This window comes from Hydra vulgaris, chromosome 12, assembly GCF_038396675.1.
Source record: "Hydra vulgaris chromosome 12, alternate assembly HydraT2T_AEP".
NCBI classification, from domain to species: domain Eukaryota; kingdom Metazoa; phylum Cnidaria; class Hydrozoa; order Anthoathecata; family Hydridae; genus Hydra; species Hydra vulgaris.
Window position 1 is genome coordinate 47,346,338 of NC_088931.1, and position 144,179 is coordinate 47,490,516.

Here is a 144,179-nt window from a genome sequence, read left to right on the forward strand (position 1 = left end):
TTGACGTTCTAGAGGGTCACTTTGGAAACGACTTGTTAAAAGTATAACCTTCATTGAGTAAATCATCACACAAATCAGCAGAACTTTTTAATGTTTTTATCATAGCATTTGCTGTTTGCTTGCTAAGAGTAAACTTTCCACACTTCTTTAACTGTTTTATTTGCCATTCATTAATCCACTTCGAAAAACAACGTAAGAATTCAGGTTTTTTATCTTCCCTCACAACTGCATAACCAATATAGCTATTTGAATGTTTTGACTTTGAATTTGATATTAACCACCAACTATTAATTAGGCGTAAAAAATCAGCTGCAGATAAATCTTGTGGAAAATAACTTTTAATGGCAGCTGATGTTGTTTCATGAAAAACATTCAAAGCAAGAGGAATACTTTGCTTATCATTTCCTGGATGTAAAGTTTGAAATGTGAGTTTATGTGCCTTATGTAAATTAGCACTAAGTTTTTCATCTTTTTCGTAAGTTTTATGGAGAAGATGCCAAGATATTTCACCAGCAGTAACTGAAATAGGATCATAAAGTCCATCGAAATGGAAAACAGGGAATATAAATTGCTTAGAATTAAGTAGATTATTTCGAATATTTTTTAAGAGATGAACACTATCATACATCAGGTTAATTTTTTTTTCTTGGTACACAATAAAATGATCTTCTTCAGATTTACCAGTTCCGAAGCATTTAATCAACTGTCCATATCCTGATACATTTGTCGAATGATTGTCTGCAACTTTTGAACATACATTAAATCCTGCTAATTTTAAAACAGACAAACTTTCTTTAATTTCAAGGAAAACTGTATCTCCATTTATTTTTGTTTGTGGACAAGACTTTATGACATAAGGGATAGATTTTTTTAAACTCACAGCCATAAAAAAAGGATACTTTTGAAAAAGTTACCATTTTTATCCAAACCAACATATTTACCGCTACTATACTCACTACATTTCTGTAAATACATTTCATCCAACATTAAAATACAGTCTGGGTCTACTTTTCCTTCCTCCAAAAGTAACTTAATAGCTTTTAAGGGTTCAATTCCTCCAGCTGCTAATTTTTTTAAAACTGACAATGACGGTAAAGGTATTTTTTCTTGTAATTGAATGTATGCTTGCTTTGAAGTATAGCGTTGTAATAATGAAAAACGAAGAACTTCAGATGAATATGGTTTCCTGCCTTTCGGTTTATAATATTGGATACTATGAATTTCATCTAAAATAGTTTTTTTTTTTTCCTGCAACAAAAATACGCATATATGATGCAAGGTTTTTTAATATGCTAATATTTTTAAGTAAATATTGGTTTTGCTTAAACCACTTTGGAAGAGGAATTTGACATCCATTGTGATGCAACTTTACATGCAAAGTAGAATCGACTTGTATTGATTCAATACAGGGAACATTATCAATAGATGCCACATTAAAAATACGATAATATAAAACATGGGAGTCATATTTTTGAAAAATAAAGCCAACAGGACTTGAAGATGAATTTAACATTTCTAGGTCTTTGATAGAATCTTTTTCCATAAAAATATCTGATTGATCTTGAATGCTTGTGACACATCTAGTTAGAGATTTTCTTGATGGACCTGGAATAGATAATAACAGAAAAGGTGGAATTTTTTTATTGCATCATTTGAATAAATAGTTGGTATCGGATGAAGATCATAGATAAGAGTCATTTTAACACCATGCTTTAGAAATTTTGGAACAAAGTGTGCACTACAAACACCTGAATGTTCTGTAGGAAACCAATTTTTTCTATTATCAAACTTAATCCATTTTTTTCTTAACTCAGGTCTTTTAAGAGCATCAGGAAATGCAAAAACACTATTTTCTTTGTTATAAACTGTTGTTTCTGAAGTCAATTTTAGAGTATTCACATTTGTATTTGATGATTTACTTTTGTATCCACTGCAACAGTATATCACTGTACACTTGTTTGGCATTGTATTAAGAATTCTAGGTTTGAAAATAAAAGTAATTTTTATATTTTTGAAGCACAATAAAAATAATCATATCTCAAAAGCGACAAGCTGTTATAAATGTGTCTAATTTAAATATTGTATTTATATTGTTACTTAATTAAAATCTTATTTAAAACATCAAAATTAATAAGTTCCTCATAACTAAACTCATAATAAAATTCATATATAATCAAAAAATATTATATATAACAAGAAAAACAAAGCCTTCTGTTTAAAGATATCGTTTATTACAGCAAATAAATCTGGCTTCCTAATTTTTCCGTAAAAACCAACAAACCTGGCCGCGTATTTATAGTAGGCCATGCGTAGGGTATAATTTAGACAGATATTTGTAAATTCATTTTTACATAATTATATAACTAATTTAATCAGTTAGTTAAACAGAAATTATACAGCTATTAACTAATTATTAATTATTTTATAGTTGTAGAATTTCAACCATTATCCTTTAATGAAGATCAGACCACCTTACATTAAGCTTTTTACAAGGAGTAGGTAATAATTCAGACAGATATAATTTATGTCTGAATTTTACTTTTACATATACCGTTATATAATAAAGTATTTGTAAAATAATTTCATGTACATAAATAACTAATTAGCTTATATCTGTTTTATCTCTATTACTACCACTCTGTCTTATATCGTCTTTTTTATATTACTTTTATGTAAACTTTATTTCCAGAATTCTTGTCCTCTAAACTTTTTTTTCTCTTTGTTTATGTTTTCTAATGGATTACGGACGTTTTAGGTACACCTATAACAGTTGTAACCCGAAGACGCAATCTCGTTTTAAGTTTTACGCAGTGGGATCTAATAATTCAGGCGGATCTAATAATTTACTAAAGAACACTTAAAGAATAACCCTAATGTACTTTTTACCATAATTTTACTTAATTGATTGCACTGCTTTTGGAAATAAATTTGTTTTTGCAAAGATACCAATTTGTTCCAATCAAGGCAACTAGTTCCCTAAATGGAAACACTTTGATTCCTAAATCAGAAGGTTGCTTCTTTTAAAAAATTGATTAAAAATGATTTTTATCTTTACAGTGAAAATTTAAATAGTTCATTCAAAACTTATAATAAGAATAATATTACCCCGGCAAATTGAAATTCTACAAACAAAAAATTGTATAAAAGCTTCAGCTGTTATGACGTTCTCTTAATTACGGCATTAATTTTTGTTCAAAAATCTACCAATTGCCAGTAGCGATTGCAATCCCGGGATTCCGGCTTTTTTTATAATCCCGAAATCCCGGGATTGTCTAACATCAATCCCGGGATTCCCTATAAGATCGAACAAAACAAAGCGTAATGAAAAAATATATAAAAATAACAACAATTTTTGCGTTTCAATAAAATACTTTTTATTGAGTATAAAATTGTAAAAAGCATTGTATTTTCAGTTGTACAATAAAATACGATATCGAAAAGGATTGATTTAGAGAAAAACAAAAGTGAAAATCTTCACACTATCTCATGCTGGTTAGCATACACACTATTTAAAAATTGAATAGGTCTGATTTAAATAATGGATTTGTAAGGAATGAAAAATATATTTATAATATGTTTGCTTGCAAACATATTTATAAATATATTTAGACATATTTGGATTATAATATGTTTGCTTGCAAACATATTTATAAATATATATAGACATATTTGGATACACTTTCCATCATATATTACGGTTTATATTTTATAATAATTCGTTACAGTAGTCTCTCGCTTAATTGCGCACCCAATTAGTTGCGCATCCCAGATAATTGCGCGTTTAGGCCAAAAATATTTGTGTTTCAATATTTTACTGAGTTTTTTGTTGAAAGTGTAATTAGATCAGAAAACGTAACTATTATTTTCCAATGTTAAGATAAAAACTAGCTTTATCATAAATATTTTGAGATAATGATTTTATCGGAATGTAAATAGATAAATAATTCGAATTTGAATCGAAGTAAATGATAAACCTTGTTTTAAACAGATAATAATAAGTTTTAACGATTTATCAGTCAAGTCTCGCTGAAAAAACTTTAATAAAAAAACTTCATTTTAAATTTAGCCGTCTATTCACAGTTCTCTTATTCCAACTTTTTTATCCTTACTTCTTATGGCTAAAAACAAAGGAAAAATATTGGCAAGCAATTAGCAATTTTAAAAGACGACAACGATAAATTAGTGAATAGCTACGAACAACTATCGTCAAACATACGGGCAGTAATTTTGAAAATTACTGACAGTATGTTTGACGATAGTTGAAATGCTGCAGAATGCATATCAGCCTACAATTTTTGTTTATATAGTTAATAATTTAGTTTGCTAAATTATTAACTATATAAACAAGATTTGTTTATATAGTTAATAATTTAGTTTGCTAAATTTTTCTTATCTTTTTCTTATTTGCGCACTCCTAGTTAATTGCGCACTCCTAGTTAATTGCGCACCCCAGTGCCCGTTTCAATTAGCGCAATTAAGCGAGAGACTACAGTATATAATACAAAAGTACGTTATTTCTAAAAAGTTATTTACGTAAACACTTTTAAAATATTCGCGTTAAATTAGTTAGATTTTTTAATACCTTAGTTAATATTGTTAATAATTTTTAATAGCCTAGTTACTATTGTCAGATTTTTCAAACTGAAAAAAGCGCGTTTCTTCTGAGGTAGAATCTTAAAATTAAAAATTAAATCAGCATTTCGTATGTGGATTTTACAACTAAAAGTAACTCAGCTGTTTGGAAATATTTTCTACGGGATGAAAAAGGCCAAGCAGCGATGTGAAGATTGACAAAATGCAAGAAGATTTTAAATATTGGTGGTGGCTTAACAAAAGGACTTCATACACACATTTTGTCGGTGCATAATGTGAAGGTCGAAACAACAACAACAAAAAACAATCTATTTATCCGAAATATAGATGTTTTACATAAGAATGTTATACGTTATAAAAAATATTTGTACAGTCTACATTCTGGATGGTTCACTCTCATATAGCTAGGCTAAATCGAGGAGAGCGACCAAGAACAAAACAAAACAAAACAAAAGAAAAGAGAAAAAAAAGAAGCAAATAAAATAAATAATACACTCACAGAAGGTTGCAATTAGTCTACATTCTTATTTGTATCTTATATATTTTTTATGGTAATTTATCTATTATCACCAGTGATACTACTGTTGTTTCTATTTATCTTGATGTAGCAAGTAGTATTTTAATTTGGTTTTGAGAACATATTTTTTAATGTTGCTAAAAAGGATTAATTTATTTTGAATTTGGATCCAGTCCATTAATGCAGAGTATTTAAAGGAATGTTTGTCGTTGGATTTTGTATTATATTTTTTCACACTCAGTGCACCTCTGCAAGAATTTCTTGTAAGTTGATAGCTAATTGTACTGCGTAGAGTAAACCACTTATTAAATATAGGAGGTAGCTTTTTGTTTAGGCAGCTGTGAATAAATAAACAATTTTCAATTTTGATTATATCATGCAGTTTCAAAATTTGTAGCGTGTTAAAAGATGGAAATGTATGTGAATTGTTTGGTAGAAATTCAATAACCCTGACTGCTTTTTTCTGCAAGATAAATAGGCGATTTACAATACTTATGTTTGACTCCATGAAAGAAGGCAGTATATGAGATGAGAGTGAAACAAAGCATAATAAATAGATTTTAAATTTTTTTGTTGTATAAAATGTCTTAGCTTTGACAGGATGGCAAAGGATCTATTCAACTTATTAGATAAATCGTTATAATGGTAAGTCAAGGCTAAGTTTTCGTCTAGCTTTATACCCAAGTAGTTTACAAATTTTTTGCACCAAAGTTTTTTCCCATTCAACTTAATTTTGAGCTGGTGATCTAATTTTTTGTGACGACTTTTAAATAATATTAAATTAGTTTTTTTAGAGTTGAGGGAAATTTTGTTGGCATTTAGCCAGAGGCATAGTTTTTTAAGATCATAGTTAACATATTTGTTGATTTTTTTTATAGACTTATTAAAATATAGAAGGTTTGTGTCATCTGCAAAGTGTTGAACTCTAAAAAATTTTAAAGCTTTAGACATGTCATCTATATAAATAAGAAACAATAAAGGGCCAAGGACAGATCCCTGAGGAATACCTACTTTGAAATTGTTTAGGTCTGAGCTCATTCCACTAATGGATACTAATTAAGTTCTATTAGTAAGGAAAGATTTGAACCAAGAGTTTGAGACTCCTCTAATACCATAGTAGAATAGCTTATAAAGTAAAATGTCAACATCTACTGTGTCAAATGCCTTTTGAAGGTCGATAAAAATGTCACATCCAAACATTCCTTCATCCAGAGAATCTTTAACTTTTTCTGTTCGACTTAATAAAGCAAGTGATGTAGAGTAGTTTGTTCGAAAACCAAATTGTAATTCACAAAACAGTTTATTTTCATTGAAGAATTTGTATTAGCGGTTAAACATTAGCCTTTCAAGAATTTTATCAATGTTGGAAAGGAGGGAAATTGGTCTATAGTTTGAAATTAATAGTTTTGAATCAGTTTTAAAAATAGGTACAACTTCGGCAGTTTTTAATTTTTCTGGGAAAATACCACTTGAGAACGAGATATTAAAAATGTTAGAAAGAATTTTTGAGAGTTCCGTTTTTAATAGTTTTAGAATTTTAACAGGCAAACCATTTGGTCCAGAAGCTTTATTTGCGTCCAAAGAGTTAATAATTTTTGAAATTTCATGTTCGTCAGTAGGTTTTATAAAGAAAGATTTTTGAAAAGAATTTGATAAGTAATTTGTGAAATGATTCATGGATGAAGGAATTGTTGCCTAGACATCCTTTCCAATGTTAGTAAAGTAGTTGTTGAAAGCATTACAAATATCAAAGGGGTTTGTTATTGTTTTATTGTTATGTATGATTACATTAGGAGTTGTTTGATAGTTACTTTTAATATTAATAATGTTTTTAATGCCTTTCCAGGTTACTTTTATATTTTTTATGTTTTCAGTATAAAGCGTTTCGTAATAACCTCCCATTTAAACTCAAAGAAAGCAAAAAAAAACTTTGATAATTATTTATATAAAGTTTATATAAAGTTTTTTTTTTTTTTTTGCTTTCTTTGAGTTTAGATGAAAGGTTATTACGAAACGCTTTATACTCATTATCAAATATGGTTTTATTTGTTTGATTTTTAGACCTAATATATTTTTTAAAGAGAATATTTTTGTGCTGTATAGAGTGCTTGAGTTCATCTGATATCCATGGTTTAGTCTTGAATTTAATGTTTTGTTTGTTAAGCTTTTTCAAAGGCGCATGGGTATCGAACAGTAGATTAATGTTGGAAATAGTATTCTCAAGAGACTGAGTACAATTATCAGGGTATATTTTTGGTTCTCTGTCTAAACTAAGATTGTGAAAATCGTTTCTAAATGCAACTTCATTGAACCTTTTCCAGTTTCTTTCCTGGATTAAAAGTTTTTTATTAGGTTATTAAGAATATTATAAGCTATGAGAAATTGGGGAAGATGATCTGAGATTGTGGTGGTAAGATTCCCTGCTTTATATTTATTTGATTTAATATTTAAAAAGATGCTGTCTGTTGTGTTCCGCTAAGTATATAACCCTTTTAAATATTTGGTTCAATATATTATTTCAAGATCAATCAATAAAGATATTTTTATACGACTTTTTAAAATAACGCAAATTCTAATCTCTTCTAATGTTTTCTAATTCCTATATTTATGCACGTTTTTATAATGCGTTCCACATGAACGCATTTACGTAATTTGTATTACATAATTACGTAGTTATCATTCTCAACGCTGTCTATTAGTGTTTTTGATGTTTTACAAATACGAGTAGGGTGGACAATGTGAGGTAGAAAGTAATTTGAGGTGAGTGAATCGAAAAAGCCTCTAGTATATGAATCTGTGTCATACTTTAACAGATCAATGTTGAAATTCCTTAAAATGAATACAGTTTTATTTTCTTTTGTTAGGTTTTTGAGTAACGGATTAAGATAGAATGATAGGAAGTTGTCTAAAGACATTTTGGATGCCTGTAAACACAACCAACGATAATATTTGATTTTTTTGGATTTATAATTTCAATTTCAATTTCCTTTTTTTGGATTTATAATTATAATCCTTTTTTTGGATATATAATTTCAATTTCAAATTCCAACCCAATCTAATATTACCGGAGTATGCACATCAGAGAAACCACTAAAAAAGAAATCTAAACCACTAACAGAATACTTTTCGATTTATGAAAGATAAGATAAAACACTTCGTGCTACACTTGCTCGTTTAACGGCGTCTGCACTATGTCGTAATTTTATACAAATGGGTGGCCAAAAATAGTTTTGAAGAAAGTATTAACTTTTATTTAATTTTTTTATCTTTGTGTCATTTAAACAAACAATTTATTAACTTATTTAGTTCAAACACCTGCTGCGTTTTGATCCAACTTTAAGAGTTTTTTTATAAAAGTACAAATTTTGAATTTTTTTTTTTTTTTAAAGTTAAACTTAATGAAGGAAAAGTTTGTAAGATTTGTTGTGCCCTAATGACTGTTTTTTTAGGGGACAACTCCGAACAACTAGCCGCGCCACTGATTGTATTATTTATTATTAATTATATTGTTTCGTTGGAGCAGGTAACTTGTAAAGATAACCCATTACCTTCACAGACCTAATTAGTAAATTGTGTAGTTGGCCATAAATACCTATGAGGACACTAGTACTTCTACAAAAGGTCACAAACTTGTTTTAATTTTCAAAAAGAGAATATTTAAAAAAAATTTCTTCAGAGTAATAATATTTCACAATTTTTACTTTTAATATTGCTATATTAATTTCATACGTCAATGCTTTCATCTTCCAAATGATCTTCATTAGTAGCAAAATTGTTCACTGTTTCATCTTCTAAATTAATAATTTCTATTGGTTCCAATAATTCTAAGTCTGAGGATTCTAGTTCTGTCAGTTTTATTGATTCCTTATTGTAAACTTCTAAAATTAAAAAACTCTTTACTTGTTTCGGAAGTTTGAACACAACTTTCTTCGTCCGTCTTGATTCCAAGGAGATAGAACTAATAAGAGGATCGGATGATCTTATTGCACGGTTAAAACATCTTTAAAATTTGCTTGTCTTGAACATTTATGAGCATGTAGTTCACGATGTCGTCTGTAATATTTGTTTCGGCATTCAGATGCTTCCTCGGCTAAAACTCCCATGGGAACTGGCGAGTTTATCATTATTTCTGCTCCATGTGCAAGAACTTTGTCAACTGTTGACGGCATATTATACCAATCATGCAGATCTAAATATCGACGGTATATGTTTTGCAGTATAGCTCAAATAACTCTGGATTCAATGTTTGCTCACAACTTATTGCAATTAAGATATTTTTGAACATTTTGATGTTTCGGAGATGCTTCCTTTTGAACATTAATTGCTGGATAAATTTTTTTTTGCTATCGTGTACTGTCTTGAATTCTTTGGTTACTCTCCATTTTTTGAATTCAAGTCGATATAAAATATGTAAAAGACACTCTAGAAATCTTATCCAAGCATGTAAAGGAGGTATCCCATAAATAAGTGTACCTTTTTTTGCTGTAAATCCACTTAGAAAGTTCTTCAAACAAGTCATTGCAATTGGTAAAGCTCCGCAAATACAACAGCACTGCGTTGATGATGTGTTTATTATAATTGCTAAAACCTTTCCATCAATCATGCACAAAATAAAATTGAAATCAATAATTACAAACTTTCCATTAACCAATTCAATATTCACTGAATGAAAATCCAAAATTTCATATTCTATTTGACGCTTTTTTCCTAAAATGACTACGGCAGTTTTTTTGATGAAATGAAATTCAATTGGCCTACAAAATCTTACACTAAGAGGCATTAAGTTGGTCCACAAAAAGACAGTTTTTGAATTTGACACACTTAGCCTCAAAGGTGTTGTTACAACTGCAAACATGCTTGAATTTTGACTGTCAACAGAATCGGAAAACGCTTGGTTGTACAAAGCCTGCCCAGTAGATCCATCCATACCCCAACTGTTTTAAAGCAATATATTTTCACTTAGTTTGTTACTGATATCCAAATAATCCATTATTTCTATTTGCCTCATTTTTACAATTCTTTCAGCGGTATGATTCATAAGTGCTTGTAAATCTACTTTAACTCTTAAATCACTGACTTCCAAGTGATTATCCTGTGGACCACAACTTAAGTGCTTTTTAAACTGTTGAATAAGATGGATATCTTATTTTAGATGCTTGTTGGATTCATTTATAGCCAGATACACTAAATCTACGTCAATTATTATTGTAGCGGCTTCTTCAGCTGTCATTTTATTATTATCATTTGTCAACTGAACAAACATATGATGTGAATCTTTATGATTTTTGATGACATGTGTTAACACATTGAAAAAAGAAAAATCTTTTTGATTATATACTTTTCTACGGGCTATAAGTAATGATTTTTCAATTAAATCAAAATTCGAATTTGTATGCTCTCCTGCAATTATCTGATGTTTACATCTCTTGCTCATATCATCAAAGTCTTTTTTTAATTGTCCTTTTATATTTTGTGCCAATTCCAATGAAGAAAATTCTATTTTAAACTTTTGATTTTAACCATTTTTCGTGTTTCGTTTCAAAAAAAACTGTGTTTTTTGATGAATCTCTCCAAAATCTTTGGTAATTTGATTCAACTTTATTTAACTTTTGTTCCAAGTTTTCTTTTTTACCATCACTCATACAAACTCTAGAAGTTATGAAAAGTAAAGCATTGTTTATATTTTCTGCTTTTGTTGAATATTTGAAACAGCTAATAATACCTTTAGTTGTAAAATCCTTGCTTTTAATTTTAGTAGAATGTATAACTTTTTATTCTTTTAACTTTTTAATTTTTTTTTTTTAATTATGTTAATTTCAAGCATGGAATGTTAATTTAAAGCATAGGATAATAACACATATGTAAATAACTACCTAATTAAATGTCAATTATCAATAATAAACTTTGTATTCAATAATCATTTTCAATTGATTATTGAATACAAGTCTTATGTAGACTTTTAATCAATTATCACTTGGGAAAACAAAAAATTGAAAATTGGCTAAAATCCAGGTAGCGCAAACTTCAAATAGAAATTTCTCCCATAGTGGCAGAAAGCCGCAGCTAATTTTTAAATTTCTTAAAAATAGACTCAATTCCATGTTATTTAATAATAGTTTGGTCGATACCTTTTGAAACTGTATTTTTTGCGAGTTCACGGAAGTTGGAAGTTGTGATTTAAACTTTTTCTTCCGGTATTGCGAAACAAATTTTTCCCCCATATTTTTTCCCCCCGGAAAGTTTATACCGGGACAAACCTTCCCCCCGGAAAGTTTATTCTAGAATAAACATTCCGGGAGGATAAAATATTTTATCCCCGCCCGTAATAAATGTTCCCCCGCTAAAAATGTTGCAAAACTTTGGTTTTTTTGATAAAGGGTTTGTTTGTTTTTTTATTTATATTATTATAATTATTGTTACGCTATTTTAATTATAAAATAACATGCCATAACGTTAAATACGAGAACCTATACCAAGAACGTCGATATGCATGGCGGTGCTTAAGGCGAAATTTTTACATGCCTTCCATATTTCATTAAAAAAAAAAAGAACCAAATAAAATAAAACCGTAATTTAGCTGTATTACCTGTATTTTACAGCATTTTACAGTAATAACTTATAAATATTGTTCAGTAATTGTTTATGTGAATAGTTTGCATCGCTTTATTTTTTCCACGTTTACGTAAGACGGTTATCGGAAAAGGTTTGATGATTGATGTTTCCAAACAGCTAATGAGATGTGAACGCATCATTTTGTTTTTAAACGTCTGCGTCGTACCATCTTTTCCATAAATGACCAACTGAAATGCAAAGGCAGCTGCATAAACACCACAGTCTGATGCATTCGGTTGTAGTGCGCATGGTACCACAGTTACTGGAAGAAAACCCTCGGTATTAACAAAATTAAAGTACAGTTGTCTCATTTGAGTTTTGACATAGTTTGAAACAGAACCATGAAGGCTATCTAAATACAAAACCTCTCTGTCAATACATGCAGTTGTCACCCAATGGTTGACGTCGTGAAGAATGATGATGGACTCACAGGTAACTGCTTTGAACCCAGATCGTGTCTGAACTAGAAGAGTTGATTGAGTGTTTTTGTTACCAAGATGTGTTGAAACCATTTTATTGACTGCATCAATAATTCTGTCGTTCAACCATGCGTTTGAAAACAGGATCTATTTATCTCCAATGGTCAGATTGTACTTTGAAATCCAGTATTCAGATATTGAAATCATTTGTTGATTATCGATTGTTTCTGTTGCTATAACTTCATCATTATTCTGATCGGAGGCATCAGACTGATTTGACATGGCCGTATCCCGTTGTTCACTCCATCTTTTTAAGTTGATACCGTTAACAGTTTGTTTCAATATTCTTTATTTATCTTGCAACCGATAAACTTTACCGATAAACCTTTGTCCAAAACCTCTATTATCGTGTAAGGGCCGTGAAATCTCTGGGTCAACTTATCGCCCATTCGTGTGTCTTTACGTCTGTTGCATTTCAAAACTTTGTCACCAAAGGCAAATTTTTGACTTGAATGTTTAATATCGTAACGTTTCTTCTGAATATTTTGTGCCATTGCAATGTTCTCTTTAGCTGCGTTTCTTTTCGCACCAATTTTTTCAGCGAAATCTTTCATTCGTAATCCTTGTTTGGCTTCATCGATTTTGATATCCCATTGAAAAACTTCTCTTGTCTGGTTTTCTAAATCAATTGGAATCTGAACTTTAACTCCATACATAATCTCAAAGGGAGAGTATTTCGTAGAAGCTTGTTTATTTATTCGATATGCAAAAGCCACCGGGTCCAGTAGTTCATCCCAGTCGTTTGCTTCGTTGTTTACGAGCTTCATTAAATGGGTAATCAATGTTTGGTTAAACCTATTGTGCAGATTAAATAAATAAATTATAGTTAGTAACTGTTGTATTTAAAGCAAATAATTAATGCTCCTTTTTTAAACAAAAAACTAATTTTAAAGTTACTATTAAAACTGTACAAAGATAAAAAAAAAAGTATAACCATTTATCACCTTTCTGTCAGTCCATTAGTCTGAGGATGATATGCTGATGTTTTGGCGGATTCCATATTTAATATCAATAAAAGATCTTCCACGAGCTTGTTACAAAACTCGCGTCCTTGGTCATGAAGTAGAATGTAGCAAGCTCCAAATCTGAATACCAGACGGAGAATGAAACGATGAACAGACTCCGCGTCTTTTGCTGCTATGGAATCAACTTCAGCCTATCTAGTAAGGTATTTTGTTGCTACTACAATATATTTCTTTCCGCTCTTAGTTTCTTTCAACGGACCAATTAGATCTATTCCCCAACGGTGAAAAATGTCATGTACTGGGATTGGATGAAGCGTCGCATGTGATGGTTTGTTGTTAGGATTCGCACGTTGACATTCAGGGCAGAATGCTACAAATTTTCGTATGTCTTTTGAAATCGACTTCCACCAATACCTATCAGTTGCTTTTTTGATAGTGGCGTTTTGCCCAAAGTGACATCCTCCAACTATGTTACTGTGGAGAGTTTGTATTATACGGTTTCGTTCATTTTCTCCAGTTACCACACGTTGTAGTTTTTTTTCATTTCCGATATGAAATAAATCTCCATGTACCAACCGGAAGGATTCTGCTTTCTTTCGAAGTTTTCTTTTATCGTCTTTCGTATAATTAGAAGGATATTCATTTTTCCCGAGATACATTTGCAGAGCTTTACTTTCTTCATTTTCCATATTCTTGTTTAAAATAACTAAATCATTATATCGAATAAAAACAACTTATTTTTGCAAGTAATTTGTAATTTTATTTAACTAGTTGAATTATAAACGTTAGCAAGTATTCGCGTTCGTTACAGAAAGCAAATAACTATAATAAATATGAAATGAAAGTTATATCATAAAAATTATTTGCAATTTATAGTATTATTTTACTAAACATAACAAAAAAACTTATATAGATTTGAATAACATAATCATAAATATACAAACAAAAATTCCAAACAACCTTTTCAAAACATTTAAAAACGTTCTAAACTTGCACGAAGTTATTTTTTTAACAATAAAACGTATAATTTGTTAGCAACTTATTAGAGATTTGCATGAAAAAACTTTATATAACAAAAAAAATTATGAAAGATGCATTCGATTCAAGCGAAACTTTGTTTTTTTATGTAGATTTTGTTAATTTAGCATTTGAACCAAAAGTAGCATTTAGCATTTAGATCTATCTATATGCGCATCTAATTGCGCAAGTTATGTCAATTTGTATATTATTAAGTATTAAGGGGGAACTAATATCACGGAGGAAACTTTATTTCGCAGATAGGGGAACAGATATTACGAGGGGGGAAATATTATTTCGAAATAAATTTTCCCCCCGGAAAGAATATTTCAGGCGGGGGGGAAATTCTGTAATGGGGAACATTTATTTCGTGACACCGGCTTAAAACATCATGAAAATTAAAAAAAGAAAAAAGTTTTTTTTTTTTCTTGAGCATCTAAAGACGTATATAATTTGATACTCTTTAATATATGAATAAATTAACAGAAGAAAAAAATTATTCGCGAAACACTGTAAGAAAAACAAAAACATGTAATTTTTTTTGAAAACTTAAATTTGGCAACCACTTTTTACTTTGATGGTCACTATCTCTGGGATTACTATCACCAGAGTAAAAATATTTTGTATTTTGCCTTAATCTGCGTATTTTAAAGCAGAAGGAATTTAGTTTTCAAAAATCTGAGTGAACTTTCTTTTGTATTTTGGCCACCCCAAAACAAATTGTGGTCTGACGGGCTTTTATTTAATGTGATTTGTTCTTCAACAGACTTACGTGCCGCTCTAACTTCTATGGGATTCAGAAATCTACCAACGTCAGTAAACACAATTCGTAATCATATAGTAGAGTACAGCAAAAAATAAGATGAGATTTAGTTCATCAAATTGAAGTGCGCAAGAAAACGGAATTCGGTGTAGGAGAGAAATTTTCTTTGTCTTTTGATGACTGGACGTCACTTCGAAATCGTCGCTACATGATTATTAACGTTCATGGATAAAACTCTCAGTTCTGGAGTTAAGTTTTAGTGCGAATAACAGGTTCAATACCAGCATAAAAGTGCATTGAACTATTAGAAAAAAAACTTAAAAACCATAGTCTTGATCTACTCAGCGACATAGTGGCTATAATGTAAAGGCTTAAACGATTTTACAAACTAAAAAATTGTATACAACAAGGGGCGAATTAAGTGATCGCGAATTGAAAATTCCGTAAAAAATTCTGGTCTTAAAATTTGTAAAACTTTTATGAATGGTCCAAAAAAAAACACGAAAAAATGGTATTCAAGAAAAACAAAGTTTGAAGACCAGAAACTTTTACGGAATTTTCAATTCGCGATCACTTAATTCGCCCCTTGTACAAAATTCAATAATTGATATTTACCCAGTGTAAGATAATTCTATAGCTCTGTCACATGATGAAGTGACAATATTATCAGAGATTATTACAACTTTAGTTCCCATTAAACCAACGGTTTAAGTAATATGTCGTCGAGACTCCAACCTTTTTACAGCCGACATTGCTATTAATTTCATGCTTACAAAATTAAATGATGCTGACAATAACACAAGCAAAGAAATGCGTAGAGCTTTAACGACTCACATGCATGAACGCCGAACCGATATGAGTGGACTTCTGCAATACTTGCATAACGGTCAAAGCCCTGTTCAAGTCGATGAAGCAATAACTACAGTTCCTTCTTCATTTAAATGTCGAAAACTTTCGGTAGAGTTGCTGGAAAGATTAAATGCTTTCAATTCTGCTCTAGTAAGAGCATCAGTTGAGTCTTACATGCTGGATTTGATTGAGGAACCTGAAATGGCACCTGAGTATGAAAGTAATACTTTAAGTAATGAAGAGGAACCTGATTGTGTTATTAAAGAAGGACAATCATCAATACAACCAATTAGACATAAAACATTGTCATCAAAAATTTAATAAGAAATCACACTATTTGAAAATGGGGATACACGTGGCAATTATTTAGAAAGAGTTTTTTCCTTTCTAAGGACCGTGAAACCGTTTGGTGATGAAACTTTGCCCTAAGTTGCATTTTGAATCACAAAAAATATTATATATCTCCTTATTTCTAACATAACTTTTAACGTTATTTAACATGTGAAATTTTATTAACTTATTAAATCAAATTCATTTAATACATTTTTTAAATGTACTGTTTTTATTCTACTTAATACTATTTAGATTTAAAAAAGACGGAGGTCTTTTTCAATCCCGAGTATCTGTTTTTCAATCCCGAGATTGAAAAAGACCTCCGGGACTGCAATCCCTAATTGCCAGTTTGCACACTTACAGTCATAGAAAGTGAAAACCATGTAAAAATAATTTAAAAAATTTATTAGGCTAATAATATCAAAAGTTTTTGCGAGTATTTTCTATCAGCACGGACATTTTGCGCTAAACTTGAATTTGATTTGTAAGAAAACAAAGCGTATGGATCATTGGTCTATGTACACGAACGGCTATTTCCTGAGATCGGTCCCTGTTTTGATTGATCTAAACTTACAAAAACAACGCATGCGGAAAAAATTTCCGCAAGTTTTAGAATCTGGTGTTGCGTTAAATAAGTAGACAACCAGTTATGCGCAAGCGTGATATATCAAGTAGATCGTTAAATAAGTAGACAATCAGTTATGCGCAAGCGTGATATATCGTAAGATATTGTTATATAATTTATGATTTCATAATTTATTTTTGATTAAAAAGGATTAAAGTTTTGAAGCGACAGACGCTTTTGAAGCATTTTTATGAATTAAAATACATTTTAATAAACATAGGCTTATAAAAAAACTTTTATAAGTATTTTATAATTATTAAAATTTGTTTTTGAATTATCTTTAATTTATTGGGAACTTTGGAATTGCATTTTTAACTTTTATTCCACACTTCGGCTTCAGTTTTTGCCCTTTTTACAAATGGCGGACTATTGTTATAAACAAAAAAAAAGCGGCTTCGCTTTTTGTCCGATAAAATCCCGCAAGTTAGACATCTAGTTATACCATAGTCTATAGTAGTAAACCCTGGTCTGGCAATCTGTTGTTCTTCGCTATTCACGGTCGTTTCGAAGCGGCAAGTAAAAATTAGAAGCGCATTAGAATTATTATAAGTTCCAATATTTTTAAAAGTTAGCATTCAAAACATTCGATATGCCAAATACCAAAATATAGACCCTTCAAAAGGCTCATAATATATCTGTTTTCTGAGGAGAATCTTGTATTACACTATAAAGTTTATGATTTTAATCAACGCTTTACTTTTTAGTTTTTGTATTTTTAGAAAAATGATTTTGCCGACCTTAATTACTAATCTCACTGTTTTGAATTTATATTACTATTTTGAACTTACATAATTATTTAGTTTTGTCATTAAAATATACTATAGCGACATAATTCACTTAAAAATTGTAATAAAAATAGTAATATTTAAATACACAACACTGTTTTGTATGATATGTATGTTGTCAGCAAAAATAAAAATAATATAAAAAGAAGGTTACGCATAAAATTTTAAAAAGCTTACACCAAAATTCCCTAAAAATATACTCTTAAACCGGTAAATCATTTTGTTTTTGGTTAAATCATGTAATGCAGTGCTCAGTGATAACATATAACTTGTATGCTGTTTTTGTATTGTTTCAGAACACTCGAAATACAGGGTGCGTAAAGATCCCAATCATAAATGTGCTTTTTCTTTTGTAATAAATGTGCAAAACAAAGCTGGTTATCGAGAACTCTTTATTTCTGCAGCTGCTGTTAGGTAACAAATTATACAACTTTTAATTGTAAAAAAATCAATAAATCAATAAAAAAAACAACAAATAATTAAATACCAACATAAATATAAAACAACTAATATCTAGGCAATTAATAAACTTGAAGAAACCTTCATGTTTGATTGGAATGAGCTAAAGGTTGAATTGTCTTTGTACAACATTGCAAGGGAGGCACCAAAGTTTGGAAGAATACATTGATTACAGAGACATTTAACAGGGGATTATAAAAACCTCTGTCAACTAGTTGTTTTCTATTGAGGAGCATTTATACTAGGGTTTTATTTTCATCAACATGGAGCCTACAGTTAGACAACATCAACATGGAGTTAGATACAGCTGAAGAATATTAATAGTAATATTTGTTTTAAGGAAAAATTTTCAAGTTTTTCTTGAATACTTAATAATGATTTATTCTTAAGACTCAATACCTGCTGACCATGAGGATGACTAAGATGGTAGCCAAAGTAATGAATGAGAAAAAGAAGATTGTAAAGATGGCAGCATTTTTTATTTATACATGTTGACTAGTCGACTACCAAGAACTTGGTTGCCTTTAGATCATCATTTTATATATTTTATATATTGGTGTATCAAAATCATATTCTTACAACGAAAGTTGTTGACAAATCCAATAAATACTCTGAGAAGAGAGAAAAACTTTCTTATAAAACTGATATCTTTGCTACAAAAACAATCTTAGATATATTTTGGCAGATATTGCTAAAAGAACCAATAGGAAGCTAATTACTAAGTATTACTGTTTTTGATCTCTTTATACTTTTTTGCTTACTCATATGATTTTTCTATTTTATTTCAACTTGAATATTAGTCTGTTTGTGGCATACGTCATCTCCACACTCTATTGGTGGCATGTATGGTAAACCAGCAATAGCTGATCGGGATATTTCTAGTAGAAATATTCTTTTGAAAGATAACTAGCAATGTTACATCAGTGATTTAGCACTTTCAGCCTAGAAAGATACTATTGAATCAAGCAAGTTTAGAACACTGGTTGATAGAATCAGTTTGGAAAACTCAAAAGTTGTTCAATTAACCCTAATCCAAGATATATGGCACCTGAGGTACTTCATAATCTTCACTGTTACAAACGTCTTTTTTTATCTGAAAGTGGATAGATATTCTTAATAGCGTAGTTGTGGGGTAAATGTTACTGAGATGTGATATAAATTGCACTTTTTCGCTATTTTCTTTATAAAGAGCAAGTAAAACTTTACTTAACTTTTAAATTATTTGATACCTAAATATATTACTTGATACCTAAATATATTACTTGATACCTAAATATATTACTTGATACCTAAATATATTACTTGATACCTAAATATATTACTTGATACCTAAATATATTACTTGATACCTAAATATATTACTTGATACCTAAATATATTACTTGATACCTATATATATTACTTGATACCTATATATATATTACTTGATACCTAAATATATTACTTGATACCTATATATATTACTTGATACCTATATATATTACTTGATACCTAAATATATTACTTGATACCTAAATATATTACTTGATACCTAAATAAATTACTTGATACCTACATGAGATTGTTGTCAGGAATCGGTTAATCTTCAAAATTATACAGGTAAGTTTAAATTAAAAAAAATATATAAGCATTAATTGAAAAGTTTTAATCTTCAAAATTATAAATTTTTTTTTTTTGGAAAAGGTCTAATTTCACTAACACCGTTCTCTGTGACAAGACCTGATGGCCTCCTCGGAGTATCCGTGTTCTTTTTACTTTATTTTTATATTTTAACAATACCTTAAAAATATTTATTTGTATCTTTATCTTATATTATCTTCATTTTATATTTATCTTATATTGTAATAAAGAACAAACAAAAAAAGTTTTATCCTATTCATTAGTGTAATGATATTTTTTATTTTCACATGATTTAATGATTCTATTCTAAGAACAAATGAATGAAAAATAAGTACTTAATTTAAGATTTTATAAAATTAAAAAATAGGTACTATATAGAAATTAGACAAAATACTTATCAAAATTATTTGTACAATGTTTTTTATAAAAATGATAAACGTTTTCCATAGTGGCAAATATGATAAGGATGATTATCAAAAACGTGATATATAAATGTGGTATCCTCTAAGAATATCTTGGTAATCCAACGGGCACAGGCACGTACAAAAAAACGCACAATATATAGTAACGTATATTCCATGAGAATAAAAGATATACGGCCTAATAAAAAAGACGTTTAAAAGACGTCTTTCCTATAACAATTTTGTATAACTGTACTTGAACAGAACGTCTTCTTTAAGTCTCTATACAACGTCTTTAAAACGTCCTCAAAGGACGTCGTTTTGCGTCTAATCTAGAATCAGTTTAGAACGCGTCCGAAACTGTCTGAACGTTCATTATACGTTTTTTGTACGTGCCAGTGCCCGCTGGGCGTTTGTAGTTCCACCAAAACACGATTTTGAGCGACTGAATTACAAACCGACTGTACTTTTTTGATTGAATATTTTTATTAAATCAAAATAATAGCTACGTCTGTTCTGAGAGCAGAATATCAATATTTGTTTAGACCGGGATAAAAATTAAAACTTAAGAATTTTCTTATATAATTAAAATAGTGCATGCTCAAACCAAAACTCTTAGTAAATATATGAACACTCCGCCGCGCCTATGGTTATATCAGTCGACGTATGTACACTCTGCCGCGCCTATGAGCGAAATAATAACCACTTTTGTCTGCAGATGCAAATTCTCAGAAGCCGTTTAAAGAGTTTAGAAAGATTTTAGAAAACTATATATATATATATTTATATATATATATGTGTGTGTCTATTTATTTATATATAGAACTAGCAAAAACGTTTTTTATTGAGTAAAATCCTTCATTACTGATTCAAAAGAATCTATTGCTTAGTGTTCTAATTTTGATTCTCAAAGCCTAAAATCATAAAATAAAAGTCAATGAAATCGTTCGTATTAACAAAAGTAGTATACAGTCAATACAGCATGAAAAGTACAATTTTAAGAACAAATTTAAAACATCTTAAAATTGATTGTCATTTTTTATAAATACATGAAATAAATTATACTAAAAATTTGATTCAATAAATTAAAAAAGTAAAAAAAAAAATTTACAAATTACTTCCTTAGTGTATTTCTAAAAGACCAAAAACGACTCTGACGTGCAAAATAAAAAATAAAATTAAAAAATTTCACTAGATAAAATCTACAAGCTTTTTTGTATTTATAAAAATCTAAAAAGATTAGTTTGGCATTTAGTTTCCGTATTTTCTTATTTTTTATAACAAAATTTAACATTTAGAGTCCTAAAAAATGGTTTAGAACAAACCGTTGGATATTTACTAAACAGAATTTAGAAAAAAGTATTTAATCAACTCCAAATTATTTGATTGACATCCCCTGAATAGCATTTAAAGTACTTTTTGAAACTGTAGCATGACTTTGAGTATAACTAGCCATTTTAAGACTTGAAGGTTCTTGTTGAGATAACTTTTTAACCCCAGTGCGAGTAACGTTTTGTTGATTTTCTGCTTTGGCAGGTGAAGAACCTTGACGGGACATCTAAAAAAAAATCTTAATAAAAAAACACAATAAAAAAAATTAAAAAGGATGTGAGGATGGTTATATACCTTTTTTGGGGCAGGTGAGATTTTTATATACTTAAAAAAAGATATCAAAAGAGCAGATACAAAAAAGCGAAGTATAAAAAGAGGTGATTTAAAAAAAATTAATATTAAAAATTGAGATACAAAAAAAATTAATATTACAAATTGAGATACAAAAAAAATTAATATTACAAATTGAGATACAAAAAAAATTAATATTACAAATTGAGATACAAAAAAGGATACAAAAATAAAAAAACATATATTGAAAAAAAAAAATTCAGATTCCCCGTCAGGTTACAAAGGATTGATGATAAAAACAATCATAAAACTTAAAAGTAAAAAAGTTTATAAACTAAAATTGAAATTTAACTACAGTTAAATAGAAAAAAACAATTACAATAAAGAAATAATTTAACTTTGTGCTACACAGGTACCCTGAAGCTAACCTTATATTTTATTCCATGAAATTTTTTTTTTGATTTTGAAAGTAGTCCATTTTCACATTTTAAAACTATAAAAATTTAAATCATTTGTTGGTAGCTTTTTGAGAAAAATTACATGCAAGACTTGCAAAATAAATAAAGAATCGACCCCCTCTAACCCAACTTTAGACCAAATAGATATATATATATATATATATATATATATATATATATATATATATATATATATATATATATATATATTTATATATATATATATATATATATATATATATATATATATATATATATATATATATATATATATATATATATATATATATATATATATATATATATATATATATATATATATATATATGAAGACCTCAGTGGAAAAACCGGCGTGGTCACATTTAAAAAGTATTGAGAAAGTATTTATTGATCATTAATAAAAGTCTTTATTTAAAGCAAATGAAACTAAGCAATTTAAAAAAATTTATATTATAATTAATTTATTTAAAATTTATTCAAAACAAAACATTTTGTAATTTTTTATACAAAAAATTTTTTTTCTTTGCTTTAAATAAAGACATTTATTAATGATCAACAAATACTTTCTCAATACTTTTTAAATGTGACAAGGCCGGTTTTTCCACTAAGGTCTTCATATATATATATATATATATATATATATATATATATATATATATATATATATATATATATATATATATATATATATATATATATATATATATATATACTACTGTAATCGAAAAGTAAGGTGAACTTTTTTATAAAATGAAAAATCTTTATTTATTCTTCCAAATCTGTATCGTCCCCCTCAAAATATTCCCCCCCGGCCCCAATGCACTTTTGCCAACGTTTTTTCCAGTCTTCGAAGCATGCCGAAAAGTCCTCGGTAGGGATAGCCTTCAATGCGCGTGCCGATTCACGTTGGATCTCTTCAATGGACTCAAAACGATTTCCCCGGAGTGGTCTCTTGAGCTTTGGGAACAGCCAGAAGTCACACGGTGCTAAGTCAGGCGAATACGGTGGTTGTGGAGCAACATGGGTAGAGTTTTTGGCGAAAAACTCACGAAGAACCAGTGCTGTGTGCGAAGGCGCATTATCGTGGTGCAAAATCCAAGAGTTATTGGCCCATAATTCCGGTCTGTTTTTGCGAAAAGCTTCACGCAAACGTCGCATAACGCTTAAATAATATTCCTTGTTGACAGTTTGGCCAGTTGGAAGGAATTCGTAGTGCACGACACCACAATAATCAAAGAAAACAGTCAACATGACCTTGATTTTTGAGTGACTTTGACGTGGTTGCTTCGGTCTCGGCTCGCCTTTTTCACGGTATTCACTCGATTGGTCGGTTGTTTCAGGGTCGTATGTGTAGACCCAAGTCTCATCGCCAGTAATAATTTGTTTGTACACGTCTTGATAGTCAGAAAGCATTGCTTCACACGTTTTAACGCGACGCTCTTTTTCAAAGAAATTGAGAAATTTCGGCACCAAACGTGATTTGAGTCTTCTGAGGCCCAAATGATCCTTCAAAATCGCTTGCACCAACCCAAATGGTATTCCAACCATGTCAACAAGGTCTCGAATGGTTAACCGATGATTTGCAAGCACCAATTCTTTGATTTTGTTGATGTGGCGATCATCAATCGAAGTCGATGGTCGTCCTGAGCATTCCAAGTCATCAACACGTTCTCGGCCTTCTTTGAAGTCTTTCTACCACTTGTAAACATTTTTTTGAGGTGCCTTGTGTTGAACACACAGACACCTTAACAAGACATTATTGAAATTGGCGTTGTGTTATCCTGCCAAACATGTTTATAAAAACATGTTTATAGAAAAGACAAAACGGAGGCAGAGCACCATGAGTTCAACAAATTCAATCATTATAAAAAAAGAGTGAAATCATGAACTCGCAAAATTAAAGCTGCTTGACAAGCCATTTCGATTCATTAAATAGTTTTGAGAGTATAGACAACAGCTTCGGAGAACTTCTGTAAGAATATAACAGAGATGTAGTACAGACCACAAACTGTATAAGAGTCTATGCAGGAAATCACTTTAGATACAGAAGAGTGAGGTTTAACTTGAAATCATTGAGAGGGAACAAAAGATTCCATTCCAGCCTAAATCCAAGAAGTTACATAAGAAGCACATTTGTCAGCAGGTAGACAAAAGATTTCTACCCAAGGGCCATCACAAAGAAAATCATGGAAAGAGTCCCAGTCCATTTTAAAGTAGTTGTAAGATGTTTGATGATAGGAGGATTCTGATGATGAAGAAGGAGGAGATAATAATTTTAGAGAGATTAAACCATGATCAAAAGCATCTGAATGAATGAAGACAAACTGAGCACTGACAAGGATCAAAACAAGACATAAGTCAAGGAGAGAAGGTAAATGATTTGGATTGTCTGGAAAGCGAGTTGGAAAGTTGACTATTTGTGTTAAAGACTGAGAAAGACAAAAGTTGTGGGCCTTATCACCTTCAGAGTCAGGTGATAAGGCCCACAACTTTTAAATGTGATGAGCATTTAAGTCACCAACAACAACGATATTGGCTGAAGGATAAAGAGAAAGAGCTTGATTAATTTGATCATAAAGAACATCGAAAAGAGGGAAGTCTTGAGATGAAGGAGAGCAATATAGAACAAAGTAAAAGGCAATAGAGTGTAGGGGTGCTAAACAAAAGCACATAAAAAAATAGTCTTTGGATTCAAACCTAGTTTCCTCACAAATGAGTGAATTCTTATGAATGTAAATGCCCAGGCCAAGCATGTGAGTATTAGAGTCTTTAGGAATTAAAGGAAGATAACCATTAACACTAAGATTACAAGATGAGGCAACTCAACTTAAATTAGTCTCACAAAGAGCAAGCAGGCCTGGTGAACTTTACAAAAGATAAGACTTAACCGAAGAAAAGTTACTTCGAAGACCACAAATATTAGTGAATATTAGATTTAGAGAACTTGATGATGACGATGGTTTTTTGTGTTTTATAGTTTTTGGTACTTTGTTATTTTTTAATTGTCTTTGATGGAGAGCTTAACAAAACAACTTTACAAAAACTCCATTGAACAGCTGTGGATAAAGCTGTAGCTCGTAAAAGAATCACACCTTTTAGGGTGTATCTACCCACCACCGCAAAAAGCTGAACTAGCACTCCTAGAAATAACCAAATCAATTCAGATTGCAGCAGAGGCCCTCAAAACAATCAGTTGCAACTACTTATTACTCTATGGCAAATTTCAGACAATATGAAAGTGTTAACGTTGGAGGTGTTTTGACAGCAGTCAACATACTGGCCATAAGCTTATCTGTCATTAAGTAAAAGTCTTGTTTTGAGGAAAACAATCTTATGCAACTTGTCACTTTCCCAAACTTTCAAAATTCATGTGTTAAAGAACCAAAGTCCATCTTGGATTTAATTATAACCATTCAACCAAAAAGATTGTCTTAACTCAAACTGAACCTTTAGTTCAGTTTGAGTCAACTTAACTCAAACTGAAACTTTGGTTCAGTTTGAGTTAAGAAAATTAAACTTTTTGGTTGAATGGTTATAATTATTTTTTATAATATGGTTATAAATATTTTTTATAATATATATTTGGTTGAATGGTTATAATTGGTAAGTTAAAGGCACGCAACTATCGGCCAGTTTCCAAAACCTCAGTACCTTGTAAGGTGTAAGAAAGTTTAATTCACAATTGTATTACACAGCATTGCGTCATCAATCAGAGTTTTGTGGCAGACGTTATTTATACAGACTTTTTAAAAGCATTTGCCTAGCTACCCCACAAAAGACTTTTATATAAACTGAAGGCCTATGGCATTCATGGTCAACTACATAACTGAATAAAAAACTGGTTGACCAATAGAAAGTGTGTCAAAATATATAATACACTGCCCCCATGGAGAGATGTAGTGGAACACCTCAGGGTTCGGTTTTAGGACCATTCCTTTTGTGTTCTACATTAGATTTATCATGTCTGACAAAGATGCACTATGTCTTCAAAAAGATTTTGACACAGCTGTTAACTGGTTTAAAAATTGTCTCATGCTATTAAACATAGAAAAATGCAAAGGCAAAAAAAAAACACAAATAAACCAAATCATTTATATACAATGGAATCACAAAATAATGTGATTTAGGGGTGATAGTATCCAATAACCTTAAAGTGAAGTTACAAGCTGAACATGCAGCTGCAGCTGGAAATAGAGTAATATGGAAAATTAAAAAAGGATTTAGAAGTTGTGGTTTAGCTCTTTCCTGTATACTACTTATATTTGACCATTCATTGGTCACCTCATTGCATAGGAAATACAAATACAATTGAAGAACGTTTTACACAGCTTAATTTGACTACCTTGTGCAAAATGCATATTGACTTTATACAGCAACACAAAATCATTAAAGGAATTGATTCAATCAATTTTGTGGAGCCAGAAATCACAGCCACAAATTCTTTATCATAAACAATCTTTATTGTGCGCAATTTCATTATATTTTTAAATAATAATTATTAATAACTGAATAAATATACAAAAAGAAACTTATAAGTTTATAATAAAATATTACAGTATTACAATAAATAATTACAATAAAGAACTTATAAGTTCATAATAAGTTTATAATCAACCTAAAAGTTTATAATAATAATTAAATAAGAAAAAAAAATTACAATAAAGAAATAAACAAACTTATAAATTTGTAACAATAAGCCTCAATTAATAACAATTAATTAATAATAATAAAATCATTAATAATTTTTTATTTACTTTTAACTAATCAATTTAATGTTTAAGCAATGAAGAATTTTGCAGCATTTAACTGTTTTCTGCAAACATATTCGTTATCACTTGACTAACCATCATATGAAACTTAATTCAAAATTAGATAAAGATTTTTGAAAACTTATTCTACTAAGGATGTCAAATCCATCATGGTAAACTATATGTATTTTAAAATTTCAAGTAAACTCCATAATTGCATTAAAAAAAAAAACTTACAACAGGAGAGCTGATTACTTTTGATTGCTCATTAGATTTTGTTCGAGTAAGTATATTATTACTTGCAAATTTGTTATAATGTGCAGAAATTGGTCTGGAATGATTTGCTTGAAACATACTTGAATCATGCTAAAAATTAATTTGAAATGTTAAATATTAACTCAAAAACACAACGTAAAAAACAACTATATATATACACTTACTGTAGGAGAGGTTTTAGGCTCTTTTTTATTATTTGGAGCAGACTTTACACGAGGTTGATAGTTTTGAGGCGGAGTACCAACAACTGGAACTGACAAGTTTCCTAACTCAGCAGGAGGTTTTTCATCCTCATTCTCATTTAATGTTTCAGGTTTAGAATCACTAAGTTGTACCCTACGTTGTCTACGTATATCCAGTTTTTTTTGCAAGATACTCTAATTAACAGTTAATAAAATTATGTACTTGTATGTTGTAATAATCACAATTATAACATAATTTAGCATAAGACATCACTCAATAAGTGTCCAGTGAGACACATATGGCAACACTGTTTACCCATATGATTTCTAGATCACCAATTTTAACAAAATATGTGACAAAATTTCAAAACATTTCATTTTTTGTGATGAAGAAAAATTTTCAAAGACTATCCTGAGAACAGTAAAACAATCAATAGCAAAAAATACATGGTACCATGTAATTTTTGGTACCATGTAACTCTCCAGATCTGGTCTCCAACCCTTTAAAAGCAAATTTTACAAATTTAAATTTTTGTTTACTTGTTACCTAATATTTTTTTCAGCTATTTTGCAATTTTATTTTAGAGTATTCTAATCGATTTTTATTAGCCACAACTTTGCCAGCTGACTTTTGTATAAATATACTGGATCAATAGAGTGTGGAAACCAAGAAAAATCTCAAATGCAAAAAAAAAAGTTCCTGTTTCACCAAATCAAGACAATGCTCAGAGTCACAAGTCAATGAAAATGATTACAAACAAATGAACTATGCTTCAAATTGCTTCCCCACTCACCCTTCTCCAGATCTGATCTCCAGCAAATACTGGCTATTTACACACCTCAAAAAGATGTTCCAGGAAAATAAATTAAAAAATTATTCTACAAAGTAGACATTGAAAAGTAAGTATAGTGTTAGATTATACCTCTCTTAAAGGTTAAATTTCTAAACTAGACCGGAGACTTATTGAGCAACACTAAATAGCTGCAAACTAAAGTACAGCATTGTATAAAAATAATAACAAAATTTAAATGGCTGTAAACCTTATATATAGCATTTTATTAACACAATTTAACATAAATTTGTGTGAATTTTTTAAAAAGTTTAAGTTAAATTTTAAAACATAAATGAAAACAAAAATCCACCTCATAAAGCTTTGTCCTATATTCAGCAACTGAAAGCTGAACATCATCATCAACAGGAGGAACAACATCATATGTTAGTTCTAATTCCTGTGAAGGGTTATGAAACTTTGATAAATAAGGATGAGAGAGAGCTTCTTCTGCTGTAATTCTTTTGTCAGGGTTAAATTGAAGCAACTTATTCAGAAGATCAAGTGCATCATCTGGAGAATCAGGAAAGAGGTCATTAAGTGATTTTCTAGAACGTACAGCAGTTTTTTCCAATAATGAAGAACTGTATGACGATTTAATGCTATCAATATCTGTATAAAAAAAGTATTATAACAAAACAGTTACATTTATTATTTCAATATAATTATTCAAAATAAAAAATAAACAAATGTTGCCAATAAGACAACTTAACATAGAACTAATGTCAACTAAGCAATAACAAAATAAGTAATAGTTTACAATTTAAAACTTTCATCTTAAAATTAAAATTATAACTTTTTTATAAAAAGTATATTTCTAAAAATATTAAATCTTTTTTCATTTATGTAAAAAAACTGAAGCATATCTCACAATAAATTGTTAATTACACACCTTCTCTAGTAAGTGGAGGTATAACCGTCAGAATCTTTTCAATTTGATTCAATGTTGAAGAACCAGGAAATAATGGTTTACCTTTATAAAAAGTATAAAAAACTCATTGTATTAATTTAGTCTCAATACATTACCTGTTTGCGCGAAAGATGAAAAATGAACAAATGGTTTATATTTCATCTGTCATTTTTTTATCAATTACTGTATTGTGTCTTAAATACTGTACTGTGGATAAAAAGTGACAGATTTTAATATGCAAATTGAAAAAAAAGAAGCATTGTTTGATGCAGCAATGCATGAAGTAAGCACAAATGTAGTTTTTATTAGGCTTATAGTAATTTTTTAACATCTTCACTTCTAACAAGGCTGCAAGCAACCAATACTACAGTTGAAAGTTACTGGAAACGTATAAACGAAGTTTAAGAAGCAAGATAACAATTAACAGACAATTTAAAAGAAAGCAAATTATATGAATCAGGAAAACAAGATTTTTGTTTGAGGAAAAAAACTAAATGAATAAGAATTTTTGGAGTACTTAGGAACAGTCACAGTATAAGGATGAGACTTTATTAAATGATGAGTAACACGATAATGAATTTTAGTAGATGGCACAAGAAATGCTAGCTCTTTAGAGCTGTGCCCATTATAGTATTTATAGAAAAAGAAAGAGAAGCAACATTATGATGATGTGACAATAGTTAAAGGTTGGCTGCAAGAGCAGATCTAACTATGTTTACAATGCGATTTTGCACATTGCTTAAAAGAGAAAGGGCACCATTTAAAGATCTGATCCAGATATGACAACAGTATTCCATACAAGGATGAATTAGAGATTTATAGAGATAAAGAATGGAATCCGGAGTATAAAAATGGCAAACATGATAAAGAGATGCAACCTTAGCAATGCTAACTTCACAATGGATTTGATGTATGGTTTCAAGAAAGTTCGAAAGTAAGAGTTAATCCTAGAAGACGAAGAGTAGATTATTTATTGAGGACATTACCGTCCATAAATATAGGAAGATCTCGATTATTGCAATAAAGATTAGCTGAAAAAAATTGAGTTTTATATGAATCACTAGCCACTGAGAGCCTAAATGAAACTATTTTTAAAAATTCCAAACCATACAAAGAGATTTTATGAAACTTAGAATACAATTGAAAACTTATCAACTTAAAAAAAATAATAATAAAAATAAACATTGGAAAAGCAAGATTATATGATACAACCCCCTGTTTAGCAAGAATATTGAAACAAAAATTGAAAATTGTTTTCTAAGCCTAATTGACTTATTATTATTTTGTATTAACGAAACCCCATTTAAATTAAGTTAAGCCATAAGTCAAAAATCTTTCAATGTACCAAAATATAGAGGTGACACTAAATTAATTAAAAAAATAAAAGAACTGAAAACCAAAAACAATTGATTAAATAGAAAATAATAAATCAACAAAAAATCGTAATTATTATCATCACAAGATACTTTAAATTTTGTTATAGAAAAGAAAAAACATACTTCATGAAAGAAACTAAATAATATTAAGTTGATGGATAATTATGGCATGTTTTTTTGAATTCAGTGCAGTAGTAGTGTAGTGGTAGAGTGCTCGCTTCATAAGCAAGAAGTTCCAAGTTGGATCCCCACTACATCTCTGGTAGTACTGTGCTCAACTTGTTTCTCTGTACAGTGGCCTTGTTTGTGTTTCATAGTTAAAAAGTTGAGAGAGGGTTGCAACCACTATAAAGTAGCCTCCTTAATCCTAGTGGCCTTCTTGGCCTAAGGGGGGTGAAAAAAATAAAAATGTATTCTAATATTCAGTATGTATATATATATATATATATATATATATATATATATATATATATTTTTTTTTTTGTTATATATTGTTATATTTTTTATTATATAACCATTATATACTAGCTGATCTGACCTGTAAAAATATGGGTCTTTGTAAGTCTATTCCACACTGATCTTTTCTATACTTTTTCCTTATATGTATATCCTAGCTTTCCTGACCCATAAAATACGGGTCTTTACTAAACCTACCATTTCTATACTTATCTATTCCACACTAAAATAATTCCTTTTGAAAAATTGCTTTAAGAGCAAAAAAATTAACATGTGCACCTTTACCGCATACCTAGAGCATATAAGAGATTTATAATTAGGTTTATTTTTCTCCTAACGCATACCATTGATAGCTCAGTGGTTTAGTGTGCTGTCATCAGTGTCATTTTGGAGGATTAAAAACCTCCCCTAATAATTATTTTTCAATCTATAATAAATATTTTTCAATCTTGCTGTATTTATAGCAATATTTATAGCAAAATTTTTATTATAGTATATATCTATAACAGTTAAAGCAATATTTATAGTAAAAAAATAATAGTATAGCAAAAAAGTTTTCTAATTGTTAAAATAAAAATCAAAAGTTTTCTGGTTTTTATATATTCATTATACACGATTGTTCCATATACTGCCAGAAAACTCAACATATGCTAAAGACGTTTACACTTATGGACGTTTGCACGCAACACTATACAAATGGCAGAACTAAGATGATCTTAGACCATTAAAAATTATAGACTATAAAATGCTAAGAGATCGTCCATAAATTACACAACGCTAAACTTATTTTTAAAAAAGGAGATCTTTAGTTCTTTTAGTTGGTGATTTTCATTAAACTTAATTAACTATTTTGATTTTTTATTTAAGTACGACTCTTCAAGGAAAAATTCTGATCTTTGTTGTTGTGTTAATTAATTTATGGACAATCCCTAATCTAAAAGTTAAGCCAAAAAATAATGGAGTATACTATTTTGATGGTTATCTAAATTCTGTCATTGTTGAGTACTCTGTTTAGAATGTTTAACGGGGGTATGTAAAATAGTTGTAAAACTCTAAATTTCCCTATTATATCAATGTTATATAATTTTAACTTTTAATTAATTAAATATAATAAAATGGTTTTTAAACCCCCTTATTGTTTTAAAAAAAAAGTTGCCGATTTGGTAAGTTGAAATCATCAGCTTGCTTTTTTTTTAAATTTTTGTTATTTAAAATGCTATAAAAAAACAACTTTATAGTTCTATAGATTTTATATTCTATCAAAATTAAGAAGATGTCGACGCAATACAGTTTTCAAGTGAAAGTAAAACTGTAAAATTTGATATATTTTTTAGTATGTTTTAACATTACATAATTTGAAGTTTACATACGTTAGATATTTGCATACACTTTCATTTACGTTTTCTTATAAAACAAAGTAAGGTAATAGCAAGAAATAGTCACATATTTTTCACTATTACCTCAATTGCAATGGCTGCCAAGAGTTTTGTGTCAAATACGCTCAAAAGGACACTACTACTACTCCTACTATCAAGTTCAGCAATATTATATATATATATATATATATATATATATATATATATATATATATATATATATATATATATATATATATATATATATATATATACACACACACACATACATTACAGTATTCATATATTTTTTTGAAGTCAGTATTTATTTATTATTCACTATTTATATATAATAGTGGCACTAAAAAACGTGCAATAATTATGCACCAATATAAGTTTAAGTACTGATATTCAAAGAAACTCTTGCTTATGTTATTTGACTCTGTGAACTAAAAAACTTTATAGATATTTCTACTAAATTTAGTTACTCTTGTAATCTTTTAATACAAAACACAAACCGAATAAGAACCTTAAAAATTCATAGACCACTATGCCCTTTTTTCTTACATACATATTTTTTTCTTATCTACATATACTTTTTTACTTTCAAATGCGTAATTTTATGAAAGCCCAGATAAAGTAAATTCAAGAATTTTTTCAGTCAATTATGTGCCAAATATGTCTTTAAAAATATAAAAGAAATACCTAGCAAAATTTCTCCAAGTATGCATCCCATTGACCACATATCAACACCTTTTGTATACCTAAAATAATATGATAAATCTAAAAAACAAATATATAAAAAAATTGAGTTAATACATAACTCATAATTACGAAAACAAACTTTAACTTGACAGTGAATACCAATAAATTTTTAAACATATGAGACATAAATATTGTAAAAGAGATATTTTTACAATGATTAAAAAATATTTACATAATTAGGGATTGCTACCTTTCTAATAAAATTATGTAGTGTAATACCAGTATTCAATAGCCTAGATTAAAATATTCATTGGAAGTGAATAATTGCATTTTATTAATTTTAAGACTTTCCTGTCTTAATTTGTTGTATTTTTGGCAGTGAATACGGTTATTTCAATACCGGTAGCTCCCTAACAAAACTGCTCATACTTTGAAGATGCAAGTAAAATTTCAGGAGCTCGATACCAACGAGTAGCAACATAATCGGTTAAAGTAGGATCGCCATGTTCTAATGTAAGACATTGCACTGATCGAGCTAATCCAAAATCACATATCTACAACATTTTCACAATTATTCAAAACTTAAAAATTTTAAAAAGAAATAAATACTTTGTTATTTATTTTAGCAAAAAAAAAGTTATATACCTTTATAAAACACTCACGATCCAATAAGACATTGCTAGGCTATAATAATTGTTTCAAAGTAAAAATACAACAGATCAAAAAAAACACTAGTTAATAAGTTAATTATAGATAAAATGAAACCAAAAATAATAAAAAAAGTTGAAAATTTCACACAAAAACAAATGCAACATTTACTATTATAAAATAATGGTTATATAAATATATATTTATATAAAAAAGTAAAAAGACCTTATTTAATCAATATTTATATATTTATTTTTTAATATTTATTTTTTATTTTTTATTTAATCAATAAAAAATGTTAACTATAGTTCATTATTGATGAATTGAAAAATTTACAAAACCAATTATATTTAGAAAAATAAGAAATTAATTATATTTAGAAAAATAAGAAATTAATTAATAAAATTACATTTAAAAAAATAAGAAATTGTTAATATAGTTATTTATCATCCTAATCATTGTTCTTGGAATCTTAAAACACACCTTCTTCACCAGAGATACCAAAATATTAAAAAAGCTTTACACCAACTATATATAGCTTTATACCACACCTTGAGTTCACAGTTACCATGTGGTACCTTGAAAAAGACAAATGCCATAGAATGCATTTAGCATCGGGCTACCAAAGTACCATTCAAAATAAAACACTTTGACTACAAAAAGAGATGCATCATACTCTGACTCATCTTCCTACTTGATAGACATTTACGCGGCAACCTCATCCAAAAATACAAAACCAAGAACAAAATCAACTCAGTTAGGTAGCATAATGCTCCACTTAACATCTAACCAAGCTATGGTCATTGCAAGTGCTTTCATTATGAAATAGACAGCAATTGCCTTGTTTGTCTCAACTTTTTCAACAACGACATGACTCACCCATGAAATGCAATACCATACGAAGTTGTCAAGATTAGATCAGCTATTACTATAATTATCACAGCCCATCATCTTTCATGCAACCATGTACAAGCTAGCCCAACTAGCTGTTGGTAAGCCTACAGAACATGCCCTTTCCATGTAATTTAACCAACTCATTAAAATAGTAAAATATTAATTATTGATAATAGAATATCATTAAAATTTAAAATTAATATCTTCTTTCCCAGGATAAAAACAAAATCTATAAGAAATGTTTTATATTTATTTTAGAATTTTTACAAATTTGTAACCTCTGCCTTCATGAGAAATTTGTAATATTATATCACAAAGAAAACAACCTGCTCAATAAAAAAGACGAAATATTACCTAAGTGACGACATTCCAACAAATTTCTACTGTCCTCTAATACCAGAGACTAAATAGTTATATCTTTAATTATGCCAGAAGATGTTCTACCGTAATTTTTAATTCATTTGTAAAAGAGTTTGTTTTTAAACAGCTTTTTTATATATTTAATAGCTGATCATTGCCTTGTATAGCACAAAACTTTAAGTACTATTAATAATGTTGTTTTTCATTTAAACAAAATTTAAATAATTATTGCTCTATTATAGTAATATTGAGCACTCTTTTATGTTCAATTGTTTTTGTATTATTTTAATATAATATAATACATAAATAACCATTCAATACCTATATCTATATTTATGTATCTATATCTTTATATGTATCTATATCTTTATATATATATATATATATCTTTATATATATATATATATATATATATATATATATATATATATATATATATATATATATATATATATATATATATATATATATATATATATATAGCTTTGAGATCAATGACTTTAGTTTTGAGGATAAGTAGCACATAAAACTTTGAAAATTTAATTTGGATGGTAGAACAAATGAATTTCAAAATTAAAATTTTACCTTTAAATCTCGATGGATTACATTTCCAGAATGTATATACTTCATTGCTTTTAACAGCTAAAAATAATATAACACATAAATATAATTTGTTAAATTGGTCAAATTTGAAAGTTATAAAACTTATCAGTTAAAAATATATTTCTGTAAATGCTTTTAAAAATTTTTATAAACTCTTTAATATAAATCTGATAAAATTCTGAAAAAACTTTGGAATAACATTTAAAAACAATGAACAACCTGAAAAAAAAAACAAAGAATAACCTCATACATGATAAAAAAAAACAACCTGATAAATGATAAAAATAAAGAACAGCTTATTGTACCTGATACATTATATAACGTTTATGTACATCTTTTAAAATGTTTCCTTTTTTAATTACATTGTGAAGATCAGTGTCTAAAAACATCTCAGAACATTAATGCAATATTTTGTAACATTTTTTTCATCTTAAAAATATCTACATACCCATAAATTCAAAGACAAGATATATATCTTTATCATTGTCTGCTTTAATAACATTTAGTAATTTAATAACATTCTCATGACTTCCGAATTCCTAAAAATTAAAAAAAATAAAAACACTCTAGGTTATTTATTTTAAAAATTAAAAACACTCTAGGTTATTTATTTTAAAAATTAAAAAAATTAAAAACACAGGTTATTTATTTTAAAAATTAAAAAAATTAAAAACACAGGTTATTTATTTTAAAAATTAAAAAAATTAAAAACACAGGTTATTTATTTTAAAAATTAAAAAAATTAAAAACACAGGTTATTTATTTTGAAAATTAAAAAAATTAAAAACACTCTAGGTTATTTATTTTAAAAATTAAAAAAATTAAAAACACAGGTTATTGGAAATTATTATTATTGGATATTATTGGAATAAAACAAAAATTCTAAAAATCTAAAATAATCTTTAGAATTTTTGATGTTGACCATGTTTTGATGTTGATCATTGTTGATCATGTTTGAAATTGATCATGTTTGATGTTGATCATGTTTGATGTTGATCATGTTTGATGTTGATCATGTTTGATGTTGATCATACTTAATGTTAATCATGTTTGATGTTGATCATGTTTTGATGTTGATCATGTTTAATGTTGATCATGTTTGATGTTAATCGTGTTTGATGTTGAACATGTTTGATGTTGAACATGTTTGATGTTGAACATGTTTGATGTTGAAAATGTTTGATGCTGATCATGTTTAAGTTGATCATGTTTGATGTTGATCATGTTTGATGTTGATCATGTTTGATGTTGATCATGTTTTGATGCTGGTCATGTTTGATGTTGATCATGTTTGATGTTGAACATGTTTGATGTTGAACATGTTTGATGTTGATCATGTTTGATGTTGATCATGTTTGATGTTGATCATGTTTGATGTTGATCATGTTTGATGTTGATCATGTTTGATGTTGATCATACTTAATATTAATCAAGTTTGATGTTGATCATGTTTTGATGTTGATCATGTTTAATGTTGACCATGTTTGATGTTAATCGTGTTTGATGTTGAACATGTTTGATGTTGAACATGTTTGATGTTGAAAATGTTTGATGCTGATCATGTTTAAGTTGATCATGTTTGATGTTGATCATGTTTTGATGCTGGTCATGTTTGATGTTGATCATGTTTGATGTTGATCATGTTTGATGTTGAACATGTTTGATGTTGAACATGTTTGATGTTGATCATGTTTGATGTTGAACATGTTTGATGTTGAACATGCTTGATGTTGATCAAGTTTGATGTTGATCATGTTTGATATTAATCATGTTTGATATTGATCATGTTTGATGTTGAACATGTTTGATGTTGAACATGTTTGATGTTGATCATGTTTGATGTTGAACATGTTTGATGTTGAACATGCTTGATGTTGAACATGTTTGATGTTGATCATGTTTGATGTTGATCATGTTTGATGTTGATCATGTTTGATGTTGATCATGTTTTGATGCTGGTCATGTTTGATGTTGATCATGTTTGATGTTGAACATGTTTGATGTTGAACATGTTTGATGTTGATCATGTTTGATGTTGATCATGTTTGATGTTGATCATGTTTGATGTTGATCATGTTTGATGTTGATCATGTTTGATGTTGATCATACTTAATGTTAATCAAGTTTGATGTTGATCATGTTTTGATGTTGATCATGTTTAATGTTGACCATGTTTGATGTTAATCGTGTTTGATGTTGAACATGTTTGATGTTGAACATGTTTGATGTTGAAAATGTTTGATGCTGATCATGTTTAAGTTGATCATGTTTGATGTTGATCATGTTTTGATGCTGGTCATGTTTGATGTTGATCATGTTTGATGTTGATCATGTTTGATGTTGAACATGTTTGATGTTGAACATGTTTGATGTTGATCATGTTTGATGTTGAACATGTTTGATGTTGAACATGCTTGATGTTGATCAAGTTTGATGTTGATCATGTTTGATATTAATCATGTTTGATATTGATCATGTTTGATGTTGAACATGTTTGATGTTGAACATGTTTGATGTTGATCATGTTTGATGTTGAACATGTTTGATGTTGAACATGCTTGATGTTGAACATGTTTGATGTTGATCATGTTTGATGTTGATCATGTTTGATGTTGATCATGTTTGATGTTGATCATGTTTGATGTTGATCATACTTAATGTTAATCATGTTTGATGTTGATCATGTTTTGATGTTGATCATGTTTAATGTTGATCATGTTTGATGTTAATCGTGTTTGATGTTGAACATGTTTGATGTTGATCATGTTTGATGTTGATCATGTTTAATGTTGATCATGTTTGATGTTGATCATGTTTGATGTTGATCATGTTTTGATGCTGGTCATGTTTGATGTTGATCGTGTTTGATGTTGAACATGTTTGATGTTGAACATGTTTGATGTTGATCATGTTTGATGTTGATCATGTTTGATGTTGATCATGTTTGATGTTGATCATGTTTGAGGTCAAAAACAAACTTCAAATATTATTTTACTATTAACTTCTGTATCTGATTATTTTAATTTTGTTAATCAATATTTTAACAAATTGTATAATTTAAACAAATCAGACAATTGGGGTAGGTTATTAAAACTAGTTTATCTGAATTTTGACATAATTATTGTCAGTCTTGTAATTGTAATTAGCTCCTAATTAAAAACTTTTGGTTTGAGGCAGACACCAGGCGATTTGCAAATTGAAACAAATATACCCTCAAAATCTTTTTTAAGTATCTCCCTGGTTAAAAAAAATTAGTTTTTTAAAAAAATTCTTTATCTTAAATATAACCATAATTACATCTAAATTTCATCAAAATTTTGTTATTTAATATTTGTATATTATTTTACTTTGTTAATTATAAATAAGGCACAATCAATTTAAAAAAATAGAAAAAGTATGGGTTCTATATGCAGAAGACCACTTCATTACATATGCAGAAAGTTCTTATGCAGTTCCATTATGAATAAAAGATCATACATTAAAAAAATACCTGCAAAAAGCAAATCTCTCGGAAAGTTCTCTAAAATGAGAAAAAGTATTATGTTAAATAATATTAAAACTTTTATTATTAATATTGCTTTATTTATAATAATATTAATATTTTTCTATTTATAATAACAATGCTGTATTTACATATATTTACATTATATTGCTGTATTTATAAACCATTTAAAACCATTGTATTTATGATAATATTGTTGTATTTATATTATTATTAATATTGTTGTTTTTATAATATTATTAATAACATTGTATTCATTATATTAATAATATTGTGGTATTTATATTTATACATTAAAATTATGCACTTTTAATATACAGATGAATACATTCAAACTAGTTCAAATGTATTCACATAAGTTTTTCAAAACATTTGAACTAGTTTTTATTGCAGAGTAGTGGTGATTATATATAGTCAGGTGCTTACCCTGCTCCCTACCATATTTTGTATTCATTTAAAAAATAAAACAAGGTTAAAAAGCACACTTTTAATTTTGCAGGAACAATGATCTTGTATTTTTTTTTAGCATCTCTCAACTTTCACTATTTTTTAACATTATTATGGTTGCTTTTTTTTATTTTAAAACTTTGAAAAAAAAAAGAGAAAACTCGAAATAATAGCTTTTTGCTTCAAAACTTTTTTTTAACATTGATTGTAAAAAATTTTTCTAACATTGATTGTAAAAACTTTTTTCTAACAAAAGATTGTAAAACTTTTTTCTAACATTGATTGTAAAAAATTTTTTTAAATTGATTGTAAAAATTTTTTTTTAACAAAAAATTGTAAAAATTTTTTCTAACATTAATTGAAAAAACTTTTTTTTAACATTGATTGTAAAAACTTTTTTCTAACATTGATTGTAAAAACTTTTTTCTTATATTGACTGTAAAAACTTTTTTTTTAACATTGATTGTAAAAACTTTTTTCTTACATTGACTGTAAAGACTTTTTTTTTAACATTGATTGTAAAAACTTTTTTCTAACATTGATTGTAAAAATTAATTATTTAAAGAAATCACCTGACAAAACTGGAAAATGCTTTTTCAAAGTGTTGGTAGATAAGAGAAGTAAAAGATATTTACCTATCAAAGTAGACATCAATTTCTGCAGAAATTAAACAAAATAAATAAAAAAAAGAAAAGAGCAGTGAAGACTTGATAGATAGACAGTGATGAAACAGTTGTAAAGACCACCATAGTAAAGAGAATTAAAAAAAGCATACTCAGTAGCCATGACTAGTAGCTATGTTGTGGTAAACAGTTATTAGAAATAATTTTTTTTGGATTACTTAATCAGTGCTGATGATTTAGAGTCTAGAAGGAGTTTTCACTTTTACAAAAAGAAACTTAAGGTCTTTCTCCTCTTTTATAGTAATTCTCTTTGCATTGAGAATAGTGGCTATTCAACTCTCCCTGCTTTATCTGCCAAACTTAAGTCTCTCTCTCTAATCATTGTAAGGTTGCATTTTTTTCTCTATTCTACAAATACTATTATGGTCGCCGCTCAAAGGAGCTACCATCTCTAGTTCCGTCAACCAAACTCATTCTCGCTTGAATCATCATTCAGCAAAGTCTCATACTTTTACTGTATCTTTCCCTGCATGCTCTAAAAACTTTTATTTGTCTATTTTTTTTCCCCGCACTTGATCCCTTTGAAACTCTCTCTCACCTTCATGTTTTCTAGACTCATACAATCTACAACTTTTCAAGTCTTTTGTCAACTGTTTCCTTAGTCTTAGATTCCCAACTTAATAGTAGTTGCATGCAGTTTTGTTGGAAGTGAATCAGAATAAAATAATAAAAAAAGTGCAACTCCTGTAAAACAACAAAAAATAGTAAAGATTGGATTAGGAATAGTTTGAAATTTTTCATTAAATTTTATATTTTTTAATTCATTTTTTTATTTATATACATTCAACATTGTATATAAATAAAAAAATGTAATATGACAACAATTAAATGTATTATTTCTTTGATGGATTGAATTAATTACAAAAATTTTTATTTAATTCAAAGACCAAATTTTTTCATTAGAAAAAAATTTGTTTTTGAATTAAATAAAATTTTAGACACTTGAACTACACACTAGACCTGTGTCTAAACTACACATTAGACCTGTGTCTAAAATACACACTAAGCCCATGTCTAAACTACACACTAGATCTGTGTCTAAATTACACACTAGACCTGTGTCTAAAATACACACTAGACACATGTCTAAACTACACACTAGACTGTGTCTAGGCAACCTAGGTATAGTGAAAATAGGCTGTAATAAACTCAAATGTTTTAAAAATAAATCTGATAAAATTTTGTTTCAATAGAGAGCTTATTTGTAGATGGAAAACTTTTATATTTATTATCTTTTAAACTTAAACCTTTAAAAATAGTGAAAAGTTGGAGCAAAAGAAGAACCACATTGTATTTATCTCCATCTCTTGTGACTAGTTTATAAATTTTATTTATTAATGAATTTTAATTGTGTTGAGTATTAGTCTCAAAGATTATAAAAGCAATAAGTTTGGCTGTTTACATCAGTCCCAAATCAGTACCAACATTAGCTCTTGTACCCTAGTTTACTATCTTCCAGACAATTTATAAGTCTTATAGGATTGCAATATTCTTATACTATCCTATAGGACATCTTATAGGATTTGTAAGATTTTATTTGACCTGCAAATCCTATAGGATCATAAGAACACCTGTGATTAACTTTTAATCACAGGAGTTCTTATGATCCTATAGGATTATTATAAAAAAGCGGTTAATTTTTTATAAAAAAATCAACTGTTTATTTTGGCCAATTTCTGTGATACATTTTTTCAAATTTGTTGAAAAGTTGCATGGTATGAACTTGTTTTGCTGTGTTATTTTTTAGAAATATGTATCATGCTGTGTTATTTTTTAGAAATATATCAACATAGACTTTTATTTAATACTAGAATTATGGAACTTTAATTTTGCAGCGATTTCTTTGATGTAAAATTTTATTTATTAAGAATTAAGTTGTTTTTAAAAACTTGTTGTTTGGACATCAAGTATATATGATATATACTATATATGATATATACATCAGTCAGGTCAGGTTATCCTGCTAATGGTAACATGTAACTCAGTACAATCTGCTTCATGTTCTGCTGCCTTGCAGGATACGCCTTTTTAGGCAAAGGCTAGGAGATCCCAGCTCCGACTTAAAACACTCCCTGGTTTGGGGCTCTTGGTTGAGTAAAGGCTTAAGGGATAAACAGATTCTATCTGTTGACCAGCCTCGCACCCCTTCTTCATCTATTAGGCTGGCGCAGATGTATTTTTAATACATTGTTTCCAGTTTAGGATGTTGAATGCTGGATCTTCTTAACTCAATGCATGGGTTTTACTTGTGTCTCTGCTTTTATGACTAGGTAACTCATTCTATTATCTCCTAATGAGGGTACAACTCTATTTAAAAGAAATAAACTCAGTTTTATAGTTCTGAGGCCGGCTGGTGGTCAGGTTTCCCAAACTCTGTGGAAACTCTCAGAGAGGCTGATTCCATCAACAGCTGAAAAATATCAAAGTATTAACTGTGCCATGTTGCGCATGGATGGTGTCCCTGTTTGTAGTTTTGGTGTGCATTGCAGAGGCCACATTTGAAGCCCTTTGTTACGGCTTAGGGTTTATTAACAGTAATGATGCAATTGCTTGGGCTATTAAACAGTGTTCTGAGTACTATCAATGCTTTGAGTCAAGTTCTTCAACAAATTTAAAAATGAATAATGTACCAAAAACTATAAAACACAAAAAACCATCATCATCACCAAGTTCTCTAAACCTATCATTCACTAATATTAGTGGCCTTCCAAGTAACTTTTCTTCTGTTGAGTCTTGCAAAGTGCACCAGACCTACTTGCTCTTTGTGAGACTAATTTGAGATCAGCAGTCTCATCTTGCGACCTTAGTGTTGATGGTTATCTTCCTTTAATTCGTAAAGACTCCAATAATCACATGCTTAGCCTGGGCGTTTATATTCGTAAGAATTCACTCATTTGTCGTGAAATGACAATTTTTGATCATATTGACCAAGCCCTCTCTCTTTTTCAATCAGTCAATATTGTTGTTGTCGGTGACTTTAATGCTCATCACACTAAATGGCTTGGCTCTAGTGTCAGTAATTCTGCAGGCATTAAAGCCCACAACTTTTGCCTTTCTCAATCCTTAACTCAAATAGTCAACTTTCCAACTTGCTTTCCAGACAACCCTAATCATTTACCTTCTCTACTCGACTTATGTCTAGTTTCTGATCCTAGTCAGTGCTCAGTTTCTCCACATTCACTCTTAGGTGCTTCTGATCACAGTTCGATCTCTCTAAAACTAATATCTCATTCTTCTTCATCACCTGAATCCCCCTATTACTGTACCTCTTACAACTACCTTAAAACTGACTGGGATTCTTTCCGTGATTTTCTTCGTGATGGCCCTTGGGTAGAAATCTTTTGTCTTCCTGTTGACAAATGTGCTTCTTACATAACTTCGTGCGTTCAGGCTGGCATAGAATCTTTTATTTCCTTTCGACGATTTCAGGTCAAGCCTCACTCTCCTCCATGGTTTTCCTCACACTGTGCTGCTCCGATTGTCAATCGAAACCGTTACTTCCATATCAGCAAAACAATTCTCCAAAAAACAGATGTCTGTTTATTACTGCTGGAAACCATTGTAAAAAGGTTTTGTCTAACGCCAAAACCGCTATTCTCAGGTCATGAAATCACGTATCTCATCTCAAAAATTAGGCTCTCGTGACTTCTGGAGAATCTTTAATAGTATTAATAATAAGGGCAAATCTGTTACTCCACCTCTCTTGTATGATTCAGACTTCCTCACCTAAAGACAAAGCTGAACTGTTTGCTAAAAACGTTTCATCAATATTATCTCTTGATTCCACTAGTTGCATTCTACCTGATATTGCCAACAAACAGGTTGATCCATTGCTTGACATTCGTATCACTCCAGCTTCTGTATCTAAATTGATTTCCTGCCTAAACCCTTCTACAGCTTGTGGCCCGGACAACATACCTGTTATTGTCTTGCAGAAGTGTTCTCCGGAGCTGTTGTCTATTCTTAAAACTATTCAACAAGTGCTTATCAGAGTCTTGTTTTCCAGCCTGCTGGAAAGTGGAATTTGTTATACCTATCTTCAAAAATTCTGGAGACCAATCTGATTCGCTAACTACCGTCCTATTAGTCTTCTTCCTATCATAAGCAAGGTTTTTGTATCTTTAATTAAGAAACACTTAATTTCTCATCTTGAATCTAATAACTTACTTTCTGACCATCAATATGGATTTCGATCTTCTTGTTCTATTGCTGCTTTGCTAACAGTAATAACCGATAGGTTTTATCATGCATTAGATAAAGGTGGAGTGGTTAAGTTTATCGCTCTTGACATTTCAAAAGCTTTTGATAAAGTTTGGTATGCTGGTCTTCTCCATAAGCTTTCTTCTTATGGTGTATCTGGCAACATCTTTAAGATTATTGAATCCTTCCTTTTCAATCGTAGTATAAAAGTTGTCCTCCATGGATAGCACTCTTCTTCTTATTCTGTAACTTCAGGGGTTCCTCAAGGTTCTATTTTTGGCCCTATACTCTTTTTAATTTACATAAACAATCTTCCAGATATTCTCACATCTAAGGGGGCATTGTTTGCTGATGATACTACCATTTGTTCTTGTCGTGATAAGAAACCAAGACTTTCTGATTGCTTGAGGGGGGCATTTGAGCTTGAAAAGGATCTCACTTCTGCTACAGCATGGGGCTCACAGTGGCTGGTGAACTTCAATACAGATAAAAGTCAATTTTTTTCAGCCAATCATTATCACAATAAGTTAGATCTTCCTATATTTATGAACGGTGATGTACTCGATGAGTCATCTACTTTTCATCTTCTAGGATTAACTTTTACTACCAATCTTTCTTGGAAACCATATATCAAATCAGTTGCAAAATTAGCAACTGCTAAGGTTGCATCTCTTTATCAAGCTCGACACTTTCTTACTTCGGATTCTATTCTCTATCTCTATAAATCTCAAATCTGGCCTTGTATGGAATGTTGTTGCCATATCTGGAGCGGATCTTCTAATAATGCCCTTTCTCTTTTAGACAAGATGCAAAAATGCATTGTAAACATAGTTGGACCTGCTCTTGCAGTCAACCTCCAACCATTATCACATTGCCATAATGTTGCTTCTCTTTCTCTTTTCTACAAATACTATAATGGGCACTGCTCTAAAGAGCTAGCGTCTCTTGTGCCATCTACTAAAATTCATTCTTGTGTTACTCGCCATTCAATTAAGTCTCATCCTTTTTCTGTGACTTTTGCTCCAAAAACGCTTATTCGCCTAGTTTTATTCCTCGTACATTAGTTCTTTGGAATTCGCTTTCTTCATCTTGCTTTCCTGATTCGTATAATTTGCAATCCTTTAAGTCCGTCAATCGTTATCTTGCTCTACAATCTTCATCTTTTTTCTTCCAGTAACTTCCAACTTTAATTAGTGGCTGCTTGCAGCCTTGTTGGAAGTAAAGATGTTTATAAAAAAAAAAAATTTAATCAAAATATGATATATTACATCAAAGAAATGCTGGATTATTTCTCTAATATAGCTTCTCACCTTTAAAAACCTTTTTTCTTACAACATTCCAAATTTCATTGAAAAAAAAAGCCTTAAAACTAAAAACCCAATTAGGTAACTAATTTAAGCTTTAATAATGCAAAAGGCTTGGAAGAGGGGGCAGAATGTATAAGTAATAACAATAATGATGTTAAATATAGATTATATAATTGCATTAAATAGTAATAAAGTTAGCAACTGTAATGTCAGAATATTTACCATTATTTTAATATATTAAAATAATGGTAAATATAGCAAATATTATTTTTTATTTATCAAAAAGTAAAGTACTTTATCTAATTTTTTTCTACTTGTACTTATTGTTTGTTGCACAAAAGCAATCGTAACATCTATACCTTGCTCTATTTCTTCATTTAAGGGTGATGTTGTAACTTTAAAAGTCCATGACATCAACTATGAAGTCAAGCTGTAAGCTAGGGAGTCTGAGAAGGATTGAAGAGCCAAAATAAAAGATCTGGAAAAGTATTCTAGAGATGGTGTTTCTATTGACACCATATTTAAAGATGAGAGTGCTAAGTATTTTTTCATGACATATTTTAGTCTTTTGGATATTATCTATATAAAGCTTTAGTTTTTATATTTTCAGCTAGAGCTACTTTTAATAGATAAACTTATATTTTAAACTACTAATTTTTAGTATTGGTATTTGTTTTCTATAATATTCCTATTAAATGAACAATAATTCCATTAAAAGAGACATTATTTAAATTTAGCTCATTCCTTCTGAAAGTGTCTCTTTTTAGAACAGCAGATTATAACTGAAGACATTTTTTAGAACAGCAGATTATAACTGAAGACATTTTTTGATATTTTTACAGATTGTTGTTATTAATTTGTGTTAATTTATTTAAATTAAAAAATATACAAGATATGTTCAAAGTTGCTATTTATCCAGTAATTGATTTATACTTATTGAAAACATACTATATTTCACTTAACTTGGTAAAAAACATAGCAACAGTTTAATTCTAAGTTTGTTTATGCAGAGTAAGTATGTTGAAATATAATAAGATGATTAATATAAGACATTTTCCATGTTAAAGTATTTAATTCAAGTTTCCACCTGCCTAATTTTGTATTGGCAGATAAATCTGTTCAATAATAGATGGCAAACTGTTTTCCTTTTTTTTTTTTTGCTGTTCTACTTTAAGCTTTAGCATTTTCTTTATATTTCAGCAAAGTTCCAACATACTGGTGCTCCACTTCAATCACCTCATTACTTACGCAAAAAAACAGGTTAGTTTTTATACATCTATTTTATTACTTGTGGCTTGTGCTATTACATCATTTAACTTCTCACCTATCATGGTATGTTTTAAATAATACAAATTTAAATAGTCAATTTCAAATACATTACGATAAGCTATGAGTACCCTATGAAAGGTACTCATAGGATAGGATAAACCCTTGTACAAATACCCTTCATAGGTTTATTCATTGTTATTTTTTTATTTATGAAATTTTGATGTCTAAATAAATGCTCAACTAATGATAAAATGATTTCTCATCATTAAATGATTCAGCTCCACTATGATAATTTAGTGCCTATATAGCTCATATAGGCACTAAATTAGCATAGTGGAGCTGAATCATCAAGCTATTTACACAATCTATAAAGTAGAGACAATTCGTCCACCAAGAACTAAAAGGCCATATGTCCATTTTTTGTGTTTCCGAGAAAAGTTTTAAAATTTAATTTGTAAAGAATTACTGCCATAATGTCCGACTAGTTTTTCTAATTTTTAAAATGTTGTATCATTATTTAGAATAGATGTATTGGACACATACTCCATTGATTGTTGAATATTGATAATAAACAGAAAAAACACAAAATTTGGACATACAGCCTTTTGGTTCTCGGCTGACAAATTGACATTCTGATATATATCTTTACTTCTCATAATTAGGACCACAATTACTGATACAACAATCCAAAATCTCAAAGAGCAACTATCAAAAGTTTTCACTAATTACTCGTGGGCGTGTGTCAGACAATTTCTGAATCAGAGTGGCCTAGATGTGAAGGAAAAATGAAAGTCATGAGTGATGACCTATGCAATTTTGTATTTCAAAAGACCAAAATAAATAAAATCTGCTATACTATTTATTTAGTTTTTAATATGTGAAAAATTTCTTTTATACAGAATGAAATTTCATTTTACTAAGAAAATGTTAATTCAAACTTTAACTTACCTATTATCAGTAATTCAAAAGACAAATAGACATAATTTCCTTCCATTCAAAATAAAGAGATAATTCCGTATGTTATTAGTTTGGTTATTAGATTTATAATATTAATTATAATTATAATTATAAAACTAAATATTATAGTTCCTATATGAATCAAAAATTTACTTACAGCATCCTATAAGAATCCTGTTAGTCAACTTTTCCTGTAGATCTTACCTTATCCTATAAGAATCCCTTAAAATTCTACAAGATCTTTCAAAAGATTCTTGCAGGTCCTGCAGGGACTTGTGCGACTCATCCTATAGGATTCTTGTAGAATCTGTAAGTTCAGTAGTCTAGTGTATTAACAGACTTTTATTTACATTAGCCTCAGTGTAATCAGACTTTAACAAAAAGCAATTGACCTATTTAACTTGTTCAAAAAATGTTCAGTTTTCTAATGTGTATTAACTTTTTACTGTTTAAGTCTTGTAATATCTAGGCATCACCCTTATGGAAATATTCCATGGAATATCATGAGTATTCTGCAGAATGCCATGGAAATCTCATAGAATTCTATGAAAAAACCATAATTTTCCCATGTAAATTGAAATTTTATGGAATTTCCATGGAAATTGAAATCCCATGGAATTTCCTCGGGTGAACCATGGGTTTTTTTTTTCATAGCTCATGTTGCACCATGGGTTTTACAAATACACATTTAAAGATGCTGTCATAACTTACAGAGTTACAATCATTTGTAACTTGAGTAAACAATAATGCATTCTTCTGTTATTCTGTATTTAATAAGATTATAAATTACGTTTTTTATAATGCATTTAATATGATTCAAACTAAACATACAGACATAAACAACTAGACATACTTGCAATAGCTAGAATATGATAAATGCATGCATTTTGTAATGCATCATAAAATGATATTATCAGAGATGTTGGTCTCGAGTCTTAATTCTTGGTCCCGAGATTCATATTTAACTGTCTTGGTCTTGAAGCTTAGAGTCTTGGTCTTAGTCTTGGTCTTGGTATTGAGTCATAATGTCTTGGTCTTGGCCTTTACTGTCTTTATGTTTCTGTATATTATCATACTATGATGCATTATAAAATGCATATATTTGTCTTATTCTAACTATTGCCAATAGCTTTTCTTACTTTGCATAACTTGCAATAGTATGTAGCAATAGTTGCATGCAATAGTATGTAGCAAGTATGTCAAGTGAATCAGTTTGATTTTTAATATTTATTTGGTTTACTACAAATATTTTAGTTTTAATGTACATTAGATAAGCAGTGTATTAGATAAGCTTAGATAAGCAGTGTATTAGATAAGCTTAGATAAGCAGTGTATTAGATAAGCTTAGATAAGCAGTGTATTAGATAAGCTTAGATAAGCAGTGTATCAGCTAATATTAGATAACTAATGTACAAAAGATAACTAGTACTATCTTTTTTAACTTTTTTCTAATGATTTTAATTTGCATAAAAATATTTGAAGTTAAAACACTTTATTGTATAGTAAATGTTTATTAAGTTTTAAAATACTTTATTTTATGATAACCGTTTTATTCAGTTTCAGTTCTGTTAAGCTGTCTTTGTCTTTTTGCTGACGCAATTATTCTAGTCAGGATTTAGTTAGCAACCAGATCTAGTAGGGATATTTATTGTTTTTGTATTACTATTAAATAGCAGAACTATTAGAATATGTAAATAATGTAATAGTTTGTGTATAATTACTTTTATTTTTACTTTATTTAAATTACTACAATATAAGCTGACAGGTTTGATTGACTATGTAAATGATGTTGTTCATCATTTATATCATTTATAACAAAAGTGGGTTTTTATATGCATTTAATATTTTTTTAAATAGTTCAAAAGCTGTCTAATTAAAATGTTGAATTGAGTTTGAATTAACCAGAAAAGATATAAGCGTAATCTTTGGGATTCAACTTGTATTGATGTTCCAAGAACAACTAAATGGAGAAAGAAAACTATGGTAATGTTTTAAAAATATCAGAAGTTAATGCGCAAGATTTTACTTTACAGTTAAATGTAAGCATATAAAAGCAATGTTTATAAATAATACACAACTAATTATTATAAAACAATTATTTTTATTTGTTTATATTTAACTAATGTGAAGTGCTTGTTTAAAGTAAAAATAAATTAATTTATGCACACACTTTTATATTAATTATGTTTTTACATTACTATACTTGATAAACTACATTTTTATTATATTTTTGTTTTAAATAGTCAAGTAAAAATATAATAAATTTTTGAAGTTAATAATATGTGCGTAAGTCTTTTTATTTTAACTTTATCATTCTATTGAAATTACTGCATTATAAGCAGGCAAGTTTGACTGGCGATAGAAATAATGTTTTATATCTTTTAGATTGATCGGACAAAGTAGAAGTAAGCTTTTTTTAAATTACCATTTATAAGTAAAAATATATTTGTTGCTGCCTTGTTCTATATAAATGTTACCAACATACAGGTAACATATATGTGCATAAATCTTTTTATTTTAACTTTATCATTTTATTTAAATCAAATATATCTATTGCTATTTTTCTCCATATAAATAATGATATATCTATTGCTATTTTTCTCCATATAAATAATGATATATCTATTGCTATTTTTCTCCATATAAATAATGATATATCTATTGCTATTTTTCTCCATATAAATAATGATATATCTATTGCTATTTTTCTCCATATAAATAATGATATATCTATTGCTATTTTTCTCCATATAAATAATGATATATCTATTGCTATTTTTCTCCATATAAATAATGATATATCTATTGCTATTTTTCTCCATATAAATAATGATATATCTATTGCTATTTTTCTCCATATAAATAATGATATATCTATTGCTATTTTTCTCCATATAAATAATGATATATCTATTGCTATTTTTCTCCATATAAATAATGATATATCTATTGCTATTTTTCTCCATATAAATAATGATATATCTATTGCTATTTTTCTCCATATAAATAATGATATATCTATTGCTATTTTTCTCCATATAAATAATGATATATCTATTGCTATTTTTCTCCATATAAATAATGATATATCTATTGCTATTTTTCTCCATATAAATAATGATATATCTATTGCTATTTTTCTCCATATAAATAATGATATATCTATTGCTATTTTTCTCCATATAAATAATGATATATCTATTGCTATTTTTCTCCATATAAATAATGATATATCTATTGCTATTTTTCTCCATATAAATAATGATATATCTATTGCTATTTTTCTCCATATAAATAATGATATATCTATTGCTATTTTTCTCCATATAAATAATGATATATCTATTGCTATTTTTCTCCATATAAATAATGATATATCTATTGCTATTTTTCTCCATATAAATAATGATATATCTATTGCTATTTTTCTCCATATAAATAATGATATATCTATTGCTATTTTTCTCCATATAAATAATGATATATCTATTGCTATTTTTCTCCATATAAATAATGATATATCTATTGCTATTTTTCTCCATATAAATAATGATATATCTATTGCTATTTTTCTCCATATAAATAATGATATATCTATTGCTATTTTTCTCCATATCAATGTTACCCAACATTTGGCAACATTTTTATAGAACATTTAAAAAGTTGTGCGTTGATGCATAATTATAAAGTAAATTATAATAGATAATAATTATAAGTATAAATAAGTTCGAAAATAAAGAAAATTAATTAGTATGTATATATTAATTGTATGGTGTATTGTCTAGATTGGTGAAATGGACAATGATACTAACTGGGGAAAACAATGATGAATATCAAAAATTGATTTCTTAATCTATTTCAATTGTTTATCACTATATGTATATCACTTATAGTATGATATTACTTGTAGTTTTTTGTTTTATTTATTTTCAGTATGCTTATACTAAGGCATGCATTAAATATTGTGGTGAAGTCAAATTTTAATGTTTTAGCTATTATTTTTCAAAGATTTGTAGGATTCAACAAGATTTAAATTTTAATTTGTTTATTGATTTTATTCCGCAAAAGCGATCCCAGAGATTAAAAGAACTCAATAATATTAGCAAGTTGTGTGATAAAATTTGCTTTTTATGGTTTTATATGACTATTGAAAAAACACTAGAATTCAAAAAACTTGATTTGAGAAAACAAAATATACTATTTTACCATGTTATACCATCTATTATACCTAGTGAACGGAAACTTTCGGCTTTGGCCGAAACCGAAATTTCTGCTTCAATAATTTTTTTACATTTCCTGTTTCGGCCGAAACTTCGGTTCAAACCGCAACCGAAATGAGCCGAAACTTTTATAAGATATTTTTATTTAAGTTTAAATTTAGAGTGGGATTATGATGGTTCCCTAATTGTAATCGTTTGTTAGTAAATCAATTTTTAATTATAACAATTGAAGAAATTTTAATTGAAATCACGTTACATAATAGTTTTAAATTACTATTCTCAAAATCATTCTTAAAATGAATTAAGATTTAAGTAAAGCAACCCAAACCAATAGTTTCATCAAAAGTTTCTCAGTACTAAATTTTACAATGGAAAATAATCGATAAAAAACTGGTTTATGGAATCATTTTACCGTGACAGGTAGTGATTTCAAACACGGAACTTGCAATATCTGCAATTTGAAAGTATCTCGTGAATCGCACAATCCAAAACTTCAATCACTTAGCGGACTTTCATCACATTTAAGAAGTGGTTTACTCTAAAAAATCTCTTAACTGAAAAAGCAATACAACTACCGGCAGTCCTATAAATCTCAAAAATTGATTCAAACTTCAAAGAAGGTCTGAAGTTTCTTGTGCGACCGTGGCGCAGTGGTTAGAGCGCTTGCCTTTTAAGCAGGAGATCCAGGCTCAAAACGAGCTTCGCATATATTTTTGCGTCACGGTAATGAAGGAGGCGTGAACTTCCTGGTTAAATGCACTTCCGCGGTGCTCAGTGACAAGACCTATAGGTCTTCTTGGGGCACCTAAATAACAACAAAAAAAAAAGTTTCATAGATTTATATTAGAAAACAACATTAAAAGCAAAGTTTGGTTTGGCAAAAGTAGCAAAGAGATTCCTTAGACCTCCACCAACATCTGCCAAAGTTAAAAGGTTGTTTTTAACTGCTGGAGAAATTCTTTCAAATGAAAGAAACAGACTTTTGCCAGAAAACATGAAAAAATATGTATTTCGCAGAGAAAATACTTCAATTATTACCTTTAATTATTGAAATGTCTTGACATATTAGAGTTTTTATCAAACTATGTTACATGGTGACTGGCTAGATATATGTAAAATAGTTTTTTTTTGCTTTAATTCGGTGATCGTAAAAGGTTCAGGGATTTTAAACATTCATTTTCAAATTTCGGCCGAAATTTCGGTTTCGGCCGAAATTTCGGTTTCGGTTTCGGCTACGGCTTCACTGAACCGAAATTTTGGTACTTTCGGTTTCGGCTGAAATTTCAGTTTCGGTCGATCACTAATTATACCATCTATGATTTCCATGTTTCCATGGAAAATCCATGAGTTTTCCATGGAAACATGTTCCAAATACACATGGAAATTCCGTGGGTTTTTTCATAGATTTTCCATGGAAATTTTCCCTATGAGCAGCACATATAAAATGCATTTATTTAAAAAGTTTTAGTAATGCATCCATATTTTGGCCAAAAATGAGTGCTGGAGAAATAGTTTTTCTCCACTTTAAGACTAATGACTTGTAAGTTTGATTATTTTAATTTCAAAAGTAAAATAAATCCTACATGTTTTAATTTTACTACAATAAACATACTTTTCTTGTATATTTAATTTACATCAATCAGTTGTAAACAAACCTATAGCAAGTGTCTTGACCTAAGGCCACTGCAGTCAATCAATATTTACATCGATTAATGAAAAAAGTAAATTTAAATTATGATAATAATCATAATTTGACTTTACTTAGCTTTTTTTAGTATAATGTGGCACAACCACAATTTAAAAAAATGACATAGTTTAAACTTAGTTAAAAAAAAATAACTTTTCTATTTTGAAAGAATCTCTTAAAGAACTAACAACAATAAAATGAATAGCTTCAAAATATATAAATGTAACTTTATTAGTTACATGTTGTTGTTTTTTCCCCATATAATAATGGCAGCAGGAAGTGCAAAAGGAAAAAAATTATTTATGTCTCTTATCAGCAAATCTTAAACCCTACAATGTTTTAAAAATATCAATTTTTAAAACATTGTGGGGTTTAAGATTTGCTGATAAGTTTTGTTTTTAAAACATTGTAGGGTTTAAAATTTGCTGATAAGTTTATAACACTATCAGCAAATCTTAAACCCATTGTAGGGTTTATGATTTGCTGATAGTGTTAGCAAGAGTTAGATGAGGATCTAATTCTTGCTAAAACTAAGAATTAGCTCTTCTGTAAGGATTTGTTATCCTTACAGAAGAGCTTAAACAAATGTTAACAATTACCAGTAAGAATTAGATTAGGATCTAATTCTTAGTGTTAGCAAGAATTAGATCCTAATCTAATTCTTGCTAACACTCGAAGAAAATTTCTTAACATGATCTTTTATCAGCTTATATTGCAGTAATCAGGTAGTAACCACCTTATAGTAACCACCTGTTCACCAGAAAATGAAGCTGAAATTCTACCTTAGATTTTAGATCCTAACTTTGAAATTAATGGTGATAAAAATATTGATAATATTAACAAAGATATAAAAATTAAAGCCACACCCATCTGATGTTCAGAAGATGCTTTTAAAACGATTACATTCTTTACTACACTGTCAAAAATATGAAAATAAAATGCTATTCTTAGAATTATAAATTTAAAACCTAATAAAAATAGAAAATAGAAATAGTTTAAAAAATAATCAGGTGACAGATTCTTTGAGGCAATTAATTTTTGTATGGATTTTTAGAAAATTATTAGCCTTAAGCCTATTAATTTTTGTAAAACTTTTGTCACTTATTTAGAGAGAGTCAAACAAAAACTTGAAATTGAAATTAACAACTCCACCATTATTGATGCATAATATAAAATAGGATATGGTCAAAATAATTATTTTACACATGAGCTAAATTTTTCAACAAATAACCTATATATTTGAAAATAATTGACAATGCAGAAGATTTTAAAAAAGCTGTTAATTTCTTTTGTAGTTTTATTTATAGTTTTCAAAAATGTTATTTATATCTAGAATAATCTCTAACATTTATATACCCATCAATTGTTATATCTTTTTTTTTTGCTTAGTGTTTGTAAACATTTATACTAATATATCTGTTTTTTATGCAAAACTTTTATCATATTTTAAAGATTTAGTAATATATACTTAGTATATGTAGTACTAAATATTATACTTGTTTAGATATAATAGAAAAAATACTTTTCACAGTTTTGTTTCCTTCTCTTTTTAAAGAAAAATTATTTTTATTACTCTATATTATAGTACTATATTCAATATTATTATAGTATTGGTATTATTAATTTTCAAATTTTATTTTACCTTTATTTCAGTAATTTTAATGTTTTTATTTTATTACAGAACATTATTGAAAACAGTTTTTTATATACTGAGAAACTTATTAATTAATAAATGTTGAATTCAATAAAGTATTATAATATATAATTTGCTAACCTTGATTTTTTTTTTATTCAGGCATTTTCGATTTAAATATATTAAAACAATTATGAGTATCTTAAAGTACTGTCATGTCTCAAGACAGCCTTTCCCTCCTTGAATACAAGGGGGGAAAAATTCTGGATTTAAATTAAATCTTTGGATTTTATCTCTAGATGACCAGTAATTTATGATATATACAATCACGATATATAGCATTAGCACAAGTAATTTATGATATGATACAAGTTATGATATAAACTCAACTAGATCTCTTCTGATCTTGTATTTAATTATTAATTATAATATAATTATAATATTGAGAATTTCTTTGTTATTGTCAGAAACGATCAAACTTTTCCTAACATCAAGGCAACTATTTCTGCATTGCTAAATATTAAATTTGAAAATTCAAACATGCTTTCATAACACAAATTCAAGATGTTTTCAGTTCTTTCTTGAAAATATTAAAAAAATTAGTTATACTTGTTTAGATTCCTGATATAAATAAAAAAAAGTTCTGTTGCTTTTCTTTATAAAGGAAAATTGTTTTTATTACTATATATTATAGTACTATATAGAATATTATTATAGTATTAGTATTATTAATTTTCTAGGATTTATTTTAATGCTCCTTGAAAGTGGTGCCTGGGGCAAACCACATACCAAATACAGTTTATCCCATGTAGACCATGTAGATCCATGTAATATGGATTACTAATTTAGTGAAAAGCAGCTTGTACTGTTTAATTTAATTTGAATTTAAAAATCGACTATGCAACAAAATTACAAACTTTTGCATCAATATTCAACAACTTTATATTTATTTTGTGCTTCATACAAAAACTACACAAAAAAGTAATAGAATACTTGTGCATCAGTTTGGTTTCTAAATGCATCAAAAATTTTCTTCACAGCAACAACATCACCAGTTCTTCTATCTATTCCTTTCCATACTATGCCATATGCCTATATAATAACATATTTTAAAAAAAGCATTCTTGTAAATTGAAGTCACAAGTCATTATTATTATTTTTTGTTGTTTTTATTGTCTTTTTTATATAATCAATAATGATAATAGTAATAACAATAACAATAATAATATTGTTATTGTTATTACTATGTGTGTGTGTGTGTGTGTGTGTGTGTGTGTGTGTGTGTGTGTGTGTGTGTGTGTGTGTGTGTGTGTGTGTGTGTGTGTGTGTATATGTATATGTATATATATGTATATATATATACACATATACATTTATATATATATATATATATATATATATATATATATATATATATATATATATATATATATTATATATATATATATATATGTATATATACATATATGCACATATATTTATACTTACACCTTTTCCTAAACGTTTCTTTATTTCATATTTTTGAAGTATATGATTGTCGATATCCGAACTCATTTACAGTTTACTAAACAACACAAAAATAATTAGATGCTGATTACAGTTGGATTATTATTTAAGCACTAAATTTTAGATTTTTCTGTTTATGAGATTTCCCGTTAAGATTTCTTTCAAAAACAAAAACATGCGCAGTGTATATCAAAATTAATTGCACGAAACATTCAATGTAACCATGACGAGCCAATTCATATTCTGTTCAGATACTAAAACTTTAATGACTCAATCATCTTTTTATTTGGCCATAAAATAACAGCAAATTAGAAATTCAAGGAGTACAAAACACGTTTTAATATCTCAATAACTTACACAAATTAATAAATTATGAGCAAAGCAGGAATGTCTCATTAGCAAAAGTACTTAACTATGGGTAACACAAGAAATGAAAGAACGATATTTTCCCTTAAAAGTAACTTAATGACGTTATAGTTACAGCTTTATATTTATTTGTGAATTTTCACAATTTTTTTTTGTGCCAACTTTGGAATTAGTAGAAATAAGCATTATAACCAAATTTTTATTGCAAAACTTGGCTATAACGCTTCATTAGTGAATGCAAAGTTGTGTTAAGCGATAATAATTACTGATTTGTCAAGACCGTAGACAACTTTTTTTGATGTTTTAGCTAAGCAATTTTGAAACATCAAGAAAACTCTATTTTTAATTCCATGTTTAAGTATGTTCATATATATGAGGAATGAGGATGCTAAGCAAAAAGTTGCGGTGATTGGAGACTAGGAACAACATAAACCTCAAAATGTTAGTCCCCCACCCCCAGCTACAAATAGGAGGACAATGAGTCGAATTTGTTTTTTTTTTCAATCTTAAACTTAATTTATATTCATCAACGAATTTCAAATTTGATTCAATTATCTCTTGTTGTTCGGTTTTTATGACCTTACAAAGTTTACACCTCCCTCAAATTGAGGGGGCTGTAAGTTAAGTTATAAGTTTGGTGTCGCACGTAAAGCGTCTGACTTAAAAAAAATTTGGGGTGCTAGAAAATAGAATGATTAAAATTGAAACTACAAATATGGTTTTTATTAGTTAAATTACCATGTGATAGACTTTTTTTAGATGTCAGAAAAAAAACTGATTCACATTAATGAGTTTAAAAAAAACTAATTCACATTAATGAGTTTAAGAAAAATCTGTTCTAGTTTCTTTAACTATGACGTATAGCTGGTGAGCAGCAGTGCACATAATGGATATCTAACACTGGCACTGCTGTACACCTTATCTGTTCAAACTAAGATAAGATTATTCAAATAATCTTTTTTTGTAACAAAGGCCACAGTTATATTAAGGTTTCTTTCAGCTATTACTTTAGAAAATTTGCTAGCTGTGCTAAGAACACAATTCTCATTAGCAAGTAGTTCCAGACACTTCTCTTTACGGTTCCAAAAATCCTATCTACCGTGCTCTTTTCATATGAAGCTGAAAAAAAATTTCATGTAACCTTGATATTGAATTTCCCTTCATGCATGTGTAAAACAGAAAATATGAACCTGTTTTTAAATGGACCGATGTACCATCATAAAAAATCTGAAAATATTTACCACAACAATCTGAAAATATTTACCACAACAATTTCAGAATACTTTTTCTTTAAACAATCAAACAAGAAACTTGTATAACAGAAAAGTTGAGTTTTGTAATCCAAATCATTTGATACAATTACATATCTTTCTTCTATGCCTTCCAATATTTCCGAAAATCAGGACACATTTAAAAAAGTACTTAAAAAGTAGAAATACACAAAAAAACTTCTTAATTGCGGTAACGTGAACGAATATAATTCGTTACTTTCATCTTCTGGTATTTTAGTTTTTGGTAATGAGTGTTAAAAAATTTTCAGCACGAAAAACTTCACCGAAAAAATTTCCAGTTATTTAATTCTTACTAAGAGAAATCCCACCAGAAAAAGTCCCCAGATTAGTTCAAACCCATGGTAAAAAATCACCAGCTTCCACCCAAGTTAAAAAAAAAAAATTCAAAAATAATGTTTTTACAGTATGAAATTTTTTCTTATCATTAAAAGACTGCTCTTCATTATCAAAGCTATCGGTCCTTGTGTGAATATACAAATATATATATATATTCCTTTGTTCAGCTCTAAATGTTTTGAATTTTAGAAAAAAAGTATGGTATAACAAGACATTCTGTAAATATAAACCATGAATAAATACCGGATGATCTTTTTAACATTATGTTTACCGGATAAATTTTTTTCAACTCGATTAATAAAAAAGTTATTATTTAGCTTTGTATACTAAGCATTCTTTCATCGAGCAAAATCGTAAAATACTGAATTAAAAATGGAATACTTGTTGCCGCAATCTTTTTGAATGTCCTCCGGTTACCCGAACTAGCTGAGGTGACCTTAATTTTTTGTGTGAAATTGGCAACCAACTCTATTATTTTGAAAATACTCATTCTCTTGTAGTTTTTAACTAGTTACTAGTTGAGATTTTCTCAAGATAAAGATATGATGACTGTGTCTTCAGCCAAGAAATCAATTCTTGATTTATTATTTTCAAATTTTATTTTATTTAGTTAACCATGTTCACGAAAATAGTTAAACCAGGAGGCGAACAGCCTGACGAACTAGAGAAACTCATCGCAGAAACTTTGATGGAGTTGGAAGTTAACTCAGACTTAAAAAACGAGTTAAGAGAGTTATTCATTTCAGGAGCAAAAGAAATCGATATTGGAGATAAGAGAAAGTGTATTATTATATTTGTTCCTGTTCCCTTGTTGACTCGGTTCCAAAAAATACAGGTTGTTTTGAGTGTAAATTTTTTTCCTAATCATGAAGATTTTTAATTACACTAATTTTAAAGCGTAGTAAAAATAATCGTATTGGATATTCAGGTGCGTTTGGTTCGTGAGCTAGAGAAAAAGTTTTCTGGAAAGCATGTCATTGTTGTTGGACAGGTACTTTTTAGTTCAAATTATATATATATATATATATATATTTATTTATATATAATTTATTTTAGTATTTCATATGCAGATAAAGTACCAATGCTTAAATAATTTCACAAATTACTTGTTTAAAAAATATTTGAATTTTCATAATTATTAAACAACTTTTTACATTTTTATGGTCTAATATTCTCTTAATTTTTAAACATTAACCATTAAAAATTAGCAAATTAATTTATCAATTACTTAACTAAATATCATCTTTAAAACTTACCAATAAGTTCATAAGATTATATGAGGTTTTTCTATTTCACCATTTTAAGTTTGCCAATTTTTTAAACTTGAGTTTTTGTAAACTTTAATTTTAGTTAATGTAAAATTCACATTTATGCAGTGGTGTACACTGGATTTTTAGATGTTTCAGTTATGACACTTTTAGGCATAGTGCAAACTCCAAACTTCTGTATGTGTATGCTTATATCAAAAAATAATGTTTTGTAAAGAATTAGGGTGATTAGAGCTTGGGAACAAAAAACCCTAATTTTTGGGCCCACCCAGCCCTTAATGTGAGAGCAATAAGTTTATAAAATACTTTTTTTACTATTTTTATCTAAATTCGTATTCATCAACAAATTTCAAGTTTCATTCAAATGATCTCTTAGTGTTGGGTTTTTATGACCCTGCAATGTTTACAGCCCCCTCAAATTGAGGGGGTAAAACTTTGGTTATAGTTTTTGAAAAAGAACTATGACCATAAAAAAAAAATGATTTTATTACATCAAAAAACTTAAATATAAAAGACTTAGTAGTGTCAAAGTAGACACTTTATTGGTAGTGTCAAATAAGACATTTACTGCAAAATCAGTAAATAAATAAAATCATGTTGTCATAAATTATTTTTTACCAATTTGGGTGATCAGATAGCAAGTAGGGCTGCCAATATGAACTTTTTTATGTAAAGTTCAAACCTGAACAATTTTGAACTATTTAGTAAAAAAATTCTAACCTTTTATCTGTTGTTTTTTTAATAAAAGATTCAAAATAAAAGGATGCAAGTGCCACTAGAAACAATAGTAAACTGTTTATTTATTCATAGTAACCTACTTTCTCAACCCTAATTTAATTTGAAAAAATCTTTATTTGACAAAAATAATTTACATTATCAATTTTTTAATTATTTGTTTAAAAATAAGTTCATGCATCTAAGGTATCATCCTGTAACACACTTATTTTTGTTGCAAATAATCCTAGAAAAAACCCTTTCAGTCTCCACAGATCTTGTTGGAATTGTTTTAAGAGCACTGAAAAGCATATCCAAATTTTTGGGTCTTGATTTACTTGAGCTTCATTGTCTATTCATTGCTTTTATTTTTGATTTCATCAGACATATTGCAACTAAGGAGTTCTTTATCAATTTGAATCTTCCTCACTAGACTGAAATAACCTTTGAATAAGATTGATGGCAAGACTTACTATTTATTTTATTCCCAAATTGATCATCTTCATTTGATATTTAAATATTTTGAGCACATTGTATTGAACTTTTATCTTCTTCCTCTCTGTCATTATCATCAATATCATCGTGAAGAACAGTTACATTTATATCTACAGGTGGATTGACAACATTGTGTGGTGAATGTAACACATTTGATGTTCAAGTTTAGTGTCAGCTAATTTTTTTCATTAGATTAGCTCCATTAGTAACAGGCAACTATATATTTATCTAATTTTAAATCAAATGAACAAAGTTTTTTAGTAATTAGTTCAATGGCTTTAGGTGCTGGCATTGTGCCATGCACCCTTAACATTCAAAGAGATTAAGATCCTCCATTGTAATGAATATTCAAGTTCATGTATCTCTTATTTTAACTGATGTGTATTTGTCAAATGTAAAGCTAAATTTGTCATTATTTAGAATGATTTGTTTCAATGAACCAACTACTTGTTTTTTGACTGAGTAAAAATATTTCATAACTAAATCACAAACAGTTTAGTGACTTTTGGAATGTTATGTCCGTAAGCACAAAGTGCTGATCGTAAAACTTGATTATTAGCTATTGTTGTAAAACTTAATAAAGGTAAAGTTTTAAGCCCTGAACTAAAAAAGTGTTCAATTCTTGGTATTTTATGAATATGGTTAGTTTCGACAGCCATTTAAAAGAGAAGCCATTTTTAGTTTTAAATCGATATTTTAATTTTAGTATTTTTGCCAGTACCTTTACTTACATTTCAACATAAAACAATGCTACCATAAATGACAATGGCCTTGTTATCTAAATGCTCTGAGTTTCCAGCGAAACAACGCAAATAGACCAAAAAGATAATATATTGTTTTAAAAATACTTTTAAGGTTCAAACTTTTAGGAAAAATAAGTTCAAACCTGAATGCTGAAATTTTGGTGAAAAGTTCAAACTTTTAAACTCAAACATGTTCGAACTAGCAGCCCTAATAGCAAGGTTTTGCGTTTAGTGTTGTTAGTAAAATGGTTGTTTAGGCTAGTTTTTTATTTGTGCAAGAATTTATAGACTGGTTTCTTTGCTATAATTTGATTGTGATGCACAATTTAAAGAAAATAATGTTTTGCATACACCTATATATTATTTGCTATTTCTAAATTAAATATGTATGAAACGGTTATTTCCTGCTTATTAAATTCAGTTTATTTTTTTAGAGAAGAATCTTGCCTAAACCCAGTCGAAAGACAAGAAATCAAAAGCAAATGAGACCAAGAAGGTAGTTTGATAATTAACATCAATAGGTATTAGGGGTAGTAATGATTGTTTAGTCTTGAGTATTTTTTATGTAACTTTGATTTTTGGCTTTAAAATTATTAACTTTTTTAGCAGATGATAAACAAATTGCTAGTGTATACACTTGAACTTTAATTGTTATAAATAATTTAAACTTTAATTGTTATAAATAATTTAAACTTTAATTGTTATTGATGTCTTTAAGGTGTAATTTTGTGCTCTGTAATTAGCAAGAAAATGCAGATGCATAAAAAATTGATATTTTATCTATATTTTAAATATAGGAAATACTTTTACTTAAGTTAATATTTTTATGTAAAAATCAACATTTATACAAATCTTTTGTTAAAACTTTAGTTATATTTCTACTATTTTTCTACTTAAGTTGGTTTTTAAAACATTTTAGTTTAAAATTCTTTAAATTAGGTAGCTTCAGGGTTATTATTTATCTTCATAAATTAAAATTTTTTAATTATTTAATATAGTAGTTTTTTTTTTTAATAGAACCTTTTGTTTTTATTTAATTAACAATTTGTTTAAATTTATAAGTTTAAAATTTTTTAAATTAAAGTTTTGTTTTAGTCGTACTCTAACTGCTGTGCACGATGCCATTCTTGAAGATCTTTGTTTCCCATCAGAAATTGTTGGTAAAAGCATTCGAGTTAAATTAGATGGTTCAAGATTGGTAAAAATAGTTTTAGAAAAAGCTCAGCAAACAAATGTTGAACATAAAGTAAGTTTTTATTCAATACTATTTTCGTATAGAGTGTATAATTGTTGGCTTTCATATTTCATGATAATTGGTGGCTTTCATATTATTGTTTAGCAGTTATAAAAAAACCTGTTAGTTGGTTAGTGGTCATGACATGTTTTTTTTTAGCATAGTTTAGAAAAAAATTATATCTAAATATAGATATTTGTTTTAAAATAAATTAATGTAATTAAAATATTAGTTCATAAAAATATTTTAAAGAAGCAAAATGATTGAGGGTGGTTTGATATTAAAACTTGAATTGTGGATTTTTTATAAATTCTGTTAAAATTATGTTTTGATTTTCAATACCCAACAAGATTCAATATGTTAATAGATATCAAAATTTTTACTTTATGTTTTTTTACTTTGTTAAACTTGTCTTGTTTCAAATTTCTAATATAGTGTAAATAAGTAAATAGCAGTGAGAGTATGAAATGCTTATCTACTTTTATACATGTTGTAGTGGAACACATAGCATAGATGAGTATGGGGATGCAATAATTATGATGATATGGTGCAAATAATGTTTTTTATATTTTAAAACCATTTGAAAATAAAATTTCTCGTTTGATAGATGTTTTTTCTCTAAATAAAATTTTATGACTATTTCAAATCGTTTATATTTTTATTTTTAAATATACAATATGTAACTTTTTTAATGTAGAAATGTGCTTTTTATTTCAGCTTGACACGTTTGCAAATGTTTACAAGAAACTAACTGGTAAAGACACTCATTTTACTTTCGAAATATAAGTCATAACAGAGAATGTATTTTTTTTAAATTTTGATCTCTATCTACCCATGCTTTTTAACGTGTTTTTAGAATTCTTCCGTATCAACTACTTTATTTCCTGTTTTTAAGTGCTTTTTTACAAAGTCTTTATCACTATTAACAGGAGAATGGGCAGTAAGATCCAGCCTTTATGTAGCAGTATTCCAAGTATGGATAAGAATATATATTTGTTAAGAATGTAATAAGGTGAGGTAACCTCACTTTATCACTACTATCCTAACCAATAGGCCGGTCAAATAAAAATGAACAATTGTCATTACTCAGTAATTGGTTAACTTTACGTTAATAAAAACTAGCGACTTTGCCTTCGGGTAAAGCTGACTAATTACTGAGTAAATTGCTCAACTTAACAACTTGAGGAAAAACTATCTGTTTACCTAATATTTTTATTCAGGAAACGCGAATAAAAATATTAGGTAAACTGATATAGTTTTTCTTCACGTAAAGTTGGCCAATAACTGGGGAGTTTCTAAAAAGCCGAGATACCTTCAAAGAGAAGCTGAATCAAAGCAATGGTAGTCAACCCCCGCATTATGTTTAAATAATTGTTTTGAATTTTATTAAAAAAATGTAAAATTAAAAAAATAGTGTAGCAATTAGTTTTGTATTGCTATGGCATCTGTATATCATACATCGAAGTTACAGTGATTTGCAGCGATTAAGTTTCGTGGAATCTGCACATTGAGAGAAAAGTCCGTCCCTAATGTTAAACATGCACAATAAGAGAAAAATCTGTTATCGCGGCAAGAGTAAATTATAACGCCATTTTTTTTCGGCGTTTTAGAACTCAGTCTTTTAGGTGGTCCCCAATTACTGAGAAGAAGCAATTGCTCATTTTTAATCACCCGGCCTAATGGGCCAATTACTGAGTGCATGCAATTGCTCATTTTTATAGGACCGCCTAAAATGGCGTTATTATAGAACTGCGACAACCGTAAAAAAAGATAACGAAAAGTTAAGTATCCCCCGGATTTTTTAATAAGCATTTGTAAATGCGAAAGTTTAAAAGGGCAAAAGCCAAATTTGACTTTCGCTTCTGTCTTTTTAAACTTTCGTAATAAAAATTAATTTTTATAAAATTATTTTTCAAATTTATTTGCTAATTTCATAAAAATTATTAACTAATTAAATTTTGAAAACTTTAATCAGAGTTTTGATAATGACCACGGTGACCCATCAAGCAAGCAAATTCTCGCATAAATAGTTATAAGAAAGCTGTGTTAAGAAAAAGCCCATCGTTTCTGGATAAAAGAGAACCTACCGGTTCACAACAAGAATTTTAAGCAAGCTTAGTCTTCAAGAACATCTCTTGTGATATCAATTCTTATTACACGAAGTTGAACAATAATTTGTCTGGGCCTCAAATTCTTGTTAAAATAAATCCTTGCACACTTAGCAACATTGACGCTAGATATCTTTGAAGGTCCTCACCAATAACACAGGTCAACAAAAAAAAATTTTTTTTCTAGTGCCGAGCAAACAATTTGTTTTTTGTGTAGCATTTCTCATTTTGATTTCAAATATGCAACTCTTTTTTTTTACCATCAGGTCAAGTTGTAAAGATATTTAGGTTCAAATCTTAAGTATTTAGGGTAAAGTCCCTAATATTGTCGAAAAAAAAGTTATTCAAAAGTATGTCAACCTGGGTCTCAAAAGAAGCGTATTTTCATAGAGATTTTAAAAATGTTATTCATTTGTAATAAAAATAAGTATTTTGTGTATTTTTGGTGAATAACATTCTGTTGACTTTTTTTTAAGAGTCTTTAGCATTTTTTCACATAATTTTTTTGTCAATAAATTTTAAGAAAAAATATTTATGTTTTCTAAAATCTCTATGAAAATACGCTTCTTTTGAGACCCAGGTTGACATACTTTTGAATAACTTTTTTTTCGACAATATTGGGGACTTTACCCTAAATACTTAAGATTTGAACCTAAATATCTTTACAACTTGACCTGATAGTAAAAAAAGAGTAACATATTTGAAATCAAAATGAGAAATGCTATACAAAAAACAAATTGTTTGCTCGGCACCAGAAAAATTTTTTTTTTTTTGTTGACCTGTGTAATTAGCGTCTTCTACAAACCTTTTTAAAGCTATTGTGAGCAATGTTAAACAGACCAAAACATTTTAAAACATTGCAAATGACAGAGCAAAATGTAGCTTTTAGCTTTTTTGGTCTTAGTTCCAGACATTTGAAAGAGTTTTTATGTATCCTAGATTTGAATCAAATCAATTATTATATTGAACATAAAAAGGTAACATTCAAGTTTTAAAGTATGCGGGGGATTAATTAATAAATCATCTCTGCAGTACTTACTCAAAAAGATTTAATCAAAGGATTAGTCACCTTGAGTATGCCCAAAGGCTTTAGAAATGCAAACTTGACAACAAACATTTGTAGAAAATTAAGGTGACTTTTTGTTAGAATTCATTTATATTTTAGAATCTAATGAAAAAAATGTTTTTTTATTAGTAAGATATCAAAGAAAAATTGTTGAGCGTTGTAAAAAAGATTGTATTTGGAATGCTATTATTTTGCTCATTTGAGCAGTGGCGGTTTAAGTCAACAGAGAGACCTAAACAGTAAACGGAACTGCATTACACTTAAAATTTTGGCAGGACGACCCTTCGTTTTAAGTTGCCAGTGACTTAAAAGTTTTTTTCCAATGACAGTAATTGAGCTAGAGCCGGCATGAAACCTCCTGGTTCTGAGTCACAATTGTTATCACTGCGTCACGACTGCTGTTTATTAAAAGCAAACTTTAATAAAAATTTATTTTCATTTTGCCTAAAAATGGTTACAAATGTTATCATTTTTAGATGACATAATAACAACTATTATAGGGTTTCCTAATATATAGAGCTTTTTTCTTTTAATTCAAGAAATTCAAGAACTCGATATCTAAATATTAAGAGTTTATATTTAGATATCAATTTCTTGATTTTTTGTAACTAGGAAATATGCATTTTTACCATGTTTAGGTAATTTTCTCGGAATAATTCCTTGCTCAATCAACCTAAAACAAGTAAAAGTTATACTGCCTCACCAGGGATTATAAAAACCATAAATTTATTTCTATGTAGTCCCTTATTTTATGTAGTGGTGAGGACAAGAGCGACGGAAAAAAAAAACAAACAAGTAAGTTATTAAACAATAATATAATAATCAATAAATATATTTTAAAGCTCTATCATTTATAAAAATTTTTAATTTTTAGAAATAAAAGCAAATATAAAAAAAGAATTAAAAAAATATTGGTTTCACCCTCATATTAAATTATAGAAATGAAAAAAAAAAACGAATGAACTGCAAAAGAGTAAGAAAACCCAATTTACTATGCGAAACATAATTTTTTATTTTGGAAAAAGAGACTGATATTGTTAAATTAATTATGCACAACAAATAACACACAACCAGCCATATAATAAAGGTCAGCATTCATCTGATCATTTAAAAACTAATTGACTTTTATTAATTACCACATATATAAGTATCTTTCATCAGGTAGATTGTACTATGATCTGAATTTATACTAGAGCAATGACAACCAGTTTCTTCAATGAATTGAAGATTACAAAATAATTTCAACCGTTGAAGACTAAAACCGTTTTTTACTATTGAATAAATTGGATCGAATCTAAATGATTGAGTTTAAAAATTGTTAAAATAGCAATTGTCAAGTAAAAACTACTGCCAATTTTATTATTTATTTTAATAAATGAGTAAAATTTCTTCTTAAATAACGTTTTTATTTCACTCATCCACAGTACATATCGGTTTGTCTAAATTTTAAAAATGACAAATGTCTCATCTACTAGCAACACAAATAGTATTTAACCTGTCAATACCAAATTAATTTTTCAAACATTTTGAAGATGCCAGGAAGTAGGTATTGGTAATCTTCTGAAAGTTATTTTTATTATTAATTCTTGTAGTATATTGACTAAAGCCAGATTAATTTGTGTGAAAGTATTTTAATATCTAAATTTCTTGCCCCCTCACACATCTTCGAAGTTACATCAGCATAGGCTAAAAGTCGACCTAAAAGATTGCAAATTATAATTATATAGGCTTAACACCAGTGTTTCAACATTTTTTGGGTTCGGGCAGGGGTTAAAAATACCATTTTTGATGTTTGATGGCATCGATTTCCTAAAACTGATTTTTTACAACCCAATGCCTTTTAAGACGTAAACCAGTTTTGCAGATCAGAAATTTGTAAAATAATAACCATCAAGAAATTAAAAAATAAAAAAAAAAGGAGTTAAAGAGGAGATTTGATCAAATTTTCATACTTTTAGAGGATAATAGAGGATTTTAGAAAAGATTTAAAAAAAAAAGAGAACTTTGACAGCTTTGACAGCAAAAAACTCACTTTGACAGCTTTTGATAATATACTGCAATATAATTTCAATTTAACAAATATAACTTTATATAGCTTTTGATAATATAATGCAAAAACTGAAAACTCTAAACAAATAAAAATATCATTTTTATTTGTTCAAATAAATAAAATTCATATCTAGATTTAAATAAAATTTATATCTAGATATAAACTTACTTCATTCTTTACTGTATTTCTTATCAGGACCTCTGCATTATTTTGAGAATATTGGTTTTTTTTAAGGTTCTACTTTTTCAATCGAATTGAAAATCTTGAATATATAACAAATTTTTTTGTTTTTAGTGTGTAATATATTATTTTTTGTCTTATAATGGGGAACGTAACAACTTCCTTTTAACGCTCAAAGGGTCCTGATTCCTCAAAGATTCCTGATGTATATAAAAGTTTTCTTTCCAGTTTTAACAAAGTATTGAACTTTATATACAAAGTCTATTTTGTTTCTAAACAATAACAAATTCTCCTCTTGCTAGACAGTTTTAATATAATAATTTGATTAGGACATACCTTTTTTCATAGACAGCACTTTCCAAAACTCAAAGCTTCTCCCAATGCTTGCATTCCTTGTTAATTTTCAAAAAATAAAAACAAACAAAATAATTAGTATACTTATAAATACTTCATTGAATAATAATAATAAAGTTTCTTTAACAAACTTTTTTTAAACAAATTGAAGTTTGCAGCTAAACTAACTACTCTATATTTACTGTCAATAAAATAAATATGCTTAGCAATCGTTTAAAATTCTAAAACTATTAGAAACAGAACGTTCAAGAATTTTTTCTAACATTTTTAAAACCTCTTTCTCAAGTGGTGTTTTCCCAGAAAACTTAAAAACTACCAAAGTTATATCTATTTTTAAAACTGATTTAAAACTATTTATGCCAAACTATAGGCCAATTTTCCTCTCCAACATTGATAAAATTCTAGAAACGCTAATGTTTAACCACTATGAATTCTTCAATGGAAAAAAACTGTTTTTTGAATTACAATTTGGTTTTCAAACAAACTACTCTACATCACTTGCTTTACTAAGTCTAATAGAAAAAATTAAAGATTCTCTGGATGAAGGAACGTTTGGATGTGGTATTTTTTTATCAAACTTCAAAAGGCAATTGACACTGTAGATGTTGATATCCTACTTTATAAGCTATCCTACTATGGTGTTAAAGGAGTTTCAAAATCCTGGTTCAAATCTTTCCTTACTAATAGAACTCAATTAGTATCCATTAGTGGGGTGAGCTCAAACGTAAACAATATCAAAGTAGGTGTTCCTCAGGGATTCTGTCCTTGGCCCTTTGCTGTTTCTTATATATATAAATGACATGTCTAAAGTTTAAAAATTTTGAAGAATCCTTTGCAGATGACACAAACCTTCTCTATTTTAATAATTTCATTAAAAAAAAAAAAAAATACATTAACTATAACCTTAAAAAGTTAAGCAACTGGCTAAATGCCAACAAAATTTCCCTTAACTCTAAAAAAACTGATTTAATATTATTTAAAAGTTGTCACAAAAAATTAGACCAGCTCAAAATTAAGTTAAATGGGTAAAAATTTGGTGCAAAGAATTTGTCAACTAATTTGGTATAAAGCTAGGCAATAGCTTAGCCTGGACTTATAAAGATATCTCTTATAAGTTGAATTCTATCAAAGCTAAGACATTTCATACAACAAAAAACTTTAAAATCTATTTACTATTGTCTTGTTAATGCATTAGCAACTGAGTATCACCAACATCATCATCAACATTTTTGTGACAAGTCAAGTAAATAGTTAAGTTTAACTTTAAGTGAGCTTTCCTGTTTCTAGAGTTTAAAGCCATGCTTAGAACGTGTAACTCGCTGGCTGACATTTATATCAGATGGCTAAAAGCTTAGCAACTTGACTAACTAGCTGATACTGGCTGACCAATAAAGTTGCTGGCTTCTGGCTGCACAAATTGCTCTGATATATAACTAGTATTGTTTTCGACAAAAAGAAAACAAATTTAAGTTTAAATTAAGGCGACTTTTATTTTTCAATTAAAATTAAAAATCAAATTAGACTGATATTGTCATAAATAAAGAGAGCCATGTTCATGTTGGACAAACTTAAATTGCTTCTTTTTGAGTTCAAAATCAATCCAGTTAATGAAAACATGGACTCCACTGATACACTCGAGGTTGGTATACTAAAATACTCTTTTGCAAGCACTGCTGAGTGTGGATACTTTGCATGATGATTTCGCCAAAACAATAAACAATCCAGTTCTTCATCTGTCGTAGGTGTATGAGAGATAAACTGCTCTACTTCTGAAACAATTTGATAATTTTTTTCTGCAGAAGTAACACTTTTCTTCATCTCTTGAAGTAGTTGTCGCTTAGCACTAGTACATGTTTTTGAATCTCTATCATTTTCTGACTCTGATATAACTAAAAACAGATAAATAAATTTTATAAAAAGTGATATCAATAATAAACAAATAATACTTGAAGAACTCAATGAGTTAATAAAATATTTCAAAATGTCTAACAATTATAAATAACTACTCCGTGTTCCACAATTAAATAATATTAAAAAATTAATAGTTTTTGTAATAAAATTTATTTGTGTTTCAGTAATTTTTTCCAAAACAAAAACTTCTTTTATTGATGTTATTAGTTGTATAGACATAGAATACCTTGAACTAAATCTAATTGGGTCACTTTTATGTTTAAAGCATTCTCCAACAAACTTTCCTTTATTTCATCTCTTGTATATAAAATTTTTGTGGCTGGATCTAAAAAGCAGCATATTTTTGCAGAAGTTGACAACTTAAGTCTTTGGTCAATTTTTTTGGAGCAATATTCCTTTAGTTTTTTTATTTCATTCAAATCACAAGAATTAATTGAAAGATGCTTTAGTATTTGTGTTTAACTAATGGCAAAATAGAAAGTGAATTTCCAGCACTGACCACATGGGTTAATGATTCAAACGGTTTTAAAAATTTAACCAATTCTGAAATCAAGGCTTGTTCATCATTATCTAAACAAAGGTCTTGTCTACTACATTTCTTAAGTAAAATTTCTACAGGATCTAATAACTGGTTAATTGATTCTATCATAAAGAGAGCACTGTTCCATCTTGTGCCTATTTGCTGTTTTAGACTTCTATGCTGTCTTTTTAGGAAATTATCATCAAATTTTTCTTTACAAGCAATATCTAAACTGTTTGCTTCAATCGTGTTTGCTTCATCATAAATTTGAATGGGATATTGCTGCTCTAAATCATCAATGTCTTTCACTTCAGCAAGAATTCGAAGATTATTGTATAATTATATGTCTGCTTCATGATGTGATTCCTCTAAAAGTAAAGTTGACTTGAAGTTCAGGCAGGTTACAATTCGTCAGCATTTTTCTAACAAACATTTTGTTTCAGTACAATTGTTTATGCCATCACATGTCAATATTAAATGCAAGATATGAGCTAGACAATGTTGTGGACCCTTTGAGCCTAAAAGTCTTGAGGTTTTTGTCATATTCGCTGCACCATCGTGCACAGTATGTAGTCTCATATCTCTACAACGCCTCTGAAAAAATTCTTGAACAATGTCTTTGATAAAATTATGACAATTTTCACCTGTATGACTTTCTAAAGGCAAACAAGCCAGAGTAAAAATTTTTTATGCCAGTTTTCATTGATAATGGATCACTTCAGACCCATATAATTAACTTTTTTGTATTTGTCAGTCCAACCATAAATGTTTTTTTCAAAAAACTTTTTAAATCCTTCATTATCAACATGAGAAAATGGAAGTAGATCTGTAGAAAACCAAAGGACAAGATCACGAGTTAAATCATATTTTGACGAACTAGCTATAGAGCTGCTGCACCATCTACGTAAAAGTTTATCACTTTTCATTACAACGGTCGGTTTGTCTGTTAATATTTTGTGAACAAGAAATAGATGACTTTTCAAATTACTGCTTGATATAGAAATTCTAACCTTGTGAATTTTTGATAAATGTCCTGCACCTGAAGACTCAACTTTTTGTTTTTCTATCAAAAAACATTGGCTACAGTAATAATGTTCATCGTCGATAACTTTACAATTTTGTGTCAATATTTGACCATAGTATTTCCATACTGATTTGATTCCATACGTATTGTATTTCCATACAATCTGTGGTTGTTTTTTTGAATGAACTACACAGTTTAATGTTCAAGTATTTTAAAGAACTGTTATGTGAAATACAAGATTCTTCTCGATCCATTACAAAGTTATACAAACTCTGTTTGTGTTTAATTTAGCTAATTTAAGTTGAAAAATGTCAGAGCGATAAAAAAAATTTATAAGCCAAGAATAAAAAACGCAGTATTTAAAATATGGAAGAAGTGGCGGACGTTGATGTAGTTATATAAAGGAGGGGGTGCTTTGTTATTATCAATGATATATTATATAAACTAGATGTCAAACTTCGATCGTAAAAGTGAAGCTGCTTTTTGCCCTTTTTACAAATGGCGGATTACATTTGTAAACAAATATTTTAACTTTTTTTTTCTTAAATGAAGTAAATATATTTTAAATTTAAATACTATTTATGTAAAAGTGTTACGCGGAAATTAAAATACTTGTAAAACAATAATTTATGATTCCTTAATTTATTTTCGATTAAAAAGGGATTAAAGTTTTGAATAGAAAAGTAAAACGACAGACGCTTTTAAAGCATTTTTATGAATTAAAAAACTTTTAAATAAAAAAAGGCTCATAAAAAAACTTTTATAAGTATTTTATAATTATTAAAACTTGTTTTTGAATTATCTTTAATTTATTGGGAGCTTTTGGCTTGCATTTTTAACTTTTATTCCACACTTCGGCTTTAGCATTTGCCCTTTTTACAAATGGCGGACTATTGTTTATAAACAAAAAAATGCGGCTTCATTTTTTGTCCAATAAAATCCTGCAAGTTAGACATCTAGTTATATAATATATCATTAGTTATTATTTCATCTCATAGAGAATTTGCGTAGCAAATCGAAAAGCTACTTTTAAGTTATACAAGAGGACTTTAGGTTATTAAACTCTTCTCTTTTTTTTTCCTGCCAACAATAGTGACTTTGAAATCGGCTGCGGCTGAACATATTGTTCGATTGGCGGCTTAGTAGTTGCTAATAACGTAAAGTGGCGGCTGTAAAAAGTAGGTGTAAGTAGCGGCGGCTTCTCGCTAATGGCGGCGGCTTTGACCTCTACCTGTTTCCCAGGAGGGTGTTCATGCAAATGCACTTTGCAACCAAATCAACATTATTAGATGTTGGTAACTAACCAACTACCTGAAATAAGAACTGATATATACTGATATACTGAAATAAGAACTGATATATAATGAATTTAAAAAAATATCCTTTTATAAGCATACAAAAAAAGAGGATGGGGGGGGGGGGGTGAAAGAGTAAAATAGATCTAATAAAAAGATTCACATCTGTAAATGAAATCTACTAATGCAAGTATATATACTATGTTATTATTTACAGTAACATATGCCTTTTTACTACCTATTTGCACACAATTTGCTTATGATAACATCAAATCACCGCTTATGATGTCTGCAAATAATTGATATTTGCTAATATTGTATTCAACAGCATCATCGTCCTTGTTTTCATTTGGTTTCCAATAGGAAACTATATATAAAGCATTTTTTTTTTTAATGCTAAGATGCCTGCCATAGTACATATTTTGGCTTTTAGTGTCAGCATCATACCACATGTGGCATATCAGGGCTTGTGATGAAGAAAATCGTCAAGCATGTTATATCGCGCTCGTAAAATTAGAATATGTTTTCATCGGGAGTGATTCTGTGCGCTCGAGATAACGTCGGCGAGCGCGATCATGAAAATTGCTAAAGGCGATACTCATAAAAAGCTTTTTCTTTTTTATATCTTTTTTTATTTGTTACATAATTCTTTCGTCAAAAAATGTTTGAATTAGTATCACACTTATGAAACTACTTCAACGAAAGAGACTTTTATACTTCCAAACTTCTTGTATATTGTCAGATTGTTTGATGTTAAAAAAAAATAATATCAAACAAAAACGCAACTTCTTATTGCTTTAGTTTGAAGTATAATTTAGAGACTTAGTTTTGCTTCGTTGTTTTGATATATGTATTTTAAAATGTTACTTTGTAAACTTAATTAACGGTTAATGATTTTTATATTTTTTGATATATTTTTTATTCAAATTAATTATATTTTTAAAATTTTTTTATATTTTTTATTCAAATTAATTATTTAATTTTTTTCTAAAACTTCTTTTTTAAATTACGTTTTTTTATCTTAAAAATATAACACAAGAATAATTTGAAATAATAATAAATAAGAATAATAACTTTTCATTTAATAAAAATTGACATCATTACTTAATTTTCTTTTCGAATGTACTTAATTGCGAACATTCTAAACAACAGAATCGTTTTAAAGTTGAGTTAAAATAATAGTTAATAAAAAATCTATACTATGAACAAAAACTAATTTTAAAAGTTACTCTATTATTAATATCTATTTTTATTATAAACGATGTGTGGAATATTACAAACAATAAATCAAATAAATTTTACTTGATATTTTCACAAGATTGAAAATACTACGCAGTTTTAATTTTCTTTTTAATGGTTTTCTAATTTTCTATTTTTATTTTATTTGCGCATTTTTGTATTCGCATCGTGTTTCCAAGTGCACATTCCATTATTGAAATTAGTGACGATTAACGACTTTAAACTGCTCATTCATTACGTTAGTTCAAAAGAGAACGACGTTGTGCTTTTTATATTTTATACCAGTTGTTTGATAACAGAATATCTTTAATAAAAAATCTTTTTTAAATATTTTATGAAAATAAAAAAATAATCTTGAACTATTGGACGAGCGTTATTTTATACGCTCGTTATAAGCTGAACGAACGTTGTTTATCGCGCCTAGAACGTTTGAAAATATCGTTAACGGGCGCGTTTTACGAGCGGAGCGCGATCGCGCTCGCTTCATCACAAGCCCTGCATATCCTTCTTCCAACAGCATCTCCATTGGTAATGTCTTCAATATCTGCAGTTTCATTATTTTCCAGATCTGGGAAGAGTTGTTTTACCTGTAGAGGCATGCATTTTTTAAATATTTTTTCCACTTTTCTTCTTTCTTTCTCTTCCTTATTTTGAATCTTTTTAGCCATGCATTTAATCAATTCTGCCTTCATTTCTTCATGGCATCGTATGTTTGCTAAGCGCTTTTTACCTGCTGAGGAGACCAGGCTATCGATTTATTTCGTATATTAGTTGGTTTTTTAGAAAGAAAATCGGTTGCGTTATTCTTGCATGCGCGAATTTTTGATGACAAATAACAAATTGTAGCATTAGGAGCTTTTTGCTTTGCAGCACTAAACATACTCACAAGTTCTTCACAGTCAATATTACGTGGACATGCTGATAATGTCTGGGACATGAGTAGGTCAGTTAAGGTCGTAGTAAACTGTGCTCATACTGACGCTTAATAACACTAATGACAGCATTTAGACAGCTGGCTAATGCGTCTCTCATTTCGTCAGTCCTTGGGCAAAAGTCTATAAGTGATTGAAAAACTGGATCATTGAGATCACCTTTAAAAAAGCCTGTTTTTCGGTGAATAAGGGAAAGAGCTTTTGTGCTGCTTTCAACAAGTGTATTGCAAACATTTTTGATCACTTGGATGCCAGAAAAGTAGTTAAGTCCTGGTGCAACATTTTTTCATCCAGGGACCAGTCACTAACTTTCCATTTAAACCTAGGGCACACATCTCGCGTATACCTAAAATTAAATAAAATATGCCATAAAAAAAAATAAGAACCAAACATTTTAATTATTAATCCATCATTACATCTAACCTGTTTCAGATGTGAAGTCTTGGAAAAGACTATTTCTCAGTCCTCCACATAACACTACTCCAGAAAAAAGAAAACTCTGAAGTTTATGGTAGTGATGTATTAAAAGTCCACACGTATGAAAAAGTGCAATCGATTTCCCCTATAGCATGGTATAAGTCCTCTAGGAAGTCCATGCTCGTCCAAGGTGACAAAGCCTTTTGGATCACCTATAAAAACAAAATTAAAACCAAAAGTGCAATGCAAAGAACTTATTTGCAAATTTGAAACAAGTATGTTAATCAACACATTTATTATGTTCAGATTTAAATTCAAAATAACAACTTGAAATAAAATAATTCAAAATATCAAGAAAAAATCATTATAGTAAAAATATGATAAGAGTTTATCATATTTATTTACCTTTACCATCCTTGTAACGGAGTTTATTTAACTGAACAACAATGTTTGCTGCAAAACAATCTCTACCAAAAAGCTTCCCTTTTGAAGTTTCCAAAGCTTTAAGTGATGGCTTGCAAGCAGAAGTGATTGTACCCAATAGGTGAAGGTGACAATTCAGTTTATTAAGAGATTTCTGCCAAAAAGTGTTTAGCTTTGTTATAATTGCATGGTTCACTGCCACTCTGTCACTCATTGTGTTAGTTATGTTGCTGATAATGGTGCTTCGTACATCAGTATAATGTTCCTGGTAAAAGTCACTATACAATCTAGCAAGATTATCCACAGACATTGTAATATGACTCATATAGTTATAAGCTGTACCACCAGCAAGCTGATCAATGGCTACAACCATGCATGAAGATTCAGTTGTTAAGTGTACAACATTAACATGAACACCCTCCTGGATTGTGGGATCAAAACCAAGAGTCAAATTTTTTGTTGAGAATGCTATCTCAGCAACCTGGAGTTCTGAAATAATACCCAGCTCGCGCATCATCTGCTCCACAGTTTTGCGATGCGGAATGTCACTAAATCTATACCCAAAATATTCTCCTACTTTATGAAGAAGTTGGGGCACACTGTGTGTAGGAACTTGACATTCCAGCATGTCATAGATAAGTGCCCTAATATCAAATGAGTAAACTTTTTTACACCTGGTGCTTTGTAATTTCTGCTGCATTTGCTCTATCTTTTCCTGTTAAATAAGCATATCGTTTTGCAGGACACTAATCTCTTCTTGTCAGAAAGTTGTTGACGTAAGATAACTTCTTCAGTAGACAGCTTTGTTTGGGTGGATTGCAGCTCATTTTTCAAACAAAATTTGAAATTTGAAATTTGAAGCTTATTCAGCTTAGACGCTGTTTAGACACTGGGCTTTTAATTTATTCCGCAAACTTCGAATCATCTTTGCTTTGTGAACAATAGTCTCATTGAGATGTTTAAATCTTGACCTTGTTTTAATTTTTTCTTTCAACACCTTAACATCCTCTCTATGCTTTTGTTTTTCGGTAGCAATTTCAGTCGCAAAAACACTTAATCTCCATTTTAAAAGTTTTTTTCTTGGAGTCAACTGGTCAGCTCTTAACCTGGAGAACAAAGGACTACTTTTATTCGGCATAGACAAAATACTAATATGTTTAGGAGATGAGGCAACTGACAAAGATGAAACAATTTTACTTGAACTTGGGGTTGACTGAAATGATTGTGTTGCTGGCGATTTTGTTGCTTGACAAATGAAAGGCTTATTGCAGAAGTCAACAAAACGTTTCGAATCTTTTAAAAAATTGCAAGCCCATTTTTTTGATACATTAACAAGAAATTTAGTCTAACTAGAGCAAATATTGAAGCCATAAAGTTTATTGGCTTGCTCAATAGTTAATTGATGTGATTCATTATTGTTAATGAATACAAACAGAATATGTCCATTTTTACAATTGGTATTTACCCGCAAAGGCAAAAAGTTTGATTCTAAATAGTTTTTCGCCGCACCACGAAACACACACATATTCTTTTTGGGACCCATAATACCATACAATGTCACACAGAGTTATTTCTAAAATGAAAAAAGAATTTCCAGTAAAAATCGGTTACTTTTTTTCTGTTTTAAGCAAAAATATTTAATTGATATCATTTGTATGCAACAAATATTGCGTTTAATCAATCATGAGTTAACTTTACCAATGGCTTAAAATAGTTTATCATGATAATAATTATAAACTTTATAAACATAAGTTATCATCTGGTGATATATCACCTATAACACAGGTCAACAAAAAAAAAAAATTTTTCTGGTGCCGAGCAAACAATTTGTTTTTTGTATAGCATTTCTCATTTTGATTTCAAATATGCAACTCTTTTTTTACCATCAGGTCAAGTTGTAAAGATATTTAGGTTCAAATCTTAAGTATTTAGGGTAAAGTCCCTAATATTGTCGAAAAAAAAGTTATTCAAAAGTATGTCAACCTGGGTCTCAAAAGAAGCGTATTTTCATAGAGATTTTAGAAAACATAAATATTTTTCCTTAAATTTATTGACAAAAAAATTATGTGAAAAAATGCTAAAAAAAAAAAATTAAACAGAATGTTATTTACCAAAAATACACAAAATACTTATTTTTATTACAAATGAATAACATTTTTAAAATCTCTATGAAAATATGCTTCTTTTGAGACCCAGGTTGACATACTTTTGAATAACTTTTTTTTCGACAATATTAGGGACTTTACCCTAAATACTTAAGATTTGAACCTAAATATCTTTACAACTTAACCTGATGGTAAAAAAAGAGTTGCATATTTGAAATCAAAATGAGAAATGCTATACAAAAAACAAATTGTTTGCTCGGCACCAGAAAAAAATTTTTTTTTTGTTGACCTGTGTAATCAATTATGTTATGATACTGTCAATACTATCAATTATGTTATGATACTGATGACATTGTATTATGATAGTCTATGAGTGATATCTCACTCACTTATCATAACCAACTTGCATATCCTTTTTATTATGATAAATTTATTTTTAAATTTAATTTAAAATTTAAACTATAATAAGTAATAAAAATAACTATAAAATATTACTATATAATTATTATCACTATATATCATTTTCAAATCTATTATAGACACATAAATATATATATATATATATATATATATATATATATATATATAATATATATATATATACATATATATATATATATATATATATTATTATTATTATTATTATTATTATTATTATTATTATTGTTATTATATATTATTATATAAATATACATATAGGGGGAGGGGGGCTAACAACGAAGAGTTCGTTGTAAGCCCCCCTCTGTCTACCTTTATTCTCCGGAGAAAGTTAAACTTAGGTACCTATGCTGCAACAAATATTAAGGTGTCTGCTACATAATATTTTTTAATAAAATTTGGCATGCACTTAGAAAATAAGTTTCTGCACAGGGAAAAACAGATTTAAAAAAGTTATCAACATTCCTTTAATATAAATTTTACATCTGATGAACAACGAACTTTTTCAGAAGAATAAATTTAATGATAGCGGTGGTAACTACTAAAAAGAACAACATAAAAATAATACCAAACTTTTTAGCTTTTTCTAAAAGTATATACTTTGGTTCAAAACTCTACAAAATAACACATTCTTATAGCACATAAGTACCTATTCTGCTACAAAAAATTAGGTGTCTGCTACATAATATTTTTTAATGAAATTTGGCATGCACTTAGAAAAAAAGTTTTTGCACTGGGCCTAATAGATTTAAAAAAGTTATCAACATTCCTCTAATATGAATTATACATCTGATCAACAACGAAGTTTTTAAGAACCATAAATTCAACGATAGCGGTAGAAACTACAAAAAAGAACAAAACAAAAATAATGTTTAACTATTCTACTTTTCAAAAAATAACACAAGAAAACATAAGTTATGCACGCTTCACTAAAATGGTCGAAGTTTTTGATTACAAGATCGGTGCCGTAAATCGAAGGATACGCGCGTACCTATCTAGTGTTACTTAATTGCAACACTTAAATATGTAACAAAATTGACAGATAATTATCAATTTTGCTCATAACTATTTAAATAGTTCTGAGCAAAATTGAAAAATAAGCCTATGCATAAAATGGTAGTCCCAAAACAACTGTGGGTTTTGAGATGCTGAGACATAGTAAAAAATTAACGTCAGAAACATAAAATAACATAAAATATACAATAATAATAAACTCTTAATCATAAATTAAATTAAAGTTAAACTTAAATAGCTGATTATACTTACACCTACCACAAAGTTGACATTTTTTAACTTAATTATTAATTATTTCATCAGAGACATACTGACAAACATCTTCAACAGAGTAATTAAAACTAAAGTTCCGGTTTTCGGACGTCAAGGATGTTCAACGTCGGTATAGAGGTTTGAAAAGAGAGACTATCATTCCGCAGTCACCGACCTCAAAATATGTTTTGAGGTCTGTATTCCGCAGTATATATAGATACAAATTGTATCTATACAATCAGGGCCGTCCCTTAGAGGGGGGAGGGCAACTGGGCAAGCTGCCCTGGGCGCTGCGGCCTATAGGTCGACGTGGGAAATATCCATAAAGTCAATAACTAAAAATGTTGGGCGCCCAAGGTTTCAGGTTGTGTACATACACAACCTGAAATATCAATTAGAGTCAATAACTAAAAATGTTGGGCGCCCAAATGGTAAAGATATTTTATGAAGTTATGAAGACCGCTCAAAAAAAAAATTTCCCACGGCGCCCTATAAGCCGCGGCGGTCTTTAAAGACCTTAGGTCCCAAGAAAAAGTTTATTTTTTACTTTTTAGCCGATTTCAAAATCGTTGCTTCTTAAAAATTTATTTTAATATATTATATATTTATTTAATTTTATAGTCCATTTAAAGAACGTTGTTTTTAAAAAGTTTTTTTAATGTATTTTTTTAACGATTTCTTTTATTTACATTAAAGTAAAGTTTGTTTTGAGAAGTTTTTTTAACGATTTCCTTTATTTACGTTTTTTTTCGCGTTGTTTGTTTTAATTATTTTTTTAAATAATTTCAACTATTAACGCTGACCCATGTTTGTTTTGCGCGGACAATAAAATAAATAAACCAACGAGAAAGTAAGTTAATAAAAATGACGTAATAAAAAGGGTTGCAAACTGTAATCAGTTGTGACCTTAATGACGAATTAAAAAACTTACATTATGAAGAGTTTATGTTTCCAGAAATGAAAACAAAGTTTTATACTGTTAATTTGAATATTTTTTTATTGAAAATGTTTAAAAAAACTGTCAGGTTCTTAAAGAAAAAAATTAAACAAGGACTCTGAAGCAGGCCTAAAGCTGTTTTAAGTAAAACGCCAAAACTAACATTCTTTTCTTTCTCCAAGTTCTTCACAACCTTGTGAATCAAACATTTTGTGTGATGAAAACTCCTTAAAAACATCTAGTGAGATCTCCACTCTGTTTTAATCTAACCAAGAGGAAGATAATGCGAGTAACCCTCTGTTGTGTAGTTCAACTTATTGAGCTAGTTTTGCCACATGTTTATCAACTTCATCATTGGAGATTTGTAGTCAAAATTCTCAAGAAGCATCAAAGAAAAACAAAGAACCTGAATGTAATTATAATATAATAGTTAAAACAGATGACAGTTTTACAATTAAAACTGATTTTTCGCACAGAAGTGACAATTGTAGATTCTTATCTAATGACCTGTCCGCACTAAAAAATATCTGAAAACCAAAAAAACGCCATTTCTCAAGCGAATTTCAATACAGGGTAGCAAGAAATGATGAACAAGTAAAAGGAGATGGCTTATACCCAGTGGGCACAGGACCTAAATAAGACGTCTTTTGAACGTTCAAAAGACGTCCAAAACGTTCAAAAGACGTTTAAAAGACGTCTTTTTTACGTCCTGTGCCCACTGGGTATACTCTCTAAAAGTTGGTTCAGCTCATTGTCTTCCTTGTCATCTGTTTGACATAACTCCAAAATCCTATTTTGGGAAAAAAGGCCTAAATCATTTAATGAAGTTTATAATGCTGTTTGGAGTTTCTCAAAGAATCTATACAATTTTTTCTGCATCAATCAAACGTTGGTCACTTCCTTAGCACAAAAAAGTCTTTCAAAGTTTCAAAAAAGTCTTTCAAAGTCTTTCTTGTTTTCTTGCTCCTAGTTGACACAATTTAATCATCTTTAGAAGACAGAATGAACAAGTTCTCCAAATACGAGTCAAAGTGGCGACTTCTATTTGACCTGAAAAAATTACCACCAAAGGACAAACTTAAAGAGGATTATAAAATGTTACTAGAACACCTGAATGTGAAAAACATTTCAGATATAAATGGGGAAGAACTTAACAAAGAAAATTCTACACGTCAGTTTGATAACTAATGTTTTTTACCAACACTATTACCATTAGAACCACTCAATACTATCAAAAACACCGACAGAAAAGACTTTTTTTACTAATCTGTGATAGCTATACGCATATTGCTGATAATTTCAATGACAGTGGACAGCAGTGAACGTAGTTTCAGCAAGTTGGGGTTAATTAAAACCTACCTACGTTTATCGATGACGCAAAAAAAAAAATTGACGTTGCTTGAATGTATTTGTTTTTATCTTTATGGTAGATTGGTAGGTGATGTAAGTATTAAAGTATCGGTGGCAGCACAAAAAGGTTATATACGCGACTATTACTGGAGGGAGCGGGGGCCGCAACTACGTTTGCCCCGGGCGCCACCAACCCCAGTGACGGCCCTGTATACAATATATTGTATATACATATGTACTTCCTTTTTAAGCAGGATGCACCCTGCAACACTTCTTATCACTTCTTATCACTATTTATCACTACTTTGCACCCATGTAGACTATAGTCTACATGGGTGCAAAGTACATGGTTTTTATTATAATAAAAAATACATGATCTTGCCGTATTTCAAATTTAACCAAATTTTAAATTATAAAAATAGTAAATTATGGTTCCATTGCAAGAATACTTCTACGATAATGCTCCTGTTGTCACGGTTTTTCCTTCGGAGAACGCAAAGAAAATTTTAGTTTTTTAATTAGTTTAGCGCTGCGCTCTCCTACGTTATGCGGGTTAAAACCATAGTTTTTATAATTTTTGTTAGTCTGTTGTTATCTCAAAAAAAATCTCATATCTTAAATAAATCACATATAAAAAGTGTATATAATAAATCTATAATAACACTATGACTCTAATTAACCCTAATTAAATAAAGTTGTAAACTTTATTTAATTAGGGTTAATTAGGGTCATAGTGTTATTATAGATTTATTATATACACTTTTTATATGTGATTTATTGGAGATATGAGAGTATATAATAAATTTATAATAACACTATGACCCTAATTAACCCTAATTAAATAAAGTGGTAAACTTTATTTAACTAGGGTTAATTAAGGTCATAGTGTTATTATAGATTTATTATATACACTTTTTATATGTGATTTATTTGAGATATGAGATTTGTTTGAGATAACTATTGCGATCGATGATCATAAAATCTCAAAAGAATTAAATTGAATATTTAAAATCACCAATTTATTGTTTTAAAGAATGTCACTTTTATTTTAGCTCTACGTTATTTTTATTTCTATTTTTGCAAAAATAAAAAAATGTATTAAGTTAACACTGAAGTGACAACATTTTTCAATCAATATAAAAGTATTTGATAATTAAATAGTAACGGATAAATGAAGATGTTACAAATTATTTTAATTATAAAGCTTGTAAATAACAACGCATAATAATAAAATTGATTTTGAAAGGCATAGGAAACAATTAATTGGCAATAATTACTTTTACGAGATTTTTACATCATGACAAGCACTCGTTTTCTAAAAGCACTTTCTATTTAGACGTCTATGTATTTGTGCAAATTTACATAAAGCTACACAGATAACAAAAAGAAACTTAAAAATAGTTTTTACCAGGGTTGTTTAAGGGATCAGCAGACAAAGAGAGTTATTTATCCTTTTATACGGTTCGTCCTTATGATTTAAACAGTATATGTCAACAACAAAGTTGTATTGATTTCACGGTCTCTTTATTTAATTTTTTTTTCACTTTAAAGAAACTTAGTGCTAAAATCATGCCGTAAGATATTATACAAATGTTGTTAAATTTTGTTTTTATTTTATAAATAAATTAAAAAAATATATACTTTATTTTACTATGGAAGCAAATGATGGTATTATTATGATTTCTAGAGAATTTAATGGCGAAGAGTTCATAGAACTTCGTAAACAACACGCAAAATATTTTCGAATACGTAGAATACAGTGTCTTAATGGTTTGTTTTTAGAGGTTCTCTGCGACGGTGAAGTTAGAGGAACAGTCCACGATTCAACAAAATACGGTACAAAAAATTTTTATAAACTGTATTTAAGTTTCGTTAAATTCTTTTGCAGAAACTTTACTATAAGCAACTGTATAACAATAAATGTATTATAGGCATAAATTGTTTTAGACGTGCTTTTATTGCATCATTATTTACTTTTGAGAAACCTTAAATTTAACTTATAAAATTTGATTTTTGGCTTTCGAAAAAATTTTATATTCTAGTTTTATATTATATTACATTATAAATTGTATATTATATAACTTTTATATTCTGCTCTTTAATAATATTTGAAATATCCTAAAATCACAACATTGAGTTACGAAGCGAAGAAAATGTTAAAAATGAATAAAGCATACAAGTAATAACAAATTGGTATAATAAAGTAAAAACTATATTGTAATATTTATTTAATTAATTTTTCTTTTAGTTTGATATTTTAAATAATATGTTATAATCAGTTTCATGAGTTTTTTAAGAAAATAATTCAAGAATAAAGATTTAAAAAAAAGAATGTTTATGTAGTTAAATTTAAATGTTGTTAAACAGTTTTAAATGAGGTTATTTTTTTAAATATTTTTTCAAGAATTAAGTTCCTTAAACAAATTGTGAATTGAGTGTTTTGTTTGATATTATTGATTAAATAAGGATAAAAACGATTAAAATTTATTTCAATTTTAAGTTTAAACATAAGCAATAAGTCTCGAAAGAAAATTAATTTATAGATATCAAGCAAATTCACATCATTAATTGTTTTGCAAATGCGTAAACCAATTTTTGGCAAGTTAATGGCTCACCTACTTTTGTTTTATGTAAAATTTAACGAGACCACTTGTTTGCCCTTTTTTACAATAGCGAGTATTGTAAAAAAGGGCAAATCATAAATGTATATATTGCAGATGAAGCAATAAATACATTTATGACATGGTTTTAAACTTTGCACTGGTTTTATAGCTATTCGTTGACTTAACAATAATAATTAGTAATAATAGACATTATAACAAATTGGTATTTGTTGTTATATCATATTACCAGGACTGATTTAAGTAAGGAGGAGGTTTTAGGCGCTTTGGAACAATTAGAAACAATTTTTGCAAAGCTTTAAAATAACTTTTAACGTTACTTGTGGGCCATTTTGAATCACGCTTGTTTGAGCTTTTTGTTAACGCTACTTACTATTTTTTTTAACTATTTTGTAAGAAGCCAAATTATCGGCTTCCGGTAACATTATTTATATCGATTTTGTGTGAATTCAAATTATCGGCTTTAGGTGTCACGACTTACATCAATTTTTCAACAATAAATATTGCTTTTAAAAACTGGTTTAACTACCTTATTACCCCATTCACAAAAAAAAGATTTTAAAAGTTACTTCATGATTCACACCAACCTTAAAATAGGATTTAATTCACCTACAAAAAATTGGTTTTAAGTTAGCTACAATTTCAAATGTAAAAGCTGTTTAAATAAAACGACGGACTTTATGTGAAAAATGTTTATTCGAAAGCGCCAAACACTTTGCGTCTAATTTTAAGCAACACTTTTGCAATTTGAAACGTCAAATTTTATTTTGCTTTTTAAAAATTGTGTCAAGATATTAAAACAGCCTCAGATGCCATTTTCTTGATACTTTTAGTACTTAATTTTAATAGAAATAACTTAGTTTAGTTAATCAACTTTTGTGCGATGTTTTACAATATTTGAACATTCATTTTTTCAAATACTTTTATCAAATGTTAAAGCAGATAGCGTTTAACCATTAGGTGTTGTTTTTCTTACGTTCAATAACGTTCAATAACAATAACTACTAATTATTTTATGCTTGTTATTTTACGCCAATTATTTTTGGCAATTTATACACGCTTTTCTCTTATCAACAGTTGAACCCGCCATTTTAAAGAGACACAAGTCCAAAATATATAACAGTTATTTTAAAAATTATTATTGAAAACTTCTGTATAATTTATGTTTTTTTAATAATAAATGAAAATTACAAAAACTATATATGTTTTTTTATTTATTTAGTCCTATATTTAGTTTCTTAAGCACCATAGACTTTTTTTTTTTATAAAAAAACATTTTTTTTGGATTTTGAAAAGTTTTAACGGGGTTGTTTCTTTTTCAAAATGACAGATTCAACTGATAATAAATTTGGCTCCTGAACTTGATTTAAAATATAACAGAGTAAACTGTGTGCAACAATATCATTTGTTTACCAAGTTATGAAGAAATCTTACAAATTTATGGAGGTTTAAACCTCACAAGTGCTGCATAGACTGAGAGCCTACAGCAACATTTTAATATGTTTACAAACCCAAAATTCCTATACGTAGACGCCGGATAGACTGAACATCTAGAAAATGATTTAGTAGTTTATCAACATTTAATATATATTCTTAAAACTAAATCTATTATATCTAGGTGTGTTTCATTTGGTAACTGTTGTGTTATATCTAGGTGTGTATCATTTGGTAACTGTTGTGTTATATCTAGGTGTGTTTCATTTGGTAACTGTTGGGGTAAATAAGTTGGCAATAAGAAGTTTAATGACTGGTTTGTTTGTTGCAAATGGCGTGGATAATAAAGTTGAGTCAAAGGTAAGGTTTTGTAGTAACAATGACTTGAAGTTTCATAACAGTAATTAGATCGGTAGCGACAATTTATTAATCTGCAATTTGAAGTTTCATACCAGTAATTAGATCGGTAGCGACAATTTATTAATCTATATAAACAATTTATTAAACTAGCTTATATAGATTTACATTGATATTAAAAATTGCCAATTATTTTTAAAGATAGTATGATAAAAAAATCTTGAAATTTTTTTAAATATAACTTTTAATTATTTTCAGGTGAAGAGATTATAATGGAGTTACTTATTTAGATCTGTAAAATGTATAAGTCCTTTTATTTTTCATTAAAAAAATACATTAGGCCAGCACTGCTTTCTTAGGGACTTGGAAACAATCATAAGTTTTACAGGATTTTTTCAAAATACGTTTTCAGAAAATGCCGGGTAAAGATTGACTTTTTTCTTTTGTAAGGATCTTTAGTTTTTATTTTACAAAAGGAAGTTTTAATTTAAAATACCACGATATCATTTGTTGTTAGAGATTGCGCCGTACGCAAAATGTCTCAACGTGCTGAGGAAATATATTTTCTTTTTAATTCTTTTATCTTTGAGATTCCAAAAAAAGTCCTGAGGTGTGACGTCTAGGAAACTCGGAGGGTAACCAATGGTACCCCTTTGCGCGAAGCTGCATCGAGGTGAGCTCGCACATTGCAATGGTAGTGGGTAGGTGCTCCATCTTGCTAGACTTAAATCTAGTTGTCATTACAAAACATTTCTGAAATTTATGGGCTGGCAAACTCGTTAAGTAAAGTTAACTCTCACCAGAGACAGTTATGTAAAAATTGAAATTGTTCTATGATGCTCACTGCGAATATACCACATACACTGTTTTTCCTGGTTAGTTTATATGGTGTTCCAATGTTACATGAGAATTTACAGAGCCCCAATACGTGAAATTACGGAGATTAACTTTTTAAAGTATTGCTTCACATAATCAATCAGCAAAAATGTCAGCTGGTTTCATCTACTACTGACGCGCTCGGCACTAAAACACTCGGCACTAAAACTCTCGACACTATTTAAACCGCTGTTTAAATAGTGCGTTTAAATATAAATACGCAGATTGCGGTACAAATATAAATCTGCTGCAGATTACGATACAAATATAAATGCGCTACAAATTTAAATAAAATACAAATTTTAATTAATGTTAACTTTTTAATTTTTTTTATTTTATACATTTTCACTTTCAACAAGGCTATAAGCAACCACTATTAGAGCTGATAAGCACTTGTTAAATAGTTTTAAAAGTATAGACGACAGCTCCGGAGAATACTTCCACAAGACCATAATAGGTATGTTGTCCAGACCACAAGCTGTAGAAGAGTCTAAGCAGAAAATCACTTTAAATACAGAAGCTGGAGTGATACGAATGTCAAGCAACGGATCAACCTGTGTTTTAAGGCAAAAATTTTGGCTCTTAACACCTGCAGAGTCACTGACACTAGAGCCAAGTCATTCAATATGATGAGCATTAAAGTCACCACCACCAACAATACAGCTGAAGGATAAAGTGAAAGGGCTTGGTCAATTTAATTAGAAATAACATCGAAAAGTGTGCAGTCTTGAGATGAAGGAGAGCGATATAGAACAAAAATAAAGGTGATAGAGTGAAGTGGTGCTAAACGAAAGCACATAAAAGAATATTCTGTGGATTCAAACCTAGTTTTCTGACAAATGGATGAATTCTAACGAGTGTAAAAGAAAGATAAACATCAACACTAAGATCACAAGATGTGACAGCTGAACTCAAATTAGTCCCACAAAGAGCAAATAGGTTTGGCGAACTTTGCAGGAGATAAGATTCAACAGAAGAAAAGTAACTTCGAAAACCACGAATATCAGTGAAAGATAGATTTAGAGAAGTTGGAGATGACGATAGTTTTTTGTGTTTTTATAGTTTTTGGTACTTTAGTCGTTTTTGAATTTGTTAAAGAACTTGACTCAAAGCACAGATACTACTCAGTACAGTCCAAGCAATTGCCTCATTACTACTAATAAACCTTAAACCATAACAAAGGGCTCCAAATGTGACCTCGACAATGCATACCAAAAATACGAGCACCACCCATGCGCAACATAGCACTGTTAGTACTCTGATACTTTACAGCTGTTAATGGAATCAGCCTAACAGAGAGCTACGACAAAGTTCGGGAAACTGGAGATCCAGCCGACCTCAGTGAGTATGTTTATCGAGACACTATCACATAAGAAAAATTTGAAATAAAAATTACAAAAGACTTATATTTGATAAAACTTTAAACAAATTAAATCTAATAAATAAAAAAATAAAAAAAAAGCTGTTTTAGTAATGAATTTATATTGATTAAATTACATTAAAAAGGGATACTGTTATAAAATTCTTAAGTGTTTATCTTGATGAGAATATTACTTGGAGGAAACAAATCGATTTTCCAGAAATTTTTCAAAAGTTTCCAAAGTTTGCAAAAATATTTGCATCTTATACAAAGCCCGAAATTATTTAAACAAAATAAATTTAAACCAACTTTATTACTCATTTATACACAATTCTGTAAATTACGAAAAAATTGCCCGGAAAAATTAATTATGAAGACCACTTTTCACATTCAAAAACTTTTTTTTTGATGACAGGAAGGTACTAGATGTTTATAAACTTAACATGTTTAATTTTTTGTTTTACTTTTATATGGAAAAAACAGTTTATCTTTATTTGTTTAAAACGACTATTTTAAAAGCAATAATTAAATACATAATAAGAAATAATATTTTTTTAAAACCTTTTTGTAGAACATAATTCAATCAATTTTGTATTGCCTATCGTACACTTCATCTTTGGAATAAAATCGTAAATTTTGATCTTTCAATTACTCTTCCTGTTTTTAAAACTAAATTCAAAAAACTCATTCTCTCTATGGACAACAATCTAAAATTCTAAAAATGTATGTAAAATGTATATGTTAAATATTCAGCATATGTTAAAATGTTAGTAGGTTGTATTATGTTAAATCTTCAGCATGTTTATATGTTATAGGTAAATGTTTACTTTTTAAGGCTCCGATGATAAGGTCCTTATGATCCTCTTACCGAAACCTAGCTTTGTATTGTCAGTACGCAGAACTCTATATATTTTGTAAAAATCTTTTGTTATTATGTATCACGACTTGAATATTTATGCATCACGACTTGAATATTTATGCATCACGACTAACATTATAAACTGAAAAATAAATTATTATAGTGTTGCCGTAAAATATACATTTAATATATAATACGACGATATAAACAACCAGTTTTATAAATATTTGTTCCAAGTTTTTTTCAAGCGTTTGGCAGTTTAAAACATACTCATGAAATGGTGACCACGAGATAAAGAGTTAATGAGTTTTGGTGTTTATCATTAAATGTTTTAATTTAAAGATTTGGATTAAATTGCATCATAGGCGCTGAAACTCAAGTGATTATAAATTTAATTTTTTTAGTCTTTCGCAGTATCTAAGATGTCTTTTATAAAAACTTTATCTAACTTGAGAGCCATATTTTCATCAATGAAAGTGAATGTCATTTTTAGCATACCAAGAACTTATAGGGATTTAGAGACAACTGTTTGAATACATGCGCTCTATATGAGTTTATTTGTAAAAATGGCTTTTGAACTACGCTCTTTAGTAGAGCTTCTTAGTAGAGCTTCTTAGGCATTAATTTTTACATTGGTTATTTTTCAAATAGTAAATGAAATGAGGATTGTTATGACCGTAATAAATAACACAGCATTTGGAAATGTTTGAATTTAGTAACCAAGTGTTTGATCACTTGTATACCAAGCGTAAACAATCTTACAGGTCAACGAGATTCGTCTACGATAAAGCTTTAGAAGAAGTTTAGTATCGTAGGTAATATCTCGAAAGTTTTATAAAGTTGAGCAAGATCGTTTGTGTAAAAAAAAAAGAGGAGTGGACAAAGAAAAGGACCTTGAGGAATAACACTGAGGATATTAACCCAAACATGATATCGTGATTTGTAACGCGAAGATGAAGTAATATCAAGTCTTTATTAGTTTAGTTACGCATAATTTATGATGAATTTGTAGAGAGCATCGTACCAAACATAGTTGATATGCTTTAAGATTTTGTTTTTTACAAGTTTTTCAAAGATTTTGCACGCAACAGAGGCTAGTAGAATAGGTTGATAGTTTTCAGCACTCGCTATTTTCCAGAGAGTGGGTATCATTCCAGAATTAAAGGATTAATGGGAGATTTATGTATATGGAATTGCAAAACCTTTAACACATATCTTAAGTATTAAGGGATGCAAGCAACAAGATCCGAAAGAATTATAAGGGTTTAGATCGGTAAGTTTCTTAATAATGTCTGAGATAGAAAGACCTAAGTTATCATTATGCATACATTTAAGTTTAATCATGGTCCCCACAAAGGAAGGGGGGAGGAGAGATGGCGGTACTGTAGCACTGGGGTCCGGAGGTAGTAACCGGAAAAATAGTAAATCCGAGTAAAACATTGTTGTTTCGAATTAAAAATAAATGTGAAAAGAAAAACTTTTGAACCAAAAACCTTGTTTAAAATTAAAAAGTAGAAAACGAACAAACATTTCAACAATTCACGTAACCTTCTTGTTTTTTTTTACTTTTTTCATGTATATTTTCGTTTTTTTACGCTGATTTCTTTGAGTGATTCCTAAACTCATCTTCCTTTTGAAATATAAGTTATTAGTCGTTAACGTTAACAAGTAGCTTAACATTTAAATTTGCACTATGGTCTTAAAACTATTATGCGGACCGTTGTGTAAACTAATTCCTGCATTTTACTCATAATAGTTTTTTTCTCCGTTAATGGACTGGTTTGGATAATTTGGTCCAAAATCTTTCAGGTTAACCATTTTACATTCGTTAAACTTTGTTCTTAAAATCAATAAACTAAAAAAGGAAAATAATTTATTCTGAAATTAGTTCAGACATATATATTATTTGAAAATATTATGATTCTGATGCTCCAAAACTTAACTTATAAAAGTTTTAATACAGACAAAACACCACTCGGACCATCGTTAAGAATTAATAGAGCATAATTTACTCCAATTTCCAGTGTTGATCGGTTCACAAAAATTATTTTGGGACAGCGTTTCCAGATTATTGAATTGAGTGCCTCATTTGCATTCTGCGTTCGACCATGAAGATATTTTAAAAGCAATTCACCATGAAGATATTTTAAAAGCAATTCATCTGCTGATAAATCCTGAAAAATTGGTTTTAATAAATTAAAAATTTCTATTGATAATGATATATGTTTTTTGTATGTGGTTGTACCATAAATCTTTTCGTAGCGATATTTGCACAAACTATTTTAATCTCGCGGGTACATTCTATGTTGGTATTCTTGATCATCAAATTTAGTGCAGTGAAAAAGTACTGCCCAAACTGCTTTCTTCATAGCATATAAACTATCAGCATTGTTTCTAATTGCTAAACCATAATAATTTGGGAGAGAGTTTATTACTGATTCTGCAAGTTTGCCCTTACCCTGCAGACAGGTCTGTGTCTTTTATATTTTAACCAGATTCCTGAGGCGAGTGCCAAGACATTTTTGCATGACCGATGCATTCTAACTTTACAGGAGTGATACTATACTCCTTACATGAGTCACTTTAGATGACATCATTGAATGATGAGGTGTCTATTTATCTCCGAGACTTTTTATATATAAAATTAAACTTTGCTATGGAGCGCTTAAATATTGAGATAGCACCAGCTGATTCCATTAAACCAGAAAAGCCTTTATGGTTGATATTGTATATATGGTTAACACGCCATTCATCATACTCAGGGCTATTAGTTTTTGATACGTTCAGTTGTTGCAGAATGCAACAACTGAACGTATATTCCCTTCATTTGGGTCTCTGCCTACATTATTTACAGTAGAAATAGTTTTTGAGCAAAAAACTGATTAGTTTTTTTTACAGTTTTTACAATATAACTCAATGCAATGTGAAAACCCCCTTCTCAGATCTAATGTATCAGTTATTTTCAGTGATGAGTTGCATAATTTACATGCAAAAATTTCAAACATTTTCTTCAAAATAGTCATATGAATCAAAATGAAGTAGCTTTCAGTATCTTCAAGATTATTTTTTTTCAAAATAAAATTGTTGTTGGAGGGTACTCTGCTTTTATGATTGTGTTAAATGAAAGTTTGTTTGCTGATCATTTTTACAACGATTAAGAACGTGAACATTAGTTCTTTTCTTTTTTTAAACAAAATTCTGCTTGTTACCTTTAGGCATTACGCTTTTAAAATAGTACAAACATTAAATAATATAACTTGCTAAATTCTAAAATACTAGAAATACTGCTTTAAACAACCTTTGTAACAACTTGAATATAAAATAAGAATACGAATGATCATTTAACTTATGACCAAAAAATTAAACAAGGTAGGCTATAATACTCAAATATTTTTTAATATTTAAAATAATATTGATTTTTGCAGTTTTTTACATTGGAAGTTTTTTACATTGGAAATTACATTGCAGATTTTTACATTGGAAATATTTTTGGTTATATATTGGTTGCTATGGAATTACTATGAACATTGCAAACTACTTGGTTGATTTAAACCCAAATTATCATTACTCGAAGTTAAAATTTTGCATTAAAAATTTTTTTTATTCTGTGAACAAAAGATTAATGAACCAAATTTTATATTTTTTTTTTCAAAATTGACTTTTATTTCTTGTGATACCACCTTAATAAATAATGATAAAGTTTCAGTCATTAATTCGCTGTGATACAACTTTATTTTACACACATAAATAATTAAGTTAAATTGATTTTTGAACGATAACACCAGATTTTTTTTCTAATAAATTTATTTCACTTGAACCTTTATTTGATAAAATCAGCCCGTAAAAAAGAAGTTATTTATGAATTTTGTGAAGTTATTTTTTTATATTTTTAAAAAAAATTGCTTTTTTGGCGTTAGGAGTCAGTAAAACAGTATTTAGAGTATTTAATGCAAAAACTAAATAAAAATGCACACTTTCATTATAATACATTTCACAGATATTTAAAATTATTATCGTTTAGGAAGATATCGATTCAACTTGTGTGTTTGAAGAAAGGTTTTATGAAAACTTCTGCGTTGCTTACATCAGTGAAACCAGTAAAAAGCCATGCGCACTTACAATTAATTCATTTGGTCAGACCTATTTAACAGATACTGGAGTAACTCCGATTCTTCAAAAAGCTCTTACCCAAAGTCAATCAATGGAGTTCGAAAAACCTAAGCCAAGACTTAGACGTAATGCAAGTCAAGTCAACGAACAACTCGGTTTAGTCTCATTAAAAAAATATTACGAAATTAACGCAACAACTTGCTTCAAAAATGATAGCTTGAACGCAAAATTTAAACGTATGTGCAACTCCACAAAGTCGAACTCCTTAGTAAACAAGAAAATACAAACCGAGAGCAGAATACACGACCTTACGCCTAATTCGCTATTCAAAATTATCACGTTATCGCACAATGATAATCAATTATATTTAAGTATCGCGCGAAGTTTAGATAAATAACAATAAAAACAATATTTACAATGAATGCTACATTTTTAACATTAAACATTTTCTTTATAGTTAAAAAAATGTAAATAAAAATGAACTTAAACAATGACTTAAAAGTCATTTTTTCTGCGCCTTGATTAGCCAACTGATTTCTTATTAATATTCATATATGCTCAGATAAACTCTAAATAAGAAATAGTTTTACATATTATATGCGTTATGTACTTTGTATTAAAAACGAAAGATAAAGATTAAATTTATTTTAATTTCAATATTAAAAAATGATCCATTATGCTAAAAGTGATGTTGAAGTGAAATATTTTATTATCAGAGTTATCGACACTTCTACACTGAAACGTCTATCTAGAAACTTCTACACTGAAACATCTGTCTAGAAACTTTTACACTGAAACATCTATCTAGTAATTTCTACTTTGAAACATCTATAGGCGAAATTCGGGTAGCCCCGGACACTTAAGGAAAAATAAATCGTACACATGTATTAACAGAAACAAAGTGTCAAAAGACTTTTTTAAAAGTATAAACATTTATCTATTGAATTAGAACAAAAAAAATAACAATTATTGTGTACCCGAATAATATACAAAATATAAAAGAAAAAATGTTTCAATATTTGGAGGGTAGCCCCGGATACATAGTTTAACAATGATTTTACTTCTTTTTTACCCATGTGATACAAATATAATATATAATTAGTTAGTATTACAATGTTCTCACACTTAAAAAAAAGAATCGCCTTTAAAAATTGCCTCTGACATATAAGGAATGGGAATGAAAATGTCATCATTTAGAAATATAAATATTAGCTTTTTACTAATAAAAATAAACACTTTAAAAACACTTTTTTCAAATCTTTGGTCTGTTTATTGTAATTAAATGAATTACTATCATGGGTTTGTGTATTATATTAACTATATTATTATTTAAATAAAAAAATGCTTATTTTTAACATTTAAATGGTTAAGTTGTCTGAAAACCACCCCTCAAACATGTGTCCGATACTACCCGATCATACTTCATTTACAAATACTAGTTTTAAAACCAGTGAATTAAAGTATTAAAAGAATTTTTTTTAATAACTGTCCGGGGCTACCCGACTTTCCCTTATAGAAACTTCTACACTGAAACATCTATATAGAAAACAATTAAACTGCGACAGGAGTGTGAAAGTTGTAGTGAAGTATAAGTGACTTCATGCTAATTAATAACTTTAAGCAAATGTTATTATTATTATTGCTTAAAAATTATGCTATATTACCATAAACGTATTAAGTAGAAAAGGAAACTAATACAAGTAGATAAGGTATATACATTTAATTTGTTTAAATACATTGTTTTGTTTTTTAAATTTAATTTTTAAATTAATAATTAGCATAAATATATTTAATAAGTTTTAATTTTAAATTAATAATTTTAACATAGGTATAAAACTTATGAGTTTTATACTTATGTTAAAATTATTAATTTAAAATTATGAATCAAAGTTTTTTAAAGTTATGAATCAAAATTTCTTAAATTTAAGAGGACTGCAACAATGACTGGAGCAATGACTAAGCAACTAAGACAATGATACAGAAAAGTAAATGTTTATTTTCGTAACCTCCTCGATCTCCAGTACATTTGCTTATTTTTATCATTGAAAACAAGTTTATTAGAGTAGCAATTATTGATATTAATGTCTCTCACGGTGGGATGTCACTCACGATACACAATGGAGTATTTATACGATAAAGTTGATCAAAAGTCAATTTTCAAAATTTTGTGCATTATTAAAGCCTAATAAAGGTTACATTCCTGAATGGTCATTTCGGTTACCTCTTCCCTCCCCCCCCCGCCTCATTGGGGCAGCTTTAAAAATCGAGTAATCGTGATAACGAATTCAATTGTTTTTCAAAGTTTCTGCTGACGAGCATTATTACAAATCGATTTTTGAGTTTGTCGTTAGTGACAAATTTTAAAAACCATAATGGATATTGAATAAGAAGGCAAGCTCATACTTTTGGTATATTTATTTTCTCTATTTTATGTTACTGTCACATTTCTCATCAATTATATTTGATGTCAAAAATTTAACGTCTTTTTTTGTATACACAATATTAAAAAGTGTTTTTGAATGTCAATTAAGCCTTATTAAGCTACGAGCTTGTGCTTCACGTAAAGCTTAGATATTCTATTTACCATTAAAAAAAAAAAAATGTGGCGCATGTACGCGCCCTAAAATTTTTTTAATTCTTTTAGTCAATAAGGCAAAAACATTTTTTTGTGATTAAAACATTTATTTAATTTAATTCATATTTTTATTGTAGAATCTCAAGCTATCACAATAGAGATGACTAGACGATCACAAAGTCTTTGAGCAAAGTTCCGAGAAAAAAATTGACGACAAGTTCGTGTTTTGATTAGAACACCTTAAAAACATAACCAAATGCCCTGCAAACGAAGTTTTCTGTATTTCATCCTTCATATAAAAAAAATTGAATTTTCTCTTCCAAAATTGTTTATTGAAAATAGAGAAATAAGTTGGGATCATGTTACTAAATTTTAGGTGCTTTTATTGATTTTTCGCCGATCCGCTAACCGCTTCCCGCATTAGATATAATCTTATAAAAAAATGTAATGTCATTTTGAAAGCTATTTCGAGTTAATAAAAAAAATTTAAAAATTATGCAAATGAGACGACCAAACTTTAAGTTGATTTATATGAGTGGCACCCAATGTCGCCAACTATGCATAAAGTTTTAAGACATGGCACCACAATAATTGAACAGGCTATACTGCCTATTGGCCAGCTATCAGAAGAAGCAGCCGAAGCCAGAAACAAACATTTCCGTCTTTATCGATAGAATTATACGAGGAAGTCTTCGCGAGAAAACTGTAATAGAGATATTTTAAATAGACTTCTGCTAACTTCGGATCCTTTGCTAAGCAGCATGAAAAAAAGACCCCAGAAAAAAAGAAAACCGTTAACCAGTGAGGCAATAGGACTCTTGATGCCGGAAACATTAGAAGACTCACAAGCGATTGACGACATATATATCGTCAATCGTCAATGCAATCATTTTCAATCGGAACCAATATCTGATATATCAGATATTGATTTTGATTGAAAATATTGCATTGACATGTACAAAAACATTTTATTTTATTTTGGATTAAATATAAGGCTATAATAATAAATTTAAATTATTAAATTCAAATTGTTTGATTGTCAAATCAATAGTCCTTTGTAGCAGATTAACCATAGGATTTAATCCTTTAACGAAAAATAATTCATAACAACAGGTATAACCTAAGGATTAAGTTTAGTGATTAAAAAACCCAGTATGGGTTTAGATTCATCTTTCAAGCGTGATTATCCTTTTTAGTATTATAAATTTAGTTATTTGTTATTATGCTAAATAGTTTTAAAGTTGTAGATATTTGTAAAGTATGTAAGATGTATAAAAATATAAATAAATCAGTCAAACTTCCAAAAATTTTTTGGCTCACCGAACCTAAATCTGGCATTAAAAATGCAAAATTTTAAATAGCGAATTCAATATGACAAACATTTATAACAATTAGGAGAATTTATTACAACACATTTGTCCAAAAAGTTAAGTAAACAAAAAATATCAAAAAAAAAACAACAACAAAAAAGTAAAAAGAAAACAATCCATTTTGAATTCACCAAAAGTCGGTACTTGTTCCAGAAATGACATTACACTAGGAGTGAGTAATTTTATTTTTTTTCATGTATACTAAACAAGTTAAACACTCAGTAGGGGTGGTTTATATATATTATTTATGTGCCATCTTCAACTTCCACTTGACAATTTTAAATACCTTTTTTTTTTGTTAAGATATGGCTAACTTTGTACCTACGATGTTATTGCTAATGACACGTAATCATATCGTTCACTACAAAACAAATTCACTACAAAATTAAACACTTCTTGTATTAACTGGGAAAGCATTGATGTTCGGAAAAAAAAAAGACGAATAAAAGTTTTTTGAGCATGAAGGCACAGATACAGTTAAACGGATGAAACTTTGCACGACAAACCATGCAAAATTGTGTTTTAGTAGGCAGAACAACACAATTTTAAGTCAAAGTTATAAAAAAACATCATATTATTTAGTTTAACCAACCATATGATTTAAACCAAGTTAAAAAAATTTCACCCTAGCTCCTCTTAACCTATCTCAGCTATCTCACACCCTTTACCAATAAAAATGTATAATAATTAATTTCATTATTTGATATTACGATAATAATTTTAGTTGTTTATTTTTTAATTTTCTTTGCGATGATATCAGTCTGTAATTAAAAAATTTGTTCAAATGCACACTTTTGCTAATGTTACAAACTTAAAGATGAACACTTTAGTTTAACTACTTTCACTTTAATACTTAATCACTTAACTTTTTTTTAAATCACCTTTTTTGATGTCTTATCTCTGACCCTAGCTTGTGCTCAGTTTCTCCTTGTTCTTTTTTGGATGGTTTGAAACAAGCTATGATCTCATTAACTTTTAACTTATTTTTCAGACCACTTTAGACATCACCGCACTTCTTACTATTACCTCAAACCAGACTGGCATTTTTTTCATAATTTTTTATTTTTAGGGCTGATATTCGTCTCTCTGCCAAAAATCGATCCATCTCCTGGATTCAAACAGGCATGGAAGCTTTTATTCCATCTCATCGGTTTCAAGTTAAATTCTAACCCCGGAGTTTCTTCTTTTTTTTCTGTTTTTTTTTACTAAAAAGGTAAAATATAAATTCTTTAAAGAATTTATATTTTACCTTTTTAGTAAAAGGCATATGTTCTATGATATAAATAAAAAATTTAATTACAAGACATAGTTTTCACAAAAAATTTGTGGAATATATTCTAAAATCAGGGTTGTGGTAGCGGGGGCGGATCTAGGGTACGGCTCATTAGGCAGCCGCCTAAGGAGAAATATTATAATTACTATTAAGATAAAATTTAGTTAACATTTTAAAATTCCATTGAGCATTTTTTATTATTCATGGTTGCGGCGTTGCTGACGAATAAATTAACTACGATAAGCGCGGGAGTGTTACAAACTATGATAAGGTATAATGGCTTTTTCATGCATTAGGCGAAATAAGTTTTGCCTAATCTAATCTCGGTACGAGGTGTGGATTTAAATCACTTTAATTAACAGTTTTTAAATTTTTAAATTTTTGCCTAAAGTAGTATGAAACCAAGTGGTCAATCCGCCTATCTGGATCTATGTATAAAAAGTCTAGAAATTAATTGTGCAACTTGTAAAAAATTGATAAACAAGCCGACAAATTGCATAAGAATTTTGCAGTTAGTATTGTAAAGTTCGTTAAGTGCCTTATTTATAATGCCTGGCATTTGTTATAATGTACGAATGGCTTTAAAGCCATTACCCAGAGTTTTATTAAATGAAATTTGCAAGAAGTTGCCTTATGAAGTAAATTCTTTATGTTTTTTTATGTTTATAAATATAACCTGCAGTCATCTTAAACAAAATTTCTGTTCAGAACCATATCTCAAAAGCACAAAATTGGATAAACTTGTACCCATTCAGAAAGCTATTAACCTTTTATAATGCATTATTTACTTTACGCTAATATGTAATAAAACAAGAGGTTATCTTCAGTGAAGGTAATTTGTTGCTTTATCTGTAGCTTTATGAATTTGCAAAAAGTAAACAATTCTCTCTCTCTTTATGTTACATTATAAAAACATATACTTGGCTTATTTTTTAGTAATATTGCTGCTGTTATTTTTGTATTTGTAAACATATATATATTTTTATATAGTAATAAAATATAAAAAAAAATCTCAATAAAAAAGTTATATATACATCACAACAGCAATATTACATAACTATGCTAGCAGTTTGTAATTTACCAAGATAAGCATATGTTTTTATAATAAGATTTAATTAGATAAGCATATGTTTTTTAATATTATAAAAACATATGCTTGTCTTAGTATTACTTTACTAATAGTAAAGTACAAACTGATAGCATAGTTTTGTAATATTGCTGTTGTGATGTATATATAAAACTGATTGATGTTGCCTAAAGCTTGATGCCTAGCAGTAACTGTCAGTTATATTTTATTACTCAGTCTTATTTTATTTAAATTATACTGTTGATGGTTGGTACGAAAATTTTAAAGTTTTAAGCAGTTTTTAAGTTTTAAGAGTCATGTTTTTTGTTTTAGTTATTCATGTGTTACCTGTTTTATTGTTTCAGTCATTCATAATGTGTAACAAGTTACCTTAAAAAAATTTCTAAAGGATTGTAAAGTTTTTTTGCAAAAGTTTTGTTTTTCTTATTTGAATTTATTTTAGATCTAATCTAGTAACTGCCTCAATAGTTTGGTATTGTTAAAAAGTATTTGTTGGTGCTTTTAGGGTTTTTCGGTTCCGGGTACCCAGACTCGGACTCGGCGAGTCTGTGGGTAAATACCCGGATCCGATACCCGGTTTAAGGCTCGGCGAGTCTCACGGTTTGAATGTTTTGCCTTGTTTCGTAGGCAGCGGTGCGTGGTCGAGCTGGATCTCTACCTTTTCTAGAAAAATATAGTAGTAGGGTTTGTAAATCTAACTTAAAGTTGAACTTGGCCACAGCTTTTTTGATGTTTTGAGAACATTCAAGTTTATGTTATTAACGTCATAACTTAAACTTTTTCTAATCGAATGTTTTTATATATAAGCGAATGCTTTATATAGAACAACATTTAAACACATATAATATTAATTTTAAGAAACATATAGCTGGTTCAACTGGCGCAAGTGTAATGATAAAATTTGGACGAGAATCTCCTAGTCTCTATAATTTGTGTTTGAGTCACACTATACACTTAGCTGTTTGTGATGTACTATATAAAAAGAAAAATATTTTAGCCTTGCAAAAGGAAAATTACGTTGATGGAGATAGAAATGAACATGATCAAGATGATATTAATGATGATCAAAATGAAAATTATTATTCTGACGAGAGTGACGATGACGTCGAAGAGTACGGACAAGTTGAATTAACAAATTTAGGCAATGTAGAAGAAAATATAAAAAGTGTTCGTATAATTGTTAAATTTTTTAAAAGTTCTACTGTGAGAAATAATATTTTCCAAGAAAAGATCAAAATAGTTTTAGGAAATGAACTTCAGCTAGTGTTAGATGTAAGAACTCGTTGGAACTCAATCATCAAAATGATATCTAGATTTTTAAAATTATTTTATATCATTAAAGAAGCTCTGCAAGATATTGGAAGTAAACGTTTAATAGAAAATATTAATATTGAATTATTAAATGGTTTGGAAAATACTCTAAAGCCAATTAATTTAACTGTTGAAGCTCTTAGCAGAGACGATGCTAATCTTGCAACAGCCCGATTAGCAATTGATTTTATGTTAAGAAAATTAAAAAAATCCAATGGTAATTTAAATAGAGAGCTATAAATGAAGATGAAAACTCGAATAAATTGACGTAAAAACCAAGAAGTAGAAGAGCAATTAGATTCTCTTGTAAATGGTACTATGTCTTCAAAGAAAATACAATTTTTTACAACAGATTTACTGAAGAGATTATTTGGTGAGGATGAAGAACAGCAAAACACGCATGAACAGGGCATTCAGTTGAAAATAACAAAAATACTACAGGAAACACACTACCATTAACACTGGAGGAAGAACTACATAAAATATTTAAAGTGCAAAATGTCCAATTTTGCTAAGTTGCGGAAATAAATTAGCTGATATTAAAAAAGAACTTTTATTATTTTCAAAAACTAAAAAAAGAACTGTATATTTAGAAAAGTTGTATCAAACGTTAATAACGATAAAACATTTTCTGTAGCATCCAATTTCTGTATAAGAATTTGTTCTAGATTCGACAATTCATAAAATGCATTAGTTTTTTTAAGGTTTTATTTTTTAAGTAAAAATAATTGTTCTGTTTTGTATTAAACACTAACAAGTACTTTATTTTAGTTGAGTTTATTTTTGCCAGTATATTTACATGCATTTTATAAAATGCATGTAAATATACTATTTTTAAAAAAGTAATGTCAAGTTTATTTGGTAGTTTAAGATTATAATAAAAGTATAGAATAATATATTTACGTTAGACGTTGAACAGTCTAAAAGTTGTTTTATTTACATTAACGTCTACCAAATCCATTTTTAAAAATCGGCGTGAGAACAAAAAATCCTTTTATGCTGTTGTTAAATTGCAAGTTAAAAAGACGTATTGGATCCGGACCCGAACCCGGACCCGATAAATATTCTTAGACTCGACTCGGACTTGTCGGGTCTAAAAATGCCGGGTTCTAACCTCAATAGAATTGTATGTTGTGACGTTTTATTCCAACATCCGAAATTTAATGGTATAATTATCAAAGTAAAAATTTTCTTTAAATAACATTTGGAAAATGGCATTATCTAAATCTGTTATTTATCTAAAAATGTGGATTGTGCTCAGTAGGTAAATTAAAAAAAATTTTTTTTTAAAGACTTAAAAACATTTTTATATTTCCTTATGGAATTACATTACCAGTGCTATGGCCTTGAGCCCCACAGATTTTGAGGTTTCGGTTCATAGAAAAACATATTTTTAAAAGAAACTCCTGTTTTAAAATAGCCTAGGCCCCTAAAAAGTTATGGCTCACTACTGCACATTGCCATAATATATTATATAATCCAGGAATAAAAATATATGTAATCCAGGAATAAAAATGTGCAGGGAAAAGCAGTTTGCTAATTGATGGTATATTTTTCTGTCGTATGCCTTCAATCGTTCTGCATTAAAAATCGTACACATGAATAGGAAGGAACCTCGACGTAGTTCATGTGCTTTAAACAAATACCTTCCAGACAGATACTCTTTCAACCTGGAAGTGGAGCATCATTATATATTCTGAATTTAGTTTATTCTCAAGAAATAGAAATTTTTAAATTTATTCCCGAAACCCTAATTGACTATACTTTTTTGTGTTCAGAGAGTAATAATATTCGGGTTTAAGAATCATTTTGAAATTAATTTTGAATATTAAATTGTTTTGTTTACTTTTAGTAGTGCGCACTGTGGATTTCAAGAATGAGTTATAGGTATAATTTCAATTCAATTTAAATTAATGGATATTTTTAATAGGAAAGATAATGACCCAAATATAGTAAAGATTTCTAACCATTTTTTTATGATTGCACACCATTTTTAAACAAAGTTTAAAAATGGTGTGCAATCATAAAAAAAAAAATTTAAATTGCAGTAAAACATGTTTTTAATAAAGCAATGAAAGAGAATCTGCAGGTGTATATGGGTTCTCTAAAAGAACATTGGCTTACAGAATAAAAATGCTTAGAAATAATAAAAAATTAAAAAGTGAAAACATTTTTGCCAATTATTTTATTTCCAACTTGGTTGAATGTTATGAACTTTATTTTTTCAATATTATCTCAATCCATTTTACATTCACACTCTTTATTTTGTTATTTTTTAAAGTTTTTTCTATTTATGAAATCGATAAGCGATTGAATAGTGTTATCATTTTTCTTTAAACATAATATATAAGAAAATTATTTAATGGCTTAAGATCTTTATATAAATAATTCTGTTTTTGGTAATAATTCTATTAATTCTAGTGTTGTTTATAATTACTAAAATTACTTATTATTGTTTAAAATTACTGCTTAATGAAAAAAACGAAATATTTCTTGTCTTTTTATTATTTTTTCTAAACTGCCCCAATGCTGTCTAAAACTTGTGGGGTAGTTTTGGACAAGGAGTAGCTTCGTTTTAAGAAAATAAAAACAACTATAATTTATTTGAACTAGCTGGGCTTCACTTTTTTTTAAAAGAATTAATAACTATATTATCTTTTTCTGTAAAAATTTCAACAATTTGTCAAACAGTACAAAAGCTGTGGTACTTTTTTCAAAAAGTGTCCTAATGAGCCCCCTTCTCCTTTATGCTGCATGAACTCTCTTCTTATATTGTATCTAGGAGATTTTTTAAAATGATTTTATGATTAAGAATTTAAAAAATGAGTTTAATACTACACTTAAAAACTATTCTATGTTTTTCTTTTCTTACTACAGTATTAAAGTTGTCTTTGATAAACAATATTCTGGTTATTTCTGGTAACTTCAGGGGTACCACAAAGTTCTACCCTGTATCATTTCTTAAATTATATTTGCTAGTTAGACATTAATATACTACAGTTAAGACAAAAACTAATCACTTTTTGATTGCTTACAGGCAACCTATCATTATTTTGACCGCATTTCAAGCTTGGGGCTTACAACGACTTTTAAAAAAAATAATTGCAATATTGTTCATAATCTTATATTGATGGAAACACTCTTACTCTACATTCTTACTAGATTCCTCTATTTTATATCTTCTTAGATTATTTTTTACTACTGTCCTCTAATGGAAACCACATATATAATTTATTGCGAAGTAAGCACCTGCTAAGGTTTCATTATTGTGCTATCTGTTTTCTTACTCATGATTTCCTTTTCTACGTCTATTAGTCTCTTGTTTGTTTTTGCATGGAATTTAAATTTGAATTGTAAATGTTGTTAGACCTGCTCTGGTTGCCAAGCATAATTCGTAATTACCAGCCTTACAATGATAGGAATTACCTTCCTATCATTGTAAGATTTCATCTCTTTTTTACTAACACTATAATGGTTGCTGTCCGAGCGAGTTTCATTAATCAAAAACTTTGTTGTTCATCAAGCCCTCTCTCTTTATCCTTCAGCCAATATCATTGTTGTAGGTGACTTTAATGCTCATCACACTGAATGGCTTGGCTCTGTGACTCTGCAGGCATTAAGATCCACAATTTTTGCCTTTCTTAATCTCTAACTCAAATAGTCAACTTTCCAACTCGCTTTCCAGACAATCCAAATCAATTACCATCTTTACTCAACTTATGTTTTGTTTCTGATCCAAGTCATTGCTCAGTTTCTTCACATTCACCTTGAGGTGCTTTTGATCACGATTTGATTTCTCTAGAACTATTATCTCATTCTTCTTTATTATCAAAACCCTCCTATCATTGTACATCTTACAACTACCTTAAAGCTGACCGGGACTCTTTCCGTGATTGTTTTTGTGATGGCCCTTGGGTAGAAATCCTTCGCCTTCCTGCTGACAAATGTGCTTCTTACGTAACTTCTTGTATTCAGGCTGGTAGAACAATTCTCAAGAATTCAGACATCTGTTTACTATTGCAAGAAACCATTGTAAAAAGTTCTAACGCCAAAGCCTGCTATTCTCAGGTCACGAAATCTCATATTTTATGTCAAAAATTAGGCTCTTGTAATTTCTGGAGAATCTTTAACAGTAGCTATAATTGGGGCAAATCTGTTATTCCACCTCTCTTGTATGGTTCAGATTTTGTCACCTCACTTAAAGACAAAGCTGAATTGTTTGCTAATAACTTTTTATCAATATCATTCCTTGATTCCACTAGTTGCATTCTACTGATGTAGCCGACAAACAGGTTTATTAATTCCTTGAAATTCATGTCATTCCAGCTTCTGTATCTGAAGTGATTTCCTGCATAGACTCTTCTACAGCTTGTGGTCCGGACAACATATCTGTAACAGTCTTGCAGAAGTTTTCTCTGGAACTGTACTCTATACTTTAAAAACTGTTTAACAAGTGGTTATCAAAATCTTGTTTTCCAGCCTGCTGGAAAGCGGCATCCCTATTTTCAAACACTCTTGAGAGCGATCTGATTTGTCTAACTACCGTCCTCTCTTTTTCCTATCATTAACAAGGTTTTTGAGTCTTTAATTAACAAATAATAATCTCACATCTTAAATCTAATAACTTACTTTCTGAAAATCAATATGGATTTTGATCTTCTTGTTTTACTACTGATTTGTCAGCGGTAATAACTGATAGGTTTTATCATGCATTAGATGAAGGTGGAGAGGCTTAGTCTATCGCTCTCAACATTTCTAAAGCCTTTGATAAAGTTTGGCATGCTAGGTCTTCTCCATAAGTTTTCCTCTTATGGTGTATCAGGCAACATCTTTAAGATTATCGAGCCCTTCCTTACTAATCATAGTATAAAAGTTGTCTTTGATGAGGCACTCTTCTTAATATCCTGTAACTTCAGCGGTTCCTTAAGGTTCTATCCTTGGCCTTATACTCTTTTTAATTTATATTAACGATCTTCTGGAAATTCTCACATCTAACATGGCACTGTTCACTGATGTTACTACCTTTTATACTTGTCTTAATAAGAAGCCAACACTCTCTAATTGCTTAGAGGGGGGATTTGAGCTTGAAAAGGATCTCACTCCTGCTACAGCAATGGGCTCTCAGTGGCTGGTGACCTTTAACTCAAATTGAACTCAATTTTTTTCAGCTAATCATTATCGCAATAATCTAGATATTCCTATATTTATGAACGGTAATGTACTCGATGAGTCATCTACTCTTCATCTTCTAGGATTAACTCTTACTTCCGATCTTTCTTGGAAACCATGTATCAAATCCATTGCAAAATTAGCATCAGCTAAAGTTTTCTTTTAGACAAGGTGCAAAAACGCATTGTAAACACAGCTAAACCTGCTCTTGCAGCCAACCTCCAACCATTATCACATCATCGTAATGTTGCTTCTCTTTCACTTCTATATAAATATTATAATGGGCACTGATCTAAAGAGCTAGCGTCTCTTGTGCCATCAACTAAAATTCATTATCGTATTACTCGTCATTCAATTAAAACTCATCCTTTTACTGTGACTGTTCCTAAGTGCTCTAAAAAAATATTTGTCTTTTTTTTCCCTTGAACATCAGTTCTTGGAATTCGCTTCCTTCGTCTTATTTTCCTGATTCATATGATTTGAAATCTTTCAAGTCGTCTGTCAATCGTTATCTTGCTCTATAAATTTCATCTTATCTCTTCCGGTAACTTCTAACTCTAAAAGTGGTTGCTTGCAACCTTGTTGGAAATAAAGATGTTAAGAAAAAAAAAAAAGAAAAAAAAATTTAAACAATATTTGTTTTTATAACTGTAAAGTTAAAAAAATAAAATCAAAAAAGAAATTTAAATACAAAAATTAAAAATACAATTAATATATAGGTATGTTAAATAAAAAATAATATAATATTAATTTTTAAATTTACAGAATATATATACTAATTACTTTAAAAATTCAATAACATTGTAGCCTATCTAGCATCTAAACAGCCACCCCTGTTACAAGGAAAATTTTCTTTACAGCTTTAGTTGAGCTTGAAAACAAAAAATTTCAGATATTTTTTACAAATAAATATCTTATTGACATTTCTCTTTGTGTCAAATTTTTATTTTAGAAAGCAGTTTTATTTACTATTATTATCATATATCATTTTATTTACTATTATTATCACATATTATTATCACATATCATTAGTAACTTTTATTATCTTATTAATAACTGACATTTTTCAAGTAAACTATTTGAAAAAAAGATATTAAAGCAAAGGTTTCCATAAAATGACATTTTTAATCTAGTTTTAGGCAACAAAAAATGTGCATTTGTTACCCTGGTCATTCCATTAAAGTTGCATTAAAATATTGTTTTGCAATGATTGAGAAATCACATTTAATACTTCAGAAAATAAGTAAATTTTATAAAGGCTTTTTTGTAGTGCATGTTTGAGCACATTTTAGTCACATAAATAATAATTTTAGTCACATAAATAATAATTTTAGTCACATAAATATTAATTTCAGTCACATAAATATTAACTTATATTAATAAGTATTAAAATTTAATGTTGCGCAACTAAAAATCTTTATATGACCTAATATTTTTTTGTTTCTTTAAGATGTTTTAAGTAAAGAATGATATCATGATTTCTTTTTTTTTAATGATTTATACAATTTAGCATAATTATGAATTAAATGAAAATAATGGCAAATAAATGCATTATTACTAAGGTTGTCAGATGTCTGGCTATCACCAAGGAGAGCACCATAAAAAAAAATTATTTTTGCAGGTTGGAAAATATATGCATTATTATAAACTTATAACATAAAAATAATGAAAAATAAAAATAATGTTAAAAATTATAAAACTGTAGTAAAGAGTAGTTTAGAGTAAAAAGCAAGATCTCTGACAGATGTAGCAACGCGGACCGTTTGGCCTCAGATGTTAAAAGACATTAGCATTTCTAAATTGCTTATAAATTTTTACAACCAACCCAAACAACATAATCATCATGGTAATAACCAACCAAAACAATATAACCATCATATGATCATGGGAATAACCAACCAGAACAACATAATCATCCTATTTGGCAATTATCATTACTTGTTGGGAAAGTCTATTTTTCAGATTCTTTTTCCTGAACTTGATCAAACATAGTGTGAAGTAAATTTACTGGTATGTTTTCAATGTTTTTTTTCATTTATAGAATTTACATAAGAAAATGTTTGGCATAGTTTAAAATCAACTGAGATTTCAATTAGATGGTTTTTCACAATTAAAAGCTCATTTTCAGTGTGCATAATGGCTTTGAACTATGGGTTTAGACCCAAGGTTCAAAGCCAGAAAAAACCATGTTAAGATAAGTAGCGTAATATTTAAATTAAACTGCAGATGCATGTATGTGAAAACATGTGAAATGATGTGAAAATATGTGAAAGTTTTTAAAGGTGCTATTAAGGCTACAATTTATTGATTCAAACTTCTAAATTATAAATGCAAGATTTAACCAAACTAATAGCCAAAGTGGTATCAGTGTTGCATCCAAAACTGGTTTTAAGAATGGAATACACTTTTTTAGAATATCTTTTATTGCCAACAATAAAGCTTGAGGAAGATTTTTTGCGCATCTTCCATTTAAAGTGCATTCTGTAAGAGTCTTTGAAATTGCCGCACACTTTTCACATGACCAATTCAAAAGTTCAAATGTATTGTTTAACCTGCTTACAATATCAAGTGGTAGAAATGATTCCCAAAGTCCTTGTTTAAGTTGATGCTTTTTCAAACATTTAATACCTACAGAGAAACTGCCATAAAAAATCCTGCAATTTTGTTTACCAAACTAATAAGGTTTTTAATTTGCTGTTGAATATTCAACATGCATGTATTGTGTCTGTGGTAACAAATAGCATGTTCTCTATTTCAATGTTTGAACTTTGCAGTTTTTTGAGATGTATGATTCACATTGATATCTTCAAGATTAACTACAATTAGGAAAAATTTTTTTAACTTCTATTTTGTTAGAGTTATATAATGATTCGTTAAAACTAAATAATTGCTACTATTTGCAGTTTTACAATGATCAAAAGCAATGGAACATTTACATCCTTACATTTCTGCAAGTACTGCTGTTTTAACTTTACTTTCTAACATTATTTATAATTCATTTATCTGACATGAAAGAATAGATGAATGAGGAGTTTTATAATTTTTATTAATAAGAGTTAAACACAATTTTATAAAACCCTTACCAGAAGAAGTTTCAAAAGAATGTCCATTAGGATAGGTTGTACTTTTTAAATTTTGGATATGGGAGCTTGTGCAATAATTTTTGTGTATTAGGATATAAGAAGAAACGCAACCTTTTTTTTTCTTAAAAAATTTATCTAGTGGGGCTAAGAGCATTTGAAAAATGCTAATTTTGCTAAGAACTCATTAAAATAGCATTTTTTGCCTTTTTTTAAAAAAGCTTATGGGAACGCAATCATTAAAAAACAGTTTGACATAATATAGACATAAAAATAAAACATAACATTTTGGTGCAACTTTACTTAAAGGCCAAACAAATACAGTAGATATAAGAAAAGATGTCTTCCATTATGGATTTTACAAAACATATATATATAAAACTACAAAAAGCTACCAATATTTTTAAACAAACATAATATCAATTTTATTACAATTAATGGCTACTCAAGCTCAAACAGTATTAAAATGCCCTAAATTGCATAATTGGGTAATGGGTAAATTGAACTTTGTTTTTTAGAGCTGCCTACGCTGAGAGATGGAATTTTGTTGCGTGATAGATCAGTTACACATTTGAGTACAAGATGTATGTGTATACAAACATTTATTAAAATAAAAAGTATTTGGATGTTAGCAAATTCTACAATACTGTTGGTCTCAGAAAAATATGCAGTTGATAAACTTGTCGTTAAATGGAACATTGCAAAAGATATTGGAAAATTGAGAACTATAAAAAAAAAAAATATGTTTACAGACAAACTTAATGAGTTATTTGACTTGACAAAATTTAAGTGCAAAATCTTATGCTGTAATGAAAGTAAATGCAACGGTTGTCTTTTTAAAATCCATGTGACTTGCATGTTCAAAAGTAGCAAAGATACCTTTGCAATAACTAATTTTCCTACAAGCTCAAAGAAATAAATTTGGTAACAAAAGTTTTTTACAAATAGGATTAGTTGATGTATCAGAGACATATTGGTTAACAAGATATTTGGGTAGAAAAGAACAGACTCTAAAGTACTTGGAACAAATAGTGAGGATATAGGCAGATGCTAAAATATCACAAATATTTTTGTCAATTTTTGTTAAAACTGTGAATTGAAAAATATAGTATAACTGTTTTATTAAAATTAACTAACATAATTTGAGCATTTGTTTTCTCCTTTAGCAGTAAAATTTCAAACAAAAATAGATGATTTGGACATTAGAAATGAAAATGCAAATAATTCAAAAAAAGCTGACTTCGGATTGAAAAAAAATTACTTAAATAATACAAGGGTTTCTCAAGCAGCTATTAGGTATGGGGTATCTAACAGAGCTGCAGCTCGAAAAATAACTTTCTTGGTTCTATTGGAAAATTTTTAAGTAAGGTTACTAGCTTCAAAGAAAGCATAATGAAAATTGAATTTGCTAATGCAATGATAGAACTTGACTCTGAAGTTGTAAAATCGCTATCAGACGATCAAAAGATCTTTATGAAATTACCCATGCAATTAACACTGAGGTTTTTCTGGAAAATCTTAAAGGCAAAGAAATTGGGTCGTATTCGCATGCAAGATGCGAATACGACCCAATTCAGTTGAAAAAACATATGATCTTCAACTTCTGGTGGAGTTCATTGTTGTAGTTTATGAGCCATTTAGGTTAAGTGTAAGTGGACTGAAGGGTCTAACCATATACTCATCAAACAAAGCTTCTTTGTCATCAAAGACTTAAAGTTAAAGACAATAATGCAATGCCCTATGTTTTATCATCTCCATGGAATGTTCATAGTGATATGTTCTTCAAGTATTGTTATACAGAAAGAGAATTTGCAGTTAAAACAATTTTAAAATTAAGAGGAGATTCAGAATACAGAAACACTAATGTAAGAAGTGGAAAATATCATATACATAATGAAAATGCTGATTGACTTTTTGATCTTATTAATTGGAGATAGGATGTATGTGAACTTTTACTTACATGTTTATTGTCAAAGAATGAACTTTTAAAATACAATTATACTCTGATGTCTGTTTTTATGTTCATGGGCAAGCTATTGAAAAATGTGTCCAAGAAGTCACAAGATCTTCTCAATTGGTATTTGGAAAAGATAACAGATGGTTTCATTAGAGCTACATTTGCACATTGAGAAATCATGCCTGTGAACCAATCAAAATAAGATCTATTTAAATTATTTTAGGCAATATAAATTTTTTTAGTTGTTTTCTCTTGCTTTTGGATTATATTTAAAAAATATCAGTTATAATTTTAAAATATTTATCAAAATTATAACTGATATAATTTTGATAAATATTTCTAACACCCTGCATAAGTACTTAAAATCAGATCGAAGTTATTTACATAAAATCATATTTATAAACTTGTACTACAATAACTTAGATAAAGAAATTGTGTACACACACACACACACACACACATATGATTCATTGACTAACACACGTGTCACCCTGGAATTTAAATTATATATGTGTGTATATATTTATATATATACACACACACATATATAATTTAATCTAGGCAGCAGATAATTTCAGTGTGACGCCACAGTACTTATCTAAACACGCAATTAAAGTTGTGTGTGTGTGTGTATGTGTGTGTATGTGTTTTAAACATGCGCGGAGTGCTACATCGACTATCTTATAGCTTGCTGCTTCAAGGGAGTGTTACTACATCGACTACCTAATAGCCTGACTCGCAACAAAGTGTTGCTACATCGACTGAGGATTTGGTTAGGGCAGGCAGTTTATCATTTAAAGAAAAAAAAAAACTATTTAATTTTTTAAATTTTTTTTGGTTCTCTTGTTTTATCAAGCCTAATTAATCAAATTGGGAAGTTATTGTTTCAGATATTAAAATGTAAATATCTTCCTTACAGATTTTTAAATTCTTTTTTGTGCACCTTGATTAGCCAACTGGTCTGCTTGTTCATTTCCATATACACCCATATGACCAGGTATATGTACCTAAAGAAAAAAAAACTTATAAATAGTTATAAATTTATTATAGTCTATCAATTAGTTATCAATTATCTTAAAGTTTAAACTTTAACCAAGCAAAAAGACTTTTTAAGATTTTTGAACAACCATAACCTAAAATAAATTGTTTAAAATAAAACTGGTTTGAATTTGAAAAACATTTCTGTTTATCTTGTTTTGCTGACTTTGATGCTTTTTTAAAAAAGCTCCAGTTTTATTTAAGTAAGCACTTCTATTTATTCTAATAAAATTTAACACTTTAATTTTTAAAATACTGACTTTAAAATACATAATTTTTTTTTCAATTTCATCTATGAAGCTGCCTTAAAACAGGGAATAATTAAAAAAATATATTTAAACTGTATTTAATTATGAATATTTTAAGCACTTGCTGAAATTTCTTGATTGTGTATTAAAAATTGTTTAATTTTTATTAAACACATTTTAATGAAAAAATTAAAACAGAAAAAATTGAATATTAAACATATTAAAATCTGTGCTATATTCGGAGTTTCAGTACAAGCCATAACCTGATGAACTGATATTACTTCATGGTGACCAAGCACCAAAATATGGTATAATTACCAAGTGAGCTACTCTATTTTAATATAGTGAGAGAGTCTCAAAGATAATCCCTGCTCAGGGCACCCTAGATCTATTAAAGAAGCCCTCATGCAACACATGATATACTTGAAGCCCTAATATTGATTAAATGTTTTACAACCAATAAAATTATTCCTTTTAAAAAAAGAAAACTAGCATCCAGTTGGATACCCCTCAAACTAACCAATCAAAATTGTAAGGATGGAGTCAGGCATGTGAGGAAAATTTATCCCTATTCAGAAACAGCCCATGGGACTATGTGGTGTTTTTACAGGGGGTAAGATATGGGTTTTAATTAAGACAAGTTAGGCACAAGTTGGCTTATGCTGGTCAAGGTGAAAGCCCAAGAACTATAGTAAAATGCAACAAGTCTGAGCCAAAGAACATGTTCCACAAATTCAAAACAACAGGTGTTCATTTGGATTATGTTGAAAAAAGAGACACCATTACTAGTCAATATTATGTAAGAAATTGTTTGAAACCTGTTATATCTGAAATAAATAATTTTTTATATGATACGGACAATGCTGTTGAAGTTTAATTAGGCATGAGTGTTTGTTTGTTTGCAAAATATATCTGTTTTAATGTATTTATTGTTTTCAAGGATAACTGATTTGTTTAGAAAATTAACTACATTAAATTAATAATATTAAAAAAAAAAAGAAAATACCGTATAACCTTACTAAAAAATAATTGTTTTTACGCCTGATTATGCTACAAAAAACTATGCAGAACTAAAAATATGGTTAAAAGAGTGTCATTACCCTGATTATGTAATAGAGAAAGCATTTCATAATGCAAATTACAAGGTCCAGCACCAATTAAAGCAATCAATACAAGTTTTTCCTTTGGTGACTACTTTATGTAGCAATTGAAACTGTCAACCAATTTTAAATGAAACTAACCTTTTACTTGGTTTATCTGATAATAAAAAAAAAAACATTAAGTCACATTATTTGTAATAGCAAGAATGTCATTTATTATCTAAAGTGTTTATCGTGTAATGGACTATCCACTAATACTGAAAATAAAAAAAATTTAAGAAACTGCACAAATAAACATATTTCCAGTTGCAGAATTGGCAATTCAAAAGCATGTATAAAAGCATGGCAGATTCCACAAGCATGTACAGTTAGCAAAAAAATTAATCATGCATCATAGTTAAAACTTTTTAAAACTGAATTTAAACTAAATTAAGTTAAAATTTATGATTTTTATATTAAATAATTAAAATTTATATATGAGTTTATCAAAAAAGGAACTAAAAAATTACAAAATAATAATATAAGTTACGGAAAATTACAAAAGAAATAAAAAATCAAAAAACCAAGGCAAAAAATTAAACATGCATAATTTAAAAAATTAAATTAAATTAAAAATAAAGAAAACTAATATAGTAGGTCCACCATTTGATTGAATGACGGCTAAACAACGTCTACGCATTGAATTTACCAAGTTTCTGGTAATATCTGACCCGATTTCTGACCAAAAACTCGAAATTAGTTTTTCAGATCGGCTTTCTTTGAAATTCGACGATCTTTTAATTTTTTCTCGACGTGAGTCCAAAGATGCTTGATTGGGTTTAAGTTTGGTGATTGAGCAACCCATTCAAGCATTTTGAACCCTGAAATTTTTAAATATTCGACGACCGAACGAGCGGTATGCTTAGGAACATTGTCGTGTTGAAAGATAAAATTATCTTTCAACAAATTCGACGATCTTTTTATTTTTTTTCGACGTGAGCCCAAAGATGCTCGATTTGGTTTAAGTTTGGTGTTTGAGCAACCCATTCGAGCATTTTGAACCCTGAAACTTTTAAATATTCGACAACCGAATGAGCTGTATGCTTAGGAACATTGTCGTGTTGAAAGATAAAATTATCTTTCAACCCGACAATTTCTGCAGATGAACTTAAATTATCTTGCAGAATTGATTTGTATAAATATTGATCCATTCTCTGATCAATAAACGCCAATTTCCCGACTCCGCTCGCTGCCATACATCCCCAGACCATAATATTACCATTGCCCATTCGAGCTGCTTCTTTCTATTGATCGGGCTTATATACGGCTTGTTGCGTGGTGTTCGTCCATTTAAATTGGCTTCATGCAAGCGATTTCTTATTGTTTGCGGTGTGAGAGACAATCCAAAACTCTCCTCCAACTCTTTTGCTGCTGCTGTTGTTGAAGATCTTGGATTAATTTCGAATCTTTTGATCAAAGATCGATCTTGATGCGCCGTAGTCTTTTGTTTGCGTACTCTTCCAGGTTGATTTTCGAGGTTACCAACTTTTTGAAACTTTTCCTCGATGGATTGAACGGTTGCAGGCGATATACATAGCGTTTTAGCTATTGATCTTCGGCTTTGGCCATCTTGCCATAACGCAATTACTCGTGCACAAAGTCTGATCGAATGAGATGTGTAGCTTCTTTTAGATTTTATATTTTTAATGCTGGTCATTGCTGGAAAGTTTATTAATATAAATATATAGTTTAAATTAATATAAATAAATAATATAATTAAATATAATATAAATTTTGATACTTACCATTCGAACTTACTTGTTGCATGATTAATTTTTTTGTCAGGAATTTTCAATAAAGTTAGTTCTTTATTTTTTTAAATATAACAAATTCAAATTTTTTATTTTCAAACATATGATTTTTAATGTATTTTTTAAGCGCTATCTTTTGGTGAAATTAGTTTTTCAAAAAAGTTTATACTTTTTGAGAAAAATGCATTTTTATTAATTTCTATTGGCTGCATGATTAATTTTTTTGCTCACTGTATAAAATTGTGTGAAAATACACAACATAACTATGGAGTAATTCTTTCAAATTTTAGTTTTTCATGAACTAAAAAATGAAAAAAATTTGTTGCCCTTTGAAAATTATTTACATAAGCAAAAACATGACACCTTCAATTAATACATCTGTATGCATGTGTTATGTCTGAACATCTGATGTGGTGTACATTCACCTGTAAATTACTTTATATATATTTGCATTCTGTCTGAACCTCTGGCAGGGTGCAGGGTGCAGGGTTCACCGGTGAGTTACTTTATATATTTTTGTCTGTGACAGCCCTTGGATTGATGTCTTTTCTCTCTCAGCCAATAAAAGCGCCTCCTACATAACCTCCTGAAATCAGGCAGAAATGGAAGCTTTTTTTCTTTCTTGTCAAATCCAAGTCAACCCCCATTCTTCTCCATGGTTTTCACCTTCTTGTGCAGCTGCTATATCTAATCTTAACCATTTTTTTCAAAAAATAACTCTATTGAGAATTAAAGGCTGTTTATTATTAAAAGAAATTGATGTAAGAAAATGCTGTCTTATGCTAAGCTCCATTATACCTAGTCCACTAAATTCCATGTCTTATCTCAAAAGTTAGGCTCTATTAGACTTTTACCTTTAACAGTGTCAACAAGGGTTGGGCTAACATTCTATCTCTCATTCATAGGACTAATCTTTTTACCTTGACCAAGTATAAGGCAGAACTATTTGCAAAGAACTTTTCTTCTAATTTGACTTTTGAATCTCATGGCCATTCTCTTTCTACCATTCTAATTAAACAGGTTAACCTATTGTCATCTCTCAATTAAATTCTTATAAGGCTTGTGGTCCACAAAACATTCCTGTCATACTCAGTGTAGTTAAGGCGATATTTAACAATTATAGCTGTATAATATTTTGCTGACTACACCATTTTCATTTAATCCGGTCTGTGAATCATGAAAAGACAAAAAAAATAAAAATGATAAATTTTGCCATAACATAAAATAAAAATGTTTGTAACGAAAAAACCCAGACCAAAGATTTTTTTTTAAATCTCCTCAAAATAACAATTGCTTGTTCACATTTGAATAAGATTTTAAAATGGTTTTTAAGTGAAATGAACATCGTAGTTTAATAACATGATCTGTTCTGATTGTTAATTGGCAGTTTTTCTTAATTATAAGCGCTTTCTTGTTCAGAATTCTAATACTTTTTGTAAAAATTGATAGAAACGTTGATTTTGACAATGATATTAAATTAATATGGGCTAGAACCGATTAGAGCTAGGGTCTATAGTAGATTAAAAAATTAATTTTAGCGTTAAATTAATTTTAGTTAAAAAAATTTTAAAAATTTTTAAGTAAAATTAAGTTAACGTTGTTGTGCAGAATCGATCTAAAGACTCAAAAATGATGTTCTTTAGATTCACAATTAGGGGTAATAAAAAAGTTTTGAAAATATATAAAAAAGAGAAAAGTTCCTTTAAATGTTATAAAAACTTTATGCAATAAAAATTATAGCATCTAAAGCTCTTGTTTGGACATAATATGCTGACAAAATCATGCAAACAAGGACACATCATCAGCGTCCCTGTTTGTACTTTTAGTAAGCATTGAGACCACATTTGGAGTCCTTTTTTTAATGGCTTAGGGTTTATTAATAGTAATGAGCAAATTGCTTGGACTATTGAATAGTGTACTGAGTACTATCTGTGCTTTAAGTCAAGTTCTTTAACAAATCTAAGAATGACTAAAGTACCAAAAACTATAAAACACAAAAAACCATTGTAATCAACAAGTTCTCTAAATCAATCATTCACTAATATTCATGGTCTTTGAAGTGACTTTTCTTCTGTTGAGTATTATCACTTGAAAAGTTCACCAGATATGCTTGCTCTTTGTGAGACTAATTTGAGTTCAGCTGTCTCATCTTGTAATCGTAGTGTTGATGATTATCTTCCTTCAATTCATAAAGAGGATGGTTTGGCCTGGGCATTGACATTCATATAAACTCACCAATTTGTCAAGAGTTTGAATCCACAGAATATTCTTTTATGTGCTTTTGTTTAGTACCACTTCACTCTATCACCTTTCTTTTTCTTCGATATTTCTCCTTCATCTCAAGACTGCACTCTTTTCGATGTTATTATGTGATAAATGGCAATTTGATCAATCAAATTGATCAAGCCTTTCTCTTTATCCTTTGGCCATTATTGTTGTTGTTGGTAACTTTAATGCTCATCACACTGAATGGCTTGGCTCTAGTGTCAGTGAATCTGCAGGTATTAAGGCCCACAACCTTTGCTTTTACCAATCTCTAACACAAATAGTCAACTTTCCAACTATAAATTTATATATTTGCTTATTTAGTATTTTTTTGAAATAAGCGTTATTTATTGTGTATGAAATATGATTAAATACATTAATTTTTCCTATTAGACATTATGTTCGTGTAGTGCAGTGGATGCTATATTGCTCTACTTTTGAGGCGTGGTTGTTTAGGTAACGGGTCTGAATCCTTCATCAGAAACTATTTTATTTAATTTTAAATCTTTTATTAAAACTAATTTTATGTTTTTTAACTGTTATTGTTGTTTATTTATAGTTACATTACATTATATTGTTGCTAATTATAGCTTATATAGTTAGTTTATTTAAGTAGTTGTAGTTAGTGTACATATACCAACTGACTTAAATAGGGACTTACATAGGGAGCAAATAAAAAAGGTGCAAATTATAATTAAAAAGTAAGTAAAATAAAATTTTGAAAACTTCAAGTGGATAAAATAAATAATACAAAGTTTATAAAGTAAATTTGATAATATATTCTTACACGGACAAATAATATATATTTTGTTAAGATGTGTGCTAACTTTTTAATATAAAAATCAAGATAAAGATTTATATTTACTTGTTAAAAACAAGTTGCATTAATGAAATCTCAAAACCAAATATATTATTTTATTTTTAACTGTATCACAAATTTTTTTTGGGATTTAGTAAAAAATTATAAAATAAATATGATTTGCTGATTGCACAGTTAGCCAGGTGGTGGATAAAAGTAAAAAAAATACATTTTTAAAATTTTAAAATTTTAAAATTTAAAATTTTAAAATTTTTAAAATACATTTTTAAAATTACATTATATACCATTTTATATCTTAAACATTCAGCTTTTATATAATGTACATATTTTGTATAATTATCATGTCGTATACTTCCGTATGCCGTATAATTATCATGACGCATGCTTAGCTGTAGAATAAAAAGCTTTTTTTAAAACATTTTCCAAATTTTTTAATTTGAAAATATTATTTGTGTTAATAATAAGCATGAAATAGATGTTAATTTTAAAACCTCTCTTTTTATTGCATAATTTAATAAAATCAAGTATTATCTTTCAAATGAGTTAATACAACACTATTTAGCACATAAGTTATGCCAAATAAAATGATTTCAAATGACGACGTATTTAAAGTACTTTTTTAAGTTAAAATTTCCCTTATATAGTCAAATACTATTACGGTCCAAAGTGGTCCAGTAATTTGAGACTTGAAATACATTGTTCAATATGCATATTATCAATACAAATTTGGTTTACAATCCGCAGATGTCCGCCTGGTCTCTAATAATAATTTTTACAAGTTAAATGATGTATCCAATTTTATGTGGCGAAAATGTTAAATGTTTTTTATTCTAAATGGTTATGTAATAATTGGGTCTCAGCAAGACTAGATTAGTGTTTCAAAATTTTTATACTTTTAAACTATTAATACATCTTAAAATACCTATTTATAACATTTTGTAAATGAAATTTATATTTTCAATAGTTAAAACATGAAAAATATTGATTTTCATAAAATTCATAAAACAAAGAAAAGAAGACGCCATTAGTTGCATCATATTCATCTTAAGAACTATTGTTTGCATCAGGTTGTAGTTTGCACCAAGATGGTAAAGAAAAAGAAGCTAAAGCTGTTTTATACTGATCAGAATATATGAGTTTTGGTTCAAAAAATTCTTATATTATTATATAAACAAAAAGGTTTAAACTCTAGGTTTTAACTTTCTATATGGATTATGAAGTAATTTAATATAAAATCCCTGGAACTGCATAAAGAACTGCTTAAAATTAGTAATTGGAAATGTGTTAAAATTTTTAAATGCATGAAATAATTTTTAATTAGACTTATTAATATTAGTTAATATTAATTAATATTAATCTAGTTTATAACATTGATGCTTTAAGAAAAGTTACTTAAGCTAGTAACTATGCAAAATGAACCATTGCCAGGCATTCAGGTGTCACTATCAACCAAATAAAAAATCCATAGTACCACTACATTTGTAGTATAAAAATAATCAATGTGGTAATTATGGGAGTAATTCAATAAAGTTATTACTTTTTCCAGTTTTTTTTTTCCATTTATATTTGTTAAGGTTAATATGTGGTTGCTAAGCAATTTAGGTATTCATAGCAACAAAAAATTAAAATTAAACAGTAAAAAATGGTTCTTAAACCTTTTTTATATGACAAATTATTAGTTTTGTTCAGTAAAAGTGAATTCTGGCCCATTGTGGATTGTGGCAAAAAAAAAAACTTCAATATCTTATAAAAAGAAAAAAACACACGATGATGTCATATACTGAAACTGTTATGAATTAAACCCAAGTGAAATTAATTATGCAGCCTGCAGATTGCGGCATATATTATAAAGACTCCAAGAACCAAGAAAAAATAAAGAAGGAAAGCTTTGACTAAAACAATAACTTTTGTTTTATTGATATGCATGTATTATTTAGTTATAATCAAAAAAATTCAGCCTAAACGCTTTTTTTAAACATTTTCTTTAATATAACACAATTTGTCTTGACACTTGGGGGTCCCTTTACAAAAAATACATGCAACAACCTTGGTGTTTTAATACTGAACAGTATCTGGGTCCTATTCATGATGTTAAAATGATTCCATACTAGGTAGGCAGGGCTCTTTAGTCACAATGAAGGTAAATTTTCTAAAAGAAGGAAAACTGCGATATAAACTTGAATGGTAATCTTTTTAGTAGTGGTTGGCAAAACAAGTTAACACCAGAAAGGGCATTCATTTTGTAATAAAAATATATGACTTATGAAACTACTAAAGAAGCCAAATGTAAATTATATAAAAACCTTATTTCAACAAAACCGTAAAAATTTTATTATAAATCAATTTTGCTTAAAAACAATACAAACTTTAAAATTAGTTAATAAAAATAATTAAAACACCACAGCCTTTACTACACTTTAAAATAAAAAAAACTTTTGATTTTATTTAACTTTTATTTACAAATTAAGCATATAATTAAGAACAAATTGATATTTTAATTAATTAATTTTATATGGAGTTGGTCAAAACACTAACCAAATAATATACTCACAATAGCTGAGTATAAGAAAAAATTGATAAAAAAAAAATAATACCCAAGTAACGCTAATCTTTGAACACAACTCACGAAGTCGTAACATTTCTTCTTTGTTAACAACATTACCACCTGATGAGTTTTTCCAACCATTAGATTCCCAATTTTGAATCCATTCTGTCATAGCTTTAAAGAATTAAGGTTTCATATTTTATTCTTAAAATATTTTGTCCAATAAAAAACTCATCTTCCAAATTAATTTTTGAATATCTTATTATAATATAAGAATATTTATTATATAATATAATATAAGAATATCTTATTATAATATAAGAATATTTTAAACTTTAAAATTAATAAAAATTGATGTGTTCTTAAATTCATCTTAAACTGACAAAACAATTTATAAAAGCACTAAAGATCACTAAAGATTTCACATATTGTTAAATTAATACTCCAGTTTTAAAAGTAAATTGCAAAACCTTATTAAGAATATTTTGATGAGTTTTTATTAATTGTAAATTTGATCTATTATGGTTGTTAACTACAGTTGTTTTTATTTACTAATGACATATATTGATATAATAAAACTTGTACCTTCATAGAACATTACCATTCAAAATGTTTAAACATTTTTAAGCTATGAAACTTTAACAACTATTGTAAGCTAGCAAGCTCTGATTTAAACTTTTGAATTTGATTGACTGTATAGAAATAACAATATAAAATACCTTTGATGGTGTACATGCTGTCTGTTCTTAATTCAACTTCAGGTAGGTTCATTTCAATAGCAGTTTCTAACGCGCGACATGCAGCCTAAATTAATACAACATTCATAAAAATACAGAATAGTATTAATCATAAATTTATATTTATTTTTAATACTTTTCTATATTTTTATGAATATAACAATAAATCTAAAATCTTACAACAAGTTCAGCTTTTTGATTTGTTGGTTGTTCAACATCAAGATATTCACTTACATTTCTAAATGAATCACAAACTATTTACACACATTTCAAAATGAATCACAAACTATTTAAAGAAAAATAATTTGTTGATTAACTTTCAGTAATTTTTTAGGGGTAAGAAAAAGAAGCAACCTTAGCAGATGTTAACTTTGCAACGTATTATGGTTTCTATGAGAGGTCAGTAGTGAATGATGATAATCCAAGAAGACGTAAAGTAGAGGACTTGGTGAGAGAGTTATTATTTAATAATATAGGAATATCTACAGTATTACGATAGTTGTTTACAGTAAATAACTGAGTTTTGTTGGAGTTGAAATTCACAAGACAATGCAAGCACTAAGCTGTTACAGAAGAGCAATCAGATTCAAAATTGGCTGCCTGTTCCAAGCCATTGAAAAGAGAAAACTTTTTACAGGACCAAGGATATAACCTTGAGGTACCTAGAAATGAAGAATAGAGTTGGCCTTCAAATTTATTAGATATACCATATGAAGTATTCTTATGGAAAAAAAAACAGCATGCCAAACTTTATCACAAGCTTTTAAAATGTCGAGTGCAATAGCTCTAATACATAAAAATCAAGAAAAGACAGATTAGGCAATAGTTAGAGAGGTCAAAGTGTTCTCTAGAATTTTCAAAAATTGGAACCAGTAGGCAGGAAAACAAGATACAGTCAAGCAAATAAAATTTTTTTTTTAAATATGCTCACTAAATATGCATAACAGTACATTATATTTTAAAATTAACTAATAACCTTATTAACTGTTTTTAAGGCAATTTAAATTAAAACCAACATCTCAACTTAAAACTCTGCTTGCATGTTTCTTTATCATTAAAATACTACCAATATAAAAAATATATAAAAACGCTGATATGCTAATTCACATCCGTTTACTGTTTCTGTCCTTTCAAGCTATAAAAATTTTTATTATTCTGGCTTTTTTACTTTCACTTCAATGCTTTGGAACTCTCTCCTATCTTCATATTTTCCTGACTCATACAACCTACAATTTTTCAAGTTTTCTGTCAACAGTTTCCATGCACTTTAACAGTTTATTTTCTAGAAACTCCCATACATAAATACATGTATATATACACATACATATATATATATATATATATATATATATATATATATATATATATATATATATATATACTCCTGTGAACAAAAAGTAAGGTGAATTTTTTTATAAAATGAAAAATCTTTATTTATTCTTCCAAATCTGTATCGTCCCCCTCAGAATATTCCCCCCCTGGCCCCAATGCACTTTTGCCAACGTTTTTTCCAGTCTTCGAAGCATGCCGATAAGTCCTCGGTAGGGATAGCCTTCAATGCGCGTGCTGATTCACGTTGGATCTCTTCAATGGACTCAAAACGATTTCCCCGGAGTGGTCTCTTGAGCTTTGGGAACAGCCAGAAGTCACACGGTGCTAAGTCGGACGAATACGGTGGTTGTGGAGCAACATGGGTAGAGTTTTTGGCGAAAAACTCACGAAGAACCAGTGCTGTGTGCGAAGGCGCATTATCGTGGTGCAAAATCCAAGAGTTATTGGCCCATAATTCCGGTCTGTTTTTGCAAATAGCTTCACGCAAACGTCGCATAACGTTTAAATAATATTCCTTGTTGACAGTTTGGCCAGTTGGAAGGAATTCGTAGTGCACGACACCACAATAATCAAAGAAAACAGTCAACATGACCTTGATTTTTGAGCGACTTTGACTTGGTTGCTTCGGTCTCGGCTTGCCTTTTTCACGGTATTCACTCAATTGGTCGATTGTTTCAGGGTCGTATGTGTAGACCCAAGTCTCATCGCCAGTAATAATTTGTTTGTAGACGTCTTGATAATCAGAAAGCATTGCTTCACACGTTTTAACGCGACGCTCTTTTTCAAAGAAATTGAGAAATTTCGGCACCAAACGTGATTTGAGTCTTCTGAGGCCCAAATGATCCTTCAAAATCGCTTGCACCGACCCAAATGATATTCCAACCATGTCAACAAGGTCTCGAATGGTTAACCGACGATTTGCAAGCACCAATTCTTTGATTTTGTTGATGTGGCGATCATCAATCGAAGTCAATGGTCGTCCGGAGCGTTCCAAGTCATCAACACGTTCTCGGCCTTCTTTGAAGTCTTTGTACCACTTGTAAACATTTTTTTGAGACATAGTCTCTTCACCGAAAGCCTTTTGCAACATTCGATACGTTTCAGCAACAGAAATATCATTCCGCAAACAAAATTTAATAGCACTTCTTTGCTCAACAAAATTAGACATCGTAAAAATCGCCGAATGCACTTTTGGTACTTCAGAAACAAGCGTAAACAAAAAAAAATAATTATGAGTTTGACATGTAATTTGGCGCAAATGTTAATGACATTCCTACCAACTTAAAAATAAAAAAGATTGGACGATTCGAATAAAGGGGGAAGTTTAAATTAAAAAAAAAAAGTCATTGCATTCTAACATTTAAAAAAGTAAATAAGTTTGACATTTTTTAGATACAAATAAAATTCAATTAAAATAAATTTTGGCTGGGTTATATTTATAGCAGGAATATTTTTCTATTTTATAAATGTTTCATTGTAATTATTCAACTTGTTTCATTCTGAGCGATCTTCTAAGGGGCTTATTACATAAGCGAAAGTCAGCCCCGGCTAAGATTTAACCCGCTCACCCGGGCTAAACTTTTGCCCTGTCTGGTAATTGGTTATATAGTATTAGGAGAGCTTTAGCTACCACTTACTTTCACCAGCCAAGTTTGTTTAGTCCTGTAAGTCCAAATTAAAATGTGTTATCCGAACAAAATAAAATTGATATATCTCTAATTAAAAGAGTTAATGTCAGAATCTATTTTACAGGTTGCCCAGGGGACTTTTTAAATCAATGGAATTATAAATGCAAGGAATAAAAACAAATGAATAAAAATATAGCTGTATCATAAAAGTACTCAATATGCTAGCTTTTTTTCTTGTTATATAATTGATCTATGTTACGAACATCTAGCTTATATGTTAAGTTGCTTTACACTCTATGTTAAGTTGCGAACATCTAGCTTATATGTTAAGTTGCTTTACACTCTATGTTAAGTTGCGAACATCTAGCTTATATGTTAAGTTGCTTTACACTCTATGTTAAGTTGCGAACATCTAGCTTATATGTTAAGTTGCTTTACACTCTATGTTAAGTTGCGAACATCTAGCTTGTTTAAGTTATCTATTTTCGTTTTACTTTTTAGTAAACATTTGTCAACAATTGTTTTTTAAATGTAAGTAAAAAAAAAAAGAAAACTTTTTAAAATTTAGTTTTTTTTTGTTATTAGTAACAGTTATCAAAACATAGTCTTTTTACAGATAAGCCTTTGTTCTTTAAGTTACTCAACAATTTTTCTCCTTTGTAATTGTTTTCTGTATATATTCACCTTCAGGGCTTTTAGCAGAGTAAATACAGTCTGGGTGGTTTGATCTATCCAATGCATCACTGCGATGTCTTTCAATTTATGGCTCTACCTCTTCTTCATTAAAGTCATAGGTTTTATTTTTTTTGCAAAAGTTATGAAGAACAAAGCAAGTATATACAACAATAGGATCTGCTTTGTGCCGACTAAAGGCAAAAAAATTTTTGACGACTAACTCATCTAAAAAAAAAAAAGTTTCTCGTTGGCCAACATTTGCAGACTGCCAACAATAGATCCAATTTTGCCAACTCTAGTGTCCAATATGCTGGCTAATAAAACTTGTAGGGGGGCTAAACATCCACCTATACCCCCCTTGGGACAGCCCTATATGTTGCAAGTTGTTTTTTCTTGTGCATAGATACAGAGTATGTGCTAAATTTCATTTGGTTTCTAATTTGTATGCAATTACTAAACCATTAAATTGCAATATAAGTGCTGTAAGTAAACTGTACTGTCGAATTATGAACAACAATTGTAAATTATTAATAAGTAGACATGCTGCATTAACTGTTTCATCTCGACCGGGTCGAAGAAATTGAAGCCGGGATAAAAACGGCTATGTAGTAAGAAGATTTTTTCTTAACCTGGCACCAAGCTGTAGTTTTAACCCAGGCTGATTTTCACTCATGTAATCACCCACTTAAGTTTTCATTTATAAATGGCTTCTCTTCTTTATTTGATAGAGTAGAGAAAAAACAAGAACAAAAGACATCTGTTAGCAAGTAAAGTTTTAATGAATGACTTATCAAATTCATTCATTGAAACTGCTTTAATCATAGTCATAATAGCAGATTTGGCAAGTTTTTTTTTTGTGGCTGTTTTCGCAAGATTCTTTTTAAACATTAAAAGTTAAAATTCTGAATTTATGTTGAAAGTAGTTTATTTATCGTGCCCAGACTACCAATAAGTGCACAAAAATCTAAAAATTGGCTCAACATATAAACTGTTCTTCAATTGTTTTATATTAGATCTAGAATCAGGTTTTTTTTTGAAAACTCAAGTTTATCAATAATATCAGTTCTTTCCTTGTTGAAATTGGGAGTAGAAAAGCTTTAACCAAATTTACTTTTACCAGTGTATGAAATGTCGGAGTATAAATTCAAACGCCACATAACAAAGCAGCATTCAAATAGTGTCTCTTTAACACAGCAAATAAATGCATAAACTGAGATTAAGCAAACGTGTTCTGCAAATAAGTTCATGAATTTTGTTTAAAAAAACATTCTTATTGTTATAAACGATCTTTGCTGCCTTCCATATATCAGTGATGAGCTTTCAAAGTACATATTCTTAGAAGATGATACAAAGCTATCATTCAAGTTAATAAAAAGAAGTTATAAAAATTATTTATAGTGAAGTTGAAGTTTCTTTATACAAAATTTATAGTTGCAGATCAGAAAGAATTTTATTAAAAACATATTCTAGCATTTAAACTGTATTGCAGTATGATTGAAAGATGCAATAATAAAGTGAAAACCAAATAAAGTTGTGTAATTTTTTACTTTAAATAATAATATCATATAATGATATTATTATTATTTAATAATGATTAAAGCATTTTAAATACTTGAGTAGTTTAATAATTTCACAGATTTTATTTATAAAATTTTGAAATATTATTAACTTTCATCTGCTTCAGAAAAAAAAATTGATTTCTTTGAGTTAAGCTTTAGTGAAATGAGGAACTACTATATCTTACATAAAGAAGGATTTGCCAATTTGCCAAAGCTTTAGCTGGTTGATTTATTAAAGGTAGTAAACTTTTCGATCCAAACAAAAAAGTTATCTGATATCATATTTTATCTTTAGTTATTATATATTATAACTAAAGATATATTTTTATATATATTTTGTAAAACTTTTCTTCTCGATTCTTTGTTATAAACATCATTGGAAGAAGATATTTCAAATAGAAAAACATTTATACTTCTTCGAGTAGTTCCAGAACTAAACATGTAACAATGAAGACAAGGCATTTGCAAAAATCAAGGATAAATAATCTTCTTGTAAATATTCTTCTTAATGCGCCTTTGTTTACAAAAAGTGTGCACTCATTGGCAGGCTGGGTTCTAAAAAAATGCTAACAATAAGATAAACAATAGCAGTCTTAAACTGGCCAGACTAGGTATTTTATGACTATGCTTTAACTGCGTACTTCGCTTTTAAATACAGTTTAAAAAGGTTGAAGAGATTAGTTACATTATTGTCATATTTTATTCTAATTTTTAAATTAATAATGTAAAAAAAAAAATGCTAAATAGTATTTAATTTTAACAAAACATTTATGACAATTTCTACGATCCTCTTGTAACTTTTCAAATAGCTAAAACAAATTTTTAATTGATGATTGTTGATAAAAACACTATACATTATATGAAGGGTTGCCAGATGCCGGGCTTTTACAAAGAACACAGTAAAAAAATTTATTTTTACAGGTTTGGTGCTGTATTCATCTTCGTAATAGCCAGTCGTCTAACAACCCTTATTATATGAAAAGTATTTGAAAATTTAAGTTTTTCAATACCTTAGTATTTTAAAACTAAAAAATTTAAAATAATTAAATAAAATTTTTAAATTTTTTTACATAGATACTTATATTTTTGTTTATCTAATTTGATATTATAATTTTTATAATTAAATAAATTTAAAAGTTAAAAAACTTATTTAAATCGATGGCTTCTAAATTATAAAGCTTTCAAAAGCTCAATAACTTTTAATTCATAAACTTGGTTGGCTTGTTGATTTCTGTCAAGTAGAATGTTTGTCAAAAGAATTTTTGTTGCAAAATGCTACTTCAGTTGATTTAATTTAAATAAGTAACAAAGGCATTTAATGGGCAGAGTGAGATTCACCACATGAGGCCAGCAACTAAATATAATCAGCACATTTAAATATCTAGTATACTAGGTATTTAAATTAAAAATATATTATATAATTTACAAATACAAAATTTATTTAAATTTTGTGTTTGTAAATTTTTTAAAACAATTAATTTTTGTATTTATAAATATTGCTTAATAATTAATATTATTATAGTTTTTAATTATCTTCTTTTAAATGTTTTACGCAAATATAACATAAATAAAACATTTCATTGCAAGTTTTATTTTTTATTTTTTTGTTGTTGTTATTTTCAGTTTACTTTACCAGATAATTTATTTTACCAAAAGTATAATTAATTCTTTTAATTTAAGTTATTCAATTCTTTTAATTTAAGTTATACTTTAAAATAAGTTATTAACTTATTCTAAAGTATAATATTTATTAATATGCAAAGATCTTTGTAACATTCCTAACTTAAGATAAACAGTAAAATAGTAAATAAAGAATTTTTAAATAATAAGAGTAAATTAAAAAATAATTTATTCAACATATTGAGAATAAATGACATCAATTAAAAATTAAAAAATTGTACATGAAAGCAATTAAAGAGATGTTTGAAACTGACATTAGTTCAGACTCCGACTAAATTATTTTGTCTTTGTAAATTAAAACTAGTAAATAAAGAATAAAATTGCTTTTTTTTGTATTTCATAAAAAAAAAATTATTGTTAAAATCTAAACTTATTATTAAAAATTTATATTATATCACAACACAAATTTATCTTAGTTTATCATAAAGAGTAAATAAATAAAAATTTCTAAGTAAATTCAAAAAACTCTTGGTAAAACACCATTAATAAAATTTTAATGAAAAAATTTACATACAGGATACCATTTTATTGAAAGATTTTTATAACTTACTTTACATTTTGGATAATGTTTAACCTTATTTGGATTGGTACCATACTTTTACAAAACAAGAAAAATCATTTCATTTTGTATTGGGATTTTACGAAACAAGAAAATTTTGTTTTTTTATGTACACTTTTTTATAAAACAAAACTATTTTTATTATCAAAACAATAGGCAAGTTGGTAGAAAAGTTTCCCAAACTCTGTTGTAGTTTTTAGAGAGGCTGATTCCATAAACAACTGAAAATATCAGAGTATTAACAGTGCCATGTTGTGCATGGAAAGTGTTTCTGTTTTGAAAGTGCGTTTTGGTGTGCATTGTCGAAGTCACATAAAGAAAAACCACAACTTTAGGTTTAAAAGTTAAGGTTTTAGGTTACAACTTTAGGTTGATAAGCAGGACTATTGTCCTTTGACTCCAATAGTCACATTTTTGGCCTGGGCATATACTTACATATTAATTCACTATCAATTAGCATGAAATTAGGTATGTTTTTGATGATCAATCTTTATCACTCTAGTTATATTCTTATTTCTGATTTTTTTCATAAATCTTTTAGTTCTTATTCCTGATTCCATTCTCTAAGAATAATGTAGTTGTGTTTTGGCTCGCTCTTCTAATGAATCCTAAAACTCTCTTTTAGGCAAGGTGCCTCAAACATTGGTGCTCTCCCACCGTCATATTTTCTTGACTCATACAAGTTACAGTTTTTAGGTTTTCTATTAACTTTCTTGTTCCTAACTTTCTACTTTGCTTTTTTTAAAACTCCTTTAAATATTAATTCTAAAAAACCTAAGTAATGGTTGCTTACAACCTTGCTGGGAGTAAATTCGATTTTTTTTTTGTTTTGTTTATTTGCATTAGTTGGCTCATTCTTCTAATGAATCTCTAAACCTCTCTTTTATTTGTTTTGCATTGTTAGGCATTTCTCGAATATAACTAGATTAGGTAACTTCTTTCATCTACTTTTAGTATTAGGTAATTTACACAGGTGAAATATTAATTTTGTAATAATAGTTTGAAAATATAACAACTTGTTGAAAGCACATTATGACTTAATAATGCATAATTTATGGTTATCATTTCAATTATTTCAGTTACTTAGTACATGGTTACAACAAATTTTTTGGGTGATATTACCATAATAGAAAACTGAATTATAAACTATAAAAAATCATACTTTGGATGATATGGTCCCCAATATACACCAACTCCTCCAACTGCAAGGTTGCTCCCATTACTCAGACAGCAACCATCTGAATAAACTACAGGAGCTGTTGGAAAATCAATTCTTTCAATAAACTTACACTTCATAGTTTTATTTAAACTTGTAGTTGCAATATGATTAAAACCATTATGTGATTTATCTGCTTCTAAAAAATACAAAATTATGTGATTTATCTGCTTCTAAAAAATACAAAATTATGTGATTTATCTGCTTCTAAAAAATACAAAATTATGTGATTTATCTGCTTCTAAAAAATACAAAATTATGTGATTTATCTGCTTCTAAAAAATACAAAATTATGTGATTTATCTGCTTCTAAAAAATACAAAATTATGTGATTTATCTGCTTCTAAAAAATACAAAATTATGTGATTTATCTGCTTCTAAAAAATACAAAATTATGTGATTTATCTGCTTCTAAAAAATACAAAATTATGTGATTTATCTGCTTCTAAAAAATACAAAATTATGTGATTTATCTGCTTCTAAAAAATACAAAATTATGTGATTTATCTGCTTCTAAAAAATACAAAATTATGTGATTTATCTGCTTCTAAAAAATACAAAATTATGTGATTTATCTGCTTCTAAAAAATACAAAATTATGTGATTTATCTGCTTCTAAAAAATACAAAATTATGTGATTTATCTGCTTCTAAAAAATACAAAATAAACTATAAGTTGCAGTGAAAAAGAATATAAACTTAAAGCATAAACTTAATAATACTTTTATATATAGAAAACATATCACACACATGTTGAGATTAGAGATTGTAACAATTTTATAAACAATTGAAGTTGGATATTTTTGTTTAATAATTTAATTTGTTCAATTTTCCTTATTTCAAATTACAAAAGCTCTTTGGACATGACCCTTACATAAATTCAAATAAAACTCTAATATAATGGCAAGTTAATGACAAAATCCTTTACAACAAAATCAAAATCCCTAGTAACAAAGTTTTAGTATCCCTAGTAAAAAGGAATTCCAACAATTTTAAAAATTGGAAAAATCTACTCTCTTAAAATGTAATGTGTAAAACCTGTAACATGTTCTGCTTTCTTTTTTGGTTAAAGACACAACTTTGAAATAAAATCATCTTAGGGCTCATGTTGCTAAGTAAACTGATGTAAATGCAAAATTGTATTTTACCCTGCTTAGTATGATAACAGCTAGATTTCTTAATAAAACTAATAATTTTTCCTTGTTTCTCTTTGTAACTGGCTATGCAAACCTTTCTGTTTAAGTCAAGTTCACTTTACTGGAATAGATAATGCCCTTAGTAACTAAAAATATAAAACATAAAAAATCATCCTGGCCAACCTGTTGTTGAAAAGTTACAGCAAAAGGACTTGAACCATGATTAAGTTTTAATTGATGCAACAACCACTATAGTATTAGTAAAAAAGAGAAAATGATACAACCTTATGATCATTGTATACAGTTGAGGAATAACACAGGACCAAGGATGAAACTAAGGACAAAAGGTACCACAGAAGTTACTGAAATGGAGGAGAGTGTTATCTATCAAAGGAATGGCAGGAATGTTGTTTGGAACACAAGCTGTAGAAGATTTTAAGTGGGAAATAACTTTAGCAACAGAAGCAGGAGTGATTTGGATGTCTACCAATAGTTTAACAATGAATAACAGATGTGTATATCTCTTGAGTCCATTGATAAAGCTTAGAAAAGTGACAATGGAAAGTGTGTAGTCATAAGACTCAAGAGATGAATTAGAGGGAAAGTTTTTTGCAAATTGTTCTCTAGTTTTCTTGTTTGCCAGCTTTCTACCTTATCCTTGAAAGAAGTAATTAAATCAGATCCATGTATGCAAAATATATAAATTGCCTTTAATAATGACGTTGTTAAAGAAGACAATATTTATCAATATTGATATCTTCAGATATTAATATTGATAATAAAACTCCATCTTCAGATATTAATATTGATAGCTAATATCTTTTTACTAACATGCTTAGCCTCACTCACATCACACACATGTTTGGAATGGGAACCAGTCTCTCATCTTTTTTTTATTCTAATTCACTCCCAAGGCTGCAAGCAACTACTATTAAGTTGGCAGTTACTAGAAAAAAAAGAATAGAGTTATAGACCAAGGAAACGGTTGAAAGAAGACTTGAAAAGTTGAAAGTTGTATGAGTCAGGTAAACATGAAGATGGGAGAGAGTTCCAAAGGGTTGAGGTGCGGGGAATAAAACTAGACAAATAAAAGTTTTTAGAGCATGCAGGAACAGATACAGTAAAAGAATGAGATTTTGCTGAATGATGAGTCAAGCGAGAATGAGTTTTAGTTGATAGAACTAGAGATGATAGCTCCTTTGAGCAGTTACCATGATATGATTTGTAGAAAAGAGAAAGAGATGAAACTTTACAACAATGGGAAAGAGGCCTAAGCTTAGCAGATAGAGTAGGTCCAACTACACTTACAATGTGTTTTTGGACCTTGTCTAGAAGAGAAAGAGCTAGACAATCCTACTCACTTTCCAGACAATCACCACTTACTTTTACTCGTGAAGCTTGCGCTCATTTTTTTCTTACTCATACTATTTCATTTATCAAATTCATCAGTATTTCATGCAATTATCTTAAGACTTTTTACATGATTTTCTTTACGATGGCCTTTGGATTGAAAACCTTTGTCTTTGCAGACAAATTAGCTTTTTATGTGACCTCTTGGATTTAGACAGGTTTTTATTCTTTTTCATAGATTCAATCTTCACTCAGCTGCTATTTTCAATTGTAACTTTATTTTAATTGATAAGAAAAATTCTCCTGAGAACAATCATTTAATGATTGCAAGGTATTGTGCAAAAGGTTGTATTAATTGGTTAATACTAAAACTCATTATTCTTACATCACTAAAATTTGTATTTAATCTTAGAAGATTCTAGAGAATTTAAGAAAATCTTCAGTAGAATAAATAACGAAGGGAAATCTAATATCCTCTATTAGGAGATATAATCTATACGAATAACTAAGTAAAATGAATAACAAATAAAATAACAAAATAAAAATGAATACAAATCTAATATTCTCTATACATATAATCTATTATTCTCTATTTTCAATAACTTTTCATGACATCTCTAACATACTAATTCTTTATCAGAAATTTTGTTTAAACTGTAAAAATTTAAAACTATTTCAACTTTATACTTTAAAGCTTAAGGTCCAAACAACAGTCTTACAAATGTTTTGCTAGAACTTGTATTTATACTCTAAAGTCCAAACAACATTCTTATCTTACAAATGTGTTCATAAATATTTTATAAACATATTAAATTTAGTAAAACATGAATTTCATTTTCCAACCTACTGCAAAACACCACTTTAATTTTTGAAAACTCTGGAGACTACTGATTATTCCAATTACTATTTAGTCTTCTTACTGTTGTTAGCTTCTGTTTTCCATTCTATACTATTATTTGATCTTTGATTTTTAATCAACGCTTTTTCATTCAATATGGTATTTGGTAATAACAAAAATCAAAAGATTTTTAAGTGTATTAGAAATGATGAGACTAGACAAAAACTCTTTATATCAGGTTTTAACAAAGTTTGAGATGCTGTTCATAGGCTTTCATTATATAGTACATTATTTTTTTATAGTGTGTACCTTTATATAGTGTAAAATTTTTCAATTAGTAATCTTTCCTATCTTATTTCTTGCATATAAATGAACATTCTTCTTTATTTCCAGTAACCTCAGAGGTAACAAAATGTTCTTTTCTGGTCTTAAATTTGTTATTATCTACATAAACAATTTTCTGTTCATTTTTACCATTAAAATAGCTTTATTTGCTGATAAAAATAATTAGATACTCTAGTCTTAATAAAAACTTATTATTTAACATTTAAAAAATCTACAGAAGATTGTACCATATCTGATATTTGGAAGAAGGCTAATATAACACCTATATTTAAACAAGGGAGTAAATTGAAACCAACAAATTACAGACCAGTATCTCTGACATCAATAACATAAAATATTAGAAAGAATAATTGCTGATAATATAATTAAGCATTTAATAATAAACAAGCTATTAGCAAAGGAACAGCTTTCTGAAAAGTAAGAGCTGCACAACAGATTGACTAGAATTTCTTAACACCTTGACAGGCGCATTATTATACGGTATTCCAATTGATGTTTTGTATACCGACTTTCAAAAAGCTTTCGACAAAGTATTACAAATAAAATTATGATCTAAGGTTTATGCTTCCAGTATTATTGGTATGTCTTTTAAATGGATTGAATCATTCTTTCCAAATAGGAAACAATGAGTAGTGATTGGAAAATGCAAGGCAAATTGGGTTGATGTTTTAAGTGGAGTACCACAGGGTTCTGTACTTGGTCCACTCTTAATCTTGATATTCATAAAAGATTTAACAAGCAGACTACATAATAAATGTTGTTTTTAATGTTGTATACCGATGACAATAAAATAATGGTTTTATTTATACCGAGGTTGATTCTAAATGACACAAAAAAACTTGATGAATGGTTGGTTGAATGGAAACTGGGTTTGAATTTTGAAAAATGTAAAATAATGCATTTTTGGTGCAAGTAATAAAAGATATTCTTATTTCATGAAAAATGTTGGCAAACTAAAAGAAATTGAAAAATCTCCTTTCAAAAAAGATTAGGTATTATATTCAAGGATTTTAAATGGGAAAGACAAGTAAGGAATGCTTCCAGTAAAGTGAACAATATGCTTGCGATATTAAACAATACTTTTAAGTATTGTTTAATATCATTTTATAAGGTATTTATCTAAATACCTTATAAAAATGCTTTATTATGCTATTGCGTTATTTAGTACATTAGACCTCATTTGGAATTTGCGATTCAAGCTTGGAATCCCTATTATAAAAAAGACATTAAAGAACACAAAAAAGTTCAAAGAAGAAAAATTGATACCAGAATTAAGACATTTGGGATATAATCAAAGACTAAAAATATTAGATTTAACAACTTTAGAAGTTCGAAGACTAAGAAGTGACCTTATACAACAATATAAATTATATAAAGGTTTTGAATCTATTGATATGAAGAAAGCCCAGATACAAATGCATTCAATCAGTACACCATGTCCAGCATCCAATATTAGAGGTTACAAACATCATGTTAAATCAGATTTTGTTAAAAAATTGTTTAAGTAGACAACACTTCTTTACTTACAGGGTTGTCTTTGGATGGAATAGTTTACAGTGATCATTAATGCAGTCTACATTAGTCAAAAAAGTTAAACCCAACTTTTAACTAATTGACTATTGACTTACAAATAATGTTAAACAAGAAAAACAAATTACAACTAAATTTTTAGATAATCATTGTATTGGCTGTCATAGATATTGCCTGGCACTCTAAAGCATTTGAATTATATTATTGTTTTATATAGAGATTGGTCTTTTGAAGTAAACTTTTAATCCAACTTTTGAGGTAAACTTCTAACTTAACTTTTGAAGTAAACTTTTAACCCAACTTTGGAAACACCAATAAAAGTACAATCTATTAATAACACTGTAAATACATCAATAATTTGTTTGTTTTAATCTTTTAGTTTGAACTAATCTTTATAAGAACTAATACAAAGTTTAATCAACTCTAAAAGTTTTGAAAACAAAATGCCTAGATATAAACCATTAAAAATATTAAAAAATCATTTATTTGATTGTTACCTTTCATTTTGAATGAGGTCGTTTTCTTTACACCAAGAATATTAACTATAGATGTGCGAGAATCATTCTAAAACATATATATTCATTAAAGATAATTTTATATTTGCTTAGAGCTCTTTGGTTGAAATTATGTCATATAATAAAAATACATACATAACAATTATAAAGAGGAATAAGCAATTAAAAATATTTGCACTAGATGAAAATATAATACTTTTGTCTTTAAAAAGATCATATTATAGCATGGTTCAACAAATGTTGATTCAATTGATCAATTTTTATTTATAACTGAAATTACTTAAAACATTAAATACAACTGAAATAAAAAATATCAAATATACATGAGATAAAAAACATTAAATATACCTGAGATAAAAAACTGTTTGCCTCTTCAATACATTTAAATTTTTTGTATCTAGCATCAGGATATCCTTCAACTTGTAACTGACATTCTTTCCTATATACCATTAAAAAAATATATAAAGATTTCTAAAAGTTTAAAAATTTAAAGTAGCACAAAAAATATAACAAACACAGAATGGTAAAAATAAAAAAATGATAATACATAAATATATGTACATAAATAAGTATTTGTATAATAAATTCAAATTCATAAACAGGTTTTTAATCTCATTCGAAAATATTGTAAATTACAAAAGTTATGACTACGCAAAATTTTGGACCTCCTCAAAATGAGAGGATTGTAAACCTTGGTCATGGTCATACCTTTTTAAATTAAAAATATTTTTAATTGAAATTTAAAACCTGTTGATGAGTTTAAATTTAGTATAAGATAATGTAGTTGAAAATTTTACTTCATCACTGCCCTCACATTTAGGCAACGTTTTGGAAAAAAAAATTTTCCCAGACCTCTATCATTGAGATTTTTTGCAAAGCATTCTCATTTGGCATAGGCATGAACTATGCCAAATGAGAATTTTTTACATAAATACTCTATATATCTTATACTGCCGATTTAGGTGTTAAGTGTGACATCATACTGAAATAGCCTGGTGCTGAGGGCTTCAGAACATACATCAACTGACAAATAGCCTGACTCGCAGCGGATTGCTGCTACATCAACTAAGGGTTTGGCGTGGAGCAGCAATCTTTTCATTAATTATTCTTCGTTTTTTTCTAAAAAAGCCATATCGATTTAGATAAGCAAAATAAGTGAGCAAATGCTTTCATAAATATGCTATAGTAGATTATTATTATATATATATATATATATATATATATATATATATATATATATATATATATATATATATATATATATATATATATATATATATATATATATACACACATAAATTATGTTAGTGTATACTAAAAACAGAGTGCTCAATATTCTTAAAGAACAGAGCAATAATAAATTAGTAAAAACACTTATCTAATTTTTGCTATCTTCAACACTTTGTTTCACCATCAGTAGGATTCTTCTTGATGAACCTAATGATGGTGAAACACAGTGTTGAAGAAAGCAAAAATTAGATAAGTGTTTTTATTAATTTATATATATATATATATATATATATATATATATATATATATATATATATATATATATATATATATAATAATCATTACAAGATATATAAGAACAATTAAGCAGTATTTAACCAATGCAGCTGTAAACTGTTTTTACTACTATAAGTAACAAACAAATCAATTTTGCCTTTTACACTTATTAGACTTTTTTCTGTCTCTGCACCTGCAATTACAAAAACCTTGATCATCACATTAAGATTCAAACTGTACCTCACTGCAGAATGCAACATCCATTCTACAACAAACATTAGTTTTATTTACCCAACCCAAATTGATAAAGATTATTGTCTTCTCTAATGATTATAACTCCAAATAAGTGGATTGCCTCATTATCTATCAACATTAAAATAGTAACATTTTCCAAATATTTTCTATTTGTTTTCTATTACAACAATAAATAAATAAAAAAATCACCTATTTAAGTTAACAAACATACCCTTTTACGGTAGAAAGAAAGGCACAACACAAATAAATTAAAAACCATCAATTAAGAACATTATTTTGTACTTTTTTTTTAAAACATCTTCGCTTCCAACAAGGCTGCAAGCAACCACTAATTAAAGTTGGAAGTTACTGGAAGAGAAAAGATGAAGATTGTAGAACAAGATAATGATTGACAGACAACTTAAAGGATTGCAAATTATATGAAACAGGAAAGCAAGATGAAGAAAGCGAATTCCAAAGAACTGATGTACGAGGAAAAAAACTAGACAAATAGACGCTTTTGGAGCACTTAGGAACAGTCACAGAAAAAGGATGAGACTTAATTACATGACAAGTAACACGAGAATGTATTTTAGTAGATGGAACAAGAGAAGCTAGCTCTTTAGAGCAGTGCCCATTATAATATTTAAAGAAAAGAGAAAGAGAAGCAACATTACGACAATGTGACAAAGAAAAAGAGCATCATTAGAAGATCCACTCCAGATATGGCAACAGTATTCCATACAAGGCCGGATTTGAGATTTATAGAGATAGAGAATAGAATCCGAAATAAGAAAGCGTCAAACTCGATAAAGAGATGCAACCTTAGCAGATGCTAATTTTGCAACTGATTTGAAATATGATTTCCAAGAAAGATCGGAAGTAAGAGTTAATCCTAGAAGATGAAGAGTAGATGACTCATCGAGTACATCACCATTCATAAATATAGGAAGATCTAACTTATTGCGATAACAATTGGCTGAAAAAAATTGAGTTTTATCTGTATTGAAGTTCACCAGCCACTGTGGGCCCCATGCTGTAGCAGAAGTGAGATCCTTTTCAAGCTCAAATGCCCCCTCCAAGCAATCAGAGGGTGTTGGTTTCTTATCACGACAAGAATAAATGGTCATCAGCAAACAATGCCCCCTTAGATGTGGGAATATCTGGAAGATCGTTAATGTAAATTAAAAAGAGATTAGGGCCAAGGATAGAATCTTGAGGAACCCCTGAAGTTACAGAACAAGAAGAAGAGTGCTGTCCATCGAGGACAACTTTTATGCTACGATTGGAAAGGAAGGATTCAATAATCTTAAAGATGTTGCCAGATACACCATAAGAAGAAAGCTTATGGAAAAGACCAGCATGCCAAACTTTATCAAAAGCTTTTGAAATGTCAAGAGCGATGGCCTTAACCTCTCCACCTTTATCTAATGCACGATAAAATCTATCTGTTATTACTGTTAGCAAATCAGTTGTAGAACAAAAAGATCGAAATCCATATTGATGGTCAGAAAGTAAGTTATTAGATTCAAGATGAGAAATTAAGTGTTTGTTAATTAAAGACTCAAAAACCTTGCTTATAATAACAAAAAGAAGAAGGGAACGGTAGTTAGACGAATCAGATCGGTCTCCAGAATTTTTGAAGATAGGTATAACAGATGCCGCTTTCCAGCAGGCTGGAAAACAAGACTCTGATAAGCACTTGTTGAATAGTTTTGAGAGTATAGGCGACAGCTCCGGAGTACACTTCTGCAAGACAATAACAGGTATGTTGTCCGAGTCACAAGCTGTAGATGATTTTGTGTATTTAAATCAAAAACAAAATAATATTGAAATTATTTAGGAAAATACAAATTAATTTTGAAACAGGATATTCAGTTAAATAGTAAAAAGATAAGAGGTTACAAGCTGGGGCTAATATGACTTTTTGTTGTTATTGCTTTAACAGTGTTTAACTGCTTTATAAGTGAATACAGAATAGATTTTTATTAAAAAAAAAATTTTAATATTTGTAATTACAAATGAAAGGAATATATTAAAATTTGTTTATAGAAATCTTGTGATAAAAAATAAAAAAAAAAATATTTAGAAATTTAAAACAAAACTTTGGCATTTTATGTTTTAGGCAGATGTTAAAAAAGTGCAACAAACAATTATCCCTCATGTTATGGAGGTGATATTGAGTTTGTTGAGGGGATTGTTTTGCAAGATGGTGTATTGAAATTGGAAACAGCTCAACCCAAGCCTAATGAAGAATAATTTAAAGATTTATATTATTATGAAAAATAAAATTATTATTATGATTTTATTTTTAATTTATAAGAATAAATTAAAAATAAAATCATAATGATGTAAATGATCATCATTGTAATTATGATGATTTCCATAAATAAATTTTCCCAATAATCCTAAAAACTATGATTCATTACATCTAATTAACCCCAGCTACAAACCCCAGCTTTATTTCAACAGCCCCAGCTTAATCAAAATCAAGTTCTGGTGGTTTACTTCCATATATCCATATATATAATTATTATACAGAAAAAAATATAAATAATTCATGAGTACCATGTTTCATAAACGCCAGGTTTCCTTCCAACTCTTACAGCATAAAATGGCATGATCTCACATCGCATACAATAGAATCTTTTTAACATCAGCTGACTGTAGCTTTATCGAAAATTATATTTTTAAAACTATTTTAAACTAATAATAATTTATTTATTAATAATCGATTTGTTTAACCAGTGCCATGGTTAGGCTCAAACTTTTATATATGGTTTCCAGAAAGATCATTTGTAAAAAATAATTTGGGAACATACAACATCAAAATAATCCAGGAACATATAACATAATACTCCTAAAATAAGATAAACTAGACAAACTAGAGTGAAATTTAAAACATCATAGGACAATTTATATATGGTTTCCAGAAAGATCATTTGTAAAAAATAATTTGGGAACATACAACATCAAAATAATCCAGGAACATATAACATAATACTCCTAAAATAAGATAAACTAGACAAACTAGAGTGAAATTTAAAACATCATAGGACAATTTATATATGGTTTCCAGAAAGATCATTTGTAAAAAATAATTTGGGAACATACAACATCAAAATAATCCAGGAACATATAACATAATACTCCTAAAATAAGATAAACTAGACAAACTAGAGTGAAATTTAAAACATCATAGGACAATTTATATATAGTTTCCAGAAAGATCATTTGTAAAAAATAATTTGGGAACATACAACATCAAAATAATCCAGGAACATATAACATAATACTCCTAAAATAAGATAAACTAGACAAACTAGAGTGAAATTTAAAACATCATAGGACAATCTAAAATTAAGAATAAGTTTCAAGATCTAATTTTTTTAATTTAAGTTTAAGAAATATTTACCCAATATAGTAGATATCAAAGAGAACTCAATTTAAACATTATAAATATAAAAAAATAAAAAATAAACAAAATAAATAGCAAAATTTTTTGCAAAAATTTTTGAGTACGTTTTTCTTTTTTCATCTACAACCTGCATCCAGGCCAGCTTTGTAACATGATTAAGCTAATTTGATTTTGAAAAAGGAATATCAAATACAAAAGCTTAATAAGGTATCCTTTAAAATCTTGCAGCCTCAATTATATCTGGATCAAGTGAAGTACTGCAAACGTAAGTAATGTATTTTTCAAATAAAAATCTATTCTCTGGGGCACTATTAGGAAAATCCTTTATTTACATCCCTTTTGTTTATAGGAAAGTGAAAAAAAGAGATGAAATATTAAGATACTTAAGTGAGCCACTTTCATTCGAAATTTTAGTCTCAAAGGAATTGACTAGTATACCAATACTACAAAAAGGTTTCAAAAAATGAAGAGTACAAATGCCAATTGATGTTATGTATTCAAACCTTTTCTTTTTTCTGATAACTTGAAAAGCCTCTTAAACTTAACAATTACATTAGGACTGTCCAAACAATATGGAGCATAAACTTTATACTAAGCTTTCTTTACAACTCAAGGAAGAGTTCTAACATATTTTCAGTGGTTTAATGGTCTACTATGACAGTTCTAGTGTATACAATTTTATTCAACTTGTGTCCTTTTGAATAATACATATTTCATACAAGTTATCTACCCTCTATTTAATAAAGATACATATCATTACATATATAATGATATAAACCTTTTCAAGATGTAATTGGAAACTTAAACGTTGTAAATAATATAAGTAAGATGTAATTGAGAAATACAACATGTAATTTAGAAGTTGCAATATGTAATTAAGAAACACAACATGTAATTGGGAAATTTATAAATATAATTGAGAAACCCAACATGTAAATAAGAAATCGCAATAGGTAATTAGAAAAAAAAAATTGTAATTAAGAAATCATAATGTGTAAATGAGAATACATTATTTTTAATTGTGAATTCACAATGTAAGCTTAAAGGCCATTATAAAAGATCTTTTTGGACATGCATTTTAATAAGTTAACAATATCAAATTTTGCATTTGTATGCACCAGCAATACAGTAATGGAATTGAAAGATTGTTGTGTTATTTGTCAATACACTACGAACAGAAAGTCTGTTATTAAATTGAATCTGTGCAAGCATTTATTTCACCAAATTTGTTTATATCCACTTCTGGAACAACCAGAACCACCTTGTCCAATTTGTAGACATGAAATACATACAACTGAACAAGTTGAAAGAAAACATTGATTTATCTTCATCAAATGATAGAAGAAGAGTTATTGAATGATTGGGTGACTCTGGCGCAAATTTTAGATGTCAAATATAAGACAGCATACAATTAGGTCTGCAGCAGAAATTTAAATTGGTGTCATCGACTCTGAAAGATCAATACACGGCATTAATATTTGAAAATAATTTCATCGACTCTGAAAGACGGCATTAATATTTGAAAATAATTTTGGGCATACGGGTACCACTATGTTCTTTATGAAGCGCATTCTTGACATTCAATTTTGGGCCACTATTTCAAACGCTGTACTTCATGAATAACACGAACAATGCTGACCTCTAAGGCGTCAATAGTTGCTGGCTTGTCAGCTTAATCCAGTTACTCCACAAGAAGTAATCGAGTGGTATCAAATCGCACAACCTTTGAGCCAATTGGCCGTTCCATTTTTCGAAATCAAT

The 144,179-nt window shown here is 28.6% G+C and overlaps 5 protein-coding genes and 1 long non-coding RNA gene across 11 annotated transcripts; 2 read left to right on the top strand and 4 right to left on the bottom strand.

Annotated features, from left to right (window-relative positions):
• Positions 1-12,939: 12,939 nt before the first annotated feature.
• Positions 12,940-13,309, bottom strand: LOC136087789 (uncharacterized). Its single transcript, XR_010642071.1, has 2 exons — positions 13,146-13,309; positions 12,940-12,996 (listed from the first exon to the last, which is right to left on the bottom strand). It is a non-coding gene; the product is annotated as an uncharacterized LOC136087789 (long non-coding RNA).
• Positions 13,310-20,952: 7,643 nt separating this feature from the next.
• LOC100205569 (extracellular signal-regulated kinase 2) lies at positions 20,953-57,022 on the bottom strand. The gene is made up of 14 exons (XM_065813493.1): positions 56,836-57,022; positions 56,341-56,439; positions 38,933-38,962; positions 35,891-35,981; positions 35,748-35,821; positions 35,425-35,481; positions 33,583-33,621; positions 33,367-33,491; positions 32,938-32,996; positions 29,028-29,108; positions 28,449-28,747; positions 27,288-27,500; positions 27,085-27,213; positions 20,953-21,576 (listed from the first exon to the last, which is right to left on the bottom strand). Exons 1-14 carry the CDS (start codon positions 56,899-56,901, stop codon positions 21,397-21,399), a joined length of 1,542 nt encoding a protein of 513 aa, XP_065669565.1. The 5' UTR covers positions 56,902-57,022; the 3' UTR covers positions 20,953-21,396.
• Positions 57,023-59,120: 2,098 nt separating this feature from the next.
• LOC100198297 (small ribosomal subunit protein eS7) lies at positions 59,121-64,101 on the top strand. Its single transcript, XM_065813492.1, has 6 exons — positions 59,121-59,278; positions 59,458-59,682; positions 59,776-59,838; positions 62,502-62,563; positions 63,163-63,313; positions 64,019-64,101. Exons 2-6 carry the CDS (start codon positions 59,464-59,466, stop codon positions 64,085-64,087), a joined length of 564 nt encoding a protein of 187 aa, XP_065669564.1. The 5' UTR covers positions 59,121-59,278; positions 59,458-59,463; the 3' UTR covers positions 64,088-64,101.
• Positions 64,102-75,151: 11,050 nt separating this feature from the next.
• LOC136088781 (uncharacterized) lies at positions 75,152-78,393 on the bottom strand. The gene is made up of 3 exons (XM_065813494.1): positions 76,803-78,393; positions 76,404-76,609; positions 75,152-76,326 (listed from the first exon to the last, which is right to left on the bottom strand). The coding sequence occupies exons 1-2, from the start codon at positions 77,518-77,520 to the stop codon at positions 76,503-76,505; spliced, it is 825 nt and encodes a 274-aa protein (XP_065669566.1). The 5' UTR covers positions 77,521-78,393; the 3' UTR covers positions 75,152-76,326; positions 76,404-76,502.
• A 5,840-nt stretch (positions 78,394-84,233) lies between these two features.
• Positions 84,234-95,024, top strand: LOC100200699 (uncharacterized). 6 transcript variants are annotated; one of them, XR_010642475.1, is made up of 4 exons: positions 84,234-84,377; positions 84,604-84,752; positions 87,228-87,331; positions 94,445-95,024. XR_010642475.1 is itself a non-coding variant. In XM_065813495.1 (4 exons), the coding sequence occupies exons 1-4, from the start codon at positions 84,486-84,488 to the stop codon at positions 94,928-94,930; spliced, it is 816 nt and encodes a 271-aa protein (XP_065669567.1). In that variant the 5' UTR covers positions 84,339-84,485; the 3' UTR covers positions 94,931-95,024. The 6 variants fall into 6 exon arrangements, 3 of the variants coding, with proteins under 3 accessions (XP_065669567.1, XP_065669568.1, XP_065669569.1); XM_065813495.1 differs by having other exon boundaries at positions 84,339-84,490; positions 87,156-87,331; XM_065813496.1 differs by having other exon boundaries at positions 84,339-84,490; positions 87,192-87,331.
• On the bottom strand, positions 94,945-143,880 carry LOC100201848 (ribonuclease H1). Its single transcript, XM_065813498.1, has 9 exons — positions 141,569-143,880; positions 137,609-137,699; positions 137,243-137,309; positions 131,494-131,686; positions 123,079-123,136; positions 122,881-122,965; positions 122,211-122,335; positions 113,273-113,362; positions 94,945-95,102 (listed from the first exon to the last, which is right to left on the bottom strand). The coding sequence occupies exons 1-8, from the start codon at positions 141,655-141,657 to the stop codon at positions 113,279-113,281; spliced, it is 792 nt and encodes a 263-aa protein (XP_065669570.1). The 5' UTR covers positions 141,658-143,880; the 3' UTR covers positions 94,945-95,102; positions 113,273-113,278.
• Positions 143,881-144,179: the final 299 nt, after the last annotated feature.

What these genes read in the sequence shown, in the direction of transcription:
- LOC100200699 (XM_065813495.1), top strand. An exon ending in CCACGATTCAACAAAATACG is followed by an intron (nt 84,753 to 87,155) that starts GTACAAAAAATT and finishes TATTATATCTAG; the next exon opens with GTGTGTTTCATTTGGTAACT. An exon ending in ATAATAAAGTTGAGTCAAAG is followed by an intron (nt 87,332 to 94,444) that starts GTAAGGTTTTGT and finishes ATTATCGTTTAG; the next exon opens with GAAGATATCGATTCAACTTG.
- LOC100198297 (XM_065813492.1), top strand. Translation starts at nt 59,464, where the DNA reads ATGTTCACGAAAATAGTTAAACCAGGAGGCGAACAGCCTGACGAACTA. An exon ending in CTCGGTTCCAAAAAATACAG is followed by an intron (nt 59,683 to 59,775) that starts GTTGTTTTGAGT and finishes TTGGATATTCAG; the next exon opens with GTGCGTTTGGTTCGTGAGCT. An exon ending in AAGCAAATGAGACCAAGAAG is followed by an intron (nt 62,564 to 63,162) that starts GTAGTTTGATAA and finishes GTTTTGTTTTAG; the next exon opens with TCGTACTCTAACTGCTGTGC.
- LOC100205569 (XM_065813493.1), bottom strand. Translation starts at nt 56,901, where the DNA reads ATGAGTTCGGATATCGACAATCATATACTTCAAAAATATGAAATAAAG. An exon ending in ACTTGGAGAAATTTTGCTAG is followed by an intron (nt 29,109 to 32,937) that starts GTATTTCTTTTA and finishes CTTTTTATAAAG; the next exon opens with GTAAACCATTATTTCCTGGT. An exon ending in AGCCTAAAACCTCTCCTACA is followed by an intron (nt 27,214 to 27,287) that starts GTAAGTGTATAT and finishes ATTAATTTTTAG; the next exon opens with CATGATTCAAGTATGTTTCA.
- LOC136088781 (XM_065813494.1), bottom strand. Translation starts at nt 77,520, where the DNA reads ATGCAGCAGAAATTACAAAGCACCAGGTGTAAAAAAGTTTACTCATTT. An exon ending in CCGTTACAAGGATGGTAAAG is followed by an intron (nt 76,610 to 76,802) that starts GTAAATAAATAT and finishes TTGTTTTTATAG; the next exon opens with GTGATCCAAAAGGCTTTGTC.
- LOC100201848 (XM_065813498.1), bottom strand. Translation starts at nt 141,657, where the DNA reads ATGTTAAAAAGATTCTATTGTATGCGATGTGAGATCATGCCATTTTAT. An exon ending in ATCAAAAAGCTGAACTTGTT is followed by an intron (nt 122,966 to 123,078) that starts GTAAGATTTTAG and finishes GTATTAATTTAG; the next exon opens with GCTGCATGTCGCGCGTTAGA. An exon ending in CAGCATGTACACCATCAAAG is followed by an intron (nt 122,336 to 122,880) that starts GTATTTTATATT and finishes AATTCTTTAAAG; the next exon opens with CTATGACAGAATGGATTCAA.